Raw genomic sequence first — 144,179 nt, forward strand, 5'->3', positions numbered from 1 at the left:
GCATATGGGGTATTTGTATAGGCAGCATTGATTGTTGTGAGTGCTAGATTCACTCACACTTAGACAATTAGGCTGAGAGTTTCAAAGGAGCCTAAGAGAATTAGCCACTGAATTTCCATTGAAATTCAATGGGAGTTTTGTGTGTGACTCCCTTTGGTTTTTGTGAAAATCCCAGCCTTAATTTACATCATCCTGTGTGAACTGGCCTCCTGGTCCCTTCCAGGGGGAAAGAGGATTCACCTGTGTGAAGAACAGGTGAGTTATTGCTGGGGTGCCCAGGGGTGTCCCATTGGTTGAATTTGCTGAGAGTATGCATTGAATCAGTTCATCCTACTCTTACCCTGTCCATGACCCTTTCACGACCATGCCACCCGCATTTTGGGGAGCAAAGTGCCCCACAGAGGAGAGGACCCTGGGGCTGATTACTGCCAGGCCCTGTGTATTTCATGAGCTAGCCTGATTAGAAATGTTTCTATATTTGTAAGGCTGAGGAAGATGTTCATTTGAGCATTTTGCTTTGGCTTAGTCTACCATTTTGTGGTTACATGTGCCGTATTGAAAGTGAGGGAATTGTCCAGGACAAAAAAGAAATTCCACAAAATGAACCCTTGGAATTTATTCTACTTTGGCCATTTCCTTTTTTTGCCTGCGCAGTGTGTATAGATTGTCAGCATGGTGTGGTATGTGGTAACCAATACATGCAGAGAGCCATTAATCTTCTTGTACAGTAGTTTGTTAATATAAGATTTAGGAGTACAGTGGGATTCATTTATAACAGTCGTACCTTGTAGCAACTGTTTGGCTGTGTGCATCTAATACTTGCCAAAAGCCACTTTCTATTAATGCTGGCATGTGTGCCCCTTACTTATACTGTGCACTGGGGCAGTCAGCTGTAATGATCAGAATAGTTATTATCATTCCTTTGTTTATTGATGTTTCAAAGGATAGGGAGAGATTTCATATCTTGGGTACACTCAGCTGCAGGTGAAGAATATTACAGCTATAAGAATGCCAATTAGACCTGAGTGACTTGCCTTGGTATTAAAATGCCTAGGAGAATTTGTTGTGTCATTGAAAGATGCAGATTTTGCTTCTATGTATGTGTGTCTAATTTGGGAAGTTTGCTCATGTACAGATCTGGATTTAATGATCATTCAGATATTACACTCAAAAACAACAGCTGCCACAACCAATGTTTAGAAGAGGACTCCATTGCTGCTTATTATCTCTACACATGCAATTCTGTGCAAAACAACTGTGAGTTTAGCATATTCCTCATTTTGTTTAAATTCTAAGAACTGCTTTAATACACACTATAGAGCATTGTCTACCTAGATAGAAAAAACCAGAAATGTCAATATACTACAACAGTGAAATTTATAGAATAAAGATTACAGTTATACATCAGTTTAAGCACAACCATGTAGCCCAAAATAATACAATCTCCCCCACAAACAAACAAACAGCCATAAACCCTCTGAGGAAAATGATTGATTAAACTTTATATTTTCACTGCCTCTGCAATTATAACACATCGCATTATGCAGAGATTTTCACTATACTGCTAATACTCCCACTGGATGTAGGTATATTTTTTCTACAGTGTTTAAAGATGCTTTTAGCTGATGCTTTTAGCAGTTTAATCCAAACCAAAGCATTTATATCATGGGACTTGCCATTAATTCTCTCTTAGATGCCTTTTTTCCCATATGCCAAATTAGATATCATTCTGAAGGCATGCATTCTTAATTAGATTTTTTTTTATCAATGACTGGATTCTCAGGAGGTTTTTTGCTATGCATCATTATTTTTCTCTCTCTACAGCATCTTCACCGAGTGGATTATTTAAACATAAAGACACACTTTGTGGATTTTTCTTGTGACAGACCACAAACCTGTGAACTTCTTTTTTTATTTTTAACTTGAAACTGCTAATTGTAGGAATGTATAATGAATGCTTTATCCACGACAACAAGGTTACATGGTTTGTGTTTGGCGAATGTGCATATTCTGGAGGGGGAAAATACATAACTGAAAGGCTTTTAGCACTGTGCTGTTCTTTACCATTCCACGACAACTGCTATTTCAGTCATCATGGGAACTGTACATCTTATCTGGCATGGGTGGCTCTGAAAATGCACCCCTAAAATTGACTGGAGCCCTACCATTGTCATTTGGACTCACAGCTGGAAGCTTGCTATTTAACTTTCACAAATACGTTATTATATCCAGATATTCTCATAACTGGAATGTTTGCACCGCTAATTGGCACATTCCTACTTCAATTTGGTAGGGCATTCCAATTTGTAACATGACTCAAGAATTTACTTCTTTATGGATAATTGGTTCAACTTTTCTAAATTTTTCTGCCCCCCAGCCTCTCCTTTCTCTTGTCCCTGCCTACCTTTCATTTAGCATTTATAATCTTTTAATATCTTGACTTCCCTGGGATTATTTCATGTTTTTAACTCATTTGGGATTTTCCCTGCTCCCTGACCTTTACATAATCAACAATACTTTGGCATACATTGGATATGACAGAATGATTTCCTTTTAACTTGCAGCAAATTGGTGTTATATTAGTGCTGCATTTTTACTGCAATATTAGGGACATTTTTAACAAACCAAAGAGTCTGGATTCAGAAATCACACACAGGCTTCTTGGTGACAATTGTAGTACTGGGAGTCTTGGTGACACCAGAGATTACCTACCTGGTCCCCTGTATGAAAATGAGGTGGTGACTTATGACTTGTACAAATATTTATGAATCTCTAATTCAAAGAGAGGGCTGTAAATCCTGCTGGTTCAAGTCTCAGTCAGTCTTTCTAGTCGGTTTAAGTCACATCATTTTTAATCCACATTTGAAGTACCTCTGGTCCTTTGAGTTTCTCTGAACTAAAAAGCCCAGGGCAAAACATGGATAAAACTGGGTGAGTTTTGCCAGAGCCATCATAAAATTGAGTGTTGATAGTGTCCTGGTGCTGCTGGTGACAGAGTCAGTTCCACAATGAAACCCAAGGAATAAAATTTGCTGGCAGGCAAGCTTTTTCATTGGTTCTGCTCTTTTTAATGTCTGTGGAGATCCTGATGATGCACAGTGCTCAGTCAGCTTTGTTGGTGGGCACAAAATCTGACTTCAGGTGAGTTTAGAGTCCTGTTCTAACATTTTCACACAGCTCTCCTAATACTTAATATGATTGCCCTTTTACCAAAATGACTGATGATAATGAAAAAAACCCATGATGGTTTTTCACCCTTCCAGAAATAAAATAACATAAAATTGTTTGTCCTTGGATTGTGCACAAGTACGATTTTGCAAACGTGACCTAACTAAAAACATAAAAAAAGATGTATCCAAACTTGCTAAGTATCTCTTAATTAAATGTTATATTCACATTGCTGACCTTTGCAAGTCCATACTCTGTTTCCCATAATTATAATAGTAATTGGCTTGTTTATAGTGCTTTTCCTCTGTTGGTGACATGGTGCTTTCAAAGGTGGATAAACATCATAATTCCCAGTTTGCAGGTGGGGCAGCTGAGGAACTGTAAACTGGGAATAACGAAGATGTTCACCCACCTTTTTAAGCACTATGAGATCTGCAATTGAAATATCTTGTGCAGCGGGCCATGCACATCAACAGTTATGGACCATGGTCCTAAGTAGCACGGCAGGAGAAGACAAAATCTAGTTCTACTCTTGTCCCATAATTGTATGTCTATAATTGATTGCCTTTGAGGACTGTCTTATCACAGCATCAACTCATTAGTCATTTAATACAGGATAAGCTTATGATAGAGAATCTGTTTACTGAATGGCCTTACTGCAGAGCAATCTAGTTAATAGCATCTTTTGAGGATTTGGCTCCTGGATATAGCTGTTAAACCATTTTATCTTTGGATTGTTCTACCCTTCTAAACAGTACAACTACAATGGTTCAAAATACTAAATCTTGCAATGATATCTCCATCACTTATTATAGAATGTGATAGTATTAGTTTATAAGAATACTGACGTATCCTATATATTGCCCATTTAGCACAAAATAATAAATATAAGAGCACCCCTCCTTCCTACATTGTAAAGTCAGTTGGCACTGCCTGAAACTTTGACAAAGCCACAACATGATATACCCTCATCCACACAGCTGCTGCTGTTACGTGATGTTAGTGGTACCATTTCAGGGTTAGTATCCCAGGGTACTGTGCATCACCAGGAGACACTTTGCTGTGTGGTGATGATATTATCCCCTACGCTCACACATTTGCTGATGGAAGTTCCTGATCACGTTTCCCCTTTGCCAAACGGGGTGGAAGACATGGAGCAATGGGATGATGAAGTGGTTCTGCTTTTGCTACTGATCACAGGATAAATGTTTATGTAGCAGAGTAGGCAATCGGCAAAATGCTGGATGAAATTTGGGGAGAACTTTCTGACATGTCAAAGGTAGCCAGCCTTGAGGGTCAATGACCTTTCATTCAGTTCCCATGTTATAGAGCTGGTGAATGTTGGTATTGGCACAGTATGCCCATGGATGGACTGTTGCCTCCAGTGCAGAAGACAAAGCATGGTGTGGTGGGATCACATCGTTTTGGAAACCTGGGATGGCCTGCAGTGGCTTCAGAACTTCTGAATGAGGAAACAGACATTCCTAGAGCTGTGTGAGAAGCTTGTGCCAAACCTCTAGCACCAGATCACTCGATTCAGGGAAGCCATGTTGGATGCAGAAGCGGGTAACTATTGCCCTGTGGAAGCTGGCAACACCAGACAGCTGTTGCTGACCACTTCAGGGTAGGAAAGTCCACTGTTGGGGTCATGGCTGTGGAGGTTGGTGAGGCAGTTAACACTGTGATCTACTTCCGGGTGGTTACCATAAAAAAGTTCCAGAAATAATAGCTGGATTTCAGAGGATGATGTTTTCAAACTGTGCAGGGGCTGTCATTAGCACCCCATCCCAATACTTTGCCCACCAAAAGGGCAAGTGAGTAAGTGAATTGAAGAGGCTATTAATGCTTCGCTCTGTTAGGCTTAGCCCACTGCAGAGGCAGATTCATGAATACAAATGTCAGAAACACTGTTGTCAGCATGCTAAAGAGATTGGGATTATACTTGAAGGGGTAAGAAGGGACTTTATTCCATAGAAATGATGCGGTTCTCGACAGTGTGCCTGTGCCCACTGTTATTTTGGGGGCCCTCCGCATACCTGTGTAACATCGACAGACCCTGGTCATCGGTGGGCGGGATCGAACCTGGCACCTCTGGAGCTAAATGCATGAGCCTCTACTGCATGAGCTAAAAGCCACGGGGCCTTAGCGAAGGCTGTAGAGCAGACTCACTAATCGCTCTCTAAGTGGTCTTGGTGCCACTAGATGGGACAGAATACCACACCCAGGAGGTATGTGGGTTACACATGCTCCTAACTTGGCCCAGGAAACCATACCCCAACATCAATGACCCTGGAAAAAGCTAATTCAATTACAAACTCAGTAGCTGCAGAATGGTTGTGGAGTGCCCATTTGGTAGGCTCTAATCTTGTTGGTGCTGCTTATGCACCCGGCTGCTTGCCAATGTGGCCAGTGCCAGTAATATGTGTCGACTGGTGCACACTACGACATTTATGAGGGTAAAGAGGAGTGCTTCTGTCCCAAGTGGGCTCAGGACAAGTCTGATTTACAAACTCTGTACAGGCTGCTGGAACCCACCCATCTTCACACTGGGACTGGTTCCTAGTGGCCAAGGGAAATCAGGGATGCCATATGTGCGCACATCTTGGCACAGCAGGGAGGCAGAGGATGACATCTGGCTGTGCTGAGGAACATTTTCACACCCTGTGTGGCAGCTAGAAACGTAGGAGGGAACATCCGCACATACTTATGAGGCTATGTGGCTTTGTGAGAGTTTTGTTCCTCTGTAGCCAAAGGTCATAGCTATTCCTTCTTGTGGCTATTCACCCATTACAGACAATTATCACTGGGTTAACACCTTCAGGGATTGTGTTTGTGCTGTGTAGAGGGTGGGTGTCTGACTTGTAATGCTTTGCTTTTGTCTTCACTGTTCACACTTGTTTACAGACCTCTGTTATTGGGAACACTCAATCTCCCTTAATGACCTTATCAATGTTTGCTTTGGTGTGTGCACATGTGCACCCATTCTTTCCCCATAACCGTTCATTGTCAGCAGTGCTAGCTGCAACTTATTGGCTCTTTTGGAGCACTAATCACTACTAAGGTTGAAACTGATAAAGGTTTTGGGGGCAAAGGACGGGGCCAGTTAAATATTTAATCACTTGGGAGTGGCAGATGTCTGTATTATTATTTTTCTGCATGTGAACTACGCCATAAAAAGATGTGTCCCCTCATTTTCTCTGTTGTGAGTTCTGGTGCATTTAGAATTAGTAGTACTTTCTGTAAGCACATAATACTAACACACCTTCCCCACCCCTCTTGGGTAACCTTGGGACTTTAGATATTTCTGAACCTGTGGTGTGGGCGGGTGTGGAATGGACAGGAAAATGTTTTGCGGTATGAGGGACAATTGCACCATTCCAATTCATGTGCTATGAATCATGGGGTCCCATCCTGAACCTGAAAACTTCTCTATTCATCATACCTAGGAAGGAGGGTCCATGCACAAGTCACGGAAACTACAACACTTATTAGAAGTACTATAGGGTACATGTAAGTACAATATTTAAAAAAAATATGGAAACCAACAAAACATAACAGGAACAATGGCCAAATGTTAATAGAGCTGCACCAGTCTCCTTGATGTACCTATGACAAGCGGGGAATGATGCAAAAATTATTCTTGAGGACAAATAGGGAGGTCTGCTGGCCAGGGTTTGGGAGACAGGTACTTGGTGGGGTTCACAATTCCCAAAGGGAATTTGTTCCCATGCTGGACACCTGTGTGGGCGGGAGGCGTTGCCTATGCAAGGAGTTTCAGGTACCAGTGGAGTCCTGCAGGCTCCTCCTGGTCACTCAGGGAGGGGGAGGATGGATTCTCCACCTCAGCAGCACCATGGGTAGCAGCAGGATGAGGAGGTGGTGGTGATTCACGGATGACGAAATGACCATGGCAGCAGGCACGCCCTGAACTCATTCAGCCACCAGGTCTATCAGCCTCTCTGTTAGGGAATGCTCCTGCTCCCTTTGGCATGTTCTGTATTCCTTCCTGCTCCATGGACCAGTTAATCAGTGTCTCTTCCTGTTAAAGAGCCCAATCCTCCTGTGACCTTAAGGAACTCAAACTTCTCTTGGTTCTGCCAATAAGCAGCTCCTCCAAGGTCCTCCTCCTTCTGCCTCTGCTTTCTGTGGGTGCTGCTCTTGGCCCCTGGTGGAATGGTTTCCCTTTTGAGAGAAAAAGCTCCTGCCAATTCAGAGACAAGGGTATCATTTCCTTTGGAGGAAGTGACATGACATAACATACTGTAGGCGGCCAAAGTTTTGATACTTTTCAGCATTCCAGGCATGCAACTATTAGACTACCCTTGGTTCTCAGACAACTTTTGCAGCCCAGGAAGAAGGAGCCGAGGCTAGTAATGGTAAGATAAATGTACTAATTTTTTTTAAAATTTTTTCATAGTGTCTCCAAAGGGATGGGGGTGGAGAGTGGCAGTTCCTTCCAGTGGCTGCCAGTTTGCCATGTCTTCTTCAACATTTCCATCATTCCACCATTTGGAGCACATAGAAGTTTCCTACAACTGTCCCATCCCCAAACCAGGCCTTTTAAAACATGTTCTCTCCCTTCCACTAGTCTGCGTTGCCCCAGGATCATTGCTGGGGTGCCGGGGCAGGTGGAGGGGCCCGGGCTCCCTGGCCTGTGTTAGGATATAGATATTCAGGCCTGTTTGTAAAGGCCTATACTTTAAGAATTTAGGTATGTTTATTATTTAGCTAGTTACAGAGGTATAAAAGAAAGAATCTGGGTAAGGGCCTTCTTTCACTGTGACAGTCTGAGGCCCTGTTTTTAAGCTAAGGCCTTTGGCTAAGCAGCAGAGGCAGCCATAAGTTGGGAAGCTTATGGTCACATCCTCCCATTCCAAACTAGTCATATTGAAATAAGGCAATCGGAGGCTGTTAGAAAGGTGACCTGATCTATCACCTCTAGATAAAGGGAAGAGCTTAGAAGATGTCAAAGGAAATTTAGTTTGATACTTTTCTGTTTGATAAGAACTCACTTATCAATAGACACAGCTGGGAAACCCTTATGTCATTATAGATGCAGTTGTGAAATCCCCACTTATGTATTGTTTAGTCATTATACTTCCCACTTTGCTATTGTTTATTTGCATGGTCTCTGTCTGGTTCTGTTATTGTTTCTGTCTGCTGTATAATTAATTTTGCTGGGTGTAAACTAATTAAGGTAGTGGGATATAATTGGTTAGCTAATCATGTTACAATATGTTAGGATTGGTTAGGTACATTTCAGTAAAATGATTGGTTAAGGTATAGCTGAGACTATGACTATATAAATTACGAGCAAACAGTAAGTAAGTTGGGATTCGAAAATAAGGAAAAAGGAACTTGGATTTAAGCTTGGAAGTTCACCCCAATAAACACTGAATTGTTTGCACCTTTGGACTTCGGGTATTGTTGCTCTCTGTTCATGCGAGAAAGACCAGGGAAGTGAGAGGGTGAAGGAATAAGCCTGGCTCTGGTTTCCAGCTTGGCCAGGGAATGGGACCTCTGGGGGAAGAGGAGGGCAGGGACAGGGCCACAGCGGGGTGTGGCTTCGTGCCCCCCACTGCTTTTAGGAAGAAACTGCTACCCCTGACTGTTGCTGCCTATATGCTGGCTGAGAAGTGCACAGACAATGGAGTACAATAATTGTTCATTAATAATTTGCTTTTCAACATAGTGCCTGCCAAATGCATAATAGTGTTTCATTGGAAATCAAGAAAATCATTGATTTATAGCCATGTCTTGCTGGGGGACCATTGGATTGAAGCAGAGTGGGGGGCTGAGCTTAAAATCTGGTGTATAGCACCAGAGCAAGAAGGGATATAAGCAGGGAGGGTGAGGGATCCATTGTAACTTAGCAGCCTTGGGTTCTGGTTCCTGCTTGGAGTCCTCCTCAGGTTTGTCAGACTCTGACTACACATTGATCAGCACCTGTGCGTGGCCAGTGGTACAGGCAGCTGCTCTCAGAGCAGGATCCATTTTCACCCGTATTGATCAAGAGTGCAGCAGAAAGCTGTTCAGATGTGGTCAGCACAACTACTACTGGTGAAAACAGCAAGAAGTGGGGATGGGGAGGGAAGGACCTTTATAGGGTGGGTAAGGGTCATGAGGAAAGAAAGATTTCAGTGCATTGTGGGACTGTGGGTAGAGGACTACTGAAACTTGAGACTGGGTACATTCCCCTTACTCCCCTCCACACTATACAGTGGCATGGGTATGGGGCTAGGCCACGGCCCAAGGCATGTACTTACCCACACTCCTCAGGCGTGCTAGCTTACTTGCCCTCTACTCACCGTTAGTGAGTGAATTCTGTTGTTTTTCATAAGAGTCCATGGTAAGATTTCAAGTTAGGAGCACATTCATTTTGCAACCCCTGCTCCCCAAATTCTGTCCCTTCCCATTGAGAATGCACTGGTACAGAAAGGTACCAACCCATTTATACATCTTCAGTGAAAAAATAGAACAAGCATCTCCCTGCTGATGAGGTTTTTAGAAATGTGGTGTCCATTCTTGTTTGATTTGAGAGAATATTGTCGCTTCGATTAGAATACAGCGGCTACTATGGTGTGATTTTAGGTGAAGCAGTACAGCTGCTCTTTGCAAGCACTTGAACACATTGGCTACTATTCTAATTCTCTGAGTCCCAAGAAGTCTAGTACCTCGAGCTTGTAAAACACACATCTTTATTTGGCCCGATGAATGTTTAGTCTGTTTCTTCTTGGCAAATGCACTTCAGCAAGGGTGTCCACCAGATTGGTGCTAAAGTTTTGTCTTTACTTGCCATCTGTCTGGACTGACTGGGAAAAAAAGCAAAGTGGGCTTCGTTTAGGAAAAATATAAGCAGTTTCCTTGACACAAAGAGTATCATAGATGTATGAAAAGCAGCTGGGTCCAGAGTGGGAGGTACAGAGGAAAATTCTGTTTTACAAAGATATTTTTTCTTGTTTCATTCAATAAATATATCTCATTTTGTTCTTATTTTGTTTTGTCTTGGAAAAAGTTACTAATTATTTCTAATGGAAATTTGTTTCCAGTCGCATTTGTTTTATTTATGGTTTTGCCCAGTCCCATAGTTATGACATTTTAAGTGTATGGTCTGCATAAGGATCCAATTCTGCAAATGGTTACTATTCACAAAGCACAGCAGAGTATGTGTGTACAGGACCTGACTCAAAACTGGTTAAGTTTCTCTTAGGCCTTGAAGTGCTATAATGTTATTGGTGCCTTATTGTTTCCATCTTTGGTTGTACATGTTCTAGGGATTTGCAGTTTATTTCTCTTGTGCATTGCCTTGCTTGTGAAAATCCACTAGACAGAGTTTGGATTGGCAGTGAAATCCTGTTCACAATAACTGTATTTGAATGTGCCCACAAGTTGCTTTTTCCTCCAACTCACCTCCACCTTTAGAAGTACTCAGAATCAGCCTTGGTTAGAGTGAACTGTCCAGATGCCTTTTGCAATTAAATGTACTTTCCCCCTTGATTGACTGAACCTATCCCATGGTGAGTGTGCATCTCAGTGAAAACCAATATTACATGATTTCTGAAAGAAAGAGGGGCTGAATTTTAGTTGAACTGTCTGATCAGGCTGTTCAACCACAACCTTGGATATATATTCACAATGAGCCTCTACCACATGAAAACAAAACGTTGACCACTTGAATATGAACTTTTTTTAAACTTCAGGGCGCATAAGCCACTAAAAAAAGGCTCTCATGCTCACTCATAAACTTCTTGCAAACTGAATTGGGAAGGTTTTACACAGCTTTTACGTTTTCCCCTCTGAGAGTCCAACTCTGGAATCATCACTCATGTTGATAGGTACTTCCTCACATGAGTAAGTATTGCTCAGAATGAGCAGGGGTTCCAGATCTAGGCCCCATATATTAGATTTCATAAGAACAGCTGCCAGTAGGTGCTCAGCCTCCACCATTTTTTCCCCGTGGGTGCTCTAGCCCTGGAGCACCAATGGAGTCGGTGCCTATGCTCTATACCTTAGTGAAGAGGAGAGAATAGAAGTGGATAAGTACAGGAGCTGAAGAGAAATGGTCAAATAAAAAGAGTCCCATTCAATTACATCACATGAAGGCAAACAACTAAATATTGACAAATTTGATAGATGCTTGTACACAAATACTAGAAGTCTAAATACTAAGGTGGGTCCACTTGTGTGCCTGGTCTTAAATGAAGATATTGATATAATAGGCATCACAGGAAGTTGGTGGAACAATGATAATCAATGGGACATGATAACCCTAGAATACAAATATATAGGAATGACAGAATAAGTCACACTGGTCAGGGAGTGGCACTATATGTGAAAGAAAGCATGGAGTCAAATATAATAAAAATGTTAAATGAATCAAACTGTACCATAGAATCAGAATGCATAGATGGTCAGGAATAAAATCCCATTCTCTGGGAGTCCCTAATCCTCTGACTGGGACTGCAGAATAGGGGATGGATCACTCAGTAAATTGCACAGTTCTATTTATTCCCTCTGAAGAATTTGGCAGTGGCCACTGTCAGAAAACAAGATACTGGGTAACCGGGCTCGGGCAGGGATTCAAAAGGCCTGGAGCTCCCATGGCTGTGGGGAGCCCTGAGCCCTTTAAATCCTGGCCCCAGCCACTGGAGCTGCGGTGGGGATTTATAGGGCCCAGAGCTCCGCGGCGGCTGGAGCCCCGAGCCCTTTAATTTGCCCCTGAGCCCCAGGGGACTCCCAGCCACCTCTGCAGCTGGGAGCCCCGAACTGATTTAAAGGCCCTGGGGCTCTCAGCCACACCCGGTGCCCCAGGGCCTTTAAATCTTGAGAGGCCCTGCCTCTTCCGGTTGAGGTCACACCCCCTCAGGACTCCAGCAGTACCCTTAAGTCCTGTAAATTACTTTCACCCCTGCTGTTTTCTAGCTCCTCTGGTCATTTACTAGCTGGTTTTTAAAACCCCCATTCTGCCTGAGTTAGCCCCACCTCCTTGTCAAGGGATCAAAGGATGGCAGGCTAGAGCCTCATTAGGAAGCTCTCAGCCTTGCCTAGCTGGCCCGTCAGTTCACAGCCTCCCAAACAGACCACACTAGAAACTTCAATTAAACAGGCACACAGCCAGCAAGCCAACACACAACAAACAAACAGACAACAAACTCACTAAGGGTCACATAGTTGCTTCTCCTTCATCCGGAGAAGTGCCTCTCAAAACTCCCATTTGCTGCTCCTTTTTGTTATCTTTGTGGGACAGTAGTTCTCTCTGGTTGTGCATGTTTATTACTGTTGTTAGAATCTCACAGAGCACATCAGGAATTAGGATAACATATGAATATCTGTGTCTAACTTTAGGCTCCCAAGTTTAAAATTTTGAATAATGGGGTATATTTTTAAAGGGATGAGGCCCAGCCTCTCCTTTTTGATCAAAACAAGTCGCGTCAGTAAAATATCAACTGAGTATGCAAATCTGAGTACTTGCATGTTTAACTGTCTGAGAGTTTCACCATCTGTTAGATACACAAATACTCAGAATTGCACTTGCATGTAAATTGTGAGTGTAAATTGTGCCTGCAATGCCCTGGCGGCTGCATTGGTGGGCTGAATTTTGTGGGTGCAAATTGGGCCGTCCAAAAAATTGCAGCTGTTTTGAAATTTGCTAATAAATAGATTTTTCCTGGAATTAGATTAGCATACAATTGCCTTTCTCCATATTGTTTGCCTTGCATCATCTCTTTTGCGTGACATGTTTACTTTGTCTCATCTCTTGTGCAGCATGTTTACATTTTACTGTGTTTCAAATATTGTCTGCTGGGCTGGATGATTCATGTTTTTGTTGGATCTATTAGCTCGATTTACTGTTTTTGTTACTGTGTGTTTTGAATGTTAATTTAGAGGTTTTTACCCTGACCTTCCCTCTTTAAAATTATAACTTTTAGTGCATAATATTTTGAATAATGAGTCAGATGCTTTTGTAGATAATGAGGCTAATTTATTGAGGAATTTAGCACATAGGCATTGGGCTTGATTTTTTTTATTATGTTGTGGTGCTGGATATCAATGGAGATATCCTGGTGTAAAATTGGTGTAGCAGAGTGGGAAATTAGTCCCTTAATTGATGCACCTCAGGGGAATACAAACTACTTCTCAAATATGCTAGAGTGGGCATGTGTGTTTAAAACACTGACACAATGCATTTTGTGGTTAAGGTCCTCAGCTTACGTAAATTGGCACAGCTCCCATGCTACAACAGAGGATCAGACCCTGTATATTTTCATATTTACACACAATGAGATCAACAGAAGGATTTGGAGAGGTCCATGTATGCAACTGGACTGCACACTATTCAGTTAATGTTATTGATTACTGAACAATTATTATAACAACTCTACCCTCTTAAACAAGGTGTTGATTGATATCAACAAAATATAATGGATAAACTAGATTTGATGACATATAAGGAGGCTCTGGATTCTTTACAACAATAAAGGAAATACCAGGAAGAAGCAAACCAGACCCACTAGATAAATACAAAAGGCATGATTGATTAAAGGGGTAATCATGTGTGCCAACAGCTTTTGTTTCAAAGCAGAGACAAATGAGCTTCTTCCTACATGTTCTTTTGAAGAAAGAACTCGATCTCCCATTGAAAGTTTACGAACAAAGTGAGTCTCTTCATGCATCCTCAGAGGAATATTTCTCTTTCTTTTTAAACTAATTGTGGGTAAACGTAGGACTTAACAAAGTAAAGGGATAATAGTGTTTTCTATAGCCAGGCATAGCGTAGGCAGATGTGATACAAGCGATCCTCACACAAGGCTGCCAATGACCTCTGTTCTGACCTGCAAGGGCTATGCTATTCTAATCCTGGGCTCCTTTTGAGCAGAGACGGTAAACTGTGCTGGAATTGCATGGTAGTTCATGAAGGGGATAAATGGGGACTAGAATAAGCACAATAAATTTGGTATTAAATTCCACAGAATTAAGCCATACTTGAAGAAGGACTAAGCTATGGAAAGGACAGGGAGAGCCGGAGGACTCCTGTGGTTAATGCCCAGGTTCAGTTTCTCAGACCTTCCAGATAACTTTGAACAAGTCATCTAGTCTCGGTGTGTGTGTCAGGATACTGGGCTGAAGGCAGTCAAGCCTAGTGGTCAGAGCAGGAGTCAGAACTGGATTATGTGAATTCAGGGAAGGCAGGAGTAGGGCTTGTTCCAAGGTAGGAGCAAGGCTGGAACAGGACTGGGGTGCAGGGCAGGGTCTAGGCTGAAGCAGTGCAGGAGTAAAGCTAGTTCCAAGGTAGACAAAGCAAAATTATTGGAACAAAGCAAGCACAGGAAGGCAGAGAAGCCACAGTGTATTCAGCAGCCACTGGCCCAGCTGCACTCATTGACTGCCTGATGACTGGACAAGCACAGGTGCAGGCCTTCATTCCTGACAGTGCCTCCATTCCCCATCTGTAAAATGGGAATAATAGTACTGCCCTATCTCACAGGGTGTCATGAGGATAAATTTGTTAATGTTTGTGAGACTTTTAGTTATTACAGATATGATAAGCACCACAGACAAGCCTATAAGTAAATATTGCAATACGTGTGGGAGATGACACTCTCACCTGAAGATAGCTAAAAGTTTTGGCTAAGTAGCCAATCCATTGCCCCCTTTCCCTAATCTCCCAGGGCTGACCTGCCATTATACATAGTGTGATCACTAACAATGCAGCAGCCAGAGATAGCACATTTGTGGTAAGGAAAGTTGCCCCATAAAATAAAAGCTGCACTCTGTGGCAGACATGTGCATACTGCTGTCTGTACCCATGCTCTTAGACGATAAGGACGTATTTATGACTGCACATTCTAGACACAAACAAGAGCTTGCATTTCTTTCTCTCCCCCCTGCTCAGGATTCCTTCCCTGAGGATCTCTCCACTTTAACTCTCTCCATAGTCCGAAGGTCGAGTGTCACAGCAACCTTTCCTCTAACTGAGGAAAACTGGATGGGGTATTTTTCTGAACCAGCAATGCCATTCCTTATGTGGGTGGAGGATCCCCTATTTACATGGGTGGCAAACTCCACCCCCACCTGCCTAAGGCTCTGGGAGGGGGTTAGGGGGGAAGGTCTGGGGTGCAGATCCTGGGCTGGGGATTGGGGTGCAGGGTGCAGGCTTTGGGATGGAGTTTGGGTTCTGGGTGCAGGCTCTGGGCTGGGGCAGGGGGTGGGTGTGCAGGAGGGGGTGAGGGGTGCAGGCTTTGGGCTGGGGCATTGGAAGGGGTGAGGGGTGCAGGGTCTGGGAGGGAGTTTGGGGGCTGGAGGGGGTGTGTGGGAAGGGGAGGGGGTGCACCCTCTGGGAGGGAGTTTGGGGATAGGAGGGAGTGCAGGGGTGAGGGCTGTGGGGCTGAGGATGAGGGATTCATGATGTGGGAGGGCTCAGGGCTGGGGCAGAGGGTTGGGGTGTGGGGTGAGGGCTGTGGGGCTGAGGATGAGGGGTTCATGCTGCGGGGGGGCTCAGGACTGGGGCAGAGGATCAGGGTGCAGAGGGATGAGGGTTGGGGCTGAGGATGAGGGGTTCATGATGTGGGGGGGCTGAGGCAGAGGATTAGGGTGTGGGGGGATGATGGGTTTGGGGCATTGGAGAGGCTCAGGGCGAGGGCGGAAGGGCAGGGTAAGGGCAGCCTGCCCTGCCAGTAGGGGATGGCAGGCTCTAGGACCCTGGGGCAGCAGACAGCAGTTCTGCCGGGAGCCGTTCTACTCTGGCAGCTCGAGCAGGCAGGGGAGAGGCGCTGCGCTGCTTTCTGTCAGGCAGGGACGCGGCGGGGCGGGGAGAGACCCACGGGGGCCGGGGCCCGATCCAGGCAGAGCCAGGGGAGAGACCCAGCTCCAAATATTGCTGGAGCAGGGCCCCCAGCCCTGAATATTCCTGGTGCTTGAGCACCGCAAACATATATAACCTGCCGCCTATGCCTATTTAGTGATATGAGGCTGTCATGGGGTGTATATACCGCATGCTGTCTCAGATACTAAAGGATTAATGGAGAAACTGACTGCTTGCTGAGCTGAGGCAGACTGGTGGCCTCATAACAGCTGTGGAAAGTAGAGTGGACAGGTAGGATGGCTGCAACAGAGGCTGAGAAGCCACTGAGAGCAGGACCCTTCAGCAGCAGACTGGTGAGAAGTTCTCCAGGAAGAAGGTGATGGGCGAGGAACAGCCTGCAAGAGAGGCATGGTGGGAAGCAGGCCAAGAAAATAGTAAGTGGTTGGGAGAGATTGGTGCTAACCACTTCATACAGAGTCTCTGGCTGGGCAAAGAGAGAATGGATGGGCCTGGATCCCCATACTGAAGCCAGCAAGTGGGTAGCTGACTTTAAGTATCCAATTGCTGGAAATATAGTCACTCTAGACCAGGGGTGGACAACCTTTTTGGCCCAAGAACCACATCTGGGTATGGAAATTGTATGGTGGGTCATGAATGCCCATGAAATTGGGGATTGTGGGGGGTGAGGGCTTTGGCTGGGGGTGCAGGCTCTGGGGGGCTGGAGATGAGGGGTTTGGGGTGCAGGAGGGTGCTCTAGGCTGGGACTAAGGGGTTCAGAGGGTGGGAGGGGGATCAGGGCTGGAGCAGGGGGCTGGAGTGTGGGAGGATTTCAGGGGTGCATGCTCCAGGCAGCGCTTACCTCATGCAGCTCCCGGAGGCAGTGGCATGTCCAGACTCCGGTGGAGGCATGGCCAGGCGGCTCTGCATGCTGCCCTGTCTGCTGCAGCTCCCATTGGCAGCGGTTCCTGGCCAATGGGAGCTGCAGGGGCAGTGCTTGGGATGGGAGCAGCATGCGGAGCCCCCTGGCTGTCCCTACATAGGAGCCAGAGCGGGGACATGCTGCTGCTTCCAGGAGCCATGCGGTGCAAGCCCCTGACCCCGCTCCCTGGCTGATGCACTGGAGCAGGGTGAGACCTGGACCCCACTCCTGTGCGGGAGCTCAAGAGCTGGATTAAAACGTTTGACAGGCCGGATGCAGCCCACGAGCCGTAGTTTGCTCACCCCTGCTCTAGACAAAAGACTGGTCCCTGGCCAGAAGAACTGGTGTAGCAGGAGGAGGTTGCCTTGGCAACAAAGTCACCTAGCAGGGGTCTGTGCTCATGGAGAAGCTGGTAACGGTGTCACATGACACATGGGCAGAAGGCTTTTAAAGGGCAGAAGCTGGTCTGCTCAGGAGCCATTGTCCTCTAGTCCATGAGAGAGAAACAACCCAGCATGTAATGGCTCATGAGGCACTGGACTCCCTGCCTGCCTTTCTAGACCCAGGGAAAGGTGAGCTAAAAAGTGAGGGATATTGTGGTTTCAGATGTTCGTTGTTTTATATGATTTGTGCTTTACATGGTGAAATATAAAAGAGCATAAAAGTGTTAGACTGTCCAAAGTTGTGTGTTGACTGTTTCACAACTGTGGTGTTCTCCCCTGAGAGTAAAAACTGTAAACCAGAAGCTTCTTCGTGCCATTGAGTGGGGTTCTGGGAGAGGGATGTGTTTAAGTAACTGAGGAATCATGAGGGAGTCCGTGCTGGTCCTTAGGCCTAGTGCAGATGAGCTGAGGCGCCTTAATTCCCAGAAGTGGTAGCAGCTTAAAAGTATGCGTCCAGGAAATCTTCCAGAAAGGCCAAGGCCAAGGCCAAGACCAGTGCTGCAACCATTACAGAAGTTTAATGCACACCAAACTTCTTAATGCACACAGAAGTTTAATGCACAGATTTTAGCGAGGTTTGGATTCCCCTCACGGCAATCTTACTGCATGGCCAGCCGGGGATGCTCTCTAAAATCTGTGACAGCTCCTTCATAGTCTGTTGTGGATGCAGGGCATTCCAGGTGTTACTGCTTTGGAGCCCTGTAGTGGTATATGCAGTGTACGCCTGGGGAGGGCAGGCACAAAAATTTTGAACAAAATTTTTTCCCATTGGAAATAAGGCTTTATTGAAATTGAAATTTTCTATGGGAAAAGATTGATATTTTTGGTAGAATTTTCTGTCAGGAAAATTTAAACGAAACATTTAACTTCAGGTCAGATTTAACATTAACCTCTACATCCTGGAGCTGCTGTCTCATGGGAATTGTCATTTGGGATCCCTCTCAGCTCCATTCTCCCCTATCAGCAATGCTTCCTGGCTGGTTCTGCATCATAATCTCTCCCTGGGCCATAGATGCCACAGTGGGTGCTGCTGCGGGCAGCACCATGAGGCACCATGAGCACACGCGCTGACTTTCTAAAGTGCCAGGGGGTGCTCAACCCCTGGTTCTGCCGCAGGCCCTCTCCCACTCCACCCCTTCCCGCAAGGCCCTACCCACGCTCAGCCTCTTCCTGCCCAGTTCCACTCCCTCCCCCGAGTGCGCCATGTCCTTGCTCCTACCACCTTGCCCTCAGAACCTCCTGTGTGCTGTGAAATAGCTGATCGCAGAAGGCGGGAGGGAGGGGGAGGTGCTGATCCATGGGGCCTTGCCGGTACGTGGGAGGCACTGGGGAATGAGGGGAGCTGATGGGGGGGGCTGCTATTTTTCCCCTGGGTGTGCTCCAGCCCCGGAGCACCTATGGAGTCGGCACCTATGACCATGACATCCAGTGGGCACAAATATAGCCACTGGGTACCTCTTAAAAATTATTTGAAGTCTTAATGAAAAAAGGTCTGAGCTCTTTACTTTTCATTATTGTTCACTTGTGTCATGTAAACTCTGTGACTTCCTATGTGAGGTCTATAATGACAGCTCTAGTTATGATGGAGCATTTAGATATTCTAATATCATACTGACAAAGGCCAATTTGCCTTGGTCATATTAGTTATTAAAGATATCTAATGCTCATTCCTGGCTGTTATAAAAGATAATTAGGTGCTTCATTGAAATCATTTCAGTATCTAGGCTCTGCTCTCCATTTCATCCACTTCATTAAAATCATTTAGCGTTAAAGCAGCAAACCACAAATGGCAAAAAGCATTTATATCATTATTAAGTATTATGAACTATTAGTCAAGCACTTCACCATGTTACTGGTGCTGCCCTTGCCCCAAGAAGCCTACTGCACAATCTAAATAAAACTTAATGAATACTAGTCTATAAAGCTATTAAACAGGATCCTCTTTATTCTTTCTATGGGATTTGATATTTCTTTTAGTGGATTAAAGCCAATGTCATGAGTTCTCGGAACACAGTCTAACCTTCGAAAACAGAGCTCTGAATCTTTCCCCAAGCTCTCCCACCTTCCTCCTTTCTCAGTGACTGACAATAACACCATCAACCTCCCTGTCACTCAACTTATAACCGGGGCATCACCTTCAACTTGGCTTTCTCTTTAGATCCCCATGTCTAGGCCATGTCTAAATCTTGATGCTTCTGCCTGTGTAACATCTGTTAGATCCAGCCTTTCCACACCATCCACACAGCTAAATCTCTTTATCTAGGCCCTAATAAGCTCACATTTTGATTACTGCAACATCATCATCTTCACTGGCCTTGATAAATACAGTCTTGCTTCTTTTCTATCCAGATACCACAGACACATGGAGGAGCACCATGTGCTCAAAATGCTGCTGCAAAGATCAGTTAGCTGATGGCCTCTGTGTCTTTACCTGTCATGCCCCATTTTGTATCTCTCCACTGGCTTCCCCTTTTCCATTGGCTCAAAAACAAACTGCTTGTCTTCAATTTCAAGGCCCTTCACAGCCTATCATCTCTCTCTCACTGTTGAAATGTCACTTACCACCTCCCATTGGCCAGGCCAGCCTCCATTTCCACTTTTTAAATTTTCTAACAAGAACCTTCAGGCTTTCTCTAGGGTTGCCAGGTGTCCAGTTTTTGACCTGAATGCCCAGTTGAAAAGGGACCCTGGCGGCTTTGGTCGGCACTGCTGACCAGGCCATTAAAAGTCCAGCTGGCGGCGCAGTGTGTGTGTGTGTGTGGGGGGGGGGGCAGGGCTAAGGCAGGCTCCCTGCCTGCCCTGGCTCCGCGTGGCTCCTGGAAGCGGCCTCCACATCCTTGCGGCTCATAGGGGCATGGGCAGTTATGGAGGCTCTGCATGCTGCCCCCGTCCCTAATGCCACCCCCACAGCTCCCATTGGTGGGGATCTGTGACCAAGGGGAGCTGTGGGGGGTGGCGCCTGTGGGCACAAGGGCAGTGCGCGGAGCCTCCCCAGCCACCCTGTGCCTAGAGGCTGCAGGGACCTGGCGGCCACTTTGTGGGAGCCATGCTAAGCGCTGCCAGGACCCTGCCCCCTCCCCTACCCCAGCCCTGAGCCCCTTCCTGCACCCAAAACCTCTCATTCCTGGCCCCACTCCAGAGCCTGCATTCTCATCCAGAGTCCTTGCCCACCACCCCCTGCACCCCAAACCCCAGAGCCCTCTCCCACACCCTGACCCCCTCATTTCTGGCTCCACCCAGAGCCCGCACCCCTATCCCAGAGCCCAAAACCACCCACTCCCCAACCTGCTGGCCCAGACTGGAGCCCTCTCTCTTGCACCCCAAACCTCATCCCCGGCCCCACCCCAGAGGCCACACCCCCAGCTGGAGGGCTCATGCCCCTGCCCCAGCTCGGTGAAAGTGAGTAAGGGTAGGGGAGAGTGAGCGAGGGAGGGAGAGGGGATGGAGTGAGCAGGGGCGGGGCCTTGGGGAAGGAGTGGGACAGGAGAGGGGGCAAGAGTGTTTGATTTTGTGCCATTAGAGAGTTGGCAACCCTAGCTTTCTCCCATGCTGCCTCCCACACTTGGGAGGTGCTCTCTGTAAACATCCACCAAGCCACCTCCAAATCCTTTCTTAAAACTCTACTTTGTTGTGACCACAAAAAAGCTGAACAATGGCTAGGTGACCACAGCCTGTCATGGTGACTGTTGTTGTCTCACTGTGTCCATGTGCTCCCCCATCAGTCTGTCTATATCCACCATCTGTCTCTTGTCTTTTATGTAGATTGTCAGCGCTTTGGGGCAGGGTCCCTCTTTTTTTCTGTTTACATAATGCCTAGCACAATAGGGTCCAAGTGCATGACCAGAGCCCACCACAATACAAATAATAAATAAAAGTAAAATACATTCCGATGGATTTCTAGTATGAGACTATCAACTCTCTCTATATATGTGCGTGCTTTCTCTCTATATGCTGTTTATTGTCCCTTATCAAATTCTTGTTAATCCTCAGTGGAGATTTTTTTAACTAAGGATAAACAGGAATTTTATAAGGGACAAAGAGCAGAGGCTCGCATCCTGCAAACACTTCTGAATATATTTAACTTTAAGCACGTGATCAGTTTCTTTGAAGTCAGTGGCCTTAGTTTGTAAGGTTTGGCTCTACCATGTTGATATCTCGACAGTGGGTTTTTGCTGTTATACAACACTTTTTTTTTTACGTCATCTATGTTGTTAAGAACTGAGAGTGAAGGTAGCTTTGTAGCTTCCCAGTGGGCAGCCAGTTCCCATAGCACAGCTACTGTAGCCAGTGCAATCTACTGTAATATAAATCACACATTCACTTGTTACATTTGACTACAGTAGACAAGAAACAGCCAAACATAAAAAAGTCAAGCTTTGAATGCCTGAATTCTCGCACCTCCCCTAGTAATTTTTTCATTTTTTCAGTTATCACAAAAATGTATATTTAATGACGCTTATTACAATGTCCATTATCATGTCAACTTATCAAATAACACACACAGAGAAAAAGAAATGTCAGCAAAACTTTTAACCAGAGAGATGGGGCAGTTGTAAGAGCTGATCTACCTAGCACATTACTCCTGGGAGCGTCATGGAGTGCCGGGGTGGTAGGCAAACTACAACATGAAGTCTGGCTAACGTAGGAGTTGGGTAGGCCTGTTTGTTTAGCACTGCAGAGCATGCTAGGAGGGGCAGCAGTTGTGGCTGACCTTGAAGAAGGGCCCAAAGGGAAAGTGGAGGAAGGGAATGGAAGATCCTTGTGTGTCTGTACTTCCTCTCAATCTTTTGTGCAAAAGCCAGTCACAGTCTAGCCCTAAAACCCCATTAATTAGGAAGTTAAGAGGGCTCCCTATGAACTTTTGGAGAGTTAGCCTGGTTCTCATCCATTGTTCCCACCTCAACTTCAATATCCAGCTGGGATTTCTTGCTGTGACCTATCAAAATCACATGATGCTTTGTAGCCACAAAAAATTGTGGCCTTTGGTGGCATGACAAGAAATTGCAGCTGGTTTTAGGTGCTGACAGTGGTGTGTGGGGTGAGGCTTTGAGCAGACATGCTCCTGTGGGTACTGGAGAGTGAGCTGTGTGGGCTGCTGTGCACTGGTGAGAGTGCTCGGGGTCTGGGGCATTGGGGTTTAGTGAGTGGACTGGGAATTATTAGCTGGAGTTGCTCTGTGCGTGTGAGCACATTCTGGATGGTGATTCTCATTCCTTCCTCCGCCCTCTTCTGACACCACATATGCAGATTGTGGTGTCATTGGGCTGCAGCGGAGATGGCTGGAGTGCAGTGCACGCTAGTCATACCTTTCCACTCCAGACACAGCCTACACAAGAGTACCAGCATATAGATGCTAAGTGGGGGTTGAGGAAATGGCCCACTGCAGCATTTAACTGGATTTAACTACTCACTTGTCCACCTTCCTCTGAGAACGGGGAATGACTTACTTCCTGGTTGGCCTATCAGCCTACCGTACATTTGTCACAATTTTTTCTTACAGCAGAGGTAACAGTTTCCTTTTTGCTCATCAGAGAAGCAGAGGAATATTTAGTTGGTTTGGTATCGGATCTGTGCATAAGGCAGATGTGATGATGCCTCAAAGGGCCAAATTCTTTTGGGGGAGATTTTCAAAGGCATTAATCTCCCCTCTTGAGAGCTACAGGAGTTTCTGCCAGGCACGTGGTAGAAACATGAGATCCTCAAGAAGGAATCTTTAGAAAAGCCAAATTGCAGGTAAATGGAAAACTGAGGCACAGGTCACACAGCAATTCAGTGACAGAGCCAGGAATAGATTCAAACAGTCCAGTTCTTGTGCTTTAATAATTAGAAAATGTTCTCTTCCTAGTGAACTCCAAGATCTACACAGACTGCTATGATTTTAACTCCATTTTTAGAGTGAATTCCAGATAGAGATCTTCTAAATCCAAAGTGTTTTATCTGCACATTGAAATACTTGAATTAGGAGCTTTTCTTTTTCCAGAGTTCCATTCACAAGAGTGCTTGGTAGTAAAAGAACTGTCTCGTGGTCCCTAACATGAGACAACATTTTACTTTCCTAGTTCAGATTTTTCTTTTGGAAACAATGACTAAAGGGGATATATGAACTGTCTACAATACTTAAAGGGTCCCAACCGTGAGGAGGGAAAGGAATTTCTTATGTTGGCTAAAGGACATATTACTAGCAGCTAAGGGATGAAATTGAGCGAAAGTAGATTTAGGCTGAATATCCAGAAACATTTCCTAACACTAAGGTTGATTGGAATGTAGAATAATCTCCATAGGAAATTGTTGTAACCCCATTGCTTGAATCATTTCAAAGACAGAGAGAGTTTACTGGTGGCAACAACTGTCCATCAACAGTGGGGTATACTAGATAGGGATGCTTAATTCATATGACTGACTGGATGTATGGTGTCAAATCAATGTGTGTGTTGCCAAACATATACAGCATAAGTGAAATCAGTCACATTTCCAAACCCAATTGGATTTATGTCTGTGGCACCAGATGCCCATTACAGGAGAGCAGAGATGAGCTGCCAGAATGTTAATAACCGGTTCCCTACCGGTCCTTCGTCGGCACTTCGGCAGCGGGTCCTTCACTTGCTCCAGAGCGAGTGAACGACCCGCCACTGAAGTGCCGCCGCCGACCTGGTAGGGAACCGATTATTAAGCGCTGCCTGGTGAGTACAAGCCTGAGACCCTCCCACCCTAACTGCCCCCCAGGGCCCCACCCCCTACCCAACTTGCCCCGCTCTCTGTCCCCTGACTGCCCTGACCCCATACACCACCACCTCGACAGACCCCCAGAACTCCCACGCCTACCCAACCCTCCCTGTTCCCCATCCCCTGACTGCCCACCCAGAACTCCACCCCCTCCAACCGCTCCCTGCCCCTTATCCAACCCCTCCTCCCAGCCCCGGCCCAGCCCCCTTACCATGCTGCTCAGGGCAGCATGTATCGATGCTGTGCGGCCCGCTGGAGCTCGCAGCCTGAACCCCTTACCATGCCGCTCAAAGCAGCAGGAGCTGCAGAGCTGCCCAGGAACGGTCCAGAGCCCTGGCACTGGGCTCTGCAAGAGAGGGTAAGGCGGGGGAGGCGCTGGGGGAGCCTCCCCAGCAGGGAGCTCAGGCGGGCCAGAGTTTGCCCATCCCTTTAACAACCGGTTCTAAACCGGCTTCTAAATTTAACAACCGGTTCGTGTGAACAGGTGTGAACCGGCTCCAGCTCACCACTGCAGGAGAGGAAAAAAGTTTAAAAATAGGGGGAAATTGTTGTGGGACTTGGTAATCACAAATGCCAGTGTCCTGGGGTGAAATCCTGGTTTAATTGAAGTCAATGGAAGCTTAGGTGTTTACTTCAGTGGGGCCAGGATTTAACTCCTGAATTCTAAGACAGATGCACTTAAAGTCTGACATTTGCCAGTTTATTTGGCTTGGTGAGCATCAGGTTAACTTTTCTTGTGAGGAGAATGTTCATTGTGTTTTAAATTTAGAACCTGCTTGTAATCGTGTGTGACCGGGGCTCGACCCTGTCTGAGGGGCGGAGGGGAGCCACACCGACTCACTACACACCGTCTGGTCCGGGCAGGTCCCTGGTGGTCCTGGGGCGACAAACACAAAATCCCAAGGCGCGGGCCCTCTGGCTCAGGGCTGAGCAACAATACAGAGTCAAAGGGGCTTAGGCCCTCTGCCTCGGGGCTGAGCGACAATACAGAGTCAAAGGGGCTCAGGCCCTTTTGGCTCAGGGCTGAGCAAAGCACCAAGTTCAGGGAGCTCAGGCCCTCTGGTTCAGGGCTGAGCAGCAGTCAGTCTAAAGGGGCCCAGCCCTAGGTTTGGGCAGGGCACCAAACGCAGAGTCACAAGGCTCAGACCCTTTTGGCTCAGGGCTGAGCAAACGCAATCAGTTGTCAGTTCAGTACATATGCCCGGCTCCTATGCCTGAGTGTTGGGGTGAGGGGGAGTCTGCCACCTGCGAGTGGGTGGCAGTGGGGGATGCCGGCCCACCCACTCCACTGCGTCCCAGCCCGGGGCCCTAGCAGCGGCTATCGCCGCTGACCGGTCAGTGGGGCTCCTGACCGAAACACACTGACATGGGTTCGGTTGTGTCTGCAGCCTGACTGGGGTCGGCTGCCCCCGGGCTACTTCCGGTCTCCCCCTCAGGGCTTACCTGGTCCGTGGCATCGGCCCCCGGCCAGTCCACCAGCATGGGCTCCTCGCGGCCAGGGCTGGGAGGCAGGTCCGGCAGTTCCTCAGGGAAGTCCGGCCAGGCGTACTCCAGCGGCTCCTCCGGGTAGCAGCAGGGACAGGGAGGCTCCAGCGGCTCCTCCGGGTAGAAGGCACGGGGAAGCTCCGGGGGCTCCCCTGGGTAGTGGGCGCGGGGAAGCTCTGGGGGCTCCTCCAGGTAACGGGCATGAGGAAGCTCCGGCCAGTCTGGGTGGCTGCCCTGGGTCCTGGAGGTTTCCCAGTCTCGAGTTCCCTGCAGCACATCTGCTTCCTGCGGCGGCTGGCCCCCGACTGAGCTCTGACAGCCAGCTTTTATCCTTCTGGGTTGTCGCCTGACCCTTGGAGGGGCAGGCTCAACGCTACTTGGCCCCGCCCCCTCAGGCTTCTGGCTAGGTGCTCCCTCCGCTGGGCAGGAGGGGGACCACACCGACTCACTACACTGCTCTAGAATGTATTTTAAATTTAGAACAAATATTCATTCTTTTAATTACCTTGTCAAATCACTTAACATCTAAACAGCAATGCAAGCTATATAAATGAACTTTAATCCTGATTGTTTGAACATGAAGGAAAAAATCAGATACTTTACTACCAAGAAAAAGAAAGTTGTTTTGTCTGCCAAGTTTCAGGCTTAGATGTAGACATACTGGACTTTGAAATGTCAGCCAAGTAGGCCAATAAGTAACCTATGATAAACTTTTTGTGTCTTTTTAAAAACTGTACAGTATGAATTATTGCTTTTTGTCTATTTTCATATGAAATCACCTTAAAGTAACTCAGGCGTGTTCTACCATTTCCATTTTTCTCTGTCTGATACTTGTACATTTGTAGACTCTGATGTCCTTATTTTAATTAAAACAGCTTACAAAATAATGATGAAAAGGACTGAAAAAGTTATCAAAAGACCATGTGAACCTGCTTCTGTATTTCATAAGGACTTCTATAATGTCACTGCCATTTGTAAGAACTACCTCTGTTCTGAAGTCCATTCAGAGGATAAAATAGCCAGTTTGTAATTTTTAAAGTAATATTATTTTGCATTTGTATAACACTTTTTCATTCAAAGACCTCACAGCACTTTCTTAACAATAATAATTAGGCTTCCTGAGATCTTGTGTGGCAAGTAAGTATTTTAAAGGTGGTTTAATGTTAAAGAGGTTAAGAGAGTTGTCCAAAGTCACCTAGGGAGTTAGTGGAAGAGCCAGGAACACTGCTTCTATGTTGTGGCTCCCTTAGTACTTTATTCTAAATATTAAATCACACTTTTGAAAGAGTGAAATCTACCCCGGTGCAGAGGGCCAGCACAAAGCGTATGCACCATTTAAGTACTCTTTAACCCATATTTTGAGGGCTTATGAGGGACTTCTTGGTGCATGAACTCTGTGCTGGCCTTATGCCTAAATTTCACCCAAAGGGTATACTGTATAGAACATGCGATGGATAAGAATTGGAGCATATGAAAGTTTTCCCATGAGTTTGTTACTTATGTAATAAAACACTGATAGATTTGCTAAATGCCTCTATGCACAGAAGTTTAGGGATAGGGCAAACACAAGTCCCTGCTTAACTCAGCTCTGGGCTGTAATCGTCAAATACCCATCTTGGTACAGTGAAGGACTGTGGCACTTGTAACTGCACAAATGATCTCAAATTGGCACCTGCAATTTTCAAAGTGTTTTTATAACCAGGAAGACTTCTGCTGCTCAGGACTGTGCATAAAGGACATGGTTCTGCATGCAAAAGGCTTTGCTTCCTGCTAACCCTATTTTGTTTCTGAAAGTTAAATCTTATGTCGGGAACTGGTGATTGGCAATTTATCTTTGACTTAACTGTGTTTAAATTAGACTGGCTGTCCTTCATGCTGTTGTATTTCGAGTGGGGACCTTTGCACACTATTTCAAAATCAGGTGCTGGAGACTCCTCCACTGGTATTAGGATGGCTCTACCTCTGCTCCTCACAGCCTCCCTACACTGTTGTAGGGAGTGTGTTGGGTGGGGTATTTGATCAGTATGTGCTAGTGAAAAGTTACCTGCAAACACATATGCCCATACTATTTACTCCCTAATATTCACAGCACTTTATAGTATCACTGGGTTGTATTCATGTATGGACTGATTGATTGAGGCCGAAAATGGGAAAAGGATCCCTCATGTGTGGGCATCCCATGTAATGTCTCATGTGGCAAGGCAGGTCTGCTATTTCCCCAGCATTATTTCTTTAACCCCCTCTCCTAGGACTCCATCATGGGCTCTACATGGTTTCCAGATGCTGCACATGGGAAAGGAGTAGACCAAGGACCAGGCTGGGCTGGAGTGCACATAATCCCCACTACCGGCGCTGACTTTGTGATTTTTCAGAGGGTGCTTGACTGCTGCTCTTCCCCAGGCCCCACCCTCACGCCATCCCTTCCCCCAACCCCCCACCTTCACCCTGCCTCTTCCCGCCCCCACTCCTCCCCTCCCCCCAACACCTTCTGCACACTGCTGAACAGCTGATCGCTGGCAGGCATGAGGCACTGGGGGAGTGGGGGAGGAGCTGATCTGCGGGGATGCTGATGGGTGCTGAGCACCCACTATTTTTTTCCCCGAAGAACTCACAGAGTTGGCGCCTATGATCCCCACCTCCCACACCATAGCTTAACTGCTCAGAAGTACAGTCTGGGGCTGTATTAGCCTTTGAAATGAGCCCATGTTGTGGGATCTGTCTCTAAGGAGGCTCCTGGAAGTAGTACAGAGGTGCTGTGCCTGTACCTGTTGCATCTGTAATAGAATTGTGGGTAGAAATCTGAGCACTTGAGCCTCTACCTAACTGGTTGCAGGCACAAATCAGGTGTTTAGTGGTGTTGGTAGTCTGCTGTGCACCCATAATTAATTTTTCAGGGTTAAAAAATGTAGTAGCAAATTGTATGTGTGAAATGGTAGGCCATGTATCCTGTATTGTCTTCATTTTGCCATTCTTACAAGATAATAGCAAGGGAAGGTCTGCAAAATAAATAAGGTAGCGAAGAAAATTCTGGAGGAGAAAATCTTAATTCTGCAGGCCTTTAACTGAATAATCTGTGCACACTTCATGTGTGACAGGGTACACATGCATTTCTGTTCCTAACTCTGCCTGCAGAGAATGAACTACTGGGTCCCTTGCAGTCAACAGTAACTGCAACACTGTCTAGAATGGCATGCACAGCTTCACTGATGATCTCTGAAGAAGACCACTGTCCGTATTCAACTTCTGAGCTATTTAAATAACACCCTTTAGAGAGCTGGATCATGATTGGAATGAACTCACTGGGCATTATATGGCTACATTTGGTTTACATCTGCTTCTTAAGCATATTGGCTCTTAAAGATGCTAAAATAAATCCAATAAAGGCCTCAAGAACTGCTGTTATGTCATATCATGATTGTGAGCTGGCTGTTACGCTGTGACATTGCAGCAGTTCTTGAGACCTTTATTGGATTTATTTTAGCATCTTTAAGAGCCAATATACTTCCAGTCATGCCCCAGAAAAGTAGGAGGAATGAATGAGAAGTTCTTTTGATTATATGGGATTTGGAATTGCAGTTATATATGGCTGCTCTGCTTGTTTATATAGCTCTAGTTTATAACTAATTAGGCCATGTATCAAATATATGGTCCTATGTAAAAGAAGTGTAATGCTTTCTGTTCAGTCCCAAGTGGACATTACTTCATTTAACAAAACTGCAACTAAATGTAGTGCATCTTGGCAGTTTCTGCATAATGCAGGTGGAGTGGTAAGCTATTATGCAGATGGAGTTCTTACCACAGATGGGAAGACCTGTCAACTCAGTTTAAAGGTGAAGTATGGGATTAGATGATGCTTATGTTACAACTGGCCTCATCATAGCTAATAGTTGGATCTATCAAAACATGTTCTATAGTTCCTTGGTTTGTTTGGGATACAACTTTCATTAAATTATTATTATTATTAGTTAGAATAAACTGTAAATATATGTAAATGTCTGAATACCAAACACTTTTTTCACCGCAGCAGTAATGTTTTTTAGAATCTATTGGATGTGTCTCTGCTAATTCAATAACTTTTGCTTGAAGTTAGTCACTTGGACTACTCTCAGAATAAGATGCTATTCACTGTGAGTGAAGGTAACTGAAGGTGGTCCTCAGTCATTTAGTTAAAATAGTAGCAGCAAAGGTGGAAGGAATCCTGTCATCATGGAAGGCTAGTTACAGCAAATTTCTGGATCACAGTACAGCAGTGAAAGAAATGACACACTTAATCTTGCACTACTGAATCAAGGTAGACTGAAACTTATCACATAGTAACACTAAGGTTCCATGAGTGACAAAACATTGATGGAAGCTAGTTCTGAGAAGAAAAATACATTTGTGACTGGGAGGAAGAAATACAAGTACAATTTTGAGATGTCAAGGGAAGGCTTTACAATTTTAATAAATAAAGCCAAACTAGACATGAAGTATTTTTAGGGTCAATAGGTCAAATTCATCCATGGTGTAAGTCCACCAAAATCAACTGAGTTACACCAAGGATGCCCACTGTTGAGAAAGTTGTTTTAAGTTTTTTTAAAACATCCTAGTGTTTTTGTGCCATCCTCAATTATTTCCCACATCAGTATCCACGTATTTGAATTCCAGATACTATTTGATCAGTCCTCACTTAATAAAAAGGTTTGTTTTTCCCAAGATAGGCTTATCTTTCTTCCCTCCAAAAAGAAAAGCAAGAATGCATGGACGTTTTCTCCTATTTTTTCCCCTTCACTGTGCAGCAAATGATCAATCTGAGATGAATGACATCTTGGAGAAATTGGAACTGTAAATGTGTTTATAGTAAAGAGTGTAAATGCCTCTGGTGTTTGCATAGGTGGAAATTCAGAGTTTACCTAAATATACATGTGGTCGAGGAAAGCACAAAAATAAAACTGATTTTGCAACAAGAAAATTACAAGGTAGTTTTTGAATTGATCAGTTGATTTACATGAAGAAAATTGCATGAATGGCCACCACTGTAAAGACTAAAATGGGTGACCCCAAAGTAAAACTTGTAGGGCTGGATCCTATAAGGTACGGAGAGCCCTTGACTTCCACTGAGTTCAATGGCAGCTGAGGAAGTTTAGCATCACAACTAGTGCTGAGGACTATGCAGGATCAGGCCCCTTCTTACAGTGGGTCTGATCCTGTTCCCATTGAAGTTAATGGTAAAACACCCAATGGCTTCAATGATGCAGGATCAGACCCTTTATACTGAACACAGCTCAGTCTGGGCAGATCAGTCTACATCAATGTTTCTCTCTCATCTTTTTTTTTTTCCAAAGTACATTTCCCACTTGTTACAGCAATAATATTAGTAATTATGGTATCTAGGTTAATTATTCTCAGATATACAGGGTAGTGTTGTTCCCATGAGGATCTCGACATGCTTGAAACAGTTAATCTGTTACACTTCACCAGACCCCCCCCCCCACACCGTTGGTAGGAATTATCATGTCCATTTTGCAGATGGGGAAAGGGAGAGAGGTACAGAGTGGTCAATAGACATGCCCAATGTCTCACTAGGAGTCTGGCTGATTTGACTCCCATCCCCTGTTTCAAACTCTTGACCACACTGCCTCCCTATAAGTGTGTTCTGTGTGTTTATGTTTTGGGCTGGGTACAGTGAACAAACTTTCCACAGTGACTTTCTGGGTCAGCGAGTAGAGACCTTGACTATTCCCTTTGAAAACTGTAAGACTTCCAAAGCCAGAAGTCTGGAAAGTACAAACATGAAGAATCCTTCAAGAGTGTAAAAGCCGATGTAGCTAGGATGTAGATTTCTCACTAAGGGAAACCACTGATGTGTTCCAACATCATTTGGTTTGCCACTAACCAATAAGCTAGTGATGGTGGCATACCATTGACTTGCAGTCAGTCTGTGCAAGGTATTTGTTACTGTTGCTACAACAGATATTCATTATAAACTACAGTTCCCCACAGTTTACTCTGTTTATGCAACCATTTTGTGGTTATTTATTAAAAATAAAATTTCTGTTTGGTTATAGGAGGTATACTTTGGCAGGGAAGTGATCCTGACAGAAATATGTCTGAATCAACACTTAGCTACTAGTCACTCTTTATGTTGTGATATAAAACCTTGGTAAATAATATTTTGTTTCTATCTTGAATTGCTGTTATATAAGGTAAGTTATTAAAATCTAACCAAAAGATTGGTAAATGAAGTGAGTTTTTTCTATAAAGACAAGGTGGGCAAGGTAATATCTCTTTTATTGGACCAACTTCTATTGGTGAGAAAGACGAGCTTTCAAGCCACACAGAGCTCTTCTTCTGGTCTCTGTGGCTTGAAAGCTTGTGTCTCACCAACAGAAGTTGGTTCAATAAAAGATATTACCTCACCCACCTTCTCTCTTTAATATCCTGGGACCAACACAGCTACTACAACACGGCATACAGCAATGTGAGTTTTTCTATACACTTTCTCCATAAATTAAATAACTAAGCCAAATAAGAATCAACATTACTGCATATTTGAGGTGCTTGCTACAAACAATGACAGGAAATTATTTACCTTTAGATATTGGCTGGTATAAAAGTTTTCCACATTTTAATACAATCTGAACAGCCTTTATAAAAAAAGCCACATATTTAACAATGAAACTTGGACAAAAGTGGGTAAACTCACTGTAAATTTAAGATAAAATTTCATCAGATGAAGGCAAAGTAATAAAATTAATGGAATTTTACATTGAAGTTAGGGCATTTTTTGAGAAATGACACAGTTACAAATACTATAATTTTTGCCACCAATTTGTGTAAAAAAAAAAAGTCTAGTTAGGAGCCAAGAATAACTTCTATTCAGGAAGGCTTTGAATCTTGATTCAGCAAAATACTTCACTTTCATTTCAGTGGCACTACTCACATGCTTAGAATTAGAAATGTGCTTAAGTGCTTTGCTGGAATTAAACTGCTCATCTGTAGACAAAATACTAAAATAAAATCATGTAAAAACATCAGATTCATTTATAGAAATATCTGTGGCAAAATTGATAGTACTTGTGACATTTCTCACTGACTCGCCTTCATGTGATGAAATTTCAATTTAAAATTCACAGTGAGTTCAGATTAAAATCCCTCACTTCTGTCTGAATTTCATTGTCAATTTCTATTTTGATATATAATATGTATAAAAAAATCAGTCCTTTGCCTCTGCAATTTGTAAGATAATATATAACAAACTGAAATAGAGAGAAAATAGAAATTTCAGAATGATTACATATATGTACTTAAAGCTCTAGAGTTTAAAGTGAACTGAAGGAAATTGTTTCCATTTTGGTAGCATAGTGGGAAATCTAATCACTGGTTAGAAATTCCTGAATAGGGGAAAAAAGGGCATGTTTTCCAAAGGGCAAAGCGCTTTTTGGAGTGTAAGTTACATCACCTGGCTTGGAGGCAAAGTGGATGTTAGTATTTATTGTATAGGAGAGTATGTCTGAGCAAGCCTTACAAGACATTAGTGTCACAAACACTGATAATCATACAGCTGGTCCATCCATGCAGATGTTACCAGTGTGATTGATCAGAGTGGCTGATTTTTGTGCTTCTTGAAACACAGCTGTGTGAAGTGCAGGGCCGGCTCCAGACCCCAGCGCGCCAAGCGCGCGCTTGGGGCGGCATTTTGCTGGCAGGGCGGCAGGCGGGTCCGGTGGATCTTCCGCAGGCATGACTGCGGAGGTTCGCTGGTCCCGCGGCTCGGGTGGACCTCCCGCAGGCACGCCTGCGGATGCTTCACCGAAGCCGCGGGACCAGTGGACCCTCGGCAGTCATGCCAGCGGGAGGTCCGCTGGTCCTGCGGCTCCGGTGCACCTCCCGCAGGCATGATTGCTTGGGGCGGCCAAATTCCTAGATCCGTCCCTGGTGAAGTGCATTGTTTATGCTGTGAGTATGTAGGAAAATGAAATGGCTTTTTCAACTTATAAAATGCTGGAAGGTGAATATTAGAAATGAAGAGGATTAGCTGTTCTTTCTGGTCTTGGCTCTGGTTAGAGGGAAGAGGAAAATGAGAGGTACAGTCCTGTAGCTTTCTTTCCAGCTGCATTTGCTTCCTGCAAGGGCTTATTGGTGGCTTCTAGGTTGGCTGACCATAGCCTCCAAATATTTGGGTGCCACAGAAGGCGAAGGGCCAATGAAAATGAGTCTGTATGGTTCAAGCTCCTCCAACAAAGGCTAAACCTTTGTGGATTGTCCCAGTTTACAGGGTTTCTCACTCTGGGAACATAACTGAAGAAGTGAGTCTTTATAGCACATGAATAAGCAAGACTGTTTGTTGCTTCAGGGGAGCACTCCATATAGACCCTGGTTGTCAGGGGAATGTAAAACAAACCAGCCCTTGACTTTCAGAACAAGAGGTGGAGAAACATCAGCCATTTGCTTTGGGATGAAAACAAAGGAACCTCTACTCCTAGGGTCAGCTACACTAGTCTCCATTCCTGCTGCTATCATACAGGAATACTTGCTCTATACTGAGTCATATTGCCCTATACTCAGAACAGTGTCTGTTTCTGATACCACCGTGTGGGATATATGGGACTTCTGAATAGTGACCAGTGTAGGTACAGCGCCGGCCCCTGTTTTAGTTTTGCCCCATGTAGAACTAGAGTCACCCTCGCTGACTCTAGGCTTCAGAGCTCAATAGCTCATGGCTTCCTCCACCCAGGGATTGAGAGAGAGAGTCAGTCCCTCCCTCCTAGGAAAAAAGACTTTGGCTTAACTTGTCTTCTTCCTTTCATACCAGATTGTGCATGGCTCCATGGGAGATCTGGTGAGGGGCCACAATTACGTATTCCCCACACTTGCCTGGCCTGTGAAAGGGACAATAACAATAGTATGACCTGTAAGCTAGGAGTGCTCAGACTCCTCTGCGGACCATATCACCTGGGAAGGGGTGGGAAAGAGGAAGAGGCAGAGCCACCCCCCTGCATGCTGATTAGCCCCAAGGAGAAACACTGCTCCTGATGCACCTTCCCCATGCTGTCCTTTATGTAATATTCACTAATTAGCTGAAACCAGAGAGCTTTTCTACCAATCTTTGAGATAGGGCATGACCTGTGTCCTGGTCCCAGTTAAATCATTCTGGCCTAGCCAAGATTGTCATACTATCATTTGGTCCTCATCCTGCTCCTGCCTTTGTAGTGGTGTTTACCCCTTCCACAATTGCAGCACATCTGCCACTGCTTTTCTCTTTGAAATAGAGAAGTATTTTTTTCCTAAGGGCTGTTGTCTAGGTAGTGGTGCTTCTAGGAGGATCAGTGTAGTGGTGGGGAGGGCTTGTGGTGATTTCTCTTATACTTTGTCAAAACATTTTCAGTAGAACCATAATCCTCATGTCCCTTAATTTCCATTATGATATTCCTGGAAAATGGACACTCTACTTTTAAGAGCCAGTCTGTTATTAAAGAGATGTATAGTGTATGTGTGAGAGAAAACAATTATCAATACAGCCAAGAGTTACAGGATAACCCCAAAGGGTGTTACCATTTTATTTAGAGAGTTGGCCTTTGAAATCTTTCACTAGCTCTTGAAAAGTGACACCTGTATTTGTGTGTATGTACATGTGTCTGTATTTCTGTGTGTGAATGCATCTGCTGCTGTTTTCCTCCCAGAACATCACCATCAGGATGTCCCAGATGTTTCCCAGACTTGAAGAGAACAGCATGCTATGAAGTAAACTTTAAATCCATATGCAACTAGAGAGTCACAGGTCCAATATTAGCCTTTCAAACAGAGATAGGCATAAGATGCAAAATTTGGGTCCAAAATTTGTATCCAGTCTTCTCAGGTGTTTCAATCTGGCAGTTTAGTTTCAGCTCAAAATAATTAGAAGTGGAAAATAGTATATTATAGTTCCCCCCAAACACCCCCTCCCCCAAATAATAAAGAACAAAAGAGAAAAGAGCCTGCTATAGTTACCAGCTAAGCATGATTTTTTTTCCAGTATTTCTTTTGTATATTTATCTCCAGAATTCTAAGCATGCTCCATTCCCATCCTCTTGTAACCTTTCCTTCAGTGTTGTTGAGCAACTGAACAGTTGCATAAGGTTTATCCAGGAAAAACAGGTTGTAGGAAATGGTATTTACCCTTTGATCTTTAGCTCCCTTATCCGCTGTGATGTACAGTAACTTGTTTTGTGTTTGCTCAATATAAAGGATATGTTGCCATATCTGTTTTATGTTTATGGAAAAACTACACCACTAGCGAAGGAGGTTTCAACACTTCTGCACAATATAAAGTCACCTGTTTATTAGGCAAAACTTTCCATCCTGCTTGGGGACTGTGAGGAACTTTCTGAGACATATCTTTCTTTGATTGTAAATATTTGTCACATAGGGCCAGATTCTGACATTCTTACTCAAGTTGAATAGTGCCTTCCTTGCTCATTGAGTGGCCCAGTTGAAATCAAAGGGAATACTGTAGAGTGAAGTGCTATTTAGCTTGAGCAAGGGAGTTAGAATTGGGATCATACATATTAGATAATCCCCAAATAGGAAAATTCTTCCCATCATAGAGATCTCATACAAGTTCCTCCATAACCCAGAAGCTTCACTGTTCCCCCTGTGTGAAAGACATCATTGCTTTGGGTGCACTGTGGAAGCCTGGTGGAGGACAGGCAAGACTGTCTGCTGGAGAAGATGCTGTTCTCTGTGATTTTTTGTGTGTGTTTTCTGGCCCTGTATTTTCTTATCTCAATTCTACCTGTTCTTTTTATATTTGCTGCTGTTGAGTGATGCCTGATCTCCATTCCCTGCCTGCCTGGCCTAAATTCCATCCTACACAATCTATGTTCTTCCTGTTAATTTGAAGCCAGCACAGTTTATTGCTGTTATCACTTGTTGATGTTGATGAGTGGAGCTGTAGATAAGACAATGTGGGTCAATGGTTGGAGCACTGAACATGTGTGTGAGCACCCCATAGGTCCTCTATGAGGGAGGAAAGTTGAAGTAGGGAAAGGAGGGCAGCAGCAAAAGCATAATATATTTTTCTTCCCTTTTCTATCACTTCTATCTACTTTCCTCATAGGGTGGTTGTTATATCCATCTCTACTTCGGCTCAAAAATTATTTTGAATTTTCACATAGTTTGATAGATGACAAAACATCACTGCTCTAACATTTAATAGAAATGCAAAAATTCTGGGGTGTAAAATTGCCCAACATATTAAAAAAGTGAACATTTCTGAGTAAAATTTTGTGATAAATTTTTATCACTTTCATCCAAAGATGGTTATTGGCCTTAACACTATCTGTATTTAGAGATTCCTTTAGTTATTAAAAGTATACTCAGATTTTGACATGCTCTCCAACATTATGGGTGCAATTCTCTCTGAAGGATTATAGTAATGAGGCAGGGCTGTGAACGGAGGGAGAAGGAAGAGTGGGAGGTAGCTTGTCCACCAAAGCTGTCTTACGTTTAAAAGCAGAAAGCAAGGGTAGGTTTTGATTAATCTTGTCCTGCAATGTTGTTTTGTAATGTTACATTAAGCCATTTATTTTCATTCCTTATTTATTGGAACACTTGGGCTGCTTTATAATATAACAGTTAGAATTTTGTTTCTGATCTGGAATTGTAGCTATATGTAAAAACACCTTCTGTACAACAAAGAGCAAGCAGCAAATCTGCTCCCCCTACCAAAAAAAAATCTGCTTTTTGATTGCTTCACTCTCTAGATCTGCTAATCTTTAATCTCTGAGAACTACAATCACTCTAGCTGCTTCCTTTTAAAACAACATTTACACTTGAATCCTTCTAAGGATGAAAAAGCCTTTTACGCAGTTGTGTGCTTTCATGAAGAATAATGACATGATAAACATTATACTGTTCATGCAATGCTGTCATCTCTCTGAAAAAGAGGCCAGGTTGTGTAGTGTACTAATGATTTAGCCCAGCAAGAAAATCAAAACACTGAGTGGAATCTGTGGCCATTGCCATTAATTGCACACCTGCAAAAACCCAAACAAATAAACAGTTCCCTCCCTCCAACAACAACCCTCAGACTTGCATAAGAACCATTTTCAAATCTGAATAATAGTCCAGTTTTCTGCTGAAACCGTGGCTACTCAGGTCTCTCAACAGACATAATTTCCTAATTGATTGAAGCTACAGAAATACTAGTAGGGGCTAAATTACTCTGTAGGAAACGATGACCAAGGTAAATTTGTTTTCTAGCCATAGGCATAATAGAACAAATTTGCTTTCTTCAGAGAGTTTGAGAAAACTGGAGAGGCAGAGATCAGTATTTGACGTCAGAAGCGAAGCAGTGAGTATGCAACATTTGATTGATCTGATTAAATTTAGAGGAGCACTAAGCCTTAACCCAATATCTGCTTGAGTTTAGGAAGGTGACTTCCAAATCTAGGAGGAAATCCTCTGTTTAGAACTGTTTAGACAACTTTGAAAGATTCTTTAGGTCACATTTTTGGAGGCTTTGTTGCAGCCTCTTATTTTTGTGCCCACTGGCAACTGAAGTGCAATTAATTGGACACAGATCATAGTATTTAAATATCTTTCTACTTCATTTCCAGGTGCAATCATGTAGTTAGATGTCTTTCTAAATGCTGCCATTTGAGTCTGCCATTAACTGCCAGCAGAAATGATTTCAGATGCAAAATTGCTGGTGCAAAAATAGAGGCTGTTTTAGAAAATGTTGCCTTCTGAATCTGAGACTAGTACAGTTTCTATACAGCTAAGCCAAGATATGATGGCCTTGTAATAATTATCATCTTATAATGAAAGAGCAATTACTAATGTGATTCTAGCATCAATCATTGGAGCAATTAATGTACCTAGTTCAAGTGGAGAGTTTCACAAAAGGTTATACAAATATAGTGCCTAATCGTTAGTCAATGAAGTTAGTCATTGAGGTTTACTCAATGAGCTTTGGATTGGGACCTACAGATCCAATCCTCCTTCCATTGGCAAAACTCCCATTAATTTAAGAGGATCAGGATGAATAAACTGTAGTACTGGACAGGTTAAGTCAAAGCCATTGTTCTTACAAGAGACTACAGCTTTGTCCTTAGCCGATATCTGTTGCTGGCTTTTTGCTCACTTCTTGATTTGACAATAAACAGCACAGTGCAGCAGTCCAGGGTACCAGACCTGAAGGAAAGCAGAGTTCTCGAAGGAAACCTAATGTTTGCAGAGAAACCCAACACCCTTTTAACTATTACATTTAAATATTGCCAACCTCATTTTGGGGAATAAATAGACTTTTACAGATCAGGGAGTCAGTGCGCATGAAAATATGCAATGCTCAAGGCCCATAAAATCTAGGGTACTAGTTACTACTAAACACATCCAAACGTGTAGATTATTGGTCCTTATTATTTTGAGCAATTAAATCTGCAGTTGGCTACAGTGATTGCTCCTCCATATGTGATCACTATTACAAGATCATCATAGCTTGATTTTCAGCTAGAAACTAATGTCATAGGACTGTTGGCTCCTTATTAAGAGCTGTTCCTCTAAGGTGGTCAGGGAGTGGGATGTGAATGGGCAGGGATTTAGATGAGCTCCTGCAATCCATAATGAACAAGAAGTGATGTCCAGAGTGTATGGGAGATTGGGAACAGGTATGTGAGTAGCAGGCTGGAGGCAGCCTGGGAGCTGTGGATGGAGAGAAGGCAAGGAAGTAGGGAGGTAGAGCAATCCCTGGAGGCCTGAGGAAATAGCTGTGAGCTGAGGGTCTCAAGGAACAAGATTGTAGTAGAAACTTCACACTGGATTGACAAGTATATAGGCCCAAATCCATAAAGGGATTTAGGTGCTACTATGATCCACGACCCCTACCCCCCCAGCTACTGCATAACCCTATAGCCACCTATGTTTGTGCTGTAGAAGGTGCCTAAGCTTCTATTGTGGTGATAAGCACTGCTGCCTTAGGCAGGTGTCCAGATGCCTATCTCGCTCCTAAACCCCAGCAGGATCCTCAAACCAGGTGAAGACTGGGCTATTGGATATTCTAATGTAATTCTCTCTTGTTGCAGCTGTTCCACTTTGTATAAATAATTAAATATACGTTGGACCAGGGAGACACTGAGCGACTCTGTAGTTCAGTGGTTAGAGTACTCACCTAAGAAGTGGAAAACCTCTGTTCAGATCTCTTCCTCTATCAGAGAGGGGGGAATTGAAGTGGGATCTTCCACTTCTAGAGAGAATGCCCTAACCAGTGGACTAAAGGTTATAACGGAGGCCTTCTCCTCTTGCTGCTGCCACCATTTTGTGTGGCGTTTGGCACGTGCTGCTGCCATTCTTGCAAGAAACTGCTTAGGTGCCTACAGGCAATTGATTCCAGGAGAAGGTTCCTGGCTGTGGGTCCGAAGCAGAGATAGGTGCCTTCCTCCAGCCCTGACTAAGGCACCTACCCAGATCTTCAGAAATATTTAGGTTTCTAACTTCCACTGAAATCACAATAGATTTAGGAGCCTAAATACTTTTGAAGATCTGGGTCCTAACTCCCTGACAGGGGCAGGGCTTAGGACACATCCCTCCCCTCAGCATCTGCTATTGGCTATCTTAGGTGGTTCTCTATCTAGTGTACTGGCTTTTGTGGATCCCACTTTCAGGCACCTATCTTGCCCAATGCATTGCCCAGGGAGCCTACGTGACTAACTCAGGGTTTGCAGATTCTGGTGGGTGCCTAGGTGTTAGGTGTTGCAGTGTTCAGTCCCTTTGTGGATCTAGGCCATAGTACCCAAGCAAGTGACTAGTTTGTCACTGACAAGTGGGGGATGTGAGTCTAACATGCAGCTTCATTGCAGGGAGATGATACAGAATGGGTCTCCGCAAAGCAACCACTGAGTAATGCCTTGCACGCTAAAGGTGGAGCCCAGCACACTAAAAGTGTGTGAGGCAGATGATCTCACCCCTCAGAGGAGTGAACTTAAAGCAGGACAAGGATTGCCTTATACCTTCCTATTGGCCTGAGTTAGGAATTGCTCCATCTTTTTTCTGTGACCAAGAATTAAGATCCTTGTTGGTAAGGTATTTCCATCCTTCCTCCTGTGCTTGTCAGAGCAGAGAATCTTCCTTTATTAGCAGATCCCTGCACTCATGGAGACTTCACCATGAGCCAGAGCCTCAATGACCTAATATGCTTCCCAGATTGTGTTAGACACAGAATGCTGTTAAATAACTAAAAACATTTAGGCCCATATCCACAGGGGGGCCTTGGGTGTTGTGATGCTGAGCTTTGCAACACCTAACTTTTAGGCACCTAGACAGGGGCGGCTCTAGAAATCGGGCTGCCCCAAGCAGCGCGGAGCGCTGCGCCGCCCTTCCCCGGTCCCGCGGCGGGTCCCCTCTTCCCGCGGCTCCGGTTGAGCTCCTGCCGGCATGCCTGCGGCAGGTCCACCGGACCCCGGGACGAGCGGACCTGCCGCAGTCATGCCTGCGGGAGCTCAACCGGAGCCGCGGGAAGACGGGACCCGCCGCAGTCACGCCTGCGGCAGGTCCGCTCGTCCCGGGCTCCGGTGGACCTGCCGCAGGCATGCCGGCGGGAGCTCCACCGGAGCCAAATGCCGCCCCCCCGGGAAACGGCCGCCCCAAGCGCCTGCTTGGCGCGCTGGTGGCTAGAGCCGCCCCTGCACCTAGAAAATCACTGGAACAGCACTGATCCACAAAGCCTAGAAGCTGAGGCTCCTATACAATGAATGGGGTGAGATGGGTCCCTTAGTAAAAGGTCCACAAAGCCAGCATGATAGGCGGAGAGCTGCCTATGCTAGCCAATAGGAGACACTAACTTAAGGGTGTGTCCTAAGCCCCACCCCCTCGTGGAGATAGGTGCTAAAGTCCAGGCTGTTGGGAGACGCCTCGTTCTGCTAGTGAGCCACAAACCAGGGGAGGATTAGGTTCTCCTCTAAGTCATATCCAGGGCCCAAGCCAGTCGGAATGCTTAGAGGCTATCTAACTATACACAAACTGTCTGGGAAGGGGGAGGAGAAATAGGAGGAGCTTCCTTGTAACCTTTAACCCAGTCATTATAGCACCCGGAATGTGGGAGACCTGTGGAAAAATGTTGGTTTTGCAAAAAGGGCATTTTTTATCAGAAAATTGGTCCCATGAAAACATTCTGATGGGCTCTAAATATTATCCCCCATTTCACAGAGGAGGAAGCTCTTTGGGAGACAGAGGTTTATGTGATTTGTCCAAGATCACACAGCCAGTTTGCATCAAAGTTCACATGAGAGGTCAGGAGGCTCCAGCTTCCAGCTAGTCCATGCTACCACTCTGTAGAAATGTCTTCCAAAGTGATAATAATGGTAGTTCTCATAAACATTATTGTGAAACCTCTTATATTATTTTAAGTAGTCCAGTTGCACCAATATAAGAGATTTAATGGTGACTGTGACGTATCCATTTGCACTGCAGGGATAAAAATCTCAGTATTTCTAGAGTTGTGTCACATTACATGGGTCAGGCAAAAATAAAGCCAAGAAATCAATCAGATATTGTATTTTATGTAGCCTATGTGACCCAACTGGGATAATTAACATGCATGGTATCAGATGCCCACACTTTTAACTGCCCACTTATTTATATAGCTATATTGAAATAAATATACACTTAATTGCCATCACCAGCAACTAAGTATCAGGTATCTTTGTTTTTTTGTCATGGGCAGTATGCGTCATTCCTGATTTTGACACAGAACACTTAGCAATGTACAATAAAGCCACCATATTAAAATAAGTCACTATATCAACACGTTTCTGCACGCGCTACTCACAAAAGCCATCACACATTGGACTGCCAGGGACATTTCAAAACCTCATGAGTGATAGCACATGACTAGCATTTCCTTAAAAAGGTCCAAATACCTCCAGATAAGAAGGCTGTTCATGACTAATATTACACCCTACATTGTTAGCATTCTAACTATTGATATATTCACATATTAATTATAGTTGTATTCGAATGCATTTTATACACTCAGGAATGAACACTGAGTTTTATGATCTTATTCATATGCACTCTGTTAGCAGGCTGCAGTATTCAAAAACAATGTAACTAAATGGAAAATAAGCACAACACAATTCATTTATGTATTATTTATTCTTTTGATTGGCAGTGGCCAAAGTCACTTTAGGTTCCATTTAGGAGAGAAATTATTATTTTTTTAAGTAACTGAATGAAAAATGCCAGACTTTCCAGTTGCAAAATAAAATATTGGGTAACTAATGTTCTGTGCTGTAATATCTGGAATTGTGTAATCTGAGAAAGGGCAGCTAGTGGCTAAACACATTTGCAAACAAGCTTGAGCCAATTTTTTTTTTTACCTCTGAAAGTGTGAGAGAGGGTCTTATTCTTTTTCATAAATCAATTTAGACATGCCAGTCGTGAGATCAAGATTCATATCATGTGTTACTGGACCATGACTATGTATGCACTGACATTGTGTACACAGAATGTAATCACAAGCATGAAAAGCAGGAAGGTTTGGGTTAGCAACCCCCAAACCAACTTAAGGTACATACAGAACTCTGAGCTTGGTGTTTGCCCCTGACAATTTCTGACTGGTCATCCTCCACCCTATTTTTGAAGCATATGCTCTTTCAAATTTCCATGTAGCGGATATGGAAAGTATCCAAGTATTCAGTTAGGAAGATGGCTTCCTGTGCTGCAGAACGATTTTACAAAAGCATTCATGATCAAGATGTTCATGAGCCAGTTTCTCTTTTTTCAGTTATGTTGGTGTAAATCCAGGATAACTCCTTTGAAGATGACTAACTCTCTGCGTGTGGATTTTGGGCCCCCTTACTGTCTTATGTTATATAAGGTGTTCTGTAAGGCTTGTTGACGTTCATATCAGTGAAAATGGCCTCAAAGAGCCAGATTCCACTTTCACTTACTCTGGTGTAATTCAGGCAGAATTCCCTCACAGCCAATAGATTTACATCAATACAAAATCACTTGAAGGAAGAGGAGGCCATCCCGATATTAATTTTGCCTTTTAGATTTTAAGCTAATGTTTCCAGCCTGGAATGAATGTGTGAATAAGAATAGAAGCAAGAGTACACTTGCTGGCTGAACATAACCACTACAAGTCAATGTCCAGTGGTGCCGTATACTGACAGGTGATTAGCATCTAGAGATTTCTGGAACCTGTTTGAATTCTCTCTCTGCTGGAGTGTTTCCTATCAGCACTTCAGTCTGTGAAGTATCAGATTCCAATGAGATTGTTCTACCACCTAAGCTATCCTTTGAGTATTTTCATATGCTAATTAGCTCTAAAATTACCAGTGGTGATTAGGGATTGCCTAGAGTTTTGATTTGACTGCTGTTTGGTGCCACTCCTTATAATGCTGTAGTACTTCCATTCCCTCTATATCACATATGAATGGAAAGGTTACACATAAAGATTAGTATACAAAGTCCAAATTAAGTGTGTGTGTGTCTGTCTGTGTATGTGTCTCTCTGTGTGGTGTCCATGCAATGCATTTGTATGGATATTCCCTTGCCAAAGCCCAGACAGATAAACTTGGCTAATTCTGGAAACTCCCTGGGAGAGAGAAGAGAGGAGAAATCCTATTCCTTTGCCTTGGGTTGTGGAAAATTTCACCACCACTGAAATTTAGCCACCTTAACCTCTTGGGGTGGAGGGAAACAATTGAGACACAGCACACTATGCTTAATGTCTGATGAATGAGAATTTTGGATGTGGACATTAGAACAACTCCCTACTTTTAGAAGAGTGCTATGTAATCTTTTTATTTTTCCCCTTCACATAACACAAGAACCAGGGTTACCCAATGAAGTTAATAGGTAGCAGGTTTAAAACAAACATAAGTAAGTATTTCTTCACACAGTGCACAGTCAACCCGTGGAACATGTTTCCAGTGGACACTGTGAAGGCCAAAAGTATAACTGGGTTCAAAAAAGAATTAGATAAGTTCATGGAGGATAGGTCTGTCAATGGCTATTAGCCAAGATGGTCAGGGACGCAACCTCTTGCTCTGGGTGTTCCTAAACCTCTGACTGCCAAAAGCTGGGACTGGATGAAAGAGGATGGATCACTTGATAAATTGTCCTATTCTGTTCATTCCCTCTGAAACATCTCTACTGTTGGAAGACAGAATATAGGGCTAGATTGACCATTGGTCTGACCCAGTATAGCCATTCTTATGTAGATACATAAGGGACAGATTTTCAAAAGTACTTAGCAGCTTCCATTCTGAAGCTTATGTTCAGATCTAAAAAAGACCCAGTGAATATGCTGAACTTAATCTGGTCCCAAATGCTCCTCTTATATCTCTTGGAAATCAGATAATTAATGACTGAACAGAACATTGCTAACATAAATATTCTATTGCAATTTAATTATATTTCTAAAAATTATTCCTATTTGCTTTCAAATCCTCATATTTCCCCTCATTGTCTTCCCTTCTTACAAATAATGGATCAGTGGACAATGGGTGCTTTTGTACTTTGCAAAATAGTTTTCTCAAAGGGAAAAAATTTGATTGTCTCTATACTTCCCCCTTTTTGTAGGGATTGGAATAATTACATTCCCAATTGCAATAAATAAATGTGGTGCACAAGGCTACTACTCAGGGTGCAGAGTATGCGCTAACAGGTATGTAGATGGACTGGTTTTGCAGTTGGGGATTTTATTCCTTGTTAAATGATAGAAGATAGCTGTACTATCCAGGGACTTCTGTGGTTTTCATACAAGGTGCTTTTACAAATTGGCTGCTTTGCTAGACTGGCAGACAGAAGACTAACAAAGACTTGTAAAAAGAGAGAGCTTCTGTAGTTGAATCTCTTCCCTCCCCCACCCTATATGAAGCCACTATAAAATAGTAAGTAGCTGCTTAAATGTAGGTCATTAAAATAAAAAAGTTGTATATACAAATAGTGTTAAATAAAATCTTTGTTGGGCTCAATGACATGGTGCCAAAGCAGTTGCTACAGATGTAGCAGGTGACTACATCTGTCCTTCATTTATAGTATTATGTCCCACTGTTTCCCTGTGTTGACTTGGAAATACTCTCACCCGGTTTAAAGTGGCTTCTTAGCTTTCTCCATACATTTAGCAAGATCCATAACTAGAGGCAAGGATTGAAAGTAACTCAGAAATATAACATGAACTATAACATGGAATTTACTGATTAGGTCCCTGTAATTACAAATTACACAGAATAAGATCCTCCCAAGAGATTCATGTAGAGAAGCAGCAGAAATGATGACTCCTCTATATTGCAGTGCTGAAATGTGGCTTTTTCAGATGCTTCCATGATTCAAATAAAGATTTCTGCTGCTGCTAAATCCATCTGCTCTGGCCCCCACAGAACACCAAAATGCAGGTGTGGTCTAACCCTATTATTATTATTTTATTAACATTAACTATTTGTATTACAGTTGTGTCCATAGGTCCCAACTGAGATCAGGGCCCCGTTGTGCTATTCACTATGCAAACCAGTTCCTTATGTCTTACAGGCATTTTCAGCCTAGTACACTTCCAATGGTTATTGTAATCATCAGAAGCTACACTGATTTACACCATCAGAAGATCTGGTCCAATGACTAACATTGAATTACTCCTGATTACACCAGTATAAATGAGAGGAGAATCAGGCTTATTAAAGCAGATGGATTTACATGTATTTAGACCTGCTAATGTAAAGGTATATGCTCACACACTTTTTTAGTAAAGTTACCATATTTGAATTATTGTATTCTATATATAAGCCTGTGTGATAAAAGACATCTATGTATTTTAATTAACTAATTTATTTATCTTTAGACATTTTCATAGCACTCACCACTACAGTATTCAGTACTGCCATCCCCAAATGTTAAAAAATCATGAAATTTTAAAAAGAAAATTGGAGCTTTTTTTGTTATCTTGTTTCTGAGCCTTTCACTGTGGGAGGAGGGTCACACTTCCATGTGTTTCTCTGGAACCATGATGGCTAGATACTTAAAAATAAAAAACACAGTTAAGAGTCTGATGCAGTTGCACAACTCTAGCAGCTGTGGTTATAAAAATAACAACTCTCCCTCCCAAAAAAACAACCAAAAAACAAACCACCAGTTACTGTGAGACTTGCAAAATCATGAGAGTTGGCAAAAGTATTTGTTTCAATATGAAGAGTCATTAGGGAGGAAAACACGTACTGTAAGATGTGGGAGCTTCACAGTCTCACAGATATATTTCAGTATCACTTCAATAATCAATAACATCTCATAACCATGTATATCTGTTCACTATGGATGAAACTGTCTTCTGTGCAGAGGGCTAGCACACAGCATATACTCTGTGTAGATCCCACTTAAAATCTCAAACTGGGTATGAAGGAACGCAAGTGGTACATAGACTTTGAGCTGTCCTCCTACACGGGGTGTTGTTTCACCATAACCGATGATGAGTAATGCTATGTCAAGTAGATTAGCAAATGTGTAGGCAATTGGTAGACTTGCTTGATCAAGACACTGATATTTAAATATCTTCTGCAAAGGAGGCCTTTTGAGTAAATCAGCACATCATAAACCAACCGTAGAAGAGTGCCTACTCATGTTCAAAGATATGGAGAAAATTTAGCATTTCACCCAGACAATAATCCATAAAGATCAAAGGCTGTTTGGGTAGATACCTCTGCTCACCTTGTCAGTAAGGTGTGGCTGGAGAGAAATAGCAAGGCTGATGTTAAGCAAGAAAGACGATGTGAATCTAACCTTGCAAAATTCCTTCACCTAAATGGTCTGTTTCTTGTCTTTATCTGTAGCAATATTTGTTTGTGCAAAACTGTAACCCTCAATACAATTACAGATCTGATCCTGCTCTGTCACTACACTAGTTTTATACTGGTATAACTCCATTGATTTCAAGAGTAACTTCTGATTTACACTATTTGTGACTGAGATCAGGCAGGCCCAACCCGTCTGCCAGCTAAGCAATGTTATCTCCTAACCCTGTCAAACCCTTTCATGAGATGGGAAGAACAGAGTGAGGTATGCATTCCAAACTCATCTGAATTTCTCAGGGAGCACTAATTGAAAGTAAGAGGGCATGGCTGACTGACTTTTTGATTAAATCACTGTAGTGTGTTCAATTGTTACTGCTGAATCTGTTTTACTTGCTACTTTAGTATATAGCAAAGGGATCTGAAAGTGGGAAAAGTTATGGTAACTTGGTCTGTTTCCTTGTGTCTTGTCAATAAGGGCTTTTTGACATAGTAGTGGCATATAACATTCAGGAGCAGCTCTTTCTTTTGGGTGACCGCGTGGTTCTTGTTAACTCTTTCCTGTGTAGTAAACTTTTCTCAGCCTGCTTTTCTGTTGGCTGGCCCCTTATGATTTGACAGAGTTAAACAGCTGCAGCACTAAAGTGGTAGTTTTGTAGCTGGCTGCTACATCTCCTTTTCTCTGCTTGGGAAGTATTCCTTTTTCCCTTTCTTCTTTCTGAGGAGATGAAACATTTTTTTAATCCTTTTGGTAGGAAGGATCTAATTATTCTTTTGCAGTAGTAAACAAAAGGTCACACGGCAGAAGGGCCGTGTGACCTGACTCATTTTATTTTTTCTAGACTGCCACCCACCCCAGTTCTTAAACTGTTTACTTCTCTATGTAATCCCCCTTTGTTTCCCAGTAGCGTCTATGAGCAGGAATCCTTGTCTGAAGTCAGTCCATGTATGATGTAGTAATTAGGCCATTAGATTGTACTATATTTACTTGTTTTTTCCCCCTCTGGGGGTTAGATGGGTCACTTTTGCAATGGATCCAACCTACAAGCTGGTATTCATTTCTTAAGTGATTTTAAACTTTTTATTGGTTAATGGTAAAATCAGTACAATTTTTATTCAGATTTCCAGGCCATTAAGGACAAACAGTTTATTCAGCCATATATTCATGCCAAGCCTTGTAAGAACTGTATAACATTGAGTCTTTACTCCTTTTTTGATAGTTAAAATCAGAATAACAATTAAAATATCAGAAAGCACAAAATATAAAAAACAATCCAATGCTCGGTGACCATACAAAATGTCTATGCTGCAAAAAAAGAAAGACCCGAGTCATTAAGCCTCAGAGCCTGGGTCAACTAACTCAGGCTACAGGGCTGAAAATAGCAGTTGTAGACGTTTGGGCTCGGAATGGAGCCAAGGTCTAAGACCATCCCCTACTGCTGGGTTTCAGAGGCCGGCAGTGTGGGAGGGTCTCAGAGCCTGAGCCCAAATGTTGACACGGCTATTGTAAGACCTGTAGAGTGAGCCCCGCACACCCAAGTCAGTTGACCTGGGCTCTGAGACTTGCTGCTGTGGAACTGGTTGTTTTTTTTTGCAGTGGAGACGTGCTCTTTGGCATCATTAAATGAAATGTCTGACATATGGCCCAACAATGATTAACACACACACTTCTGAAGAGGAAACCTTTTCAATTGTTGTCTCAAAGTGGGAGAGATGAACTAAGAGACTCTCCAGAGGCAGTTCCAAGCTGCAGGGAAAAGGTGAATGTTACCCTATTTGTTTAATCCTAAACCCACGTTATTACTCTAGATTAAGCCCTTGGAACTTCTGTATGGGTCTTTGCTGAGCCCAGGGTCCAAGTATGAGGAGGAGGCAGACTTCTCTTCAAGGCTTTGCCTCCCCTCTGCCACACACACACTTAAAACCTGCAGGGAGTCCCCACCTATGCTAGTGAGAACTGGGTCAGCAATAACTTTGGTGCCTGGCATTCTGAAATCCACCAGGAACACTAAATTTGAGGCAGTGGCCAGTGAGGGAGTTCCATCAGAGCTGTGCAGCCTTGGAAATGAGGGAGGGATGGGATACTTTGGTAACTCCTCTACCAGTCAGGAAGCTGAATCTGAAAAATAAACGAGGGGAAAATATATTGACTCTTCTGCTCAATTCTTAATTTATTCAAATCATATTGCCTGTCCCCATACAAATTATAGGAAAGTAGCTGAATTCACATGACACCCAATGATTCAATTGTTCCTTTCCTACAGTTTGAAAGTGCAGGTATTATGTTTGTAGAAAAGCAGCATGGTACAATGGATAGATCACTAGACTGGGACTCAGGAGAGCTGGTGATAAAACTTAGGTCTTCTATTGTTCTATCTAGCTTTATGCTGCTGTTGAGCTGCGTGGGCAAGTTACTTCACTCTCTGCCTCTATTCCCCCTCCCCATTGTCTGTTTAGACATAAGTAAAGCCGTACCAAATTCTCGGTCCATTTGGGTCAATTTCACGATCATAGGATTTAAAAAATCATAAATTTCAAGATTTCATCTATTTAAATCTGAAATTTCAGTGTTGTAATTATAGGGATCCTGACCCAAAAAGGAGTTGTGGTGTGTGTGTGTGTGGGGGGGGTCGCAAGGTAATTGTGGGGGTGGTTGCAGTACTGCTACTCTTACTTCTGTGCTGCTGTGGCGGAGGTGCTGCTTTCAGAGCTGGGCAGCTGGAGAGCAGTGGCTGCTGGCCAGGAGCCCATCTCTGAAGGCAGGGCCCCTGCCAGCAGCAGCAGTGCAGAAGTAAGGATGGCATGGTATGGTATTGCCACCCTTACTTCTGCGCTGCTGCCTGCAGAGCTGGGCCCTCAGTCAGCAGCCGTCATTCTCTGGCTGCCCAGCTCTGCAGGCAGCAGCGCAGAAGCAAGGGTGGCATGGTATGGAATTGCCACCCTTACTTCTGTGCTGCTGCTGGCAGGGTGCAGCCTGCAGAGCTGGGTGCTTGGCCAACAGCTGCCGCTCTCTGGCTGCCCAGTTCTTAAGTCAGCGCAGAAGTAAGGATGGTAATATTGCAACCCCCCAAAAATAACCTTGTGACCCCCCTGCAACTCCCTGTCAGGCCACGAACCCCCAATTTGAGAAATGCTGGTGTCCCCCCATGAAATCTGTATAATATAGGGTAAAAGCACACAAAAGACAGGATTTCACAGAGGAAGACCAGATTTCATGGTCCATGATGCATTTTTCATGGCCGTGAATTTGGTAGGGCCCTAGAAAAGCATTTCTTAGAAGGGATTCTCTTCTTATGTGTTTATTTGTACTATCTCAGTGGGGCCCTGATCAGTCAGGACCTCTCTAGGTGTTACTGTAATACAAATAATAAAAATGACAAAATAATAATTTCTTATTATCATAGCTGAGATTAATCATCAGTTTGCAGTGCCACATCTTCAGCAGAATAGAAATCTATTAGTTTCTATAACGTTTCATTTTTATATCTCTTGTTTGCTGCTAAAATGTGCCAGCACTAATAGGATGTGTTACCTTGTTCGTCCTGATGCTGACTTTCTATCTAGCTCCTGTTATATATCTATGGCCTTTTCTTGTGGAATATCAGTGCAAAATATTTGCTCTTCAAAACCAGTCATACGTTAGCCATGGTTGACGGTTGGCTTTTTGATTAAATTGCTGCAATGCATTCTATTGTCAAGGTTGAATCCCTTCACCTATCACTTAGTTTAGCAAAGATGCCAGGGACCTGAAGATGGGATAATGTATAATGACTTGGAATAATACTATTAGATGTGGTATATTAATCTTTTACAATTATCCCAAATGTGATTTAGAATCAATCAAATAAAAATGTCACCTTTATTTGCTGATTGCCCACCAAAGAGCATTTAAAGCTAGATAATCTAATTTCCCAATTAAAGCAAAATCAAGACAACACATTTTTTAGATATTTTGGGGGAAATTAGCAGTCTATTAGAAACATGAACAAAGAACACTGGGGAAAAAATGTACAGAAGCTACATGTATAATTGAAAGGTGTATAAAGGAATCATCTATGAAAATTCAATTAAAACTTAACTAGCAGAATCCTTCAAAGAAATGTAATTAAAATTTTAGGTGTACTGAAACACTTATGGAAGAAAAATAAAAAGCGCTCTGCATATCAAAAGCCAATGAAATCAAAATTTTCTTTATAATAACCAAGAGAGCCATAAGATAGAACTTTTAAGATACCCTGCATGTCATGCTATTAATATTATCTCAAAGCCCCGCCAAGCACACATGAATCAATAGTCATTTTAATACCTTCAGTAAATGACGGTCTGAATCTTAACAGACTACAAGTAGTGCGCGAGTGTGAAAGTAACTCTGCAGCTGCAGTGTCCATCCACTAAAAGTTGTTATTCCTGGAAAGGGAAGTATTTCTGGACAAGAGTGTGGTGTCAACAAATCAGCAATTCTGGCTCTGTAAGTTAATTCCTGGAAGCATTGAGTTTTGGAAGTGATTATTTACAGGAATAACACAAAAAACGGCTGCACCATAAAAGGAAAAACACTCTAATGTTATCCACACACCAGTACGACCTGCTGTGAGAGATGAATTTCAATGAGTTCAGTGACTTAATTCACTTGGGAATAAGCCCCCAGATTCCGATGTTTCTCCAAATCTGATCCAAAGTGTTGAGGTTTCATCTATCAAGTCCCTGGTCCTCAATAGGCCCCTTCCAGGAATGATCTCATATCTCAGCCCCTCACCCTTCTTGTCAACCCTTTAATTGAGTCTTCATCTCTCTTGCAAGATTTCTCAGTTTCTTAATAGGCTTTGGCTTGGCTCCCTTTTTGTGATTCCCGCCGTAGTGTCACATCTTCCTATCTGACTTCCTGACCCTCCTCTCCCCTTATGCTGCACCCCTTCCCTTCCTCTCAGACTCTTCCAACCCTAAAATTCCTGGCAATTCAGCTGTTTGTCTTCTAGGTCCTCACTCTCCTTCAGTAGTTGGTTTCAGCACCCTATGGCATTTTTGTCTGGGGTGGTAGCAGACATGCTGCAGGACCATAGTCCACACGAAGATCTTCAGGGATAAAAAAAAAATGCGGGGGTGGGGGGAGATTCATGGAGTCACAGTGGAGTCCTGTAAACTGTGGGGTGTGATGGCACATTGTGGATATGCTGGTCATTTAGGGAAATGAATTGAGAGGATGAGGAATGGTCATTCCTGTGCACAGAAGGGAAAATTTCTTTCAGTTGTTTGAAATGGAGGGATTTGTTGGTGGGTGGGCAAATAGGCCTCTTATCTGAATCTTTTCAAACATTTTAAAAGGTCTGGTTTTATTTTTTATTTTTTTATCATCACAGATCTGGGAAAAGGAATGAAGTTTTGGGTTTATTCTGCCTTTAGTCAGGCACCACTATGCCTACCTGCAAATGCCCACTTGTTTGGTAGGAATGGAATCTGACTGTACCAGCAACACAATATCCCTGATACTACAGCTTACGCCAGGCTTGGAAGGGAGCATTTTAATTATACATGTGATTATTTTTTCCTCTAAAGCCTGGCACTGATCAGCTTTGAAACTTTGCCAAAATTGACATTCTGAAATAATATTCTTATTGCTTCAGAGAGAGAATGAATATAAGTACTGGAGTGCCAGAAGCCGGCTTCTTTTTAATTTCTCTATAGTTGGCAGAGGATATTTAAATAAGTAGAGCATATTCCAAACCCTAAATCTGGTGAACATAAACGGCTTTCTAGCCTGAGTAGGATATTCAGTTTAAAGACAAAAAAAAAAAAAAATCTCATGCTCGCTTATCAGTCATCCATGGACAGGGCTGCATTGTGGCATTTGTGCCACTATTCTGTATGTGGGTGTTGTGGAATGGCAGGTGTAATCTTTCCTGGGACTACTCCATTTGCATACGGGATGAGTATTCTGGTTGCTTCCCCCAATGCCTGGCCCTGCTCCATTGGAGCTGGTGATATGGTTCCATGCCCAGAGCTGATTAAAAGTCAGAATTACCAATTTTCTAGCTGAGTCCCTGATAAAGGCTGTCACTCTGTGGCAGGCAGTTTGAAAGTCCTGGGGCCTTGGACTCTGAAGTAGTTTGTATGTTGGGGCTGTATTGGAGACATGGACCCCAGAAGCCTGGCTCCTCAGAGCCCACCAGGCAAGATGACAGGAAACCTAACTGTGTTTCAGGGAAAATCCATCAAAATAGATATTTCACAGAAACAGCCAATATTTGACATATTGGTATTTTTTGATGAAAACTGGTTCATTGGAAAACTGCTGACCAGCTCTAGCCAACTCTAGACCTCTCAGCCTCCCTTCAGCGATTTGATCCCCAGGGGAGAGGAGTGAGCAGTCTCTCCATTCTGCAGATGCAGAGAGGTCCTTGTTGTTCTAGGGAGGTGTCTTTATCCTCCTCCCACCCACACAACACATGACAATCTGGCCCACAATGTGTGGCACACTCTGTTTGATAAACAGGTGCTCTCTAATTTCTCTCTCCAATATCTTTTCTTATACTTCTTCTATCACAATTTTACAAAATTGTGAGCCTTCAGCTCTGTGCTGTGTCTTTCAGGAGGCTTTATGACATTTATTTTTTTTGCCTGTATGGATTTGGCTGAGGGCCTGTCTGACCTGTCCCTGGCATGAATTAGAGCAGCCTGAGGGGAATGCTTTCTGCCCTATTCTGTGGAAAGGGGTGTCTTCAATCCATAGTCCCTTGTTTGAAGATGCTTGGCTGTCAAAGAGCAAGTGTGTCCTGGATCTACTATTCTAAATGTTGTTAGGTATTGTCACAGGGATGTCACTCAGCTGTTGACTGATGCTTGTGAAGTAGTGACATCACTCTTATCACTTGATTCTCTGGTGCACTCTGCTGCCGGGCAGGGCAGCAAACAGCATACCACTGACTTGAAAAAGTTCTCTGTTAAATGGCCTCCGCTCATAATAACAGTACACTAGATAGTTTCCCCACTGAAAGTAGGAGAAGGTCTGAAGCAGCCTGCTACTCCCAAGGCCCTTGAGCTTGTTTCACCTACCTGTAGTTCTGATGGTCCTGACAACAAACCTAGACTGGGCCTTTTAAAGGGGAATTGTGCCAGGCCACCTGTGCCTCATTAACAGCCTCCCAGTGGGACCTGAGAGGGAAGCTGGTCTCTATAAAGAGCCAGAGAGAAACAGGAGGAGGAAGCTGTGGCAGAGTGAAGCTACAGAGGGTTAGGAGGTGCCTGCAGGCTGCAGAAGAAGCTCATAGACTTTAAGGTCAGAAGGGACCGTTATGATCATCTAGTCTGACCTCCTGCACAATGCAGGTCACAGAATCTCACCCACCCATTTCAATAACAACCCCTTAACCTATGTCTGAGTTACTGAAGTCCTCAAATTGTGGTTTGAAGACCTCAAGCTGCAGAGAATCCTCCAGCAAGTGACCTGTGCCCCATGCTGCAGAGGAAGGCAAAAAACCTCCAGGGCCTCTGCCAATCTGCCCTGGAGGAAAATTCCTTCCCGACCCCAAATATGGCGATCAGATAAACCCTGAGCATGTGGGCAAGACTCACTAGCCAGCACCCAGGAAGTAATTCTCTGTAGTAACTCAGATCCCATCCCATCTAACATCCCATCACAGACCACTGGGCATACTTACCTGCTGATAATCAAGATCAATTGCCAAATTAATTGCCAAAATTAGACTATCCCATCATAGCATCCCCTCCATAAACTTATCAAGCTTAGTCTTAAAGCCAGATATTTCTTTTGCCCCCACTACTCCTCTTGGAAGGCTGTTTCAGAACTTCACTCCTCTAATGGTTAGAAACCTTTGTCTAATTTCAAGTCTAAACTTCCTAGTGTCCAGTTTATATCCATTTGTTCTTGTGTCCACATTGGTACTAAGCTTAAATAATTCCTCTCCCTCCCTAATATTTATCCCTCTGATATATTTATAAAGAGCAATCATATCCCTCCTCAACCTTATTTTGGTTAGGCTAAACAAGCCAAGCTCTTTGATTCTTCTTTCATAAGACAGGTTTTCCATTCCTCGGATCATCCTAGTAGCCCGTCTCTGAACCTGTTCCAGTTTGAATTCATCCTTCTTAAACATGGGAGACCAGAACTGCACACAGTATTCCAGATGAGGTCTCACCAGTGCCTTGTATAACGGTACTAACACCTCCTTATCTTTGCTGGAAATACCTCGCCTGATGCATCCTAAAACCGCATTAGCTTTTTTCACGGCCATATCACATTGGCGGCTCATAGTCATCCTGTGATCAACCAATACTCCGAGGTCCTTTTCCTCCTCTGTTACTTCCAGCTGATGTGTCCCCAATTTATAACTAAAATTCTTGTTATTAATCCCTAAATGCATGACCTTGCACTTTTCACTATTAAATGTCATCGTAAAGCTGTTGTTTCATTAGAATTTTTTTTTCATGTTTTGCCATTGTTTTGGGTGAGGAATTTTTGCCATTTGTTGCTTTAGAGACCAAAAGACTCCCATCAGGTATGGCTAGTAGTGGCTTGTCAAAGCGGGGAAGAACCAGAAAGGGGAGAAGCCCCAGGACTGAGTTTGTTTTGAATTCTACAAATTAGTGCCAGAAGGGGAATGCGTTAAAGATTCTGGACTGATGGAATTTACTTAGAATCCTGAATAGGGGAAACTGAGACAAGTTGCTGCAGAGCCACTCCTCTGGCAACGGGGCAGCTGACCCTGTTACATCACCCAACAAACTATCGATTAAAGATTGAGAATGAGACAGTATAACTCCAAAGCTCCTCGTTTTCCCTTTGGAAAGCTGTTGGATCTTCTATGGGTACTTTATTTTAATCAGTATATATCTGTGTTCGTGTAATTGTATGATTCCTTCATTATATTCATGCCGGGAGGAAAATCTGGTTTTTCACAGCTGTAAGTTTTTGTGAATTTTTTTTTTGAGTGAAAAATAAATCCGCCAGAAAATGCATTTTTTGGGTGTGGAGGAAGGACCAAAATTATGATTTTTTTTCCCCTACAAGTTCAATCAAAATAGTTCATTTTGGCCATTTTGAAACAAAATGTTTTGTTTTGAAAATAAAAATATTTTGACTTTGTTTTAAACAGCTTTTTGTTTTGAAATTTAGCTAATTAAAAACAAAGGGCAAAAATTCCTCACCCAAAACATAATGGCAAAACATGAAAAAAAATTTCTAATGAAACATTTTTGTTTGACCCAAAATGATTATTTTTCAGGATTTTGCTTGCTTGTTTGTTTGTTTGGGCAGGAAACTGAGCCATCCTCCCCAAACTTTGATTAAAATGGAACTGATATTTTTTTCCCCAAATTTTTCGATTCATCCCCCAGCCTGAAAAACCAGCTATTAGCACCGCTCAGGTCAGGTGTTAAACCCCCTGTACAAGCAGTTTCATTTGCTAGTTACATGCTAAACATAGACATGCTAAATCTCATTACATTACCGATGTCCTTTCATTGTCACAATGAGGGACAGATCTGTGCTTACCCTTTACAAACAAATCTTTCTTATTCAGCGTCTAAGAGTAGCAAGGAAAGTTAATCTGATCAGCTAATGCTGTGTCTCCTGGCCTCTATGCTGTTTCCAACAGCACTGTGGCAAGCAGGAAACTTCAGCTGTGCATTGCCTTCCTGTCAAGGGGCCACTGAGAGGGGATGCAGGAGACATTTTCTCTGCTTTCCATGTGAATGTTGGGTCTCTCACTGAATTCCATGTCAGGCTCCTATGTTACTCTCCATGAAATTGCTGAGTTACTGGTCTGACGGGGAACAGAATTCCATCTGTGTCCTGACAGGGTTATGAAATTGTGCTGAGAAGCTGGATGATACAATCACAGACATGAAGCCAGCCTATACTTGTTCAAAAATATCCAAGATTACTTTTGCAAAGTTTGATGCATGGCTTCTACATTCTGAATCCTGGCTCTGTATAACTCACTGATGTTTAAGGGAACACATGTTTTTAAGGGAATTTAGATTATAATACATCAGTGACAAGACTTGCTACATTTTCCATGAAACACATAGTGGATTTAAGTGTCATTCCAATTAATAATTTGCCACACATGGTACTGAAAACTGGCCCCTTGATATTATTTAATATTTGTTTTTGTTATGTTTCTAGGAATGTATTTACATATAGATTTATGTAATGAAAATTGTGAAGAGATGGCAAATTGAGCTTAGCAGGATTCAGAAAAGGGTTAAATATTTATAAGGATAATGGGGAAATCAAGAATTCTATTAGGTAGGATTAAAAACAAAAGGGATATAAATCCTCATGCTTCAGGGGATAATTGATGGAGTTTAGGAAGGAATTTTCCCTACTTGTAGCAGGCAATTGTGGAGTAACCTACAAGAATCCTTGTACCTAAACACTTGATACTGGCTGCAGTTAGAGACTAAAATTGATGGACCGTTGATCTATCCGGGACAGCAATTATTTTTCCATAACAGAACAATATTTTGATATATTACTTCACTGCAAGGTAAGAAGCATTTAAATACTTTGCCACTTATATAGCACTCCTCATGTGTAGCACTCCTCATGTGTAGCTCCCAAATCACTTTACAATCTTCTTATCCCCATTTTACAGATAGAGAAATGAAGATAGAGAAGCTTATTGTTCTTGGTTATTGAGGGAGTTAATAGGAAAATTGAGAATGAAAAAACAGGCTCAGTCCAATGCCTTATTCCCTGGACCAAACTACCTTTCCTGCCCTGAAGTTTCTCTTAAAACACCAATTAAGTTCTCCCTACACTTCCTTCCCCCAAATCAATGGATCTGTTGTCTTGCATGTCATAAATCCCAGAGGGGGCAGCAAAAATAATCCATTATCTTTAGGGAATAATCACTACACTGGCAAACTTCCAGCACCAGCAAGTAGTATACACATCTTGCAGCAGAAAGGCTGCCAGATGCTAGGCAGATGGGGCAACAGGAATGCCCAGACAGAAATTATATGCAGTGTTGCTATAGCCATGTTGGTCCCAGGATAGTAGAGACAAGGTGAGTGAGGTAATAATTTTCATTGGACCAACTTCTGTTCGTGAGAGGGACAGGCTTTCCGGCATACACAGAGCTCTGCTTCAGGTCTGGCTGTGTGTAAGCTTGAAAGCTTGTCTCTCTCGCCAACAGAAGTTGGTCTAGTTTATATATTAAAAAAAAAGAAGAAATTGTCTCACCCACTTTGTCTTTGAGACAGAAACTGACTTTGTTCCTAAAAAAGGAAATCTTAACTCATCTCTTTGTACTGACCCCCGCAAATCAGGTGTGTGTGTGCAGGAGAGGCTGGGGGCTTAGGGCTCCAAGGGCTGGCCCTGAGTTAGCACAAGGAGATTTTCCCCATTTACAAGAGATTTTTGTTGCTCTGTCATGGTGATGGCAGTACCTGGATGATGAACTTGGTATAGATTCAAAGTAGAGGGAAGACTTTTTTTCATTTCCCTTTCAATAATCTAACAAGGCATCTGCTAAGAGCTCTCTGGGGTTTCTCTTACACCGAGCCAATATTGCTAAAAGCCATGTTACCTTCTGAACACATAACATACTTAATGTGAATTATTTTATTTATTTGAATGTGAGCCGCACATAAGCAATAAACACTTGCATTTGCTGTACAGTAAAGACAAACTACCAACACTGCTTATCAAGCCCCCTCCCCCATCTCCCTAAAATGATCAAACAGAGGGCCTGATCCTCAGTCAGCAAGCTGAGTTGAGCTGTGCTCACAGCAGGAACTGAGGAAAGTAATCTTCAGCCTTCGTGAGCTTTAGCATTTGTATAATTGGTCCATGGTTACTACTGCTGGCTATGGGGCACATGGATCGCTGCTCTCCCCTGCATGAGGTTTTGACTATATGGATGTAAGTAGTGTGGACTCACTGACCACATGCTCCTTTTGTGTGGATCACATCCACTGTCCTTCCTTCCACGTTTATCTGCTGCAAGCCACCATGGAAGTAAGTTTTGCAATGTGCTGAGAATGTGCGGTAGTCCCTCTGTGGATTCTTTAGTCCTCCTCGTAGCAGAAACAGTATTTTCACAGCTTTAGGCCTTAACTCGACTTTCTGAGTAACCTCAAGATTGGACACAGTGAAAATATTTTTATCAGTTTTAAATTTAGCTGGTTTTTTTTGTTAATTTCTGAGAGTTTACAGTAAAGGAATTTAATTACCAAGGACCAATGATTGCTGGTGATGGTACTCTCCTGAGTGATTCCTGGCATGGTACTAAAACTGCCTGGCACAAATGGTGGGACCTAACCCCAATCCTCTACGACAAAAAGATGCCGATGAAGTTAAAAGATAGAGGTGTAGAAACCTGTAATTTGACCCATTGTAATGTACAGACCAGAGGCTAGCAACAAGAACGGAGATCAGTATGCTCTCCACCATGGAAATGAAGATGTTGAGATTGTCAAATGGTTGGATGCTCCGTGATCTGAAATGAGATTGTAAGGGACCTAATGCAGGTTGCTCCAATTGAAGACAAGTTGAGGGAAGCTAGGCTACATTGGTAGGGGGTGTGTCCAGCAGAGACTGGAGTTATATCAGTAGGATGGCTTTCAGTGAGCATGGATGGAAGATCCCCCAGGGGGATCCCAAAGACTGGTACATGGACCAAATATCAGTGGACCTCAGAGAGATCAGTCTGCATGACAGCCTGGCATACATGCAAGAGTTTTAGAAGAAGATTATAAAAGTTGCTGACCCTAAACAGGGGAATAACGAAGAAGGAGAGAGAACTTCTGTACCTATCAAGTATCAGAGGGGTAGCCATGTTAGTTTGGATCTGTAAAAAGCAACAAAGAGTCCTGTGGCACCTTATAGACTGACAGATGTATTGGAGCATAAGCTTTTGTGGGTGAATACCCACTTCATCTGACATGCATCTGACGAAGTGGGTATTCACCCACGAAAGCTTATGCTCCAATACATCTGTTAGTCTATAAGGTGCCACAGGACTCTTTGTTGTTTTGTACCCATGAATACCATAGAATTGGCAGTGAAATTGAACCCTGAAGTTCTGCATTTAATTACAGGTTAGATGTAATTTTAGGCATCTAGAATGGGAATCCTTCAGCAGTGATGTGAAACCTGGCTGAGAAAGATTCCTTTAGTGAAGAGAGAGAAGCTGAATGAGCTACAACAGTGGATATTGTGGGTTTCTTTTGCTACTTGTCAGTGAGGGATCAGAGAGCTGGAACTATCTTATGAAATTATCCTCATAAATGCATTCATTCCAAAAAATGGAAGCACAGTGTAGCACCTTGCTAATATTTAAAAAGATTCTTAGTCTAGTTGTATTCAGTTCCTGTGAACAGTAATGTTTCTGTATCCTCTCATATTTAACATTCCTGGTTTCTGAGTCTTCTCATATGTACATAAGTTCCCCTTTCACAGTCTCTTTACTAGAGAGATACACCCATTCAAAAACCTCTCTTAAGGCAACTTGTAAAATCTCACAATCTAAAAATATGATAGGTCTGTGTCTAAGAATAAAAATACTTGAATCACAGAACCATCAAATATTTCCTCAGAATCAAACTTTCTCATCTGACCTTGTGGTGCACAGAGATGAAACCAACCCTGAAACCAGGTGAAATGTGCCTGGATTGCCTTTTGTTACAGACCTGAAGAGTGATCCAGGTTTCCAAGGCTTGCCAAGGTTCACAAACCTTTTGATCAGCCTGAGGCTGAGTTGTTGAGTGAACCTGTAAAGGGTGTAGGGTGCTTTGGATTTGTGACTTCAGGTGGCCGGAATGCAAACCGGCTGATTGCCACATGGCTTCCTTCTGAAACCATGAAAACTCAATGGCTTTGGGTACATCTTGCTCTTAGATTTGGCCTTCCCTGTGATTAGGGTTGTGAGTGAAAATGGAAAACGGACACACAAAACCCCCTATTTTTACTCACAACCGCTGCAAACCACAGAAGATGAGTTTTGCACAGGGAGGTTGTGGCTGAAGTGAAGATAGCTGGAATGTCCAAAATTAGCTTTGTGCCTTTGCCCCTTCATGTTAGATTTTCTTCGTCATTGCACTGTTTCTTTGTGATGGCTCTTACTATTGATTATGGTGAAGAGTACATCCATTGGTCCCATTTCTGGCTTCTTGTAGGCTGGGCCTATGGCTAAAATCTACGTCAGCCTAGCTACATCACTCAGCACTGTGGAAAAATTTCTCCCCCTGTGTGACAGTTAGGTTGATCTAACCCCCACTGTAGATGCAGCTAGGTTGATGGAAGAATTCTTCTGTCAGTCTTGCTACCATCTCTTGGAGAGGTGAATTTACAACAGACGGGGGGTAACCCCTTCCTTTGCTGTAGGAAGCACCTGTGCTACCACAGCACAGCTGCAGTACTTGTTGTAGTATAGCCATACCCATAGCATCTGGTATAGAAGTATTAATTTTAGATTTGCTTTTCAAATATCCTCACTTCATGCAAATCCAATGAATCAGGTAGGAAAAATAGATAGCTACCAAGGGCACTACAGTCCTATCCCACCCCTCCACAGATGGCCACAGTGACTGAGCAGTGCTGCAGAGATCTACATTGACCACAAACCAGGTGAATGCGCCACATCTGCATTGAACTAATAATAGCCCTTCCCACATTGCAAAACCAACTGGAAGCTAAGTGGTGATGCACTCTGCCCTTCATACAGTCACCAAAGACTCTGTCATTAGACCAGAGCTGGCCATCTTGTTGGTGTGAGGAGAGAATTGGCCATCTCTCCATTTTTTTTTTTGGGCAGCTCTGACTCAAACACACAGGGAGCAGGGGTATTTGAATAAAGGTGCCATTTTTACATGGTTATTTCTGTGACCATGGTTGTACTTCACTGTGTAACACAGAAAAGCAAAAGGAAATAAATATATGTTGACAGGGAAACAGAAAGTCAGTCTTTGTTTTCCCTGCAAAAAAAGGAGGAAAAAAAAAAGAAAATTGTTTGAAAAACTTAGAACCAGCGTCCCTAAGTAGTTTCTATTGCAAACTAGTGGGAGGCTGTTAGACAACCCACCTTGTGTTCAAAAATGCGACATGTGAAAAGCTATAGAGCACCTGGGCATTTTACCCATTTATCACAGGTGTTTCTATAACTAGAATTCATAGGCAAAAGTCAGTGTTCAGTGACCATCAGACTCCAGCTCTGTGGTGTGGGGCTCCAGTGTTAGTGCTCTGGCTTGTAACATAAATCATGGAGGAATCCTGGCTGACTTAAGGCCTGTCACACTTGCCCTCTGCTCACACGGTGCATCTTTCTCTGTTATAGTTGTGTGTCCTCCTTTCTCTAGTTATAAAAATGGATAGAAATAATTTATTTTTATGCTGCGTTTTCAGAACCCATAGGAAAGCTTTGCACAAGTGTGGAGTGATGCCTCTATGGCAGAGTGGCTCCTGCAGGAGCCATGCAATCTGGAGAAAGTAGCAGCAGTGGTGTAGGGTAAAGGATCTGCATGGAGAGCCCAGCTAGGGGTCTCTTCTCTTTGGCTCAGTGCTTAGATATCCATTTGATAGGTGCTGTAGATTGTCCCCACTCCCCCACCCTGGATCTATGGGGATTGTGAGGCTGCATCCTCCCCCTAAAGCCCAACAAACCATTCCCCTATAGGCAGCTTTTCAAGACATTGTACACAATTCACCTCTGTATTTCCTGGCTTCGTTACCCCCCCGCCAGGTGGTTATTTGTGGGGAATGGTCAGTTTGAGGCTGGGGGGACTGATCTTATGCTCATTGATGTAAATGACAAAGCTCCTATTGACGTAAGTGGTGCAGGATCAAGTCCTAAGTGACTTGCCCAAGTCTGTAGCAGAGCTGGGAGCAGAACTTAAAAGTCCTAACTCAGTCTTCTGTTCTACCCACTGGACAACGTGAACTGTTCTGCTGCAGGAGGAAGTTTAATTTCTTCCATTCCAAATTAATTGTTCAATAGCTGTTTATTTAAAAACAAAAGTATCTGGTTTGTTTTTTCCCCAGAAAGGGGCAAAACAAACTTTATAATGCTGACTGTGAACTACCATCCATGGTACTAAAGCTAAGTACATTACTGTTTGCCAACTATCTGCATATGTGAACAGCTGAAGAATGCTGAAATTTTCTTTTAGGTAAAGATAACATGGTGAGAGTTTTTGGTGCTGGTGCCTTAGTAGGTCATAACCGTCTCCTTCTAGCAAAAGCATGATGGTAGCAAGAATGTTGATTTATCTCTTGAGGGTAAATTCAATGTGTTGGTGTTGTTGCCATCTGCCTGTTTTGTCTGTATAAGTTATTTAGGGCTAAGTGGTGTCTTCCTAAGTCCTCTATATTAGATTTAATAGCATGTTGCTCAAAGAAGCAAACAGGCTCAGTCCACTTCCCATTTCTAACTCAAAACACAGTAGAAATCAGCAGAATTAGCACAAATTTAATTCTAATATCTATCACTTAAACCATGGGTTAAGTAAAAAGGACAGGTGATGATAAACCACGTGTAAAAAAAAATATATATATATAATATGTGTGTGTACACACACACACTTGTTACACAGGAATGTCGTTATAAGAAAAAAAAAACCTTATTGGTCTCTGGTGCTTAATTAAATCTTTGCTGTCAAAATATTATGAACTGATTTAAGGTGAAATTGCAGCTCTATTGAAATCACTTGGAGCTTTGTTATTGACTTCCGCAGGGCCAAGATTTCACCCTCAGTGACTGTAATCTCTCTAAAGATCTCCTTGTGGTATACATTTGAATGAGTTGGGCTTCCTTCGACTATCAACTTTTTTTCTCTTTAGCATTATCAGGAAGGAGTTTTTTGTGAACTTTGGATTCCAACCCCTCTACTTCTTCCACTACGAGCCCGAGAAACCAATTATTTTTCATCATATATGGACCATAAATCCCATGGTATCTCTGAGAAAAGGGCCTGGACCCAAACGCCAAGATCTGAACATTTTGAAGGTTGGTGGATTTGAAACCTTGATGTGAATAAGAAATTCTGCAATATTAGGGTTGTTTGCATTTGTTCTTTTGTAGAGAGAGGTTCATCTGCAAATTAGAGCCGGCTGACATAAAATTGTCAGAACAGTTTTCTGCCAGAAAATGCCACTTCAACAAAACCTACTGTTTTGTGAAATTGTATAGATTTTGCTGAAATATAGTGGGTTTTTTCCAATTTTTAAAATGTCAAAATGACCCATTTGGACATCTTCAGACTGAAAAGGTTTTTTTTAAATTTTGTTTCAGAATGAACTCTATACTGAAAAATAAAATAAAGGGATTGAAATAAAAATGAAACATTTTCAATTTTTTTAAATAAAACATTTCAATTGACCCCAAATGAATTTTTGTTTTCAGAATTTTGTTTTGTGTAAAATTTTGATAATCTGGCTTTTATCCCAATTTAGAAGAATTTCTTCCCCCTTTCTCTCGCCCTCACCCCCCCTTGAAATCTCAAAATTTTGTACAGAATGGAAAATGTTTTCCAACCAGCTCTGCTCTCAATCTAAACCTGTATTTGGGCTTGGGGTATTTGATTTGGACCTATCCCTACCTTGTCTTCCCTATATTGGCTCCAGCATCTCACCCTTCAGAAACAGGCACTTTTGGCACCTTTATCCTATCCATGCAAAACAAATTGGCTGAAAAATGTACTGACACTTGTGTACAGAAAGTGTTACCTTTTCTTTATACTCTGTGTAGCCTGTGATGTGAAAGCATTTAAAGTTAATATCTTATTTATTCAGTCCTTACAATTCAAGTAAAAGGGAACAGAGAGATGCATGATAAGAGATTGGATTGTTTGTAGAACTTAACTCTGAATTTCCTGGCTTTTAAACACTTGATTTTCAAAAATAAGTCTAATATTGTTTTTAGAGTAACTACTATTTACTAAAAACTATATTTCTAAATTAATTTCTGTTATGAGAATTTTATATGAAAGGCGCCATGTATTCCACCATTCTGCAATTCTGTTGTTCACAACAAATCTACCCTTTACTGCAGGATTTTGTTCTAGACTTAGGGCTTGTCTACGGCACAGCAGCAACACTGCAGTGCTTCAGTGCTTCTCCTATTGGCTTAAGTAATCCACCTCCCCGAGAAGTGGTAGGTAGGTCAATGGAAGACCTAGCGCGGTCTACTCTGGAGGCCAGGTCAGATTAACTATGCTCCTCCAAGGGTTTGGATTTCTCACACCCCTGAATGATGTAGTAAGCTGATTTAGTTTTCTAGTGTAGACTTGGCCTAAGTCATGTGACGGATTGTGGACTACTATATGGTGGAGAACAATGCATTTCAGGTAACAACAAAGGGTAGTCTGGATCAATATATCTTAAATTAGGAAACTACAATTTTATTTTTTTATGCTACCTTCCGTAAAAACTCTTGCATATCATTTTAGAGTGGTAAACAATACAGCTAATCAATAAGCAGACAAGAGAAAATATGTGAGAGGAGCAATGGGGCAGTGGCGGAGGTGTAGGGTTATGGAAAGGTTGTTCTCCATTTTAGGAGCTGCAGAGGAGAAAGCTCTTGCACTGGCAGTGGTGAGATTGAAAGGTTGGACATGGAAGAAGCCAGTGCTATGGGAGCAACAACGAGAGAGGTTGTAGCAAGTCAATGGAGACTTTAGGCCTGTCTAGGTACTGCTGTAAGGAGGGACTGGCTCAGAGCTAGCTCATCTCGCATGGACGTTGGGGAGGGACTGTGCTTAGGTGTACAGTCGGACTGTGCAAGATGGTGAAGCCTGTTCCCCAGTGTGCATAGCCTGCTCTGTCAGAAAATGAGGCAATCCCTGTCCTGAAAAGAAGCTGCATGTAACCATATTACAAGTGGAAGATGTATCTGAGGGGAAAAAGCATGTGTAAATTAAGGTCTATCAGGGACATGTCTAATCTGAGCTGTTGTCAGTTACACAGCAACAGCTATCGCTATGATATGTGTATTAGCACAATCTTCCTGGCAATATCCCAGAGAACTGAGAGGTGGAATGCAAAATACCTTCCTGCATTGCTCTGATGTTTGTGAGCATGGATTCAAATAGCTAAACAGCTTCCTGTGGCTGGTTTTAAGCAATTCATTAATTTTTGACACACGCATTTTATTTTTCTGTTTTTAAAATACTGATTCATCTTGTATAGTCATAAACATCAAGTGTCCTCCTACTGAAGTGTTTAGAGAGAACCTTTGTAACAATTAAGAAATGCAATGAATGTAGATTTAAAAAAACCCAGAATAAACTAAGCTAAAACCCTGTTAGCTTTTCAGGTATCAGGACACCTCCAGAATACAATAATCTTTAATATGATTCACCAGTTGTTCTGGGTGAAATAAAATTGACTTCTCCATGTCACGCTTTTAGGAGCATGCTCACCCACTGGCTCAAGGTGAGCAGAGGTTGTTGACAAATGACAGTGACACAAGGAACAGTTTGAGGAAGGAGAATAAACGGACAGCAGTTTCCTGTCTACTTTCAACTTTGGGCTTGTCTACATGGTCAGTCAGTCTGTGCAACAAGCCAAAGTGAAAAGCTACAGTGCTGTAACCTGCCACACACGAACTGGCCGTGTGGACCCTGCTGCTCCACACTAAAGGTTCTGTAGTCGGCTTAGTGTGCTATAGAACTTCTAATGCACGGTAGCAGGGCCCGCATGGCCAAGTTAGTGCACTGCAGGTTCACGCCCTGGCTTGCTGCTCACTAAGTCAGTGTGGACAAGCCTTGTTGGCAAAACAAACACCCTTTTGTGGCTGCCTGCTGTAGGGATGCACAAGAGACAAAAGGCGCATGGCTTTCTACCTCCCTCCTCTTCACACTCCTGACTCAGCCACAATTATAGTTGTGAGCATCTAGAAATCAGGTCATAGGTGTCCTAAAGTTGATTAATCAAAAACGGAAGTCCCCAAAATCAAAGGCCATTAATGAAAATTTGGGCCCCAAAAATACAACCCAAATCATAAAAAAATCATCTGCAGAAACGAGCATGGGGAAATGGGTTCAACTCAGAACCCTGGATCTTAAAGCCATTGAACTTTCTATCATAGGCCCATATGCTGGGGTCTTGGCTTCAAAACTTTCTCTGGTCCCCAGAAAATACCCTCTCCTATTTAAAAACAATAAAAAGGAGAAGTGGGGAGAGAATTAGTTGATTAGAGAACTTGTGGTAGGGAGTTCAGAATGGGAAGTTCTAACTCTTGTAATTCTTTCTGAGGCCTTAGCGGTGTACATCTGCAAGTGTAGCCGTGAGTTAAACCTGCTTTCGTACAGCTGAGTAGGGAAAGCGCTGCAGTTTGTGCACACTGACAGCTGCTAGCGCACTGTTGTGGCCACATTTGCAGCATTTGCAGCTGCATTGGGAGTGGTGCATTATGGGCAGCTATCCCAGCATTCAAGTGGCTGCAACGTGCTTTTCAAATGGGGTGGGGTGGAGCGTGACGGGGAGCGTGGGGGGAGAGAGTGGGTTTTTGGAGTGCTGAGAGTGTCAGCATGCTGTCTTGTAAGTTCAGACCTCCCTCCTTCCCCCACCCCTCTCACTCACTGAAAGTAAACAGCAGCTGTTTCTTTTTTTTTTCTCATAGACCAGATAAGCAACTGCTCAGCCTCTCTTCAAGCAAACATTAGCTGTCGGCACTCCAAACGGAGCTCCCCTGCCTGCCTCTCACTCATTCAAAGCAAATAGTAGCTGTGTTTGGGCTTTTTTGATAAGCAGCTCTGGAAACAGACCTTTGAAAGGGCTTCCTCCTCTGGAGTTCACAACAAAACAAGAGAGGACGCTTCAGTTAAAAGGATTATGGGGAGTTTCCGGAGGTCAATCAGTGCGTTACTCCCCATTTACACTGGAGCAGCAGCGTCTCAGCCAATACGCAACAGCTGTTGTTCCTCTTGGGGAGGTAGAGTTCCAGCAGCGCTGTAGCTGCAGAGACACAGCGCTGTACGTGCCTTCCCAGTGTGGATGGGGAGTGAGGTACAGCACTCTGGGAGGCTTTATTGCGCTGTAACTCACAAGTATAGCCAAGGCCTGAGTGACAATTGTTGCTGACCACTCCCTTTTCTTCCTTCACCTCATCCTGATGTGCTTTCTTTCACTCCATCTCATATGCTTGACTCTTCTAACTGATTCAGCCAGCTCCCTCTTGCAAAATATTTCTAAAATCCCACCAGCTAATCAAAGCATTCCTGCTATAATGACCATATGCCATTTTGTGCCTGATTCTCCTCTCATTGGCTTTACATCAGTCAAATTCTGCTGACTTCATTGAATGTGCACCTTATTTATACCCTTGTAATCAAGAGGAGAATCAGGCCTGCTCTATTTGGCATAGGTGCTGGAACTAAGAGTTCTGGGGGTGCTGCTGCATCCCTGGCTTGAAGTAGTAATAATAACACACATACATGGTTTCTGCCTTCAACACCCCCACTATAAAAACTATTCCAGCACCACTGCTGTTTGGTCTACATTGTACCCACTTAGACTCTAAGCTGTTTAGAGCATAGACTTGTTATAGGCTCTTTGGCACACTTTACCGCCTGTACAGTTCCAGGTGCCCTTCATACTGCTATCTAGATACATTAAAACCTGTTTTTAAGGATAATGAGCTATATTCTGTCCCCATTCACATCTGTGGAGTCCCATTGACTGGGATGGCACTGGTGTATCTGAGGGCTGAATTGGGCTCAAATTATGAAAGAATTGGGCCTGAACACGTTTAAATTTATTCAGGTGGCAAAATGTACCTCTGATTAAGCAAGCTGAAGAGCTGTCTGTGGTCAGTACATAAGAATGGCCATAATGGGTCAGATCAAAGGTCCATCTAGCCCAGTATCCTGTCTTCCGACAGTGTCCAATGCCAGGGACCCCAGAGGGAATGAACGGAGCAGGGAATCGAGTGATCCATCCCCATCGCCCATTCCCAGCTTCTGGCAAACAGAGGCTAGGGACACCAGTAGAGACTCAAGGCCTTTTAAAAAATGATGCAAAAGATCTGGAGCATTTGCTTTTAACAGGGTTATGTCTGGATTATTCAAAATGATATCCTTACCCATACAATAAACTAAACTCAAGCACAAGCTGCTAGGTCTTGAGGAGAATGTAGATTGACTTCTTCTTCTTGGTGGAAAAGCCCCCTGACCCAAAACATGTCATTCCATCTGTCAGCATCTAGGCACTAGAAGGGAAGAAAAATGAATGCTATGGCTTTAGAGGAGTTACTTTTAGAAACATTTACATAGCACCTAATCTGTACCTTGTATTGAAAGATAAACAGTTTTTTACCTTCCACCAGAGTTAGGTTATTTCTTAAATCAAACGTTGCTAAATAAAACAAGCTGTTATGGAAAATTTTACTTTGGTTTCTATTTTTACCACCATGATATTAATCACCAAAGCAGGGTAGAATAATCAAGTTAGTAAATTTAAATCTGTCATGGGCCAGACATGTTTTAGGCCCGGGACGGGGAATTTTTTTTTTCTATCAGGGGCCACTGACCCACAGAAAAAATCAGTCATGGGCCACACGGCCCTTCGGGGGGTGGTAGGGGAGGGAGGCGTATAGAGGCTTGGGGCTTTCCCTAGGCTCTGGGATGGGACCAGAAAGGAGGGGTTCAGGGTGCAGGAGGGGTCTCTGGGCTGGGGCAGGAGGTTGGGGTGCAGTAGGGGGCTCCATGCTGGGGCTGAAGGCTCTGGAGTGCGGGAGCAGGCTTGGGGCTGGGGCAGGGGGATTGGGGTGCAAGAGGAGGTTTGGGGTACAGGCTCCAGGGGGGAGTTTGGGTGCAGGAGCTGGTTCTGACCTGGGGTAGGGGATTTGGGGTGTGGTCTCCAGCTGGGCAGCGCTTACCTCAGGTGGCTCCCGATTGGCAGCACAGCAAGGCTAAGGCAGGCTCTCTGCCTGCCCTGGCTCTGTGCTGTTCCCAGAAGTGGCCGCCATGTCTGGCCCCTAGGCAGAGGATTCAGGGGGCTCTGCACAGTGTGTGCTGCCTGTGCCCACAGCACTGTCCCCGCAGCTCCCATTGGCTGTGGTTCCCAGCCAGGGTGCTGGCAGCAGCCAACCAAGCATGGGTCTCCCCAGAAGGTGGAATGTTACAGATCAAACATCTTTGCTCCTGTTCAGAGAAGGTACTTAGGGACAGGGGCCAAAGGTCATGGAGAGAGCTCCCCATATGAGAAGGGAGCATGTAATATAGTGAACACCTCTTCATGTAACACAGACAAGAATCTGATCAGCCCTATAAGATGTCAAATAGGGTTGCTTGATTGTGAGGGAAGAAGACCAATTTAATATACAGTTTATTCCCCCAGTTTCTTTTCTTTACTTGTATGAGAGTTTTCCATAAAGATACCCGTTGGTAACACAGCCTCACTCATAGACAAAACCACTTGGGGTAACCAGTATATACTTTTCTTTCCTCCAGATGAACCAGAAACTGTGGGAGGATTATTTTCCATAGAAACTTAAACATGTGCTTAGTTTAATGGAAAGTTAAGTGTTCTGCTGAATAGAGGCCATATTGTACACTAACAGTTGGAGCCGCTATTGCTTCTGAACAGGACCTACCTACCATCAAGGAAAAACAATAGAGGATTTCCACTGGAAGTGTATTTCTTAAACAGATAACCAGTCCTTGGTACCAACGGATAATACAGCCATCAATTCTGAGCACTAAAAACCTAGACAGATGTTTAAGGTGGACAATTAATGAAACAGATGTAAATATTATTGAACTTAGGTTTTATTGTTTAGGATGAAATACCCTATTTTTCAAGCAAATGTAAAAGCTCTGCAGTCTATTAAATGTATCTCTTTCAAAGCCCAAATGGCTATTTTTCTAAAGGAATAGTACAACATATTCATCAACATCACATTACAGAAAAGAACAAAAGGTTCACCTAACATCTGCTGCAGACATTAATGCTGGAAAGAACTGAGACGGTCAGCCCTATAATATTTCCTTTGTACTGCTCTGAAGTACAGTATCGTGCTTGCAAAAAGTATATCTGTGAAATATAACAATCTCCTTTGTGGAGTGAGTAGACACTGTCCAAAGTTTCAAGTAACTAATTGCACTTGTATCAAACAAACCCAAAGTTTCCTGGAGTTGAAACTATTTCTGAAGTGGGCACTGGTAGGTTTGTCTTTAACAGAGGTGAGTAAAATATTGATAAGGAAAGATAAAACTACTTGAATACATTGTGATATTACAGTTCATTATGAACTCAAAAATAGTCCCACTTACATAGAAAAATCTTGCAAAGATATGCAAGCACTCAAAGCAAAATGGCCTCTTTCGTAGAAAGGGACATATATCAGACAAATTTTTATTTTGAGTGAAAACAGAGCAATTAGCCTGCAAAAACAGGAAGATTTGCATAAAAAACGAGAAGAAGTGGCATTTAACTATCCTTTTTTAAATGTAAAAAGTCCATTGGCTTGATATTTTGCACAAAGCAGGTTGTGGTAGAGGGCAAATACACAGAGTGAAATGGCAGATTTCTGTGAGTGCATAAATCCTTGCAAAATTATTGTGAGTAGCTGGATACTTCTGATTTCTGGTATCTAATTACACACTACACAACAACCTACTCCTGGACTTCTCAAAGGAAGGAACAGTTGGAGTTTCAATCAGTTTGTGTAACTATAGCACATGAGAATGCAATGTTATTTCATAACAGTGGTGCTGAAGATGTTCCAAAGTGCTGTCAGTGGGGTGATATTGTATCTTTATTTGCCTGATCTGGATCTTTCATTTAGTGTCTCCTAAATTTAAGATCCATACTTGGATTTGGAACCTAAGAGATTAAAGGATTTCCTGAGCTCCCTGAACAGTTTTATTACTCAGATGACAGCAGAAAATAATTTTGGTTTTATTTAACCTGTTTTTGGAATATAATCTCCAATGCTGTGTGTTCTTTAATAAAGCTGTAATGAAAGAATATCAGCCACTTCACTTCTGATCTGAATTGTACACTCTAATATGTTAAAAGACTGATTTTAATTTGTGTATTATTCTTGGTAATAGCTCTGTCTATATAAGCCTTCCATTAGCAGTCTGCTGCAATAATTTAACGGAGAATGTCAATAGACCCCTATCAAATTTTTACTTCTAATTTAAAATTATGGCTTTTGAATGGATATCTTATTTGGGCATTATTATTACTGGAAAAATCACATAAATTAAAATCAGACCAACTCCCTAAAAGCCCAGAAGACTATATAACATGCAGGCCTGAGGAAGTCATCAAAGCCTTCGAGTAAAGCACTACAGAGCACAAAGTCTAAGTCGTGTTCATTTGCTAGTTCAAGGGAGATTGCAGAAGCTACCAAAGACTTGTTTCATTCTGGCACAGTCAATACAATCTGAAGTATGTATAAGAGCCCACAGTGAACAGACAAATTTAAAATGCAGATTCAAATGGGAAGATTCCTCTTAAAATACAGATAACCAATACCCTGCTGTGAGACTATTCTAGATATTGTAAAACACCACATATCTAGTGTAGAAAAACCCAGTGATATTTAAAAACATATTACCTGGTTGTGGTTTATACTAGAAGGGGGTTTTTCACAGTTTAAATAAACCTTCCACTTCCAACATTAGGATACCTTCATTTTTGGTGACACTGATGATTTGTATTGCACAAGTTTTATGCTATTATTTTTTCCTTTTGAACGGAAGTTGCCATATACACTGAAGCCAAGACTTCTGAATATAGCTGGGCCCCTCTTGCTGACTTCAATGGGAGCCATGCTTGTGCAGCTGAGGGCAGCTTTTGGCTCTAAAAAGCAGCAACACGTTTACACATTTATAGGCAGAATGTGACTGACCCATAATGCACCTCTACGCAGCCTTCAGGCTGTGACTAAATACCACAAGCAAAATCCTAGGGCCTGATCCAAAAGCCCATTGAAGTAAATGGAGAGGCTCCCATGGACACCAGTGGGCTTTGAATCAAGGCTTTAGGCTCAGATCCTCAAAGGTATTTGGGTGCTTAACTCCTCCCCCACTGATTTCAATGGCAGATGCCTTTGAGCATCTGGACCTTAGTGATCACCCTGCTGCAAATATAAGCAACAAGGGGAATGAAGAACACTCCCTTTGATCACTAAAATAACCCCTCTGTTAATATGTGGAGTTCACATGGGTCTATATTCATCATAGGTGCTGACTCTATGGGTGCTCTGGGGCTGGAGCACTGATGGGGAAAAAATGGTGGGTGCTGAGCACCCCCTGCCAGCCCCCCCATCAGCTCCTCTCCTCCCCCCACATCTCCTCCCACCCGCTGGCGGGTCCCTCCCTCCCCAGGCCTCCTGCCCGCTGTGGTCAGCTGTTTTGCGGCATGCAGGAGGCACTGAGGTGGGGGGAGTGAGGGCACAGTGTGCTCAGGGGAGGGAGAGGAATGGGGCAGGAAGAGGCAGGGCTGGAGTGGAGCAGGTGGCGGGAAGCGGTAGGACAGGAGCAGGAAGAAGTGGGGCAGAACTGGGGGTCAAGCACCCCCTGGCATATTGGAAAGTTGGCGCCTGTGATGTTCATTCCAATATAATGCAAAACGGAATTAGAAATATTTTTTCAAAGTTCTGTGACACAACTAAAGTGGAGCTAACTGTGCAGGACTGATGATAATGCCAACAAATGCAGTTTAAAGGAAGGCATGAATCCACTTCTTTCTTTAAAGAAAACAAGAGTTTGGCACATTTCCTCTTAAGGAACAGAATGAAGGTTCATCAGAAATAGAAAAATGTGCCTTAACCTAAACCTCAGATCCAAATGCCCCATGTTTTAGGATAGCCTTGTCAATTTTTAAAGAGGAAAAAAATCTGGGGATGGAAGTGGGGGGAGCTTGTATATTTTATACAAATTATTGCCAAGCGAACATACTGGTCAATCTAAATTGCTTTCTTAAAGTTTCATCACCAGAAATGTTTTGCTGGCAGTGAGATTACATTTTTGGAAGTAACACTTTCTAGAGCTTGGCAAGCACACAGGACTGAGGCAATTTAATACCCACCCATTTTGGAGAATGTAAAAACATTCAACCAACTGAGTTTGAGTGTTTTCTGGCTTCTTTCAAACACTGATGCTGGTATTTTACCTCACACACAAGGAAGGGATCAGACTGAATGAGGGTTGTCTGCCCTTGTCACTGAATCTTTGCCAGTTTTTAGATCCCAGCTCAAATCAATCATTGTCAGAGATTTTGAAATACCTGGGTAACAGTTTCTGCAATTCTGATGTCTGGAAGTGCAAATCCTCCACCGCTGCAAGACAAAGGGAGTTCTGCCATGGAAGTCCATTGGGGCAAATGCTCAGGCTAGTTTCAGAACCATACCTGAATTGGGAGGTTTGACTTACACTCATCAGACTTGCTTACGTATCAATAGGTGTGTGTGTGTGTGTGTTTGTGTGCGCACGTGCGTGCGCAGTTCTAAGGATTGTACTCCTGTGTAAGCATGGAGGCCCCACACTTTATTTGCTCCAAAACACTCAAATATTTTCATTTTAAATGAAAGGAAATGTTAACTTTGGACTGAAATTGAATTGCAGGATGGAGGGATTGCTCTAAATCAGTCTAATCAGAGGACATGATTCTCCCCCTGTCCCCCATAAATTGATTAGGAGAGAGACAGAGGCAATTCAGCTTCAAGCTCTGTAGGAAAAAAAATCCAGACTTAACTGCAAAGATATTTCAAACAATTAGGGGACCTATTCCATGCCACACTATGGTCCAGTGTAATGACTCTAACGGGCTTTACTCTGTAAGGCCTCCACTCATCATTCTGGAGGGGTAAATTCACAGCACTCTATAATCTCAGGAGTTCAAGTCCTGCAGTGCATATAGTGGCTATGTGAGGAACTTGGGCAAGTGTGGCTGATGTTGGTTAGATTTTGTTGTTTGGAATAAAATACTTGGAGCAAATTTTTTTCCAGTTTTTTTTAAACAATTATAAAAGGTCCAGACTATTAGTTACTCTTCTTCAAAGCCCAACTGTCTAATGCTTTATTCTAAGGAATAATATAACCCATTCATCACCATCACATTGCAAAAAGAATGGGAAGGTTCCCCAGACATTTGCTGAAAGTGTCACTGCTAGGAGAGAACTGAGTGTCAGAGCCCAGGTCAGCTGATGTGGGCTCCCAGGCAGGGGCGGCTCCAGGCCCCAGCACGCCAAGCGCGTGCTTGGGGCGGCAAGCCGCGGGGGGGGGGCGCTCTGCTGGCACCGCGAGGGCGGCAGGCAGGCAGGCTGCCTCCGTCGGTTTGTCTGCGGAGGGTCTGCTGGTCCCACGGCTTTGGTGGACTCCCGCAGGCGTGCCTGTGGAGGGTCCGCTGGTCCCGTGGCTTCGGAGGACCTCCCGCAGGCACACCTGCGGCAGGTCCGCCGAAGCCGCGGGACCAGCGGACCCTCCGCAGGCAAACCGCTGGAGGCAGCCTGCCTGGCGTGCTTGGGGCAGCAAAATCCCTAGAGCCGCCCCTGCTCCCAGGGCTCAGGCTGTGGGGCTAAAAATTGCAGTGTGGACATTAGGGTGTGGACTGGAGCCTGTGCTCTGAGACCTTCCCATGCTGTGGAGTCTCGGAGCCTGGGCTCCAGCCCATACCCAAATGTCTGTACTGCAATTTTATAGCCATGTGAGCCCATGTCAGCTTACCCGGGCTAGCTGCAGCAGTGCCACAAGTCTCCTACTGCACTGTAGACACCCTTGAAAGGACCAATTTGAATGCAGCCCCTTCCATAGTAACTACAAACTATTGCAATCCGTTAGCTGGAAGTGGCCGGTAGTATGTACAAGTTAGTGGTCTCACTCCAGTACCTAGTGGGCTTGTGCTCTGTCCATCCTGCAGCGGCGGCTCCAGCCACCAGCGCTCCAAGCGCTTGCCTGGGGTGGCAAGCCATGGGGGGCGCCCTGCTGGTCCCTGCGAGGGCGGCAGTCAGGCTGCCTTTGGCAGCATGCCTGCAGGAGGTCTACTGGTCCCACAGATTCGGCAGTAATTCGGCGGTGGGTACGCCGAAGGCACGGGACCGGCAGACTTCCCGCAGGCATGCCGCCGAAGGTATGCCACCGAAGGCAGCCTGCCTGATGTGCTTGGGGTGGCAAAAAAGCTAGAGCCGCCCCTGCTATCCTGCAATCACAGTGTGTGTCTACAGCTCAAGTAGGCATATCCAAGCTAGCTTTAATCTTGCTAGCTTGGGTACCAGAGCAGTGAAACTGTGGCAGTGCAGATTTCAGCACAAGCCTGTCCTATGACTACCTACCCAGGGTTCTGGACAGGCTTGGACAATCCAGGCTGAAGCACCCGCCACTGTAACTTCACTGCACTGGCACTGGAACTAGTGAGATTAAAGTTAGTTAAGGTATGTTTACTCCAGCTGCACTCCATCCCATGATAGCACTATCAACATACCTAGAGAGGGATGCAAGGGAGTAAATTAAACTCTTGCTCTTAGAGATGCATGTCTGAGGTATAATCCCAGGGCAGAGTGAGGAAGCTTTCACTACTATCAGCTGGTTAGTACCCAGTCTATGGTCAATAGAAAATTTCTGTCAAGAGTTCAGTGCTTTTCATGAGCCTTAAATTTTCTCAAAGAAAAAGGTGATTATCTCCTAACTCCATATAGTCTTATGAGGTTCTGTTAACCAGGCTAGCCTCTTAAATGGTATATTTGTTTGCACTTGGATGTGCTAATTTAAATGATTCTGCTGCACAGCAGTGGAACGATTTAACTTCCATGAATATGTGTGAGTGTGTGTTACACGTCCCCCGTGTGCCCATACACGGAGGAAATGAGTTGTTATAGCTAATAGCTACAGAGGCTTGGCTCTTTATCTCAAGCTGTAGCATGCTTTTTAGGTCTTGAGGTCTCTGGCTCCGTCCCCAGTGTGTCACCCAAGAGGGTGACTGTCACAATAGCAATCCAATTGAGTTGTCAACATCCATGCACAATTTTCTCATGTTAGCCAAAACACATATAATATGGTAGGACAACAATAACAATCCAGTTGTCTCTCACCAGGACATTTAAGCATTTGCTATGTACCATGAGAAGCCAAATTTTGAAGTGGTCCATCACATTAAAATTCTGCTTCACAAGACTTGCATTCTGAATAAGTGTCCTGATTTTTCTCTTACATCTGGTATGCATTTGAGTGCAAAATAAAGACTTGTTTAAATTATGGGCATGGATTAGCACCTACATGGAATTTGGTTAAATGTAGGTATTAGCCCATGTGTGCAGATACTTATTATTTGTATAGGGATTTTTTTCCCACAAGATCTCAAAAATATTTAAATGATTGCTGGCATGTGCAAGGAGCTACATACTCAGAAGATGGTTAGAGAGTAAACAATCTGACGTGGGAGTGGTTAAAGGAGTCAGCTTATTGCTCTTGTTGCGTAGCAGAGGCAAGAGTCTATGCAGACTGTAAAGAAAGTAGGTCTCCGTTTTGTTCATAGTACCCACAAATAGAAGACTCAACTTGAACAAACAGGATTTGGATTTATGGCTAGGACTGGGTGACATTTTTCATTCAAAACCTCTTTTGCTGAAAAATGCAGATTCTGGTCAACCAAACAATTAGTTTAATTGCCAGATTGTTTTGGTTTTTTTTGAAAGAATAGAAATGTTTTGTTTTGGCTTGTTAGAGATGAAACGTTTTACTTGATTCAAATAATCTTTTTGTTTTAAATTTTACTGCAATGTTATGTGTATATATAAACAAGGGTAAGCTCCCAAAACAATATGAAGCATTTTGATCCAACTAAAACCTGTATTTTTCAACTCTTTTAGTTTGCTGAAAAATAAAAATTAGTTTTGGCTTGACTTGAAACAACTGTGTTTTTTTTTTGTTTGGTTGGGTTTTTTTTGGTTCAGTCACTGAACTAAAAAATCAGTTGTCTGCAAAGCTCTGTTCATGACTAAATATCTAAATAAAGACTGAAGAATACTCTTTGTAGTTGGCATTATAAAAATCAAATAGATGGGAATTGAAGTTCAGAAGGAAACATACAAATTATGGCCTTGGTTTGACACAGGTAAAACCTTGGCAGGGAATGGAAAACTGCTGTATGATTCTTCTGTGCCATTCCTTCAAGCCAGAATCCCACAAACCCCACAGTCTTTGAGGATCAGCCATGATTGTCCTCCTCGAAGCCATCATGATACTGCCTTCAGAATACCATGGGTTCCCCCTTTTCATTCTGGAAGTGTGACACCATTTGGTTTGGAACTGCATCTTCCTCACAGTTCAAAGGTATCTGGATCTAAATACGTATCTGCAGATATGTAACTCAGAACAGACTTTAGGAACCCTCCAAGTGTACTGGGAGTCCATTTGCATGAGCTTGTCTTCTGCTGCTGCTTACATATGGAAGTAGTAGCAAATACTCACTATAGTGGCTTCCTTCTTTTCATTCTGTGGAAAGACTTTTTCGAGTTTTTAGTTCCTGATTTGCAGCATTAACTCGTGCTACTTAGTTTATCATTATCTCTAACAAATAAATAACCTAACAAATATTGGTATAGTTTTCCCTTACCGTTTACCTTATTGGATTTCCCATTGTATCTCCAGTCACATCTGCCTCCAGCTCTGCTACGATGCTTGTAGTAGATCTCCCTCTGATTTGGCTTCAATTCTCATATTCTTGTGGCTCCCGTTTCACAAATAAGGTGATACTGGCAGTAGATTATATGCTGTTTTCAAGTAATATTTTATTCAGTGTACATTCCGACAAGTCTGGCCAAGAATATTTCCTTTGTGAAATCTCCTGCTACTTTATCCACACCGTCTGCTTGCTTACTCCTACTGCTTTTATTTCTTTATTTATATCTACTGCTTTTTGAACTACTCTGTGGATTGTATCTAGTTTCTCACTAGCTATTAATAAACACCACTGATGTTTTCCATATACTCTCATAGCTTCCCATCATGGGCCATACTAAATTATATTGCTTCAACAATCCTAATTGCTTTGAACATCAACTACCTCTTACTGATCCTAATTACATGGGCCAAACCCTGTGATGTGCTGAGGGTCTTCCATGCCCATTGCCAGCACCAGGCATTCTGTATCATGCAAGAAGTACTCAATATCTTTCAGGGTCAGCCTCACAGAAATTAATTAAAGTGATTTGTGAGGCTACAGTTGCTAATATTTGTGTGTGGCGTTTAAAAAAAAAAAAACCAAACCAAAATAATGCCTTGCAAAACACGATGGTTTGAATATTGTGGCTCTTCCAATATTAAAAAAAAAATCTTTGTGTTTGATGTTGTTCCCATCATTATTTTTTTTTCACCTGAATTCCTTGGTGTCTTCGCTGCTTTGGACAGTTTCCACAATGAATTCCTTAGGCAGCAATGATGACCGAAAAGAGAGACTCACTAGAGCTGGTCAGAAAGTGGAATTTTCATTCTGCAGAAAATCTCACATTTCAAAATGATTTTCATTCTAAATCAGAATGAAAAGCCAATTAAAAAAAAATCCTTAGTATTTTTTTGAAACATCGAATAGCTTCATTTTGCTAATGTCAAAACATTATAAACTATGCTATTTAAATCAATATTTTATGTCATAATGAAATAAATTTAAATGATAAAGTTGAAAAACCACTTTAACCATATTTAAATGAAGTATTGTGATGCTGTCAAAAAGAATCATTTTTGACTTTTTCCCCTGTGGAATCAATTAAGATTCTCCATCAAAATCTTAATTGAAATCCACAGGTTTTTGTGAAATGTTTTGGTTTTGACAACTGCATTTTCTGACAGAATATTGTGGTGTTGAAATTTTTTTTGACTAGTTCTAGAAATCACTGGTAAGTTAAACTTTGTTTGTTTTTTCATTTAAGTGGCATATATTTGGATATAAACCCAGGTACCTTTCCAACCAGTAGAAAGTCAGTGACGATACCTTACCATTTGCATTAGTCCTGCTAAATGCTGGTCAGGAGAGTTTTCCATAGGTTATGCTATTGAACATTATTCAGTTTACAAAAGGAAACGTGTAGAAAAAAGTTCTCACCTCCAGTCAAATCAGTGATGAAGTCAGTTTTCATGAACGCATTTAACCCCCCTCACCCTCCCCACCAAAATCTACTCAACTTTATGCTCAGGAACATAGGAATTGCCATGGGCCAGTGGTTAAAGTAATGGCTTAGGACTTGGAAGACCTGGGTTCAGAGGTGCTGGAACAATTTTTATAGTTGGGGCGTTGAAAGCAGAAACCGTATATTTGGTTATTGCTACTACTTCAAACCGGGGGTACTGCTGCCCCAGAAGCCCTAGTTCCAGCACCCTTGCCTGGGTTCTCATTTCTGTATGACTTTGGGCAAGTCACTTAGCCTCTCTATTTCAGTTCTCCATCTGTAGAATGGGGATAATAGCACTACCCTACCTCACAGGGGTGTTGTGAGGAAAATACATTAAAGATTGTGAGATGTTCACATCCTATGGTGACAGGAGCCATAGACAGACTAGTCCCCCATCTAGTCCAGTATCTTCTCTAGCCTCAATCTTTAACCAGTTCAAGAGGCTTCAGGGGACTATGCAAGAAACAATATAGTAGACAAGTGTGGAATAACATGCCTGCAGTGGTCATTTCTTCCTAACCCCTCAGTTAATGGTTGGTTGAAGTTTAAAAATAAATAATTTTTATTTTATCTAAAGTAATCATGGCTGTCTCCATTATTCATCTAAAATGTCTAAATTTAAAAAAGCTCTTCGCCTCAAGGATAATTTGCTACAGAAAGTTCCACAGGTTAATTACACATTGTGTTTAAAAAAGTTTATCAGTTTTAAATTTCAGTTTAAGTGAACGTCCTCTTGTTCTTCTATTATGGAAGTGGGTAAATAGGAACACCTAATTTACTTTCTTTTTATCTCTCCAGTCTCAATTAAAAAAAAAAAGAATGGCATGCTCCATGAGCAGGACAATATCATTTTGCTGCACAAAAAATATGTGCATTGTAAAAACCTATAGGAACTTGAAAAATGGTGACTTCCACATAGGAAAAGAATTAATGAAAATGTGGGATTTTGCTGGGAAGGGAATGGATTTCCATGGCAAAAGTGGTATTCACTGGCAGCAAAGGGAACATTTGGATCTGGATTAAATTAGAAAACACTCATGGAAATGTTAACTGTCACAAACGCTTGTGACTCTAAAACTGATAGTTTTACACTACTCTCTTTGGAATTGGAAGGGAAACATTCTCCCTATCTGGTTCTATTCCCTTTCTCTTAACGCATGCTTAGATGTACGCTACGGATTTGAGTGTTATGGTCAACCTCTGAAGTGTCAAATGGCATGCCCAGGTATTTCCTTAACAATTTGTTCAGTTTCCTTTTCTGAGTTTAGGCATTTCCCAGTAGCATTTCTACAATCATTTAATTGGTCTCTCTTGTATATCTGGCAGTTTTTTCCTTCAGTTCAAACTTCCTGCTTTCATTATTGCTCATGATCAGTAACAGTATACTCTACCTGCATCTACTTTGTTAAACTTAATTCTCACTTGTTAAATTTCTTATGAACATCCGGGTCTTTTTTACTGCACTCTGGGAGCTGTGGCATTCTCCTGTGTGCCCTTTGCAGTCAAACAGAATAACTTGGTAAAAGTCTCATACTTTTTGGCAGTGCTTAATTTTAATCATGTGACTAGTCCCACATTAGGGAAGAAGGCCCTGATCCTGCAATGGGAGCCATTAGCACCAACCACTGTGCCTCATCAAAGTCAATTTGACTCTACCTGGCTTCTGAATCAGGAGATCCTGTTGCAGGATCAAGGCCCAATGTTGTAACCTGGAACAGCCTTCTGCCCAAAGGCTTTCTAAATTAGTTGCGTCTTTGTACGTTTTTAGAGTATTTTTTTCAAGCTTGTCATGTGCAGCAAACCGGTTTTATTGGTGAAAACTGCCATTTGGGTAAATAACAGTCATTTGGAATGTCAACAAGTGATTCATTTTCAGCTTTCTGTAAACCTGGTGAGAAGCCAACCAATGACCAACAGTTTTACTTTTGGTTCAGAACTTTCCATGCTGCTCTCCTCCTGGGTCCTTTACAATTATTTCTGCCCCTTTCCTCCACTCCTTTGTAGTACATGTAACTCTGCAGTTGCATGGGTTCCATCTTTATAAACCCCACCTTCTATAGAGACTAGTATAGGAGCAGCTTTCTCTTAGCTGGGGGCGGGGGCAGTTGAAGGAGAGACAGAGCTCCAGGCTCACTCCCAGTCCTTGGTGCTTGTTCCCTCAAACTCCAGTGCTCAGTTTGCACCGGAATGTACTAGTTTGCAGCAGTTTACATTTTCAAAGCTCTCTTTAGAAAGGATGATGTTAGAGTGGGAGATTTCCCAAGGCTTTGACTCTTAGTCCCATTGAATGTCAATAGAAGGGGGGCACTTAGCTGCCATTTATGCCTTTGAAACTCTCCCCAAAGACTTCTAAGTGAAAGCTGGGATCTTCAGTCCTGAGTCCCAGAGGCCAGCTCTGTTAACACAGTGACCATGCAAGCTCCTTCCTGTTCAAGATGATCTAGTCAAAGAATTTTATCAAACCTCTGTGGAAATGAAAGAGGATTCATTGCAAAAGGTCCGCTGACTAGCTACATCTAAATGCAGTATTGTGGTACTACTCCTTTAAATTAACTTGGCAAAGATATATGATATTCACTATTAGGTCAAAATTATGTGAAGCAGCTGCAGTGACAGATCGTTAATCTTATCTTTTATGTTGCTGACGTTAACCCTACTTATAATTGGAGCTGCTGGAACATTGCTATCCCCCCAAATATGTAATTTTGTCAACACCTTTATTACTCAAGAGTTATTTTAAAAAATATTAAAATCCTATCCCTCAAATTAGAGTTTAGTATCTGCATTTTTATGACAGTTTTGTGATGACGATGATACTTCTTTTGAGGATCTCAGAGTGAAGAAGTTAAGAGTGTTAGCCCCATTTTACAGATGGAGAAACAGGTACAGAGAGGTAGAGACAAAACTTTTAAAACATGGGTGTCTTAAGTCAGGCACAGCCATTGATTCTCAATGGAATTTATGCACCATAAATTTATGCATCATTTTGGCACTTTTGAAAATCCTACTCTTAATTAATATTTAGGCACCTAAATAAGTGTCTTGAGCTTCAGAGATGCTGAAATGTGAAAGTTTTGGCCTACATGACTTGCCCATGGTGTCATGGTGAATCAGAGACAGTCATGGATAGAACCCATGAATCTAGAATGCTAGTCCCACCTTGAACTACTAGTTGTGTTTCCTATAGTGATATTGTAAATGCTGACATACCAGGAAGGAGGCTATTCTTGTCATACTTCTAGCTGGGAAATGTCATGTTATGAGACTTCTGGCCCAGTTCTTCAGTCTCCAGAGATTAGGGTAATAATCTAGAGTACTAATTAGTAAGTAATGTTTTGGATAAACATCCATTCATTGCACATTTATCTGAAGCGCTGAGCTTGTCCACTACTGAGAACCATAGCCTGGATTGTGTCCACACCCAGAAAGGCCCCATCAAGTCTGACCTGGCCCTTGTGTGTGAGGAAGTGAGTGTGTTTGCTCCCTCTGAGGTGCTGTCTTCCTGGCACTGGACCCCATTAAGGGAACTCTATAGGTCTAGAGATCCATGCATGCAGAGGTGGCAGGGCTGAAGGAGTGAGGATAGGCATCATTTCCCCCCATCAGCTTCGTGGGTATTACTCAGGAATGCTGATACAGTTCCAGGGTATTAACTTTTTGGTTGAGGCCCTGCCACCCCATAAAGGGAGAATCTACTGGCAGCAGTAGGCTGGGGAGTTCCCAGCAGCATAACTCCAGTGTAAATGCTCCAGAGCTGGGAAGGGTGAGAGAGGCATCAGTGAGCCAGTGCAGGGGCACAGGGCCTCCACCTGGACGGTCTAATATCTCCAGCTTCTAGGGACTGAATCTCTTTCTTATTTCATGGGGTGGTAAAGCACCTCCCACAGTGGAAACATACAAGGGATCCCCCAAATTTCTGGGTGTTCAGAGCTTGGGTTTGAACACAGCTGTGCATATAAGATTCCCCCCTTACCTCCCCCCGAAGCAATCCTCCAAAGCAGCAAAAAGGAACCAGGGCAGTTTTTACCAGGACAAAGACAGATGGAAAATGATATAATAAAATAATAACTTTACATAAAGAGAAGAAAAATCATGTTTTGTGAGCCTGTATAGAGACAAAAATAGTTGTCAATGTTTAAGAGACTAAGGGTAAAAAACCCACCTATAGTCTGCAATGCTAAATTAGTTTAGAAATATGAAAGCTGTGAAGAAGCATAAAGCTGATTTAATTTGGAACTGTGCCACACACCTGTTCTTCTAAATATAAGTGAATCTGCAACATGACCCATTAGCAGTAAGAGGTGGGTAAGCCAATGAAAGCTCGCAGAGTCCTGGCTCTGCCTTGTTGGCTCTCAATCTGTGAAAGAGAATGAGCTGCAGAAGAGTAAAGCCTGTGAGAATATTTTTGGCATTGCTTCCTGGTGGTCACAGTGACCTTAGATATCTCACTTTGTCATTTTTATTTCAAATGTGTACAGTCAGCTCCAATGGCTCGTTGATCCAACCTAAACCCTTTGACCTGGCTCTGCTGTTCTGGTTTGCCCTGGTCTAGTTGTTCTGTGGGTTTAAATTTACCAGAATTTGCTTACTATATGCAAATACATTCTAATAGTGATATGTAATATTTATGGTGATGGTTTTGGAAGTGGTTCTTATTTATCATACTTAAGTCCCCTGATGCTGACAAGCTAAACAACTTTCACTTGGTGCAAAACTCTGCCAAGCAGACTACTTTGAGATCTTATCCACAATGTGAAGGAGGTGTCTCACAGAAACTCATTTAAACAACTTCACACCATCCCTCTCAATAGGATTGAGTCTACATAATCCACACAAATCTCTTGATTTGAACACTGAATCTCAGTACATGGCTGCTTAGAGAGTGACCATTGCCATCCAAGTACTTCTAATTAGCTTTTTATTTAAATGAGTGCAGGCACTGAACTTTTATAAGTGGGGCATGCTTGCCAATTTCAACATGAAGGAAAACTCTAGTGGGCTCTTGTTAATTCTAGATGTGCCTCTTAACTATCTTTTATATCTCACTGCCCTCAAATATCTTTTTCTTCTCTGCTACTGATATCCTAAAAATATTTATTACCTATTCTGCCTTTACTCTTATCCTTTTTCATTGGATTCCCTGACAATCAGGTATTAAATTTCTGTTGGGAAAGCAATCTTATCTCACAGCAGAGACACTACAATGGTGAATATTAATACACCACAGGGCACAATGGCTAGCAGCCTCATTTTTCTTTATATACAGACACCTTTCCCAAGGGCACTAATGTGAAGAAGCAACCCACCCTCAGATGGTAGGTTATGATGATGATATAGCAGCTTGGATGCTACTTGCTATTTAATGGCATTGTTGGCATTGAAATCACGTCTTCAGTCCAATTAGATATATATATGATGTTGGTTACAGGATTAAAAATTATATACCTAATGACGGCCACAGCATTTTTAAAATAGATGCATGTATTACATAAATATCAGGACTTTCAGCTGGGAGATGATTTACATCTTCCAAAGTTGCAGTGATTTCTTTGCAAAATATACGCGCAATCCTTAAAATGTATTTTAGTTTTAATTTCCCCCCTGTCTTTTATCTTTTTGTGTCTGTGTCTGCAATTTAGTGCTATTAAAAGTAGTGAGGGAACGGCAGCCCTAGCCAGAAGTGCCAGGTATAATGCAAGGAGCAACAGTCTGAGGTTCCACTCCCATGCCTTTGCCAAAACACCACAGCTCTAGCATTGGGCACCCTTGCTATTCTAAGCCAAGCCCCGGCGCACAAGAATGAACTCTGCCAAACACTGTGCATTGTGGTGGTTTTATGACATACAGAAATTCCATTAGAGATTAATTTTTTAGAATGCCAAACTCAAATCTGACCGGAACCAGGTATAAATTCTAGTTTTCTGAGATGTATGAGTACAACTTCTGCACTTTCTCCATTTGGCTGCCAAAATCAGGTCCATAAGGACACAGGCCAAATTCTATTCTCATTTATGTTGATGCAACATTTCTTGTAGTAAAGTGGTCATCAAGGGGTTACCAGGGTTATTCAGGGTATTATGGGTTGGAGCTGTACTCCATCCCTTCCTTATTTCCTGTTGTGTTAATGTGTATTTTCTCCCACTCTCTATCTAGTTGAATAAAGCATCTTCCCCAGCTGCAGTACTATAAGTTAAGAGCGTTTCTTGTGCTCTGAGCAGTCCCTGTTCAAAACCTCTGATATCAAAGGGGCGACACACCTATGTAATTGATGTCAAGTATCAGAGGGGTAGCCGTGTTAGTCTGGATCTGTAAAAGCAGCAAAGAGTCTTGTGGCACCTTATAGACGAACAGACATTTTGGAGCATGAGCTTTCGTGGGTGAATACCCACTTCGTCGGATGCATGCTATGTAATTGAGAGCAGCATTTTGGCCCATAGTCTTTGTAATGTACATGATATGGACCAACTCTTGTAGTCATCAGGCAAAACTCTGACTGAGTGCAGAATAGACAGAAGAAAAGTTAAGCAGTAAAAGAGAGAGCTCTTCTTTCTAAAATCCTATTGCTTATTTCTCCTCTATATATTAACCAAATAAAACCTACAAATATAAAAGTATTTTGACTCTACGCTTCATTCCAGAAGGGATTTTTTTTTGAATTCCCAAAATATATGTGCAAGAGGTGCCAGTCTGCTAATATTTTCTCTAGCATTGGTTTCAATGTTTTGGTGTCATCTTTACCAATCTGTGCTGCATGTAATATCCATGGAGTAACAGTTTAAACTGAAGCTCCATTATAATGATGGACAGTGAGAAATATTTCAGTTGTCTTGATTTCTTCCATGTCTTGTATCCAATTGTTATGCATAGGTCCTGTCTCAGTTTCTATTTTAATATGATAACTTTAGATCTTATGATCACTGCAATCTTTGTGAACACTTGGCTATTCATTGAAATCTTCTAAATTCCACATATAAAATCATGGAAATGCAAGGCTGAAAGGAACCTGAAGAAGTAATTAAGTCAAGCCCCCTGTGCTGAGGCACAACTGAGGGCAGGTCTTCACTACCTGCCAGATTGGTGGGTAGGGATCGCTCTATCAGGAGTCAATTTATCGCATCTAGTGTAGACGCAATAAAATCGATCCCCGATCGCGCTCCCCGTTGACTCTGGAACTCCAGCTCGCGAGAGGTGGAAGCAAAGTCGACGGGGGAGCAGCAGTGGTCAACTCGCCACCTTCCTCACGGCCAGGTAAGGACCCCCCCCCCCGCCGCCGCTAGAGTAGACCTGGGCTAAATAAACCTAGACTATCCCTGACAGGTTTTTGACAAACCTCTTTTTAAAAACCTCCAATTATGGGGATCCCACAACCTCCCTTGGAAGCCTATTGCAGTATTATCTGCCCTTTATTGTTAGATAGGTTATATATTTGGAAAAACTAAGTTTTGCTTGCTGCAGATTAATCCCATTACTTCTTGTCCTACCTTGGGTGGACACGGAGAACAATTGATGACCGCTATCTTTAGAACAGCCCTTAACATATTTGAAGACTTATCTGGTCTCCCTTCAGTCTTCTTTTCTTAGGACTCAACATGCCTACTTTTTTTAACCTTTCCTCATAAGTCATGTTGTCTAAACCTTTTATAATTTTTCTTGCTCTCCTATGGACTCTTTGCAACTTGTCCCCATCTTTCCTAAAGTATGGTGCTCAGAATTGGACACAATATTCCAGCTGAAGTCAAAGGAATTACTGCAAATTTACAACAATATAATTTACACTCTGAGCTATATTACCTTTATTTTTGCTCATTGATCTTTGTCTGTTTAATTTTTCCACTATCCTAATTTAGGGCATGATCCCACAGCATGCTTAGTGCCCTTAACTCCCGTCAAAATAAATAATTTGTTCATGAACCTGTCAACAACAGGGTCTACTCCCATGTGAGGTACTTCTCTCCAAAAGCGAGAGTAGCCAAGTTGATCTGATTACCTTTGTTTTTAAACATTGCTTATTATGGTACTGTAGTCCCTATATGCATCTGTTCGGAGCCATGTTACAGCGGACTCTATGTGTGTGTGTGCGTAAACATGCGTGCGTAATATATATCTCAAATGGAGTCAGTTTTTGGCCCTCAGGTATTCTCACTCTGGACCAAATTCTGCTCTGCACTACACAAATGTAACTCATCTGAAGTCATTGGATTTACACAGGGATAAGAATCCAGAGCATAATTCATCTCTCCTTACCTCTATCCAGCATACACAGCAATGATTGCCATAAAAGCTGAAGTCTTTTTTTCTCCCGTTTTCAAAATTACACAGTACTGGGCTCTACAGCAAAGCTTGTTGTTTCCAGGGAGGTAATTGATAATCAGATTAAAAGAGCAGCTCTGAACATATAATGGATTCTTTGTTCAAAAGCCATTCAAGGATCACTGCTGCAGACAACACAATTTACAATTTATTCTGGAAGTTTTAGTTTAAATTGTCAGGAGTAGGGTGGTGAAGATCATGTGAGAGTGAAATTTTGGGTACTTTATAAACTAAATATCCTGGAATAAAATGTAAATTGTTTTTTTCTTAAAGTGGTGATCCTTGATTTGCCTTTGAAATAGAGTTCATTTAAATATCATTTACCTAATACTACCTTATTTGAAAAAAACAATGAGGTGTATTAAACTCGGTTACAGAAGAGAGAGAGAGAGAGACAGACAGAGTAAGTGGAAGAGTAAGAGAGAGAACACTACACAGATAACTGCACTATAAGGATATAAACTAGGGCTGTCAATTAATTGCAGTTAACTCACGCGATTAACTCAAAAAAATCAATCACGATTAATCGCACTTATAACAATAGAATACCAATTTTAATTTATTAAATATTTTTGAATGTTTTTCTACATTTTCAATATTGATTTCAATTACAACACAGAATACAAAGTGCACGGTGCTCACTTTATATTGTTTTTTATTACAAATATATGCACTGTGAAAATGATAAACCAAAGAAATAGTATTTTTCAATTCACCTCATACAAGTACTGTAGTGCAATCTCTTTATCGTGAAAGTTCAACTTACAATTGTAGATTCAAAACAAAACAATGTAATGCTTTAGACCATATAGGTCCACTCAGTCCTACTTCTCGTTCAGCCAATTGCTCAGACAAACACATTTGTTTACATTGATGGGAGATACTGCTGCCCACTTCTTATTTACAATGTCACCTGAAAGTGAGAACAGGCATCCAAATGGCACTTTTGTAGCTGGCATTGCAAGGTATTTACATGTCAGATATGCTAAACATTTGTCTGCCCCTTCCATGCTTCGGCCACCATTCCAGAGGACATGCTTCCTTGCTGATGTTGCTTGTTAAAAAAATGATGCATCAATTAAATTTGTGACTGTACTCCTTGGAGGGAGAATTGTATGTCTCCTGCTCTGTTTTACCTGCATTCTGCCATATATTTCATGTTATAGCAGTCTTGGATGATGACCCAGCACATTTGTTTTAAGAACACTTTTACAGCAGATTTGACAAAATGCAAAGAAGGTACCGATGTGAGATTTCTAAAAATAGCTACAGCACTCGACCCAAGGTTTAAGAATCTGAAGTGCTGTCCAAAATCTGAGAGGGACGAGGTGTGGAGCATGCTTTTAGAAGTCTTTTAAAAGAGCAACACTCTGATGCAAAAGCTACAGAACCCGAACCACCAAAAAAGAAAATTAACCCTCTGCTGGTGGCATCTGACTCAGATCATGAAAATGAACACATGCGGCAGTCTGCACTGCTTTGGATCGTTATCAAGCAGAACCCATCAACAGCATGTCTTCTGGAATGGTGGTTGAAGCATGAAGGGACATATGAATCTTTAGCGCATCTGGCACGTAAATATCTTGCAACACCAGCAACAACAGTGCCTGCTCTGTGAACACCTGCTCTCACTTTCAGGTGACATTGTAAACAAGACGGGGGTGGCATTATCTCCTGCAAATTGTAACCAACCTTGTTTGTCTGAGTGATTGGCTGACCAAGAAGAAGGACTGAGTGGGGGGGCTGCTTCCCAGCCTGAAACAAATATTCACCAGCAACTACACACCACACAACAAAAACACTAACCTAGGAACCTATCCCTGCAACAAACCCTATTGCCAATTCTGTCCACATATCTATTTAAGGGACACCATCATAGGACCTAACCACATCAGCCACATCATCAGGGGTTCATTCACTTGCATATCTACCAATGCAAGATATGCCATCATGTGCCAGCAATGCTCCTCTGCCATGTATATTGGCCAAACCAGACAATCTCTATGCAAAAGAATAAATGGACACAAATCAGACGTCAAGAATTATAACATTCAAAAACCAGTTGGGGAACACTTCAACCTCCCTGGACACTCAATGACAGATTTAAAAGTGGCAATTCTTCAACAAAAAAACTTCAAAAACAGACTCCAACGTGAAGCTACAGAACTGGAATTACAGTAACTCCCAGTTAACGTTGTTTTGTTGTTACGTTGCTGATCAATTAGAGAACATGCTCATTTAAAGTTGTGTAATGCTCCCTTCTAAAGTCATTTGGCAGCCGCCTGCTTTGTCTACTGCTTGCAGGAAGAGTAGCCCATTGCAGCTAGCTGGTGGGGGCTTGGAATCAGGGTGGACCAGCAGCCCCTCTATCAGCTCCCCACTCCCCTAACTTCCCTGTGCAGCAGCTGCCCAGCAGGCTCCCAATCAGGGCCGCCCAGAGGGGGGGGGCAAAGGGGGCAATTTGCCCCGGGCCCCGGGCTCCGCAGGGGCCCCCCCAGAGAGAGAGAGGCCTCCCCTCCGCCTCTCTCCCAGCCTCAGCGCATCCATCAAGCGCCCGAGCCGGCCCCCCCCCCCCCCCCCCCCGCGTGGTGAGGGGGCGGGGGGGGGGGGGGGGCCTGGCCCTGGCCCCCGCCCGCCCCGTGGGCGGGGGGGGGGGGCGGGGCAGCTCCTCCGCTGGGCCCCAGCCTCAGCCCCGCCCCCGCCCCCGCTCCTGCTCCCAATTGCAGCTGTCCCTCCCGCCACTGCCATGTGCTGCTCCTGCCCTCTGCCTTGGAGCTGCTCCCCAAGACTCTTGCTTGCTGTGCAGGGGGGAGGGGGCAGGGAGGAAGGGAAGGAAGAGGGGGCTAATGTCAGGGTGTCCCCCTCCCCCCTGCTCCTGCACCCCACTTACCCCATCTTCCATAGGGCAGAGGGGACACACCAGGGCTCAGGACGGAGGGAGCTTGCAGCAGCTGCAGTCTCAGCAAGCTGATCTAATTAACAAGGCAGTGGGCTTAAAGGGGAAATGTGTATATCTCCCTCCATTCCTGCTGCCTTGTAGAGTGAGAGAGTTAACCCTTCAGGGCTCAGCCAATTGCTAGTTCAGCATTTAGCAGTAAGGGAAATATCCCACCCTCTGACTCCTCCACCTCAATCAAGCTTCACAATCATAATCACTGTGTACCAGTATTAAACTATTTGTTTAAAACTTATTGTGTGTGTGTGTGTGTGTGTGTGTGTGTGTATTTTATATATATATAGTCTTTTGTCTGGTGAAAAACATTTCCCTGGAACCTAAACCCCTCATTTACATTAATTCTTATGGGGAAATTGGATTTGCTTAACATTGTTTCGCTTAAAGTCACATTTTTCAAGAACATAACTACAACATTAAGTGAGGAGTTACTGTAATTTGCAAACTAGACACTATCAAATTAGGCCTGAATAAAGACTGAGAGTGGATAGGTCACTACAAGAACTAAAAACTAATTTCTCCATGCTAATTTCCCCCCCAGTTACTCACACCTTCTTGTCAACTGTTTGAAATGGGCCACCCTGATTACCACTATAAAAGTGATTTTTTCCTCCTGTTGATAATAGCCCACTTTAATTGAATTGTCTCATTAGAATTGGTATGGCAACTCCCATCTTTCCATGTACTATGTGTATATATATATCCTTCTACTGTATTTTCTACTCTATGCAGCTGATGAAGTGGGTTTTAGCCTACGAAAGTTTATGCCCAATTAAATTTGTTAGTCTCTAAGGTGCCGCAAGTACTCCTCGTTGTTTTTGCTGATACAGACTAACACGGCTACAACTGAAACCTTACTCACAATGTTCCTTTGTTGTGTTTTATATTGTAACAAATCCCTGATTGCTTAAGAGGTGTTGTTTCCACTAGAGCTTGGTGAAGTGTTGCTATCAAATAATTTATTCCAATAATTTAGCACCCCCATTTTTTATTCTCGCTGTAGTCACAAAAAGACTTTATATTTTACAATTTTTTAAATTAAAATGTATTTTGCAAACAAATTTCAACCAATGGATTGCTCACAAACTATTGAACACAACGGGACTATGCACAATAGCAGACACAACACTCTGTACCATGTTTTTGCAAGATCAGGCTCTGTTCTTGTGTAGGATACAACTGGATGGTTAGCTCTGTATAAAAGAGGCATTACAAAAACAGGCCCAAATTCTTTTACTATTGAAGTAAGTGGCAGTTTTGCCATGTCTACCATGGTAACAGAATCAGGACCATAAATTATATTTCTTTCAAGCATTCATCTCTTTTCAGCTTTCCAGTAAGAAATACAGTGAAGTGTTTACCAGAGAGTTCAGCTGTGGAAAACCATCCTCCTCTTAACCTTGTGAACTCATCATTTGCCTTTCAGGAATGGATTATGATAAATGGCCAGTGAAACACCATGCCATGGACTGAAAATTTCAAAGGTCTGTAAGCGAGGCATCCAGCAGAGCTGCTGAGTAGAGTGGCGTAAGACTTGGCAGGTTCAGTTCCTGTTGGTTTAATCAGCGTCTCTTCGGTGGTTTTTGTTCAGGGCCAGGAGTCTTGTCTCTTCCACTAACTCAGTTAATGTGAAAGACAAAACTTAAAAGGCAATTTTGGAGTTTTAGGGTACATTCTCAATAAAAGCAGCAAAGAATCCTGTGGCACCTTATAGACTAACAGACGTTTTGCAGCATGAGCTTTCATGGGTGAATACCCACTTCTTCGGATGCAAGTAGTGGAAATTTCCAGGGGCAGGTATATATAAGCAAGCAAGAAGCAAGCTAGAGATAACGAGGTTAGATCAATCAGGGAGGATGAGGCCCTGTTCTAGCAGTTGAGGTGTGAAAACCAAGGGAGGAGAAACTGGTTCTGTAATCGGCAAGCCATTCACAGTCTTTGTTTAATCCTGAGCTCATGGTGTCAAATTTGCAGATGAACTGGAGCTCAGCAGTTTCTCCTTGAAGTCTGGTCCTAAAGTTTTTTCGCTGCAGGATGGCCACCTTAAGATCTGCTATTGTGTGGCCAGGGAGGTTGAAGTGTTCTCCTACAGGTTTTTGTATATTGCCATTTCTAATATCTGATTTGTGTCCATTTATCCTTTTCCTTAGAGACTGTCCAGTTTGGCCGATGTACATAGCAGAGGGGCATTGCTGGCATATGATGGCATATATTACATTGGTGGATGTGCAGGTGAATGAACCGGTGATGGTGTGGCTGATCTGGTTAGGTCCTGTGATGGTGTTGCTGGTGTAGATATGTGGGCAGAGTTGGCATCGAGGTTTGTTGCATGGATTGGTTCCTGAGCTAGAGTTACTATGGTGCGGTGTGCAGTTGCTGGTGAGAATATGCTTCAGGTTGGCAGGTTGTCTGTGGGCGAGGACTGGCCTGCCACCCAAGGCCTGTGAAAGTGTGGGATCATTGTCAAGAATGGGTTGTAGATCCCTGATGATGCGTTGGAGGGGTTTTAGCTGGGGACTGTATGTGATGGCCAGTGGAGTCCTGTTGGTTTCTTTCTTGGGTTTGTCTTGCAGTAGGATGCTTCTGGGTACACGTCTGGCTCTGCTGATCTGTTTCCTTATTTCCTTGTGTGGGTACTGTAGTCTTGAGAATGCTTGGTGGAGATTTTCTAGGTGTTGGTCTCTGTCTCCGGGGTTAGAGCAGATACGGTTGTACCTCAGTGCTTGGCTGTAGACAATGGATCTTGTGGTGTGTCCGGGATGGAAGCTGGAGGCATGAAGGTAGGCATAGCGGTCGGTAGGTTTTCGGTATAGGGTGGTGTTAATGTGACCGTCACTTATTTGCACCGTGGTGTCTAGGAAGTGGACCTCCCGTGTAGATTGGTTTTCAACCAAAGAATTTTCCTGTTGAAAAATGGGGTTTTGTCAAAAATGAAATTTTTCATGGGGAAAACTTTTATGATGAATTATAAAAATTCTTCTGCAGGAAATCTTGGATTGAAATGAAAAACATCATTTTGTTTCAAACGGAGCTTTTTGTTCCAGTTTTTAAATCTCTACAACACAAGAAAGCTTTATTTGGTTTCAAATAGGAACATTTCCAGCTGAAGATCTGGCCCATTATAGCCTGCAGATTCTGGATTATATATGTATGAATGAATGAACAGTCAGACTTGAACTCCCTCTCAATATTTAGGTGTCAAAGATCATGCCATATTTCCATGAAGAGGTAATTTTCCTGTATTTACAATAGTCACAGATTTCACCTACAACCTTAATGTCACAATAATGTGGTTGTTCTTAAATACTCAGTTCCTTGACTGTTAAGAATTGTTTGGAATCACTAGCAGTTCAAAGCAACTAAAACAACAATATTTTTAAACTTATGTATCCCATGAGTAAAACAGAGCTATCTTTTCTCTTTTACTAAAACATGCCAGGGGAACTGGTTGGCTCAGGGAATTGTTAATAGGCTATCATCCATCTGAGGGTCACCAGTTTGAATTCAGCCCAGCTTAATAGTGTCTAAAAATTGTACCATCTGAAGGCTTTTTGGTGGCATATGTGAAATAAGTCGGTGGTCTCAGTCATGTTCTTATTGGACAGATGTCCACATTGTAGAAACTACATTCACAATTGGCACCTTGCTGGCACTTTTGTCAGAGGCAAAGGATGAACGGATGGGAGAATAAATCACCTGCTCTCTTCTAGAGGTGGTCCTTCTGGGTGAGCTGTCTGACCTTGGTGAGGCAGTGGTGTGGAACTCCCTTTGCCAACTGCCCACGCTGTACCTGTTCTGTCAACTTCTGTTTCCAAGGCCCTCAATCAAACTGTTGTCACAAGGACTAAAGTCACTGTAAGTAGAAACTCCTCTCTTTTGTGGGAATATTCCAGTTAAAAGAATCCAGAAGGCTGAATAGTTTAAGCAAATTACAACGCTGTTGACAAGGCTACTGATTTTTTCTCTTCCAGATCATGGTTGGTTGGCTCGCCCCCTCTCTCCGAACAACAATATCATGATATAGACATTCCTATCTAGTTAGATTCAGCTCCGTCAATAGCAAAAAAGCAAAGACAGTAGCATCAGCAATTAGACCGCTTTCTGTTTGTCTGTCTGCTGGTATTTTTAGGAAGCTGATGGAATTTGGCTTGTCTCATAATGGCTGACTCTATGCCAAGTGTCAGGTCCCCTGACCAGCATCCCAAGTCACTTCACCAACTGTCACCCTCCCTGGCAGAGAGCTGAATGCACGGGAGTCGGCAACTTGATGAAGAATTAACAGCCTCTGCAAGCATGCTCTAATTAAACAGCTATATAGACAACATCTGTGAAAAATTCATCAATCACAGAATGTTTATTATTGGAATTAAAACACCTCATAACTAATGCATAGATTTACATTGATTATGTAGGAAGGAACAGGCTGTTCCAGTTGACTTGCCTGGGCATCTAGAACATCTCTCTTGCTTGCACTGCAACCCTTCGGCCTCCTGATTGTCAATTAAAGTTAAAGGGCTGGTCAGCTCCTTTGTAGAAAGTTGGGGCCTACATTTGTATTGATGAAGGTTGCAACTCAAACATAAAATGCAAACCTTATAGACAGTATGGTAAAATATATCCCGGAAGTTTCAATAACTGAATGCAATATTTCCATCTTCTGAACAATGGGCCTGATTCTGATTTCACTAACACCAATTCAAATCTGAGGTAACTCAGCTGAAGTCAATGGAGTTCCACTGGGGTAAAACCAGTATGAGGTGAGAAACAGGACTAGAATATCTTTCTTCATTTCAATTTTGCCTGCCTGTAATGCCATCATTGTCATCTAAAAATATTTTTATGGACTTTGAATAGGCTTCTGCTCTCCCCAATATATACTGTAAATGAGCTACGACAGGAAGATAGCTAGACATACAGGGCAAAATTTTCTGAAGTCCATTATGGGTAAATGTACAGAAATGCACACATTTGCATGTGAAGTCAATTCAGTAGTGCATGTAATTGTAACTGCTGTGTATTTGCTGAGTTAAAAGCAACTTGGCCACTGTAGTGCACAATTACAGGGACTTATGCAATGTGAATGCAGAAACAGTTCTGAAAATTACAACCACCAGAATATAGCTGGTTTGGTTTGGCTCATTCAGGATGGATTTTATCCATGTGCATAGGGCCAGCACAAGGCCTATACTCCACCTAGGCTGGCAAAACATGTGGTGCATTGCAGTGTGCCAACCTTCTCCACAGGGCTGAATTTCACCTTTAATTAATTAAACTTCAATTGAAAAAATTATAATACAACATCCCTTTCCTCTGAAGTACTAAACAGAGGGGGAGATAATAGGCAAGGGATTGAATCTAAAGTTCTGAACCTGCAATGAGCTCTTCATAGCCACCTCTGCACCCATGCTGAGGTATTTCCAATGTCAGGGCCAGCTAGCATAAGGCTATATCCTTTCCCTAAGTTATGAGGAGAAAGGTATGCGATATTCATGGATGGCACTAATGGAATTTTTTTAATGTAACAGTAGAAATAGATGTTCTTAAAAGGGGGTTTAGAAGGGAGAAATGATTAAATTTAAATTAATGTGATTTTTTAGATTATTTTGTCTGGGTTTTGGTGAGATCATGTTCTCAAGATGTGATAAAGTGTGATGTTTGTGTTGGGCTGCACTGTGATTTCATTTAATGTGGTCGCCCAGCAGAAATTGCATGTCTGCAGAGGAGGTTTATGAAGTGTCTTTAAAGTCACAAAACTAAAAATGAATAGTAAAAAAGATATGTTGTAGAGATCTGAGTTTTATGTTCCTGCCAGGTGGGCTTGCCAGTCAAGACAGTTCATGGCTCTGTGCTAAACTGTGGTTTTTCTTATTAAATAAACTCTTCAGACAGATTTGAGGATTTCTCATCATGTAGGGATACTTGATGAACTACTTACACTTTCTAAAATATTATTTGTGCAGCTATAGATCTTAATAACCACCCGAGGGTGTGCAATACACAGAGAATTGTTATGGTAAATTTTTCTTTAATACACAAATATCTGAGAGACTGAATTATAAAATGTCTTAGATAAAAGATTTCAGCATAAATATCATGGTCCCCTGACATGGCCAAGGCCTTTTCAATGCAGCTGAGGGATGAAGGATATATAAATCTGACCTAGTGCAGTGGAGAATCTGGGCCTATATCTTACCGAGTGCATGAGGACTGGAAGAGTTTAAAGAATAAGGTTTAAGCAGGTTTATGCATTTCATACAGCAAACTCTAACACATTTTCAACTTTCTTTTGATAGGAATTTTTCTATATAATGAGCATAGCCCAGACCTCTGTGAACCTCCTGTCTGCTGAGGAAATAAAGGGCCCTTTCAATGGAGCCAATAGTTCAGAAGTTCTGCTCAATCAACATTTTTCACCCCTCTCAAAAACTTGATCCTGAACTTACTATTGACTTCAATATGACCAACACTGGGCCCATTTTTTATGCTGGTGAAAAGCTTAATTGGGCTTTTTACTGTACTTTTGGATTCCACTGCCTCTCCTGTGACTCCAGCCATGCTGATGTGGGGTGATATTGAAATGGTCAGAGCATGATCTATATAGCCAGTTCTCCTCCTTCATGGTAGAGGACAAGGTAAGAATAACAAAGGCAGTGATATGCATATTGAGACAAAGTGTAAATGCCTATAAGTTAAGCTTAGTGATCTTAGTGACAAATCCTGCAGGCCAAACTTCCATTTATGTCAATGGGACTTTGGACTGAGTACGGACTGCAGAATCTGGCCCCAGGTCAGAATTTTTTTATTACATATGTTTCACAGTTTCTTAGCTGATTAGTCACTCTGTTTCTTTTCCTAGAGATGCCCATGTTCCTCCTTACTCTTCACTGTACATTAGTTCTGATAACAATAGGATATTTCTTGACCCAGATAAATGTGTGCCTCACTACAGTATTTGCAATATTTCTTACTGTACATACAGTGGGAAGGTTAACTACCACAGGCTTTAAATGTATTATAGAAGTCTCCTGTGTTCATATATTGTAAGGCCCTTCTGCCGGGTACAGCAAGCTTCAACAGAGTTTTCTCATATGATAGCTTTTGATATACAGCAAAGGAGGATGTAATTCACTTTTAGCTATGGAATGGCTGATGGCACAACCTGTAATAAACTAGCTACTGTTTCAAATTGGTCCCAGGATCTGAGGAGATAAGAAAGATATTTAATTCTTTTTGCACACAGAACTTTCTCAGATCAATTAATCCATTCCTTCCCTTTATTCATTTGTTTATTTACTTTATTTCTATTTATTTATTTTACCAAATGTTTGATTCTGTAGGCACCTCAGATTGATGACACTATTTAATCACAAATTTGTATTTGCTTTTTCGAACTGAAAGTACAATATGGTAATTGTTTACAGACCCTCACAACTTTATTTCTAGCCCTATTACCATCTAGGTTTCTTAAATAAAGTATAGAAAATTGTATTTTTAAAAGCTTATCTATTATATTGTGTATGATTTTACATATATTAATGCAAAATTGATAACATCATTTAATCAAATTGTGATATAATTGTAAATTGTATATATATATATTTAGTAATAAGGCTGGTTTTTATAGCATTGTAAAGGTACCCAGTGTTTTGTAACCTGAGGGCCAACTGGACCCGAAATAACAAAATCAGCTTTAATTCACCCCTTTAGTTACTTTGGTTTAAATCTGTGTGGGCTCATCTTATTTCTGATTAATTGTGTCCTATTTTGTTACAACATTGTTTCTTTACAATTTAAGATATATCAAAATAGGACACTATGAATAAGAAATAACATGCAAGTTGGCACTGAAATAACTAAAGGTGTGAATTAAAAGCAATGTAGTTATGTTATTTCCAGTTTGTGGCCTTTGTTTTTCTATGAAAAACAGTGCATTTGCAGGAAATTTTCAGTGTGTATAGTCTCTGATTAAATCTTGATTTCAAGAAAATCTGTTTGTTAGTTTGAGTTCTAATATGAATATATAGATGTATTGATACATACATACATACATACAAGAAATTTTCCTTAGGTTAACCATGTAGTCCATATACAGGATCTGTTTTACATATATGACACAAGCTGCTGAAGAAGTTCCCAATCCACTCCAGAGAGCAATAATTACTCTTTTGTTGAAGAAATGTTCTCTCAGTGAGGGAAATTTTATTTATTGGCTTTCCCTTTTTCATTAAGGTACCAGGAAGAGTCATGTTGGAGGAGCTGATCCAATACACTGGAATAGCAGGGTCTGGTCTAGCTCCTAATGAACCCAACTGGAATCTTTTTGTTGACTTAATTAGGAGTTGGGTCAAGCCCTTAATTTTGTAAAAAATACAAAACAAAAACAAAAACAATCTGTGGGTTAAATTCTCTTGTTGGCTATATCATGGTAGATCCAGAGGTACTCTGCTAACATCAGAGTTACTCTAGAACCACCTCAGTGTAACTGAAACACACAATTTGGCCCCATGTATTTCACAAATTCAGTATTGCATTAGTCTGGTCAAAGTACCAAAATAGCATTAGGGACATCCATTGATTTGCCTCTATGGTGCTGGTATGCTCTCTAGTCTAGTACAGAGATATTTATACTGTTTTGCCTCCATGGAGCTATTTAAAGTTAGTGTGACTCCATGACTTCTGTTCTCAGACCATGCTTCTCCTTCTTTCTTTTCCCCTCTCCCTGCAGCAGGGCACCTTACCTTTAATTATTTCCCATATGTCACTCATGGGAGTTCAGCAGTTCTAACAATTTCTGCTTGGCCAGCTGCTAATTTTTGATTTCACACACTGAGATCACCTGCATTTAAGGTGTCAGAACAAGTTACGTGTCTCTGACTGAGCGAAGCTCGTAAGATTGGAACACACCAGCCTGCCCATTAGCAATGCCTAACCTGCTGACACATGTGCATGTTAGCAAATGTAAGAGGATGGGGGAGTCCTGAAGTGGCTCTTCATCAGGAGGTGGTGGATACTCATCCAAACATAATCCCCATCCTAGGCTGACATTCACCCATGTCTGGCATATCTGATACTCTATTAGAGAACTATACTGCAGGCACTATTTCCCCTGTGGGAGAAGATGAGAGAGAATATACTGCATGCAACAGATGTTAGTCACATCAGTTAATGCAGTACTGGAAGGCTCTCAGAAACTGTGGTGAAGAGCGTGGTACAAGAAACTATAAAGAATAGAATAGAATTTTCTGAAAAATCAATTGTGGTTGAAATTAAATTTCTAAATTCCATTCCTTGTGTATGAATTCAAGCCTGTCAATTTACTTAAAGGCATTGTCCCTCCCAGGACTATGAGGGATGATCATGCTTGTTCATTTAAGATTTATGTTAATACCTATCTTCTTTTTACCATCTTAAAAATATTGTTGCAATAGGAACAATTTAATATGGGAATAGTGTGTTTATGACTTTTAGGATTTGTTAGTACAACTTTGCTTGCTGGCCCCCTAGACAAGCTTTTATAGCATGTGCAGATGGTACAAACCACGCTGCCAGGATGCTGCTGCTATTCATACTCCATTGTCTCAACATATTAGGGCAGTTTGCAATTGCTTCAGAATCTTCTTGTTATTCAATGTATTGATGAGAAAATTGCTTCTTTACTTAGTAGTCCCTGAATGTCCATTCTCCTCCCTAACAAATGGAGTTGCTCTCTTTTGGGCCGGAGCCAAACTACCCCAAAACAATCCCTGGACTTTATCAATTGTACTAATAGTTATACACTTTCTTGCCTTGTATTGAAATTCTGGGGTCATCATCTGTGCTCATAACTAGAGGTCTGTCTGTACTTTAGGAATTACAATGGTAAATAATATTCAACATTTGAGGAGACTTTTAATATGAAATCTACACACAATTATTTTTTGTTTCCCAGCTCTTGGTTAGATGCAGCTAGCTTTAGCAGTGTTTCTCTTGAGCAGCCCTGACAGCGCACATCATTTAAATTTATTCAGTCAGTTCCTCATAATATTTGGTTCTTAACTTTTTAATTTTAAAGATAGTTGAAGAAGGTTCAATCATACTTGATGGAAACTGGAAATAATAAACAAATTTAAATGATAACACATACATAAGTATATTTTGCTGCCTAAACCCAATTTTAAAAAGAATGGCTATTGTAACAGACTGGAAAGACAAAAGACTATAACTCTTAAACCTATTGCTATTGAAATATAGGCCTACATTTTCAAAGTCAGCTCTCCTGTTCAGATACACACACAAATGTGTCTGCTCTTGGCAAGAACAAGCAAATGCACACAACTTAAAAAGCTTCTAACATCTGTGCTTGAGAGTATATTAGAATTTGCACCCACAACATCCATTGTTTTTGCACGTGTCTGCGTAGAAGCCATACAGGCATTCATATAGTGTCTCACCCGTATAGTTTCTTTTGTAAGGAGAAAAATGCTGTTTCTGATGTCACACTAATGTAAATCTAACATATCTCATTGGAGTTGTGGATCAGAATCAGGTTCAGTGGCTTCCATGACACTTTCCCCTCAGGTCAGGTGGGAAATTACTATTTTTTATTGCCATTTCCATCGCTCTCTGGGTAAAAGAAAATAGATAGCTTTTACGCTTAATTCATCTATGATGTAAAGGCCCGTTGCATGAGTGACACTGCATTTTTTCCCCTCAATTTCCCTTCTAATCAGGGAAAAAATTGATTCAGTGATTTGGTTCCTAAACTGGGACATATCTGCAGACTTTAAATAATCATTTATAAGGTTCTCTTCTTTCTCTGTATATTTAAAATTTTCACAGTATTAAATATTTCTGCCTTAAGACAACAAGTACAGTGATAGTTTAATATAATATTATTTACCCCAAAGTTTCTCATACACAGGAATCTCTTGAAATCCATCATTGGAATGCAACTGTATCTGAGATTAAACATTTACATAATCAACAAATGGCCTATTCTTCATTTGCTTGGGACCTGAGGAGCCATGTCATGATAGATAGAAATGCCATTCCCTTGGGAAGTTTGTAGAAGAGTGTTTATGATTACACTCCAATAGATTACCCTTTTTCACCTTGATTTTGACAATTTTTAGAGATGATCTGAATGGTCAGGTGGATTTTCCCCTCTCGGTTCGTAAAAAAGACATTGTCATGACCATGACAGAGAACTTCACATTCATTCATTGTGTCTCTCTTTAGCATATTTTTATAAAGTCTACTGGTTCCTGATGAAGCTGAGTGATATCTTGTTTTTTGTGTGGAATATCAGATCTCATGATCTGTTTGTTCAGGAGGTGTTTCCTCCCTCTAGCTCCTCTACCATTAAAGGTGGACTGTTTTTGGACGGTTTCTTGCTGTCTAAGCTTACCAGCATGGCAGGCAACAGCTGAGTGGCTCTTCTCTCAACCACTCTCTTGTAGTTACTGGGAATTATCTTTCAAAGCCATTTGCGAGGATAATGTTCTAATAAATCTAAGGATGGATAAAGCCAGCTGGTCAACATGCAGCTTTGGGATACTGAAAATAGAATTTTCAAAGAATAATGGTCATTCTTATTAACATAGGTTTCAGTAGCTGGAAGTTAGCAGTAAGCCAGACCTATTCTTTATACCTGAAATGTTTTGGTGAAAACACTCTGTTTGATAGAGTTATACTTTTAGTTAGATTTGTCCCCTTTGACTTGTATGTGTCACCAAGATAATACCACAAAAATGGAACACAATCTATATTCATTTCCCTTTGTGTAGTTATCAAGTCTGATTCTTAATTAACCTTATTGACTTAATTAAGTTACTCAATTTTTGACTGGTATAAGTGAGAGAAGAATATGTGTATTGTATCCACGCATGAAAGAGAGAGAAAATGTAAAAAACACCTCCACATGGCCCAGAATTAAATTTCCTTCTGTTAGCAGCAGTTACTCATAATATCTGCCTAACCCTGTGTGTGCTAAAGAACTAGGCTGTGATGTCACAGTCAGGGGGCACTTTCTGGAATGGTTCTAGGGAGACAGTCAATGTTACCCATGCCACACCCAGTATAGTACCTTCATGGATATGTAAAGGTTACAAAGAGACAAAGGAAAAACATAAGAATAATGGAAGGGATAAAGTAGAAGGCAGCATCAAACTTCTCTCAGATGAGGGTTCAATTGCAAGTTAAACAGTTTCCTACAGTTCATCTGAAATGGTTCTTACATTCTTAACACAAGGGAGAAAGTGTGCTGTGTTTATTGGAGCTAGTGACAGAAGGGGAAGGGTGGGGTAAACCAGGAACGGGGACCAAAGCCTGAGTCCGCCCAAGTCCCGCAGCCTCAGGCAGGAAGGCCTAAGCCTGAGCCCTACCTTCCTGGGCAGGGGGGCCAAAGCCCAAGCCCAAGGGCTTCAGGCCCAGTTGGGGGCCTGTAACCTGAGCCCTGCCACCCAGGGCTGTAGCCCTTGGACTTCAGCTTTGGCCCCGCGCAGTGAGGCTCGGGCATCAGCCCAGAGCCCCAGCAAATCTAAGCCAGCCCTAGTGACCCCATTAAAATGACCCACTTTGGGGTCCCAACCCACAATTTGAGAACTGTTGCTCTAGCAGATTGCATGCACAACACTTCCATTCCCTACCAGGCCACACATTCATGGATCAAATATAGGGGTCCTCTGCACGGCAACCCGTCCCATTGCTGGTACTACAGGACTACAGCTAGATCCCAGTCGCGCTGTGGTTTAAGATTAAGGGATCATTCAGCAAAGTCAGTATAGGCTGCTGTTGACATCTCCACTATGAGCAAAAGTGACTTTCACTCACCCAGGGAGGTGCTTTAATTTTCACTCAAACTAATGAAGTTTACTAGGTTTAGTCAGCCTGCTCAACAGAGCTAGAGGTGAAAGAGAACTAAATTAGTGGAGTCCATCTAAGCAGGTGGAGGCTGAGCCCCTGGCTAGTGATTGAAAGGTAAAGTGCTCTCTGCCTTAAGTAGTGAAGAGTTTTATCTTCCATTTAAAAACTGTATAGACCAATCCATCAGGCTCTTTGACAGGGAAATTAAATTGGATTACAGCATTCCAAGGAGCCCATATTATATTCCCACTAGGCAGTAACAAATCACAGAGATTTCCTTCCACTAAGTTTCCTTCTGCCTTTTTACAAGAATAATGGAGTCTAAAGCTACGTGTATTGTTCACCGCTGACCACAATGGAGATTTGGGAGCCTTTTGGGAAGGATTCAGTACTCCTCACTCAAACAAATAAACAAAACCCTAACAAAATCTTAGGCAGGAACTTTATTTTCTTGCCCATAGAACCACATGTTTCTCCAAGCCCTTTATATTGTCCCCTTAAAAGCATTTTACCTTTAAACCCAAGAACAGCACAAGGACCTGCTTCACCATTTAATTTTGCAGTGTACAATACAAACATTGTTTTTGGTTTTTCTGCACATGGATTTCTCTTGTTTCCTATTGTGTGTGTACGTGCGTGCGTGCTCATGTGCCTGTTTAAAAAAGTAACTTCCATTAAAATCAGTGACAGTTTCTGATATGCCATGGCAGCTGGGGAATAAGACCCTGAGATTTACTTTGAGTTGAGGATCTGACCCCAAAATTCAAATAAAAACTCATTTAAAACCATTTAAAGTGTCCTATGCATTTCAGTGTCTATGTGTACCATGCCAAATATGGTTTGATTTGGAGTGCAATCATAGTGAACATCCATGATTTGAACACCTCTGAACTGGGTGAAGTTCAGATCCAGAACCAAATCCAGTCTTTGCAGTTGACCCTTATCTCTCTTATGGGAGCTTCAGGAAAGTTCAGACCCATTTTTAATGTCAATGAGAAGCTAAAGTTGGCTTGAAAATGGGCCCAGGCTTGCTTTCAAACTTTATGAACCTCAGCTAACCTTTTAATGAACCTGAGTTCCAAGTTTGTAGCAGAACCTGAGACCAAGCCAGTTTTACATGGTTTCAGGTTCCTTGTAAACCATTTGCAAAGCTGTCCTTTTAAAATTGAAAATGAATGTCAGTTGTATGTACAGTATTGTTTGTGTGTGCCTAGGTATGGATGATTAAATAACAAAGCCTTTATCATTTGGGATTACAAGTGTTTTAGAAAAGGGGAATTACTCCCCTTTGTTAAATATTCATATACTCTTACACAATTGCAGCATTTGAATAGATAGCATAGATTGTTCTATTCCACAGCCATATTTTAATGGACAAGGAGGAAGGTCTTCGAAAGGAAAAATAACTTTCTATTTTAATGTTACTGTTACAACTTCGGAGTTAAAAGTCAAAGCTCTGTTGATACCATCTTTAAATGTAAGTTAAGTGTAGCTTTTAGGTACAGATTTGAATGAATAAAACTGAAAAATTAAATAAAGGGGAAAGTTTACTAGATGAGAAAAGGTTAACGATGTTTAATGAAGTGCAACATCTTGATCTGTTTTAAAAGCCATGTTACTCTTTAGTAAGCAATATGGTTAAAAATGTTTATCTTACTGGCTTCTGCCTTACACATTGTACATTTACCTTCAGGGATTCAAAAACTAAATAAACCTTAACACACAAAGGATGAAAAAATGAGAAATATCAATTTTTTTTTGAATGGCTTAGGGGCTGTTTGTTTATTTAACAAGCTGGTGCCCTGATTTTGCCACTGACACACTTTGACAAAAACCCTCACGGGCATTCAAGTTGCAATAAAGGAAACAATTGGAAGGAAAGATTTGACTCAATACTCAAAACTCAGATCTGCTGATGTTGTGGTTTTTAATATTAATTAAATATACACAAATTCCAGAGCTAGAATGATCATAGAGGATTACATGGGACATTTTGATATAATAAAACTGGGGCGGGGGGGGGGGATAAGAATACAAGGTGTGCTATTAAATGGTTTGCAGAGATGTGAATTATCATACACTGAAACTCACTTTAGGGTGAAATTGACCCCTGTGCAGAATCTCAGAACAAGGTCTATGCTCTAAAGTCCCAGTGGGATGAAGTGGAACTTAAATAGTGCTTAGGTGTTAGTGCGCAGAGGTCAATTTCATTGTTAGATAAACAGCTGCTTAAGAACAGGCCTGATAACTGACTATGCTTGGGGATTTAGCCTGTACCCCATTCTAGGAAATTGATGGGAGTTCTGGGTGGAACTGGAATGAAGGATCAGACCTCTAGTGTGGATCTAAACCTTCTGTAAAAGCCTTGAAAAGTAATATTGCATAATGGGGCGCTGAAATACCAAACTTTATTGTTAGAGGTGATTGGAAAACCCCACATTTTCTCATGGAAAATTTTATGAGGAAAAATCTCCTCTTGATTGTCAACCGAATCATTTAGCATTTTCTGCAGGAATTTTCATATTGTAACTAAACAAAGATTTTTGTTTTTGTTTAGATCTAAAATGTCACTTCATTTAGGATTTTAAAAATTGAAAAATTGAGCTTTTCAAGCTTGGATTGTGGATTTTTGTTTTCCCCCTCCCCTCCTTCCTCTCACTTTTTATCCCTCTTTTCCCTCCCCCCTTCTTTTTTTTTTTTTACACTAATGCCAGCCCTGGTGACCCCAGTAAAAAGGGGTCACTACTCACTTTGGGGGCCACAAAGGTGGCATAATGACAACTTTGCCCCCATCCCTCTTGGTCAGGGGCCTACAATAATATAACTAGACACAAGGATCAGAACCACTCTTTTTGAATGTGCCATTTCTCCACCTTCTATTTGTCCTTTGCCTCCCCATACCATCCTCTCTCTCTCTAGTTAAAACTTTCCTGCTTTTGTTTACCAGGAGCTCTAATAATTTGTCAAGAGAGTTTCAAACTGCAAGACAGTCTATTTTTTGAGTAAATCCTTTCTGCAATGGTATGAAAACAATTAGGAGGGTGAAAGGGTAGGTCCCTGTGTGCGTGTGCGCATGCCTAATAAATACACTATTTATAACAGAGCCATCACCACTGTATGTAGATACCAGATAGAAATTGTGGGCTAAATTGTTCCAGTTATGGCAGAGGGGGGTTATGGAGGTGAGCCATTTCACTGGCAGCTCCAGGAGTCGTGCCTCAGTAAGGTATTATTTCTTAAGAAGCAGAGAGGATGCATAACCTTCAGTAGGGTTGCCAAGTATCAGAGGGGTAGCCGTGTTAGTCTGGTTCTGTAGAAGCAGCAAAGAATCCTGTGGCACCTTATAGACTAACAGATGTTTTTTGCAGCAGCAGCTTGAGTGGAATACCCCCAAATGACTCTGGCACTCTTCACTCTAGTCACAGACAGTGACTCAGTGACTCAGGTCTGAGCTCAGTGTAGTTCATGGACTACCGTCGTGCCTGGTGTGAAAGGATGTGATCCCTCCCATCTTCTTCAGTGCATAGGCTGGTCGCTTGCCCCAGAATTACTCTGACAACATTTTCTAATAACAACCAAACCAACCAAACCTAAACACTGTATCAAGCCACAGACATAGGATTGTCCTTTATTAACCTCCACTACTAATTACACCTGGTACTGTTACAACCACATTTTTCATAAGCCCCAGTGATTGCACAGCCTAGATTTTACTGTATCTACAGTACTAACAGCTGGGTTTTTTTAAAAGGAAGTAAGAGAATGGGCACCATAGCATGAACAGTCTGTCCTTTCACTTATCCAGAGAGTTTACACTTTAAAAAAGCAGTATTTGGAAATCTGTTTACTTTGCAAATAGATGAATTTTGCCATTAGTCACAATGCAATTAACCAGAATAGTAACACCAGTGATCCAAAGGAAATAAAATCATTGGATTCTTAGGTGCATAAGCAGGTTTACATAGTTAAATGATATGCACTTAAACAGAGTGCACTGTAATTAAACTCTATTTTAAAATGTTCTGATTGGTTTGTATAAACACTTCAACATCACTGTCAAATTGGGAGGATGTATCTAGTAGCTCCTAAAGGGGATTATTCTGAGTCCAGTAGTAGTCAACATTTTCATTAAATGACATGGATAACAGAGTGGAGAGTATATTTATAAACTTTCCAGCTGGGAGGAGTTGCAAGCACTTTTGTTGGACAGGATTAGAATTCAAAACAACCTTGATAACTTGGAAAATTTTGATCCCAGCTAGGACGTAAACAGAATTGGGAAAAAATGGAAAAAGAGTAAAGTATACAAATATATATATACACACACACTAAAAGATTTTCAGTTTGGTTTGAGTTTCCCCTGAACTTGTTCACTCATCACTATTTGAAAGATTTTTCATATTCACTGAAGATCTATCTTTCTATCCTTTAAAAATAGAACTGAAGAACTTGCAAAAATTTGCAGGCCACATGCATATTCAAAAGTGTGCACAAAGATGAACAACTCAGTAATTAAAGGGAAGAATCTCATTTAGTGTAACTGAAGTCAGCTAATGATCAGTCCCTTAATTTTGGAGCAATGGTAGAGCAATATAAAGATCTTCATAACCGTGAAAGATTTATGGATATTTACAGCTTTATTGAGTAACTTGACAGAACCTGTAAAACCTAAAAAGTGTGCATCAAAGCAAATGATGGCCTGTTATATTGCAATAATAAGAAAAACCTAACAAATACTTGAATATGCTAATATTGTCAATGAGAGAGAACTGTTTTTTTTACTATTATAGGTAGGCAAAAAGCAGTTTTGAAGAGGAGCAGATCTTTTGAAAAATTTTCCAGAATTGGGACAAAAAGTCAAAATTTAAAATTTTTGTGAACCATAAAACTGATTTTTTCTGTTTGGGTCAATCAAAACAATTTGTTTTGATTTACATCTTTCAAAAAATCTATAAATTAACTTAAATTTCTAGGCAGAAAATTGTTTCAGCCCCTCAAATGGAAATTTTTGAAAATTTTGAAAGGGAGCATTTTGACAATTTAAAAAATTTCAGTTTCAATTAAATCAGAATTGCTGAATGAAAACTAATTGAAATATTCCTGATCAGCACTATTTAGTGTATAATCCTCCCTACTTTGATTCTCACTGAGTCAGAAATTTTCCTTCATATCTTGTAAGCATTTTTGTAATTTCACTGTGTTTGACCAAGTAGATAATATGTACACCGATTCCTTTATTATCAACACACGGTTGTTAAAAATTAAAAATGTGTGTCTCAGAGTAACTGCAAAATGCACTTTAAAGCCTAAAAATCGTCTAAGTTCAAATTTAAAATATTGTTTTATCAACATATTTCATAGCTAGTTATAGGTTTGAGGTTTTCTGAACTAACTATGGTAGATTACTTTGTAATACATTATGAATGAAGGGGAGTGTTAGGGCGCTTCTTCCTTCACCCTCTCACTTCCCTGGTCCTTCTTGCATGAACAGAGAGCAACAATACCCGAAGTCCAAAGGCGCAAACAATTCAATGTTTATTGGGGTGAACTTCCAGCAAGCATGATTCCAGTTTCCTTCCTCAGTATCCCCCTTCCCAGCTCTGACACCACAGAGCCTTGCCTATGTCCCTGTTCCTGTTCCCATCCCTGTTCCCATTTTCCCCTTTAGCAAGACATGATTTTAATTCCCCCATCCCCAGTCCCTGTTCCCGTTCCCATTTCCTCCCCCTTCCTGATTGACTGCAGACTATACAGTAAAACCTGCATTTTGCTTAGCTATTCCTTAACCAATCATTTTACTGAAATTTAACTAATCAATCATAACATATTGTAACATGGTTATTTAACCAATTATACCCCACCACCTTAATTGGTTTACACCCAACAAAATTAATTATACAGTAGACTGAAACAATTACAGAACCAGACAGAGACCATGCAAATAAACGTACAAAACAATACAGAAGTAAGGATTTCACAACTATATCTATACAGACATAAGGGTTTTCCAGCTGTGTCTATTGATAAGTGAGTTCTTGCCAGACAGGATGCTATCAAACTAAGTTTCCTTTTACATCTTCTAGGCTCTTCCCTTTCTCTGGAGGTGATGGAATATCAGGGCAGGATTGTATTCCCAATAGCCCAATAGCACTTTATTTCAATGTGACTAGTTTGGAATGTGAGGATGTGACCATACACTTCCCAGCTTATGGCTGCCTAACTACATCTTAGCTGAAGGCCTCAGACTATCACAGTAAGAGAAGGCCATTACACAGACAGTGATCTTTGATTCTTTCTTTTATACCTCTATAACTAGCTAAGTGATAAGAATACACCTAAATTCTTAAAGTATAGGCCTTTGCAGACAGGCCTGAATATCTATATCCTAACAGGGAGGATGACTTTTTTGAACAATTTCTTTTGCCCAGCAGAGTGACTCAGATTAGGATGACTGATGTCCTCCTAATATACTTAAAATCTTTGGAATAATTGATCTGAAACTTGAGCTGTGTCCCTTTCTTCATTCTGATTAGATCTTAGCACAGGAACAAATTTGGGTTTACTGGAGGACTGAGCATGAATATACTAGTTCATCTGGGACCCAATCCAGCAAAACAGGCCAGTAACTGAGGCCGTAAGACGCAGGATACCCCTAGATGGCTAGGTAAACTTGACGCGTATGAAGCAACTGTACTGAGGGATGGTTAACCTGATGCACAACCTAGGATGAAGGCGGTTCGATCTGTAATTGGGAGCTGCCAAGCTGTCTAGGAGTATGGGACAATCATGTATGTTAACTCTCTCTGTTCCCCTTTCTCATTCCAGCCTACAGTGTAGAAGGTGCTTTTGCAGTGCTGTTTATCTTGAATTAATACTAAATGAAATGTCAATGGAAATGCTGATATACATGATGTTAAGCACCTGTATAAATATTTGCAGGATTGGAGCCTGAATCAGTTCTCTAGTCCTGTTATTCATCGGGCTGGTTGTTGATGATATCAGACTCTTATTCTGACAGTTAATTGTTGAACATTCTCCATGGTCCGAAAATAGGTTTTTAAACCATTAATTCTCAATCTTGTTTAACCGTGTTCCTTTAAGTTCATTCATTGTGACGTTCTTAAAAAATGTATGCTCTATGAACTCCACTGAATACATAACACTGGCTATTACCTTCCTCTCTTAAGTGGGTGCCGGAGCTTTGTTTTATCTTGGAGATATTATTTGGGCCTTTTTGTTTATGTGTAGATCATAAACAAAAAGAAATGCTCTGAATGCAGACATGGCTACAACTACATTGCATACATAGGAAAAAGAGAATAATTTGTTTCTAGTGAAATCCTGGGTAAAGCAGTTAATATTAAAATGTATTATGGAGCAGAAATAATCTCTAGAGGGATGTGCATTCCTGTGCTGAGGTAAATTTCTCTTATAGAGACTTCTTCAGTGGAAAAAAATGATATTCATTGACCCTCATGGTATCAATTTGACAGCAGTAAAGATACAGGGATTTTCCCTCGCCCCGCTTCCCTCCTCCATTTGTCCCATAAGACAAAAGCTATGGAGGTGGAACTAATATGTATTGAAGGGGAGGCCATGTTAGTAAAAGCTTGTGAGTTGACTGAGCATGCCTGTGTCCTTTGGTTCCCCATGATCTGTTGAGGGGTTGTTCAATCAACTGAAGAGGAGGTTTGGAGTTCAGTTGGTATTTAGCACAAATGACATCATCTCACCTACAAGCTATATTTACACAGTGATGCCAGGAGCTTTGATACTAAGCAAGTATTGATGTTTATCCCACCATGCACTAAATTTATACACTGTGACTGACAGTGCCGTTAATAACATACTTTGGATCACTAGTGACAAAATTAGAATTATTTAGCAAATGCACATGCATTCTGACACTTAATTTCCTAATACATTTCATAATATTCATTTAGTGGAAAGGTTTCAGAATATAGTTTCTGCATAACAAGCATTCTTCATCAAGATTCCCACACTGTGATTCCTTTCCTTCATTGCATACCTTAGGGCAGTGGTTCTCAACCTGTGTAAGGGATACAAAGACCTAGTCTAAAAACGCACTGAACAGAATTCAACTATATATACAGATAATAGATTTCCAAAGGGGTCCACACCTCTGTCTGAAATTTCCAAAGGGGTCTGCAAATGAAAAAAGATTGAAACCCGCTGCATTAGGGTACGTCTGTATTGTGTATTGTGGAGAGGGAGAAGGAGGGAGGGGGTAAGAGAATGGAACCATATGAAACAGAATTGTGTTGCTAGGCAGTGTGGCTAATCTGTGTATTTCATTTAAAAAAAACAACAAACCAAAACCAACTTGGAACAGTTTGTCTAAAGGAAGGTACTGCCTGTAGGCAGCTTCAATTTATGTGCTGACAAGTTAGGCAGGAGTTTGCTAGGATAATTACTCTGCTATTCAACAATAGCAAGCAATTACCGTAGCACCCTCGCTATCACATGCCAGTCCCAGCCGTTACACAAGAAACCCAGACACCATTCCTCTCAGCAAACATTTTCATATTCCTCTAAGGACTGCCACATCCACTCCACATATTCCTTCTGCTTGAGCCATTATGTTGACAGCCTCTTTTATTGTTAATATGCTCTCCCAACAACAAAAATAAAGCAATGCAGGGTTGTTTAGGCTGTCTTCCAGGAGGGGATCACTCCACCCTAAGAATAGGTGACAATGAAAAGTGTGCAGTGTATGATTTTTTTTATGATATTTGAATCGTGTTTAGCCAGCTTACAAGAGTGCATACAAACAAGAAAGATTACCTTAATTAAAGCCTGATCTTGAAAAGTGCTAAGAACCTGCAATTCTCATTGACTCCAATTGTTCAGGATCATGTCATTAGACTGGGGCACATTAGTACATTACTGGTGGCTAAATACCAGGTGTTCGTTTTTGTTTTTAAGGTAGCTTTTTTAGTTTGTTTGCATGCAATTGCTAGTCATGTCTATTCATCTGCCAGTTTGAAGTTTAGTGTGAATTTTTTTTCTTTTGACTTCATAAAAACAGTTTCATAACATTCCCATTCTTGAAGTTGCATTAATAGTTTCTATAAGAAAAAAAGAGGTACTCTAGGCCTATCCATGCATAAATCCTGCCAAGAGATATGAGTGTACCTACATTTATTTATATTATTTTGACCTCTTTCTTTTTCTCTGTCTCTCTCTCTAGGAACTTGTTACTTCTAAAAATACATTCCACACCAAAAAGTGCAGTAGAAAGCCCCATAACATTTCAAAAAGTTGGTCGTGGCTGAACTCCTTCTCAGCTTCTGAAATTGTACGTCTTTTCAGTGGGATTGGAAAAACTGGAAAAAATTAGAACCTCTGTAGACACATTGCCAAACCTGAACCTTCACTAAGGTTAGGATGGAAACCTCCTCCTTCCTGACTGCCAGCCTGTCTAACCTATTGCTATATCACACAAATCCTATTTCAGGGCTCACCAGGTCAAATTTCTGCTATGGTCGGCTGAGTGTTCTCTTCCAATCTGATGATCTCTGAGGGCAGAAGTACATAATACATTCAGGTGTGTTTCTAATACAAAGAAGCTCAGAGTAAGTGAGTTTTGAAGACAGCAGCTGGCCCCATCAGAAACTAACAGCTTTGCTGAGAACCTGTGAAGGACTTGGCAGGAGCTCAACAAAGATACTGCAGGGCTTTCGGAAGCCAGAAACAGGGGATTTTGTGGGATGTGAGCATTTTTGATGCAAGGGTGCCACCTTTTAAAATGGTGGGCAAATAGTGCCCTATGTTTAGCAGATGGTGAAACCGAAGCACAAGGAAGTGAATTGACTTGTCTTTGGTGACAGAGAGTCAATGTCAGAGCCAAGAAAAGAAGCAGGTCTATTTTAGGAATTGTTGTTGGAAGGAGGAACAGATAGATAGGAACAAAATTAAGGCTAGGGAAAGGGAAAGGATTGAGCTGCTTTGAGAGGTGGGAAGGAAAAAGATGGGGGAAGATGACAAAAGATTTGGATAAACTATAGATAAGTATGTGGATGAAATCCTGGCCCTATTGAAGTCTGTGTAAAAACTCCCATTAACCTCAATGAGGCCAGGATGTCAACCTTGGACATCCAAGAAATAATATCAGTGAAGCCTTCTAACCCTTTGAGGCCTATGGTAGCAGGAGTTTCTAGTATGCTATATGAAACCATAGTTTTATAGCAAGTATCACCAAGCACATACTAGTGATGTGCCTTTGAATTTGAAAGTTGTATAAGGTTTTCATTGAAAGATGCAGGTGCTGGAAATCCTAGCAGGCTATTTTCCTGATCTAGCCTAATTTATACACACCACATATGCCTGTCAACTATATGTATTTGGAAGATCTCAGGTCAATTTGCAGTGAACCCTGTGTTTGATCCACTGTGCCAATATGTTTTTCCTCCCCCATCAAAGCATTAGTGAAAATACTGCTCTCCAGAGCACCCAGCCAGCATCAGGAGCTTACTGACACAAAATTGTGGCATTTAAAGAGCCAGCTTCAGCAGGAGCAGATTCTCACCTAATTTGCACATTGAACATGACGCAGAGATTAGCAGTCATAATGAGGAATGCCTGCATGAAAAATTCCTCCCCTCGATGATAGGTTTGATGCAGTGTTCCATCAATTCAACATAAATTATTCCTGAGATATTCCCTCTGCATTTACCTGATTAGTAATCTCAATTATTTCTCACCATTCCTAGGACCTGATTAAATTATATCCCTTTCTGATTACTTTATCAGGCCCACTTTTTATGGATTATTGACAATTCTGTGTTAACTAGCTACTTTGGTATTTTTTGGCAGGCTGCCAGTGGATGGGGAAAAGCAGCTGTTCCTTGAAATGGGAATAATAAAAAATGCCAACTGATAGTCTTTCTGACTTTTGCAGAACTGAAAGAGGCCATTAGCAGTTCTTGGAATTCTTCAGTTGTTTGCATATTTGTGTTCCAAGGGAAATAATGTGGGAGGCAGGATACCACTGAGAACGTAATGCAGTGGGTACAATCGGAAATACCAGAGCTAAGGGAAAAAAATCTAAAATGCAAACCAGCAGGAAAATACATGGATGACAAGACATCTCCTGTAGATATATGTGTCTATTCCTATTCAGGAGACAGTGAGATTAGTGTTTTAAGGCCATCACAGTGGGCCAAATCCAGGGCTTCTTACTCAGAGCCACATTCTGCCATCCTTACCCATGCTGAGTAGTAGTTTGCTCAGTGAATAGTCACTTTCAACAGTTGTTCTCCCTCTCTTACCCTTTGCTAACTTAGAAAGAGTTATTCCCCATAAAGAGCTATTCCCCAATCTGTGCTTCCCCCATGTCCCCTCACCGCCCCCCCCAACCAGCTATATTTGGCAGATAAAAGCCATGCTCAAGCTGAAATGTAACTCCCTAAATGAGTTCAGGGATTGGGAGGGGCCTAGAGATGACATAGGGCCCTGGAGAACAACAGCTACATTAAGGGGATTGTTGCTGACAGTGTCTCAGCCCCCCATGCAGGAAGCCAGTCAGTTCCCCCAGCCCCCACGCATCTATCTGCCTCAAGAATTCAGCAAAACCAGGTGTGAAGATCCAGAGTTGAGAGACAGAGCAAGGCAGCCAGTGTAGTTTCAGCAGCAATGGAGAGAAGAATCAGCTGCTATTGGTGACAGTCTGACAGCTCTCATGTCCAGGAGCCCAGTCTCAGCAACTGGGAGGCCCTAAAAGGTGGCCTTTTTGCCTATGAGCTAGTTTGGCTGAAAGGTGGGTGGGAGGAAGCCTCCTGGCCTTACCAATAAGAACAGTGAATGTGTAGATCAACACTCCTTCTGCTGGGAAAGGGGTGGGATTTGTAGAACCTGGTGCTTGTAGTATTGGAGACCAGCTACTGTCTGTCTACCCCACTGGCATTAGCAGAACGGAAGGGACAGGAACTCCCATTGTTTACCAGCAGCTTTGGAGTAGGTGAAGATGGGTGTGTATGGAGGCATAACTGCTGCTGCTTCGGTGAGGGGCAGGAAGAGGAGGTGTTGTCACAAGAGTAGCATGGAGATATCTTCCCTCCCTTCGTCAAGAGCTTCCAGATGAGAACATTCCCTCTTAGACCCCATCAGCAGGATCATCTCTTTCTTACCCTTCCCATTCTCCAGGCACCAACTCTTCCTTCCCCACCCTTACTCATCATGCAAATACCTCCTCTCTCTTCCCCCAATTTCCCTGGCAACAGCACCTTCTCTCCCCCTTCCACTGGTGATAGAAGCTCTACAGTGGGGAGAAGTCATTTCCTTTAACAGCACCGTTGCCATGGGATAAAAAGCCAAGTATAGCCCTCTTGTTAGCAAAGGGCTAGGTTTCCTGTGCTTCAGCTGCACTTGCAGTTGGTGGCCTATCATCCCCAGCTGAACTGGGTCTCTCATTTACTGGCTGGTGTTTATTTCTCCCCAGTTGCTGAAACTGAGCTCTCCTTATTTCCTTTCTCTTCTCGCAGCTTGCAGGAGCCTTCAAGCATGGAATGTATTTTCTCAGGCTTGTTGTATGAGAGTAAGCCTTACAAGACACTTGGAAGCACATAACCTGTAGCTGCTTCTTCTCTCCTATATCATTAGGACTGAAGGCTCTCCCTGATCTTACTCTCTGTCAGAAAGTTAGCACCCTTAAAACCAACATTCAAACTAAGAGTTGAACTGTGGTATCTTGAATGCTAAAAACTGAATGTGAATGCTTCAATGGAATTGTTCTATTTCACGATAAGAGGAATTATTCTCGTGGTTTGAAGATGTAATAATGAATTCTGAAATGCAACAAGACAAAAATGAGATACAATGAAAGCTTAACTTGGTATGTTTCCATTTTTTTAATTCCTTTTGATGTGTGGGATAAGATTAATTTCTACTAAACTAGGAAATCCAAAGGAAAAGCTGGAGTGTTCAGGGATCTAATGGAACACTTTGATTTTCAGAGTGGTTGGTGAAGTGGAGGAAATGTTAACTAGATTTAGATACACAGAATGCAATTTCAAACATCCCATTTGTATTGCATCGTTTAGCTTTATTTTAATCATTGGCCTGAGACACCAAAAATTTAGAATAGCATTTAGACTTCCCTACAGTTTGTGGAGTGTCTAGATATGGGGTTTTGGCATAGCCCATTACAAAGTCATAAAAGGGCCAGTTGCAAAGTTTTGAACTGGATGTGGCATGAAGTTTGCATCTGTGTATGGAAAGGACAGGCAAAGGGGAGTTTGAATGCGAGGGTTTGGTTTGAGCTCCACATTAGTTAACTCATTTTAAAAACAACAACCCACACTTCTGATCTATTTAGTTTGTGGTTGGGAGAGAGGGGGAAGCAAGTAATGGAGGAAACTGGAGGGAGAGGGAAGACATTAGGGAAAAGCTGAAATGGGAGTGAGAAAAGGCTGAAACAAGGCTTACAGGAATCTAAAAACACTTAATATCAGAGGTGGGCCTAGATCTGAACACCCCATACTTGGGTATCTGGGTGTTGGAACCTTATCTGGATTCCAGATATTGCATCTGACTCCTATTTGTGTAATCACCCAAGCCCAAACCCCAGTTTTTAATGCCACAAAACACTGGGTGGATGGGTGGGTGCTGAAATCTGGGTTTAGTTTGTAGCTGGGGCCCATATCTAACTCGCAATGTCCTACAATATGTGCACACTGAGCTGTGCTCCTGGCTTAGAATGGCAAAGATGTCAGGTCTTAGGCAGTTACTTGTTTCAGTGCTACAGTTTTTCTAGCTTTAGATGCTAAAGATGGTGAGTTCAAATCCAACATAGGTCATCTTGTACAGTATAATTCAATTGTGGTTACAAAATAAAGAATATAAATTACAAATATGTTGATTTATTTTATTTCATTTTTATAGCTGAGATTTTGTGGAGTGTTGAATTAAAAAAGCTGTTTGGATGTGGTGTAGAGAGCTGGTTGTGAAAAGGCTTTATAATGTAGATTTGTGCATTTGTTTTTCAGATAATATCATGGGTGGGTTCTGCATCTCTCCAGAGAAATGGGTCACAGCTCATAGTCAAACTATTTTTGAGTCCCCATTTGAACATACAATTGCCTGATATGCATGCTTGAGTATCTCTTGTACATGCAAATACAGGGTGCTCTCATGCAAATTTTATGGATGCAATTTAGGAAGCCCATTTGAAATTTGGCCTTAAGGACTGAAGAATATGTCTATTAACTGAGCAAAACTCCCATTGAAGACAAGTGGGAGTTTTGCCCAGTTAGGGCCTGAACTCACTCTCACTGAGGTCAATGGCACAATTCCCATAACTTCCTGCTTCCACTTAGGTTGTTCATGCAAAATATCTACCATGAGAGGCATGGCATTTCAGCACTTACACTTCTGATCCTAGCTGGTTGACCCCAAGCCACCTGCAGGGTAAAAGGAAGGGAATGATGAAGAGAAATGTTGCAGCTGCTGGAGGAAAAAGCTAGCTCCTGCCAACAACATAGGCCAGTATCAGTCAGAACATTCCAGGTATGAAAAATATTTTCTCCACTCTCAGTATGCTTCCTGAGCCCTGAAGTTGCTTCACCAGCATCTCACATCTGCTACAGGGATTTGTTCTAATGCTCAGTTATTTTTATACTAAGACTTGATAACTTCATCCTCCCCAAGCTGGATCCCAAGGGGGCAGAGGGAGAGCATTGGGGGAAAATCAAACAGAAAGCTAAGGGGAAGCTTAAGGTGGAATTTGCTCCCCATGTAGTTCAATGCTGCCCACATCCATTACTCTCCAGGGCATGTTGGAAGGCCCATATGTTTCCCCAGGCTTTTGAGGAAGGAATGGGGAGGGTACGAAGGTCTTGGAGAGTGTATTAATAGTCCAGTTTGGGGTATTAATGATCTCACTGGATCAACAAAATTAACTGAAGGGCGGATCTACTTTTTGCCATTGGTCTCCTTTGTTTTATAATGCTTGTATCTATTTACCTTAACTTAGAATATAGATACATTCATTTAAAAGAAGTCTAAACAAATACATTAACTGTAAGTTGCCTGATGTTATCCAAAGAGCACTGACTAAGCCCAACCTTCAGTTATGATTTGATTACTATATAAATCACATAGCACCATAAATTCACACCTAAACATAGATAAGACACATCATCTGCCCTGAAGAGCTTAGTCTAAATAAGACACAGGCAAGACAAGACAAAGGCTACCAGTTCAGAAGAAGGATGTTGTGGGGACTATGTGTGAGGAGGAGGAGTCAGGAGGGATCATGTGGAGAGGTTGTGATTACAAGGAGGGATTTCAAGGTGGAGAATGAGGCTGCAGGGGGACAAGATGCCTGACTGAGGCAGCAGGAGAGCATTCACAAATCCAAAAGGAGTAAAGAGAGAGACGGGGGTAGAGCATAGGGGAAATGAGAGTGAAGATACAGGTGGGAACAAGAGCATGTAGGGCCCTATAGATGAGGAAGAGAGGAGATTGGATGTGATTTGGGGGGAGCTAAGAAAAAGAAAGTGGAGATGTGTTAAAAGGGAAATAGAAGGCAAAGGTGAATTAGAAAATTAAAAAGAAATCAGCTTGGGTCCTTACTGCAAAGGATTCTCAAAGGATGAGAGAAACAGTACACTTGCACACGGTGACTTGGTCACCACCTAATAGCCTATCATCCCTAACAGATAAAATCATGCTATACGCTGACTATACATAGTGGCTCAGCAGATTTGCCCCAAATATATATTCTGTTCAACCACAGTTAACTCCACACAATATATTAATAAGAGAGCACTTACTGTTGCAAACTAGGTTTTCTGGAGATCTGATGACTCAGGAAATAATGGAACACGGATCTTTTCACATCTAGGCTATTGCTTCAGATTAGGTTCAGGTCAGTAGTGCCCACAAATTGTTACAGAATAACAACCCTTAGATGGCTCTACTGCATGTGAACTTAAGGTGGGTAAAGTCCAGCTACTGGTTGACAGGCGTCTACATCACAGAAACCAGCACAATCACAGCTGGTACCATTTTTGGCCATTGTATCAGAGGCCAAGAATTGGTTTGGCATAGAGTTTGAATCCTGCTGCCGGGGTGATGACTCTTGTGCTGTTGTTGCTCCTACAGAAGGCTTTGATGGGTCTCACCTTTATTTTATTTTTTTTAATATTTAGTCAGTGCTAAGTAAGCTGAACACTTTCTTCCTCCCTTTCCTTAGATGTGGGCACCGTGATCCAGAGTTGATGACCACAAAAAGGGCAGAGGCCTACCCTGTGTTGTATGAGATAAAGCCTGTAGAAGTGGGAGCAGGGAGCTTCTCCTTCCATGCTCTGCACATCCATGTGGGCGTGGGGCAGGATATATCCCTAATACTGTGACCTCTAGAAGAAGAATCCAGCTAATATGCCTGTAACCTCACCACTGCCTCAAGAGAGGCAATCAATCTCATTTGAGGCATGGACTAGCTCCTGGTCTCCAGCTTCCTGTAAGCATGCTGCAGTCAGTAGTAGCAGTGGAGGGTGGCACTAGGTAAGTCTATTTCCCTCAGGTGTTCCTTGACTCATCCTAGTCTGCATCACTCAATTTGCTACAGGTCTACTCACCCCACCACCCAGTATTGTACAGTTGGCAAATCAGAGCAGACTTTTGTTCAAAAGCTTGTCTTTGGAACTCACAACACTCATATTGGGAAATCAAATCATGACATTATAATACCTGAAGGAGGTGAAGCCCAAAACACAGACTGGATCCTCACGTGATCTAAATATTTTTTAGACACACAAATCTACACCACCTGAGGCATTGGCTGATTGTGTTTTTATCCTTTGGATTTATCTATTTGACTGACTGGTGGTTCTGTCTGTCTATTGATTTTTTTTTTTTTTTTTAAGGCCAGACACTACCATTATGATCTAATCTGAGCACCTGTATAACACAGGCCAAGGAATTTTACCAAGTGATTCCGGCATCAAGTCAATAACTTCTGGGTGAACTAGAACACGTCTTTTAGAAGGACATCCAGTCTCAATGTATCTGTGTAATTCATAATGCATGGTGATAATAATAAAAGAGCAAATCATATTTCAGGAGCTAGATTCATTGTATTTTAATACATTTGACCCTAAATAGCAAAGTATAAAAATCAACAGAATTCTTAAATGTGCACTGTAGTAAATTGTTTGCATAGCACTACAGGAGTGACTATAAAAGAAAGCAGGAAAGAGTATAAAACCATATATTTTAATAGTTGGAAGTTCTTTGTCCAGGCTCACTCCTACATTAAGAGAATATTTCTGATTGTCCTTTGAAATGTGTATAATTTCAGATAAACCATCTTGCTACAAAACTAGAACATAATCCCCAGAAATATTAGCACAGGCATTTACACTGTACCACAGCATTGCTTAGTCTGCTCCAGCTGAATTATATTATAAATCAGCTATCACAAAAATCTCTGGGGAGCTTCTGGTCAAACATATCAGCATGACAGAGAGAACTGCTTTTTCTTGGTTTTATGTTGTAAATGTGACAATCTTTCACAAAAACTGCATTGAAGAAGATAAAATTAATCACAAAACAATCTCTACCTGCAACACAAAAATACCACTGACCCTGCAATGACAAGAAATGCTCATTATGGGCCTAATTCTGAGAAGTTCCGAGTGCCCATAGAAGTCGAATTTCCGCCGGTCTTTCACTCTGTCTATTCCTTTTTGGTGGCACTTTGGCGGCAGCTCAATCAGGTTTTTCTTTTTTTTTTGTTCTTCGCCGCTTGGGGCGGCAAAAAAGCTGGAGCCAGCCCCGCGTCTCATAATGCACTTCACCATTTGTGCATTGTTACTCAAGGTATTGGGGAGGAAGAAGCAAATTTTCTGTTTCCTTCCTGATACCCATTAGATACTGGCTGTACAGTCTGAAGCAAGAAGAGATTTTTTTCTCTTATATTAATGTCTTATGGCTGATTCGCCACTCTTACTCACATTGTGTAATACCTTACTCCATGAGTAGTCCCATTGAAATCACAGGTACTCCTTACGAAATAAGGTAATACTGAGGATGACGAATAGAATTGGTCATTTTTTCTTTTTTTTTTGCATAGAGTATTTTTCCAATCCAAAAACTAAATTTAATTGAAACCAACGTTTTTTCACAGGTAAATTGCAATTCCGGTTAAAAGTTTTGATTTGATTTAGGAAATTTCAAATAACTTTTTCCTATTTTGTTTTATTTTGACTTAAAGATTGTTTCATTTTGTTTTTTAGAAACTTTAAAATTTGTTTTCAATTTTCACTTTTTGGATTTTAGTGCTCCACCCCTTCCTTGTTTTTTACATCCTCCCTTTTTCTGAAATGCAACGTCTGGAAAATAGTAAGAAAGTGTGAGAAGGTAGGGAAAATCTGGAACTGAAAGTTGAAAGCTTGTCCTTTATTAGACTTGGACTGTAGTACACAAGTATAAGGTTAGTTATCATAGACATGTTTTGACCTGTAAAGCTTTCTGGTAGTTGCCATTAAAAAGTCAGCAGTTAACAAGATAGCATCTGAAATATTCCACTTTGCCCTTATTCTTAAAATAGAAATAACAGCATGTGGCAATTATGGATAAATAATAATTTTATAATGGTGACCACTGGTTTTATGGACCAAAATCATCATCTTGAACTGAACCTGGAAACACATGGGTAGCCATTACAGTCTAAGAACAGGTATAATAAACTTGATACAAGAAAAACATTACTTACTCACTCTGTGGTAGCTTAAGACTCCAAGTACTTTTTGTGGTATGCATTACAATGATTTTAGAAGGCAAAGTCTATATCTTAGAGGAAAGCACAAATGTCTAGCCAGGCATGGATGTAAAAGAACCCACTCTGGACTACCGATGCTACCCAAGAATCTGGGAACAGCCAATGACTCAGAAAGACCCCCGTGTTGTGAACCTCAATAATAATACTAGGTGGACATGCATCTCCCTTATAAAGAACAAACATTATTCTAATCTTCTCTAGATGTTTCAGCTTACTCTAGTTTTTCCAGAAAAAGGAATGACAAAATACAAATTCACATCCCAGTTCCTCACCCCAGTTTAAAATTCACAAGAATGGATGGTTTGCCTTTCAAAAGACCCAACTGTTTTGTGCTTCCTTCAAGTGGAATTTTTATCAGCATGGTAATTTTTCAAGATTTCTTGATTACAGGGTGTGTTTTATGGCTGTTTTATGTAACAAAACTGATCTGATGACAGAACTTTGCTAGTGAATAAAAGAAGTTAATATTAACCAATGCAACAGATGATGATTTCTTATCCAGTTGCATGCATGATACCTTTTTATTAACATCTTGCCATACATGGCACATTGCAATTTGCCTTATACATAATATTTATTATTAAATGTATAATTGAAAAATGTAAGATGTCATGAAGAAAGCTATTATGTAAAAGCGTACTAAAATCTAGAGAAATCTTTGTGGACATAAGTTATCTCTATGTCAGCCTTTATGGATAAGTTTTCTGTATCTCATTATTGATGAAGGTGCGATTTTTCTAGAGAAATAAAGGGCTGCTAAATAGAAAGTAGCCTATTTTGCTGCAATTCTGTAAACGAGTCCTGCAAACATTTATTCTGATGAGCTGTGCTACAGAAGTTCAAGTGACAAATCAAATGAGTAAGGATTTGAAGGCTTGGCTTTTATCACTTGGTTGCAGTTTACATTCATACAAAATAACTTGTTTTCAGTAGTCTGTTAGCAAAGACTTCCATGGCTTACTATTGTTTTCATATGGATAGCAAAATTCTATCTGTTTTCCCAGTCATAAGGATGAAAAGTCTGACTGGAGAATGCAAACATGCTAATCCAACACAGAGGAATTTTCACAGAGGTGTAATCTGTTTTTTGGTCAAATGTGCTGCAATTTGACAAAGGTAAAACTCATAGTGAAAATGTAGTATGCTCTTACCGCTGTCTGAAACTGTAGAAATAGACAGGCCTAGTGCTTTGACTCCTTATACATCACTGGTGCAATGCAAATCAGTTGCAGAAAGCATCAAGAAACATCAATACTGACATCGTTTTAGAGCCTTTCTTTTGTGAGCAGAATTCAGAAATTTAATTGGTTACAAAACCTATTACTGCAGCACTACACATTGAGTGGCACTAAGTAATTACACTGTAACTGCTGCACAACTGTCATAATTTTTCATGCAGCTATGTTACATGATAACACGATAACTCTGATGCTAATACTAATGTTGAGGTAGGCAGCTAAAGAGGGGATTATAATAGAGAAGTGCTAATAGTATGTCGTTAGGAAGCTGACTGCCAGGAAGCCAATGGAAATGGGAGTTTAGGAAAATAAAAAGAAAGATAGAAGAGGAAACTGGAAAAGAGAGGGGCAGAGAATGCTGTATCCTTTAACCTGGGGATGTTTTAACTGTTGTGCTGTTGTTAATCTTTAAATCCTTGGAGGAGGGGATAGACTGAGAGGTCAAAGAAATCATGACTATGTGAAAAGAAGTGGGAAGTGATGGGTTTGGGAGCAATCACCTCAGTTGATAGCTGCAAGGAGTCTTCTCAGAATACATCTGCCAGGTTTGTGTCAGATTTCTCCCATGGAAGCAAGTGGACATTTTTTTCTGAAAAGAATAAATTGATACTCCAGAGAATATCTGGTATTTTTAGGAATAGCATAAAAGGAAGCAAAGACTCCAGATGGCGGTAGTAGGAGCGAAGAGATAGTGTTATATGGTGGTGACATTTTTGTAGTGTTTGAAAATGAGGAAGGTCAAAAAGTTCCTGCTCTGTATGAATGAGAGGCCTCCTTATCAGGCACACGGCAACATCCCTTTCATGATAGATCTAGCTTCTTAAAAGGATATATATAGTGTGATACAGCATGGCCAGAGGGCAGCAGGAGAGGGTTAGCAGGGAGCCTTATTCCCTGTAGGGGGAAGAAAGTTTGCTATAGATTAATTAGAGCACCTGAAGCCAATTAGAGCACCTGCAGTCAGTCACCTGATAAAAACCCCTGCTTCAATCAGACAGAGGAGGAGTTGGAGCAGAGAGGATTGGTGTTAGAGCAGAGAACAGTTTGGAGAAGTGCCGCGGTGGGCTAAGAAGTCCAAGACCTTAGGTAAGGGGCACCTGGCTTGTGCAAAGGGAGGGCAGAAAGCCCCCCCACAAGCTGAAGGGCAGGAGAGGGACGTAGCCCAGGGGAAGGAACCATCAATTCAAGTGGTTCACCACTATCCTCAGGGCCCCTGGGCTGGGACCTGGAGTAGATGGTGGACCCAGGTCCCTCCCTCTCCACTCCCCTCCTCTAGGACACTAGTGGGGAAATTAATATTCCAATTCAGGGGCAAGAAATGGCGTCCTGAACCCCCCTCCCCCAAAGAAGAGGAAGACCCATCATAATAGTGCTGGCAATTTGCCACATTAGCTATATAAAAACATGCACATAGATAACTAAAAGTTGACAGTAAGTTCACAATAAGTTATTTACAGTTACATCAGCACAATTATATATATTAAATCTATGCATGCATATATATACTTTGTGTCGGCCAACTTGTTTTATACTGCACCCACAAGTGTTCTCATAGATGGGAGCAGTGTCAGAGAATGGAATAGACAGTGTGCTCAGTGCTATTCAACAAATATGGACAGTCTGTTAACCAAAGAACTCACAGCTGAAGTAAGACAGGCAGTGGGTATCCTGGGGAGGCCAGAGGCTGTGGACCAGATTGTGTAATTTACAGGGGCAGATGTCTTGGAGGGGCCTGGTCCACATGAACTGCACACATAGGTGTGTTTGGCCTACTTCAGGGGCTGCAGTGGAGGGGGAGCACCATGTGCCCCCAGCAACACTCAAGAGGGAGGTCTCCTGAGTACAGGGGCTGTAATTATTTAGCTGCACAAGTTTAAGTGTTAGGGGCTCTTTTTGTGCACTTCCTCCCAAGTACACCAGCACATGGACCTATCAGAGTATAGCTCAAAATACAGGTAAACTGCAGTGAGGTAACAGTAAACTTTGTCAATGTCACAGTTATACTTATTCTTGCATTTGACCATGATCAGTTCAGCCAAAACAAGGTTTCTATTTCTGCATGTGCAATAAAACTTAAAGAAAATGAGACGTTTTAAAAAATCAAATTGACTTTCTGAAGACATCCCAACCAACAGATTATATGATCCAAATGAAATGAAATTTTATTATAAAGCCATAGTAGATGTTAAGTTAATTGTTGCACTACATTGGCTGAACATTTCAAATACAGAAGCATGAACTGGTTCATTAAAACCAACCAACCAAAGAATCTCCTAACCGGTTGGAAGATAATTTTAAAGTGCAATTAAAAAGATAACAACACCATATGCATGTATATAGCACATTTCAGTTAAAGCTGGCAAAGCACATTACCAGTTAGGGAGAAAATCGATCCCATAGAATCTAGCATGATTTTTTCTGCTGGGCACTTGAGTTTCCCTAGCTGGAAGTGGTGAATGACATCTGTTCCCTAAATATATTCCCTCAGGAACATGAGGAATGCAAAGTCTGCTTTTTGCTATTTATGCAGGGAACCAGTTGGAGGTCTCACAGCACATTTATTTGTGATTTTTTACACCTTAACTGAAATGGCAGGATGCTGAATCTTTAACAAAGACTTCCTTTATCTGAAATGTTAATTAATCATTTGAAGTTATATGTCTATTAACAAAAGCAAATCCATTCTCCTCTCAACTTTCACTTTCTTGGCGCTCGTGATGTCACCATTCCGCTACTTCTTTAGACATCAGAGCCTTCCAGGGTGGGCTGGCAAGGCTTGATTTTTCAAGCAGACAAAGAAGTTCTCAGGCCTTTTTTATATGCCGCAGAGAAGTATAAAAGGGCACAAGCCCTTTTTAAAATGTCTTTTTCAGGTTATTCTTTAAAATCAATGAGCTGTTGTGTCCTATTGCCCTGTATGTTTAATTCGTCAAGAGGTATTGTTCTGAGGTGAGGTGTCTAAAGGGTTTCCATTTACTATTTATGTCTAGGTCTTTATACTTTTTAATCAAAATAGCTTTTCTCTTGCTAGACCACAGTCACATTTGTAGTGTAGCTGTCTGATAGGAGGCTTAGACTGGTGACTTATTCAGAAATTATTGATGATTCTGCCTACTCTTTTCCCCTTTCTTATTTGTTTTTTTTCTTTTGGATGATGATGGGATCCCTTGTGCTTATAGGGCTGATCACACTGCCTGTGGTTAAGGCCATCCAATACTTTCCATTAGAAGACCCTGTTTTAAGTTGCTTATAACTTCAACCATTTGGATTGAAAAGTTCATGCTGGGTTTCTTCTTCAGGCTGAATTTTTTTTTTTGAAAAGTTTCAGCTACAGTGCTTCAGCCATTTTCAAGAATAAGATTGGGGGAAAATATGTTGTTTTGTTCACATAAAAAATGTCTTTCAGCTCTTTTGTTGGGAAGATCTAGCACCTCTATGCTTTGGAACAGCGACTTAAAATTTGGCAGGAGGGTTGTCCTGCTGTCGGGGATACGCCTTTTGCTGTTCCTGTGAAATATCACACAAATTTGGCCAAGTTATCAGCCTCAGCTCAAATTTGCTCAGTAGAAATTTGTTAAAGTTTGGCAGCTAAATTATCCAAAGATTCTTTCTGTGGTGGGCATGCTCCAGCCCAGGAATGCAAGGGACTGAGCAGGACTTTCCCTCCAACTGCAACTTGTGGTTGCTGTGGGCTGCTATGCCAGTAATGAAAGCAGGGAGACTCTCTCCTGGACTCTTAGTACTCCTCTTGTTGGCTTCGCAGCAATGTGGAGGAGGAAGCATGACAAGAGCTGGCCTGGGGTTGGGGTAGCATCGGAGCAAGTAGATTGGGACAAAGATCTTGTCGGGGGAGTAGACTGGGAGTTGTGAGATGCGGAAGAACTGATATTATTTTAATGTAGTTTTTTGAGTGCAATAAAATGTAGATTTAAACACTTTCTTACAGCAGTTAGTATTCACAGATACAGTATTAATGTGTAACACACATTTCTTAATCAGAAAAAATGAGACAAATGCTGGTTCCATTGAAGTCAATAGGAATTTTTTTCATTGACTTCGGTGGGATCAAGATATGGCCTTATAGGTATAGATTTGTAACCATCCAGTAGATGTTAGTTCTTGTTGAATGATAAATATTATATTTGTAGACTAGGGAATACTTTCACATACTTATGTAGTCTATATAATTGTTCTGAACTGGCTATTAGAAAATAGTTCTTTTTAATAGTTTTTGGTAGGCGAGTGAAATTGCTTGGGATTGATGGGTGGAATTCCATGACAAAAGCAGTCCTGTCACATGTTTTTGTCTGTACATTAATGAGCATTACTCTGGGTAATTCAAAAGACTATCTCATTTGTTGTATGACACAGAGCTTGAATGCTTGGCACTGGAATTCTTCTTTCAGTTCTTTTAGTCTTTTCATCTATGCATCTTCATTACCATAGATGTATCTCATTCTAGCATCCTTAGCTGTATCGATAATAAATTGATAAATTTCCTAATGTTATATCTTCTATATGAAAATATTATACATTACACATATCATAATATAGACTGAGGTCCAAATTTTGCTTTCATTTACACCAGTGTAAAGTCAGTTCAACTCTGCGGTAGTAAGTAAGAGCAAAGTTTGATACAACTGCCTTAGAATTTTACTTTGCGCTGTTAACTCTTGTTGTTTCATATATTTATTTAAAAATACTTAAAAGTATTTCAGCTAGCCCAAAGGCTACAGCTGCAGTCTGACAATAAATATTAGCTAATGAAAAGACTATCACTATCAATAGCATATTTTCTGTTGGAACAGATATAAGTATTATATAGGGCATAGGATCTAATTTTCTACATTAAGTGCTCCAATTTAGTGGCTTTCTGAGCAACTAACAAAAATGCTTCATGTCCACAAGAAGCTTCTCTGCTCTTAAAACCACCATGGCTGCAAGCAGTAGAATACCACAAAATTGATAGAAATTGCTATTTAAATGAATGCGAAATAGCATACAGTCTTTTAAGAACATCATTTATGGTATTTCACAATGAGAGTACATTGCTGTTCTTTGGGAAGTTATTCTTAGCTACATTACAACACACTTTGCATGTCATAACAAGGCATTTTTAAAGAGGAAAATGTTTCCAATAGCCTTTTGCAAGTTAGCTGTTGTAATGAAATAGATGGATAAATATCAGAGAATGTTACGTGACAAACAGGCGTAATGACCTGTAATATGCCAGTTCTTAAAACAGTTATATTTATCATAATAGTTTTGGACTTTAATATATTATTATTCAATTAATTTCAAAAGTATCAATCGAATATTTTTGACATATATTTTTCTGCTGGTCAGATAATTAGTGAAATTTTGTTCCAGTGAAATTATTATAATGATAAAATTTGCTCCATTATATATTTGACAAATATCTTTTCTGCTTTTCCACTGGCCCTAATTATCACCTGAGTCTGCAGTTCCACAGAGTGTACTTGTTAATTTCGTCACTTCAAGTATGTGCCTAACTTTTGACCAGGAAAACAGCAAATGCGCACCAGAGTTTAGATATCATCTAAGGCATGATTTGAACCTAAGCCTTTGTAGATGACAAGCTAGTGTATGAATTCACTGGATCACCTTTGATTCTTGATAAGTATTGCCTCTGTGACTTTCTAGAATATCTCTAAAGCTATTAACAAAATTATCTGTATTCAGCACAGGAAATATACACACAAGGGCTATATTTTCCAAAGTGCTCAGTATCTAGAATTGCACATTTTTACAAGAGCTGAGCTCCAGATTAGGGAATGGCCAGATTTTCAAAACTGCTGATCAGTTTTGGATTCATTGATCCCAATAAGAAGATTGAGTCTTGAACCCAAACCCTGAATCATATTTTAATACTGATTTGAATCAAGAGCCAAACAGTACTTTTTCTGTTTATGCTATCGTACAGTAAACATTGGAATCTGGTAGCACAAGTCACCTCCTATGTAGGACCAAGTCAATGGAGCATTATTCTATATTCACATTGGGGTAATAGTGATCACAATATCAGGCCAGTTGCTTGTTTTTTGCGTTTTGCTACAATCTTTCTTTCTTGCTCTTGCTTTCTTTCAGGTTCTTCTTTTTCAATCTGATATACTGTACGTCTCTTGGGTTAGGATAATGAATGCCTATTAAGAGGTTGCTGTTGCAATACAAATTATGCATGGGATAAGCAGCAATTTAGGTATTGTTAGAAGCTTTCAATGTAAATATAAAAAATAGTGATGTGTCAGATCAGATATTCACTGTCAGGATGATTTTGTAACCAGTATACAACATAGTATAAGGACTGCCTAAAGTGGGTAAAGGAGACTCAATAAAAGGAAATAAAGTGAGAATAAATCAGTTGTCACAGATTCTTGGAGTAGTTGTTGCGGAGGCTTGTTGCTTTTCTCCAGCTTTTGCCAGGAGTCCTCACTAAATGAGCCCACCCTGACTCATCAAAGCAGCTGCCGCTCTCTGTTTTTCCTTGTGTATGGTAGGTGAGCAGTGTGGGCCTAACTGCCTCACAGCTTGCTGCTGCTCTATCTGCAGCCTGGCACATTCCAGCTAAACCCCATAACTAATACTCTGTGGTACATCTGAATCAATGGAAAAGCCTAGGTCGGAGGGTTTCCAAAGAGCAGCAGAAAAATGCTATTTTTAAAATTTTTCTTCTTCCCTGAAGACTTTTCAGATGTTATTTGAGACAAGACTTAAACAAGTTATTGATTATTGCCTTCTTACAATGCCTGCCAAGTAGTAGATCTCAGTTCCCAGACAAAACAGGAATCTAGTAGCCAACTGAAATGTTAGATATGTAATGGATACACAGTACCCATAATATGGCTGGACTTTTGCATTGCTAGGGCCTGATCATGTGAATTGCTGAGTACCCCCAAACCTCCATTGAAGTCAATGGGATCTGAAGGTGCTGAGTACCTCTGAAGAGGAGACCAAGAATTCACAGTTCTCTACTGGAAAACAAATGAATTAACGGGTTTTGAACTAACAGTTAAAAAGACACTAAAAAGACAGTAATTGTCTAGGAGTTTGACTGTATCATTTAAACTCATCTCAGAATGAGGGAGGTTGCACACCAGTTAGCCTACTCCTTGTTGGTAGCTCTGGTCAAAATCAACCAAATCCAGCCAGTTCAAATGCTTGGCAAAAATATAAAATTACATTTTCTGAGCCTTGTTCATCACTCTCTAGCAAACTCCAGATGAATTATTGTGTGTTTTGATTAACATTGCACAGAATATTTTTGCTTGGTTGCACAACTGTACCCAGAGCTGTTATAGATTCTGTTTCTCAAGGTTTGATTGGGCCAATTGGAGTTTTCATAAATTAGAATCCTTTTCAGTTCTCTGGCCATTGCTCACCCCTTGCCAAAACTGGACAAATGATTAGCAATGAGTAAGTTATGAGCAACTTTTAGCCTTTTTTTCTTTTTTCTTCTGTTTTGTGGGTTGATCCTGTTTCTGCAAATGTCTTACCTTGGGTGAATAAGGTTCAAACTTCTGGTTACTCACAAATTGTGCACTTTGTTCTCTATTTGTGGTATATGATAGGTCATCTTAGTCACATGGTATTATTTAAGCTCCTTGATTTGATGACTGAAAATTTTTTAACAGGAGACTAACGAAGACTAAATAGCAACTAACGAATAACCAATAAAAACACTCTCTTGTTCATTCATGAATTCTCTTTTCAGCATTCTTATTGAAATGAAAAGCAGCTGTTCTTTAAACTTTGTGTACAAAAACCTATTCTAATGGATGTTGGTGGATATTGATTATGATGGAGGCACTACAAAGTTGACTTGCACAGGAGTTTGGGATTTGAACAAATGCTGTGAGCACTTTCTTATACTATTCAACCACTGATAGTTAAGGGGGAGATTTTCAAAGGCGCATTGACATTGTTAGAGAGATTTGGATGCCTACGTCCCCTTTGTGCTTTGAAAATCTTCCCCAAACAGTATTAGTACCCCATTAGTACTTAAAACTTACTTGTGTGCTTACCTCCCTGCCCCCACCCCAGCCTGGTACGCACAAATGTACATGCTTAACATTTAGCAAATGACTTCAGTGGTGTTACACCAAATTGCACCTGCTGAGAATCCGGCCTTTCATTTGTTAGTGGATAAATGCAAGAGTGGCAAGTGTTAACGTCAAGGTGAAGGTAAAAGATGCCTGGACAATTTTAACTTTAGGGCAAATCTTTCTGACATTATTTTGTTATGTTTTAAACAGTAGGGAAACTCCTTCTGTGCCGCTGTAAGTCAGGGCAAGACAACCTCTCCATGTGACAGTGGTAGAAAAAGTAGAAAAACGGGGCTCTCGTATTTGAAGTGGAAGAAGTGTCCATTACAGAAAGATGGAAAGGGTGAGTGAGGTTAAACTAATAAATGCCCTAGTGCTGCTTAGTTGAAAATGAAAGATATAAAAATTGTACATGCAAGCAAAGGGACCACTGACATTTATTAAACTGCTTGGGGGTGGGGGAAACTTAACTTGAGAACTGGAGCTATTCTGAGTCTCCATTTTTTCATAAAGTAAGCCAGACATCCAGAAGGAGGGCTATTCAGTTGTGGAGTTATTTTTGTTTCACTAATGAACATACAACTATATAAGCAGCTATTGTCACACCTCAACTGCTAGAAGAGGGCCTCATCCTCCCTGATTGAACTAACCTCGTTATCTCTAGCCTGATTCTTCCTTGCACATATATACCTGCCTCTGGAAATTTCCACTACATGCATCCGACGAAGTGGGTATTCACCCACGAAAGCTCATGCTCCAATACGTCTGTTAGTCTATAAGGTGCCACAGGACTCTCTGCTGCTTTTACAGATCCAGACTAACATGGCTACCCCTCTGATACTATACAACTATATGTGTGTGTTTTCTTTTTATGCCTTCTAATTGGCATAAACTCATCATGTGACAAGTCTTCAACTTTAACTACTGAACTTGTGCAGACATCAAAAGTCATTGTGGAATTTCAGACCTTTGATATCTGGTTTAATGGAAGAGCTCATGGCTCCTATGAAGTAGTTACCAGGAAAAAAAACCCAAGAGATATTCTAAGTATCATCACACAAAAATTGTTTTCTGTTAATTCCTGACACTTTCAGTTTTATGTGGACAAATGGTCACCAAGTGGAGGAGTTATGTACATGTTTCACAACTGCTACTATTGTTCACTACTGGAATGAAAATTTGGCCTAGAAAATCTCTCTTTAGGGAAGAAAAACTGAGAACCTCAAAAATAGCAAAACCCATTTCTAAAAAATTAAAATAGGATAACTATGTTAAACATACTTGATAAATCTTATTCTTTCATACCATATTTTGCCTTAAGCTACATCCTTACAACCCTATAATACTTTTTGGGGGTCAAATTAGGGTGGAATTTCACCCTACGTCTTTCAAAAAAAGTAATATAATATAGTTACACATGCCAGTGAAAATATGTCAGTTTTACAGTTAAAGTTATGCGTCTGCTCTCACTTACACCAGTTTTACACCGCTATAATCTCACTGACTTCAGTGAAGCTACTTCTGACTTATGCTTGTGGAAAGTCCAAGCAGCATCAAACCCATAGAATTTGAATGGGAAATAAGAGGGAGAGGCAGGGCCGGCTCCAGGCACCAGATTATCAAGCAGGTGCTTGGGGTGGCCACTCCAGAGCGGGGTGGCACGTTCAGGTATTCAGTGGCAATTCGGTGAAGGGTCCCTCACTCCCGCTCGGAGCGAAGGACCTCCCGCTAAATTGCCGCAGATTGCGATTGCGGCTTTTTTTTTTTTTGTGGCTGCTTGGGGCGGCAAAACCCCTGGAGCTGGCCCTGTGGAGAGGCTGTGGGGGAAAACCCCACTTCAGCATATTAAACATGGCAATAGTCCCAAGGAAGTCATTGCCACTACTGGCATGCTTGATATCACATACTTAAGTACTCTGCTGAATCAGGCTACATGTGGGGTTGGAGGAATAGGATGAGAGATGTAGGAGAGAAAAAGAAGAGCAGATGAGCAGTGAGAAAAGAGAGTGAGGATGAAAGACAGAAGGAGAGTGAAAGGGCAGAGGGGAAGGGAGGGAAGTCAGAGTAGAAGGAAAGCAGGTGGATTAAGCTGTGCGCCTGGTCCATTTATTCTTGAAAGGTGGATCAGTGCATCCTGCCTAGATACACTGGTGTTTAAATCATGCTGGGAAACAACTTTGTCTGATGTATCAGGCTGCTTTTGCTTGGTAGATTATGCCAGTCCCTGAAGCTTTGTAAGATTCAGACATGGTTACCTGAATAAAGATTTGTTGTGGCATTAGCTTTAGCTGATATACTGGATATACTGATATACTTCTATTTCACAAGAAGATCCCTCTCCCTCCATAGTTCCTTCAGGGAATTCTGCCAGGGAAGACAGCTTACAATGAAAGTGAACAGTCTGCAGAAAGCCTGGGAAAACACAAAAATGCCTTATAAGATCCTAAATCCAGTCTGTAGCATGAAGCTTGAGAGGCTCATCTCCAATGGCACTACCAGGAGCTAGGCAGGATGCTTGTCATGCTGTGTGCTGTTCCTTCATAAATATGTGTCTGTTATAACCTCACCTTGACCTGCTGCCATGTGTGTACTCCCTGCTGACACAGTGGATAACGTTTTCTGTGGCAAATAAGACCTCACACTTAGTTCCCTTTCCACTCATCTGAGTAGACACAGATTATCATTCTACTTGACAGAAACAGACACTCCAGAGCAGTTATGTATGTGGTTAAACAACAGAGTTGGAAGGAATAGTCCAATACATGGTGTTTTAATGGAATGTCATGAAGCAGTATCCCTCTTCAGCTCTTTAGTGAATATTTCTTGGATGATGGAGACACTTTCATCAGTGTTTCTGAAAGTCTTAAGGCAGAGACACAAGTGTTTGGACATTTCTGGGTGCTACAGTAAAAAACATGGGGACATATTCCTGTAGTTTATTATGAGACAGGCTGTACATGAGCTGGTTTATATCTTTAACAAGTAGCCAAAACACTGTATAGCATTTTGGAGGGTCTCTTGCCTCAAAAGAGTATCCAAATCTATGTGATGCTTTTAACAGCTAATATTTGCTTTTCACTTTAATCTTAATAGAGCTATAAGTGTGTGGACTTTATCTCCTGCAAAAACTGTTCATTATCTCCCTATCTGCAGAGGCTGTTGAACAGAAGTTAATCTATCTGCAGGAACATTTTTGCTAGATGGGCTCTGATTTTCACAAATATAACGATAAGTATCAGAGGGGTAGCCATGTTAGTCTGGATCTGTAAAAGCAGCAAAGAGTCCTGTGGCACCTTATAGACTAACAGACGTATTGGAGTATGAGCTTTCGTGGGTGAATACACATCTGACGAAGTGGGTATTCACCCACAAAAGCTCATGCTCCAATACGTCTGTTAGTCTATAAGGTGCCACAGGACTCTTTGCTGCCTATAATGATGATAGAATCTGTGTAACTAGTGTGGTTGGCTCCTTCTCAGCCTGTCCAAGTTATTTTTTGGAGACCTGCTGGGGCCAATGCAAATATGTTGCCTTTCTTGGGAACATGGAGGTATGTAAACAAGGGTCATTTCTGCATTGTACCCCAGATAACTTGCTTTATCTTCTGCTTATTTCAATTCTACCCCATGACTATCATGGGATTATGTAGCATATAACCCTCTGCCCCTGTGCCAGGGCACTATGGGTAAAATTTTCAAAAGTACATATGTGTTTAAGGATACTAAATACTGCTAAAAGTCAATGGGACTTAAGGGCACTGGAAAATTAGAGTTAGGCTCCTATGTCACTTAGGCCTATGTTCCAATGGGAGTTAGGTACCTAAATTCCTTTGAGGATCTGGGTCTTAGGCACTTATGAAAATTTTACCCTATGGCTCTTTCATTTACCAAAAAAACTTAAATAAAAATGAAGCAAATCACAAAAATGAGAATTTCTCCCATTCCATCTCTCGCCTTAGGGCATGGCTACACTTGCAGATGTAGAGTGCTGTGAGTTAAATCTACCTTCGGAGAGCACAGTAGGGAAAGCGCTGCAGTCTGTCCACACTGACTGCTACTTGCACACTGGCGTGGCTGCATTTGCAGCGACATTGGGAGAGGTGCATTATGGGCAGCTATCCCAGCATGCAAGTGACTTCAACATGCTTTTCAAATGGGGGTGAAGTGGAGTGGAGTGTGACAGGGAGTGTGTTGTGTGGGGGGAGAGACGGTGTGTTTTGGGGGCCTGAGAGCATGTCAGCATGCTGTCTTGTAAGTTCAGACAGCAGCAGACCTCCTCCACGCCTCTCTCTTACACTAAGCATTCCAAACTAATGGTTGCTTTGTCTCGGAGCAGATGGTTGCTTTGTCGGAAACGGAGCTTTCAAAGGGCATATCCACATTCCTACAGTGATTCAAAACAATGACAAGAGTGGCCACTTGACGTAAGGGGATTATGGGACATTTCTGGAGGCTGATCAGAGCACAGTAATGCAACACCTCATCCACACTGGCACCGTGGCACTCCAGCAGGGGTGCAGCAAATGTTATTCCACTTGCCAAGGTGGAGTACCAGCAGCGCTGTAGCCGCAGAGTCAGAGCACTGGCAAGGCACGTAGAGCGTGGATGGGTAGTGAGCTAGGGCACCTGGGGCTCCTTTATTGTGCTGTAATTCACAAGTGTAGCCATGCCCTTAGGAATGGAAAACTTGGAAAGCAAGTACTCGCTCTGGACTCTTACTTACTCTGATCTTCATTTATATCATGCAAATCCAGTCTTTATGTCATACTCTTCAGTAAAGGTCCCAAACTATTGTTATTCAGAAATGGAGGAATTCTTGAAGAGCCCTTTGCTCCTGCCATCTGTTTGGTTTAGTCACCTGTTGTCTTGTACTTAGATTGCATGCTCTTTGGTGCATTGACCATCTCTTTTACCTAAGCTAAAGATCCCTGCAGTGCCCAAAATACTGTGGAGTTTGCCCATCAAGTAGGTTACTGCCAGTACAATTGTGATGTGAGAGTGGGGATAGGGACATGCTGAATCTGGGATGCATAAGGGTGACAGCTTGAAAGTGCTGCTTGACCCAGTCCATGGAGCCCAGGGGCATATAAGGTGGGGGGCAGCTTGAAAGTGCTGCTTCATCCAGCCCAGTGAGTCCAGAGACATAAAAGGGGTCAGCTTGAAAGTGCTGATTGACCCAGTCCACACAGATTTGCTCTGTTAATATGTGTGTGTGTTCATCTGGTTCTGGGGCTGGAGAAACCCAGCCCTAGGGAACCTAGGTCCTGCAGGATAGCTCCACTGGGAGGGGACTTGCAGCAGGGAGAAGTAGAGCTCTATATGAAAACACAAGCAATACATTGATAGAATTACAGAATCCTCCCTCCCCCAGAAGAGTAACCCGAATAAATGAGCACACCCCAAAGTAACGGGCAAATCTGGTAACATGATGATTTTTTTTACTAGACAATCAGACTGTCAAAGGTGTCATGGAAATACCCAGATCTCATGATTCATGTCAAAGAAAGATCATTGTCATCATCAGACTATTATTGATATAGTGCGTGCTCTCTGTCTCCATAGATGTTTGCCACAAGTCTCTCCATGGCAAAGGAATGAAAAAGAAAAATGCTGCTGTAAAATTGTAGTACAACATGTCGTTAGTGTCCTGTCTATTGCTCAGTGTCTAGATGATCAATGATCATTAAGATAAGAAATGGAAGTTTAGATGGCATGTATCCCAACAAAGAAAGACAATTTTAAATGTTCCTGCATTTAAACAGTGTGATTTCGGAGATCTCAGCTTTTAAGAAGTAGCGTCTTGATTGTTTCCAATCTTAGGCTTATTTTAATCATAGACATTTTTATTCACTTTCCTTAGATTTGATTTTGTTTTTTCCTCCCAATCTATGCATTTTTTATGCACAAACACTGAAAAATAACAAAGGGTCTAATTTGTTGTTACCTACTGGTAAAAGATGTAGTAGCCCTTTACTCCTACTGTTACTGCGTAGCAAAGTGATACGGTCTCCTGCCTTTTTAGGATCCAGAGGCACATCTTGAACTGCGTAGCTCAAAAGCACTATTGAGCTGCTGAAAGCTCCTCCCTGTGAGCCTGAGCTAGGCCATGATTGGGCCTCATATTTGAAGAAGTTCATATTGACAACCAATTTACCCTCCTCTTTCTTTCTTCTCTGTAAAATGGGATTTAGATACTTTATCATTGGAGCCCTGAGCAGATACAAAAATTTGGATCCGCATCTGGTCTGCATGCACAATAATGAACTTGCATCTGACCCGTGACCCTCACTCTACCTTTTATATGTATCTGCATCCGCACCAACACCTTATCTCACTGTTAAAGCCCTGTGCGGATACAAGAATTTGGATCTGCATTTGATTCACGATCTGCAAAGATGGTAAACAATACAACTGCCTCTGCATCTGCGGATGTAGATATCCACAGCTATAAAGTGGACGTTCATGGATGTGCAGGGCTCTACTTATCGTCCTTTGTTCTGTTTCTCTGATTTGTTTCTGTTGGAGCTCTTCGCTAAATTTGCATGGGACATTTCAACTTCACAAAGTGCAGACACCATAAGAGCAAATTGAGTTCTAGAAGTGATATAGAATATTTGGATAAAGTTTGACCCATTACAAGATGCTTCTGAAGTAGCAAATCCTCAAGGGAAAGTATTAACAAGATTTGCTCCACAAAAGATTTGCTGCAAAAAGATCCAGGAACAAGATCACTTGTATCCAGATTATCTTTTGGCACTTGTGAAATTGTGGTATTGTGATAGGACAACCCAGAAATGTTTGTGGAATCCTCCACCCTGTTTGGTAATGGAGAATTTGGAGCTAAAATTTCAAATGTATGTCTGATTTCTCAAGACACAATCCTGGATTTAATTGCCAATAAATGAATCTCAAGTGTTTGAGTTTCAGTTCAGATAAGCCACCCAAATTCTGTTTATATGAACTATTCAAACTGCTTAGGGCTGCAGAAATGGACTAGATAGCTGCAAAGATCAATGGGCTGAAATTTTCTAAAGGAAGTAATGAATCTGGGTGCCTCTATTGTTTTTGGTTGTCCAACTTGAGAAATCTTTAAGCGGATAGATTTTCATAGGGCAGGTGCTTAGCTTTTTCAGTTAATCAAGCCTGTTTCAGGTGTCTCAAGTTGAGGAACCTCTGTTCATCAGTGACTTTTAAAAATCTTGGCCCAAGCTTTCTTGTCAGGTTTCTGATACTTCCTGCTGGTCAAACAGCTATGGCAACCTGTCTTGTGTTATTCAGCCACAGGGGCGGCTCCAGGCCCCAGCACGCCAAGCACGTGCTTGGGGCGGCAAGCTGCAGGGGGCACTCTGCCGGCGCCGCGAGGGCGGCAGGCAGGCTGCCCTCAGCGGCTTGCCTGCGGAGGGTCCGCTGGTCCCGCGGCTTCGGAGGACCTCCCACAGCACAGGCAAGCCGCCAAAGGCAGCCTGCCTGCCGTGCTTGGGGCAGCAGAATGCCTAGAGCCACCCCTGTTCAGTCAAGTAATACTGAAGTGTTTTTTGTTTTTGTTTTTGTTTTGGTTTGTTTTTTTGACTGAACTCCAGAATGATTTTGGATATTTGGGTTTTGTTGAAATCTTGGCAATTGTTCAAGTTAGTTTTATTTTAGTTAAACCAGTAGTCCCATACCTAATTCTAATCAAATACCTTTGTGATTATTACATTTCCTTTCAGTTCTGCTCTAGAGAGGATTGTCATGTGAAATACTACTCTGGAGTCCTGGTCTTAATTTTCTCCTTCATATATATTAGTGATCAAGAGCAGATGTATTGAAAGCTCAGCCTACAGTCTTATCTCTGTCTGCTTTTGTTACTATGCTGAGGTAGGAGGATATAAGATTATTTCTCAACCCAATGTGCAATTCTAGATAGGGATTTGTATCCTCACTTTTTTTGTTTTTGTTTTGTTTGGTTGAGATACTTTTTTTTCTGCATCTTTTTCAGTGCAGAGTTTGGCCCCAGATGCTGGTTGGATGAGCTGGTTCGAATACAATATCTTGCAATTAAAAGACAACATCTAATTCCACTGTACAACCTAGTTACTTGTTATCACAGTTGTCTCTCCTTAATTAATTGTCATTCCGGGCAGGCACATTATATACTAATCAGTCTATTGTCTCATGCCTGTTAATTTTGTAATTAATTATCATGAATAGAGCTGGGCAAATAATTTCTAATGAATAATTTTCTCAGACTTTTGCTTCTTTTCTGTTCATTAATTGCATGCAAACAGATCATGACTTTCTAGAATTAGTTTGTTTTCCACAGTTATTCACTAATTCTTGGTCTGGAGTTGGCCAATGTGTGGTTTGTTGCAGCTATTTGAAATTTCATTGGTTTTGATTGGATGCACAGTTCACATGGTATGAGCTATTCCCCTGATTGTATGAGTATGATTCTGAGAATCAGATTTCTGGTGAGAATTTGAAATTTGAAATTTCCTTTCCATGAATACTCTGCAGTGCTCACTTTTAGTTTGCCAGTAAGCTTGTTTGCTAAAAGATCTAGGGGAAGCAGGTTTTGCCCCTGTGCAGGAGAAGTGAGGGATTTGAACTCCAATTCTGTGGCGTTATCAGTACCAGTTTCAGGGCTCCACCAAAGGAAATGGACCATCTGTGTCGGCGTCTATGTTTTTGTACCAGCTGTCACATCTGTTCCCATCTCTCCAGTCACAGCTTCTTCGACTTGCTGACCCCATTCAGCTCCACTGGAGCCACACCGCCAGAGACTCCTCCACCTTTAATAGGAGTGCCACAGCATGGAGCAGGCTTCACAGGAAAAGTAATAAAGCTTTAACTTTCCTGCAGATTTCCAGCATTGCTGGGGAATGTAAGGGAGTTCCTTGGCCCTGCCTCACAAAGGGTCCTAGATTGCATGGAGTCACAGGGAGTTCACAATGATTCTCAAGGAGGAAGCTGACCCCAGCTGTCCCTTATGACGTATGGGATGTCCATGTTCACAGGGTCCCCTCATTGCTAAGACCCAAGGGGAATGATCAGGCACCACGTGCCTAAATATTAACTCCTCAGTCATAAAGGTCATATACTACCCCACCACTAGAGGTGGCAAAGGAACCTTGCTGCCAGATGACAGGAAAAAAATGGGAGAATGATTGATTAGGCCATATGTATAGGATGTATTTGTGGGGAAAAGAGGTATCTCATGGGGCACTAATAAAATTTTGATTCCTACTGCTTGGAGAAGTACTCAAATTGTGTGGGTGAGACTCACTTTCATGGGTGCTGAAGGATCTAACTTGCACCCCTCTATACCTGCAAATACAGGGTGGGGGGGAATTGACAGTCCAGGCATTATCCCTCAGAAATTCTGCCTGGGGAGAGGCTTCTTCTAAATTTTCACCTTAGTTCTTTAGGAGCCCTTCTGACACTAGCTTCTTGGGAGATGAACTAATTCAGTGCACCTTGGGTTTGGCCTGGGCCCGCTCCTCCCCAGCTAGCCCAGGTCTCTTTTGTTGGCAGCTCTGCTCTCCCAGCTAAGTGGGGTAGCTGACAGCTTGTGCCATGCGGTACAAGACAGGAGCAATGCCAGCAGCCTAGTTTCTCCTGGCAGGACCTTAACTCTGGAGCCACATGTGGCTCTTCAGAAGTTAATTGGTGGATCCTTGTATAGGCACCGACTCCTGGGCTGGAGCTACATGTGCCAACTTTCCAATGTGCCAGGGGGTGCTCACTGCTCAACCCCTGGCTCTGCCCCCACTCCACACCTTCCCGCCCCCCTCCCCATAGCCTGCCGTGCCCTCGCTCCTCTCCCTCCCCCTCAGCCTCCTGCACACCACAAAACAGCTGATCTGGAGGTACAGGGAGGGAGGGGGAGGCGCGGATTGGCGGGGCTGCCGGTGAGTGGGAGGCGCTGGGAGCGGGGTGGGGGAGCTGATGGGGAGGGCTGCTGACATATTACTGTGGCTCTTTGGCAATGTACATTAGTAAATTCTGTCTTCTTCTCAGGCTCAGGTTGGCCACCCCTGAACTAGGGGGTGTTCCCAACCCTCTGAGTGCAAGAATTCAACTGGAATAAAGCTGCTTCCCTTTTCACTCCTCTGTGTAATTAACACCTGACTTTGCTTGGGGGCTTTCAACCTCAGACTTCTGCAGTCTGTTGCCATAGTAATGTTTTGTAGCTGTTTGCCATTCCTAACTAGATAACCTTGGGAGGTTCCCATTACTTCACATTGTTTATGGCTGCCCAGAATTCAATTAAATTGTTTCCCAAGATTTTCATATCTGTTTACAGCTTTTGAGCTCTCTTGCAGCCTTGTCGGATGACATTCCATCTCAACTACTCCCTCGAGGTTCTCTAGTTTCCAGGCTACCTATAGTATTTGTTTTTCTTGGTCTCTTTATTTCTAGCCAGGCAGCACTTTGTATGGAATTGTCTTTATTTTCAGTCTCACAACAAGATGGGTGCATTGGAACTTTGTTTCTGTTATCTCAGAAGGCTTGTTCAGAAAGTGGAGCAAGATTTGTGCGCTAGGGCTTAAATGCTTCTTAGTCAAGTGTTTTGCAAACATCTGGCTGCCCCAAAGGTGTCATTCAGTTCATTGTTCTCTCTAGGGTGAAATTTACCCAGCAGCCCCCTAAAACAACGGACGCATTGCAGTTCCACAGTGCAGGGCTAGGGCAGATGTGGAATGAGCAGACTCTGCACCCCTCACACATGGTGAAGCTAAGCTCCATACTAGCTCTGCCTGAACCAAAGTAAAGGAGGGCTGTGGTAGGTGTGGGTAAACTTGAGGGGAGACAATTGGCCATGAACCATAGGCGCTGACTTCCTCTGTTCCGGGAGGGGGTGTTCAACCCCTGCTCTGCCTGACCCTCCCCCATCTCTTCCTGCCCCCACTCCTCCCCACCAGCTGAACAGCTGATCTGCAGTGCATGGGAAGGGAGGGGAAGGAACTGATCAACTGGGCTGCTGGTGTGCAGGAGGCTCTGGGGGTGAGGGTGAGGTGCTGATCTGAGGGGCTGCCAGTGGGTGCTGAGCACCCACTATTTTTTTTCCTGTGTGTGCTTCAGCTGCAGAGCACCCATGGGGTGGGCACCTATGCCATCAACCCTTGTGCAATGAGATCATCCATATATTGAATCTCAGGGGCTGGAGTAATTACTTTAGAGAGGCAGCAGGGCTGCTCCATGCACTGCCCACTGTCCATGGGGATGGATTCTTTCCCCTCATTTAGTCAGGCTTGGAAAAGAAAGGGTGAATTTCACCTTTGCTGAGTGATCTCTTAGTAATGGTGCTGTGGTGCAGTGCTAATCAAGGATGTCTGCTTTCCACCCACTGCTGGATTACTCATGAGTATGTGTGCAGCATTTGCTTATACATTTTAACATTTACATTAATTCTTTCCCCTATATTTACATCCTACAGTAATTACTTAAAGTGTGTCTGGTTCTCCTCTCACATCAGTTTTACATTGGTGCAGCACCATTGATTTCAGAGAGGTAAATCTTGATTCTCACCAGTGTGAAAACAGAAACTATTTGCTTTCAAGTGGCATTCACTTTGCACTGAGTTTCCTTTTTTTTGAAAAGGATATACTGTACCATGGTTATAACAGGT

General features: G+C 42.0%; 3 long non-coding RNA genes across 5 annotated transcripts; 2 read left to right on the top strand and 1 right to left on the bottom strand.

The window, feature by feature from the left end:
• The first annotated feature begins 17,255 nt into the window (after positions 1–17,255).
• On the top strand, positions 17,256–98,537 carry LOC120372353. The gene is made up of 4 exons (XR_005584920.1): positions 17,256–17,461; positions 64,082–64,247; positions 95,331–95,475; positions 97,914–98,537. It is a non-coding gene; the product is annotated as an uncharacterized LOC120372353 (long non-coding RNA).
• Positions 48,447–79,073, bottom strand: LOC120372349. Of its 2 annotated transcripts, none has more exons than XR_005584913.1 (3): positions 78,806–79,073; positions 69,324–69,449; positions 48,447–49,399 (listed from the first exon to the last, which is right to left on the bottom strand). It is a non-coding gene; the product is annotated as an uncharacterized LOC120372349 (long non-coding RNA). The 2 variants fall into 2 exon arrangements; XR_005584914.1 differs by lacking the exon at positions 48,447–49,399 and adding an exon at positions 70,840–70,948 and having other exon boundaries at positions 69,409–69,449.
• Positions 98,538–116,943: 18,406 nt separating the features above from the next.
• LOC120372273 lies at positions 116,944–124,013 on the top strand. Of its 2 annotated transcripts, XR_005584828.1 has the most exons (4): positions 116,944–117,316; positions 118,800–118,989; positions 120,680–120,990; positions 121,353–124,013. It is a non-coding gene; the product is annotated as an uncharacterized LOC120372273 (long non-coding RNA). The 2 variants fall into 2 exon arrangements; XR_005584827.1 differs by having other exon boundaries at positions 120,680–124,013.
• The last annotated feature ends 20,166 nt before the right edge of the window (positions 124,014–144,179 follow it).

The sequence above is a fragment of the Mauremys reevesii genome, linkage group 9 (genome assembly GCF_016161935.1).
Source record: "Mauremys reevesii isolate NIE-2019 linkage group 9, ASM1616193v1, whole genome shotgun sequence".
Taxonomy (NCBI): Eukaryota; Metazoa; Chordata; order Testudines; family Geoemydidae; genus Mauremys; species Mauremys reevesii.